We start from the raw sequence: 144,179 nt of genomic DNA on the forward strand, positions 1-144,179 counted from the left end.
TTTGTTACACCTCACCTACATGCATCAAAGTAAGAAAATTAGAGCAACTTAGAACTAGGTGAGATTTCTTGCCCATATTCCTGGTTCATCGTACATACTGTCTGAACCCTTTCATTGTTCACATTAAAACTGCATATTATATAAATATACATGCAATTATTTTTCTGTCTCATTTCAAATGATTTATTAGCATTTTTAATAGCACTAGATCCGTAACTGAACATCCACAAGTAGTTTCACACTCTTTGGTTTTAGGCACTTAATTTAGATCTGAAGTTTAGAGACCACATGCTTCTGTCACACTAATTAACAGTGAGATTGTTCCTCCAGAAAATGACCCATGGCAGGTGCCATGCACCAACACATGCAGAATAGTATTATGAAGAAATGTTCTCTCCACAAACTACATAAACATTCTCTCAATTTCTGTACTTCTGCCCCACGCTGTGTAAATTGCAACAGTACTGTCCTGACCCCAAGTCCCAACCAACCCACTCCAGATTATATTATCAAACAAAGGCCATAATCAAGCTACAAATGGGGCTGCACATTTCACCTGCCAGTTTCAGTCCTGCACACTGTGAGAACCTGTAACCTGATGTAAATAAGCTTTCCAAGGCAACTTCAAACGTAACATTAATTAGGGTGAAGGACCTTCAAGTTTTTCCCCTTGCATTAGACGATGACTGAGGGACCGTACTAGAAGTTGCAGCTGAGTACAGAGAATTTGGTAAGCTAGTCTCCATCTACACTGATTCTACTTTCATTCATTGCTTCTGTGGACATAAGGGAGGCTGAATCAAGATTTATTATAATCAGTTTATTTCACCCATCACCAAATATCAATACTTGGATATCTGTGTGTACCAGCAATCAGGCTACCAAGTGTGATATGTTATTTAGGTCGTTACTTACAATTTTTTCCAGTTGCTCCATTTGTTATAATTAGGATATATCTTTAAATAATAATCTCCATGTCAACATATTTTACCTTTCATGTACTGCTATGACCCCAAAGCTGTGTTTTAGAAGTAAACTACAATGAAAAAATCGAGGACCAAGAGAATATGGAAAACTTTGCCTTCATCCGAGTCCTGAATTATGCTTGCATGTCAGGAAATGGGAGGAATTGAATACCCAGCATTACAAAATGCAGCGTAGTATTAAATAACAGCAATAAACCACACATATATGCATATCATATCATGCAGTTTTACACATTAATAGAGATGAAATAAACAGAAATTAAATTTTCTTTTCGCTTCTTACACAAAGAAAGTAAAATCAGACAGTGGCATGTAAAAGAAAATTGCATTTCCAAAATTCTTTGTTTTAAAAATGACTGGGTGTTTCTACAACAGAGATGAATCTGTTGGCTTGACTGCACTTATTGACCTCTGCTCAGAAACGTGTTCACTAGCTCTTCAGTCTGGGAGCCACTGCATATGACTAAATGTCTGCCTTCAGCTTCAAGGCAACATTACGATGTGGCAGTGAATTTAGTTCTGCTTTTAATGCCTTTTTATCTTCTGCATCTTCTAGAATAGTGCTATCTCTCTGTTTCTATTGATGTAATTCCATATGACGTTTCAAACTTCCTTCTCATAAACTAAAATGTTCTTCAACTGCAAACAAAATTTTTTTATTTCTTTCTACAGGAAGTCTTTGGCATACTGCGGGGTCTACTGGAAAAGGCTGTGAATCACAAGCTATCGCCCTGCTTAAATAGTAAAACATAATAAATGCAAGGCGATAGCCTGCCTATTCCTGCCCCCACAGGCACATTTGCCCTTCATGGTGCTCCTCACGAACAAATAGGACATTATTTTTAGACTTTCGCTTCTCCAGAAGGAAGGCATGGAGGAGCTGCTGAGCAACCACATGAAGGAATGCAGTAACTAGTTCTCCAAAACAACCACCAAAATGGCTCCATCTGAGCCTCTGCTCAGAAGCAGTACAGCTTTATTCCCCTAATATTAAATAACACTCAATTATGAAAATGGCAGGGGGTGGCTCAAAGGCACGTTTTCACTTCTCAAGGCCTAATTTGAAGGAAATAAAACTTGAAGAAGACAAACTTCACAGCTTTTAAGAGCCTCACTACTGACCTGCATTAACTACAGTTATAACAACCTTTGCCAGGTCTCGTGTAAGGAAACAAGACAAATTATTTTATATCTAATGCATGTTCCGGCTCAACTAAATTGTTATAGTATTAACACATGGATTGCTGAAGTTTCAACCATTTTGAAACAGGTCATAGCAGTCTTGAATCATGTGAATTTACAACAAAACATAGCAATTACCTCCTACCTCCATTGTTACTGCTTTTATTGTTTGACTTGTTTCATGCTGGTATGTCTGCTGGTGTGCATGGAGGGCAAAGCAGACACCATGGCAGTGTTGCTTAGAGACCTAAACTCAACTGTGAACACCAAGGCGTATTAATTTGATCCTTAGTTTTGCAACACAATGGTAATTCTGAGAGCCGCAAAACAGGAGGATGGCCAATCCAAGCAGTCTTTTATCGCAGCATACAGAACCATGTGCTACCTGGTTTCTGTTATTGACCACGGTTCCTTTCTTTGTTCAGTGCTGATGCCACAACCAGGTCTTGCCATGGCTGATGTGGGGGAAGAAGCAAGTGCTGCAGAGTTCATGAGTATTCATTCTGGTGCCACCATAACACAGCACAACAGAGCCTGAGCACGTTGCCTTTAGGGTGGGATGTTCTCAAGTTCACTGCAAATAAATGTGCTGCACAACTTCCAGCTGTATCACGGAGCCCTGATGAAACTAAACACTTGCTTTTACTGATGAGAAATTTGTCTACGCACCTGCATATTTCAAGGTCTGTGTGAGAATCACAGAATCATAGAATATCAAGAGGCTGGAATGGACTTTGAAGATCATCCTGTCCTAACCCACTTCCCATGCCGTAGGCAGAGAAATCTCCCACCAGACCGTGTTGCTCAAGGCCTTATTCAACTTCAGTGCTGCGAGGGCTGAGGCACCCACAGCTTCTCTGGGCAGTGTCTCATTCCAGCGTCTCATCCACTGCCATAGTGAAGGATTTCTTCCTAAAATCTCACTTAGATGAGACTTTCATCTCTTCATTCATACCCATTACTGCTTGTTCTATTTACTGCAGATCCTGATGAACTTCCCTTCAGATACTGGAAGGTTGCTATGAGGCGTCCACACAGCCTTCTCTTCTCCATCTCTTCACCAGGCTTCACCAGCCACAGCTCCCTCCACCTGTCTTTGTAGAGGAGGTGCTCCAGATCCCTTATCACCTTCATGGCCTCCTCGGAATTCATCAGTCTTTCTTCTGCTGGGGACCCCAGAGCTGGATGCAGTGTTCCAGGCGGGATCTCACCAGGACGGAGCGGAGGGACATTTAGATACCGCTCTGCTACCCACGCTGTTTTTGACGCGGCCCAGGACGGGGCTGTTTGTCTGTCAAGTTTCAGATCTCCCCTGACTGACGAGGCTCTTCCCCAGAGGGACGGGACCGAGCCGCCCTCCCCCCGCGGCCCCGGGCGGCGGCGGCGGCGCGGGAGGGGGAGGGGGGGAGCGGGGGAGCGGCGCCCCGTGCGTGCCGCAGCCGGTCACGTGGGCGGCGGGACCGGGGNCTCCGCCGCCCTCGGCCGCAGCGGCCACCGCGCGCCCCCGCTGCCGGGAGGCGTCGCCGCCGCCGCTCTCCCCTCGGCCGGGAGGAGCTACGGCTCCCAGGCGAAGGAAGAGGAGGAGCTGCGCGTCCGGTACCTGGATGATGAGCACAAAGGTAACGAGGGGAAGGCGGCTGTGCACCTGCTGTCCCGGTCTGGCCGGGGTGACCCTTGCGGGGCAGAGAGAGGGCGGCCCTGGGGGAGCTGCCCGGCGGCGAGAGGCGGGAAGAGAGCGGTGGCTCCTCCTTCTCCTTGCACCCGCGGCCGGGGTTGCGTCGCAGAGTGCTGGGAGCTGTCGGCATGGCATGGCGTGGCGTGGCAGTGGCAGAACTGGGTCGGCTTGGTTTTTCTTGGCTCTTCACTGCATCGTAGAACGGTTCGGGTTAGAAAGGACCTAGAATGGTTCTAACTCCTCCGCCATGGGCAGGGACACCTCGTACTACACCAGATTTGCTTAGAGCCCCATCCAGCCGGGCTTTGAACACGTCCAGGAATGGGGCATCCACAGCTTTGGTGGGCAACCTATTCCAGTGCCTCACCAGCCTCACAGTAAAGATTTTCCTCCTGTTAACTAATCTAGACCTGTTCTCTTTTAATTTGAGCCAATTCCACCTTCTCCTGTTGCTACATGCCCTTTCAGGTAGGTTCCCTTCAGGTACCGGAGGGCTGCGATTAGGTCACTTCAAAATCTTCTCATTTCTACACAGAACAGTTCTAATTCTGTCAGCCTTTCTTTGTAGGAGAGGTGTCCTGTTCTTATCATCTTGATGGCCTCTGGACTCACTCCCACAGTTCCATGTCCTTCCTGTGCTGGGCCCCCAGAGCTGGGTGCAGGGTTCCAGGTGGGCTCTCAGCAGAGCAGAGCAGAGGGGCAGAATCCCCTCCCTCCCCTGCTGCCCACGCTGCTTTGGATGCAGCCCAGGACACGTTTGGCTTTCTGGGCTGGGAGTGCCCATGGCTGGGTCATGTCCAGCCTCTCAGCCACCAGCACCCAAAATCCTACTCCCCAGGGCTGCTCTCCATCTGCTCATCCTCAGCCTGTGCTGGTACTGGGGATTGTCCTGACCCAGTTGAAGCACCTTGCACTTGGTCTTGTTAAAACTCATGAGATTCCCTTGGGCCCGCTTCATGAGCTTGTCTAGGTTGTTGAGGATGTCATCTCGTCCTTGAGGTGTGTCAACAGCATCACTCTTCTTTTCTAGAGTACTGCAGCATATGTACTGTGTTTGTGAGGTACATACACCTCTGTGAACTGGCATCTGTTTGCCACTCTAATTCTGAGAAAATGAAGTTTAGCAGCAAATGTCTAGAGTCATGCTGCTTCAGACATCAGTTTTGTGCTTGTGTGCAGGGGCCAGAGAGGGCAAAAAACTGATAGCCATATTTTCTGTGGTGGAAGGTATGGCTTCAGTATTCTCTCATCCCATGCCGCTCTCCTAATAATCATCTCATCCTCCTCCATGCTTTTAGTGTTGTCAGCTACTACTCACTTTTTTCTACTCGACTGTACCAAGAGTCTTATTTTAACTCACCTGTTTAAAAAAAGAAAGAAAATTTGTGCTCCTTAGTGACATGCAGCCAGTGCATCACAGCACAGACACTTTGTACTTCCTCTTCTGATGTGGTGCTCTCTGGATTTTGGAAGTGTTCCACTTCTTTTGGTGTTTGTCACTTCCTTCCCCTGTGGATGCAGCAGGGCTAGGAATGGTGGAGAAGAAGTAAGTGCAAACTCTGTTCCTGGTTTTATTTATTTAGCCATGATGTTATACCTGCTTTTATGGAGAGGGCCATAGTACAGGGTTTTGGTTATCTGCAGCACATGAGTCTCTTTACATGGAAAATATATCTTGGAACCACCATGTGTTGAGAGGTACAGTTTAGTTTGCATCTTTGAGCACATTAACTCAGCTATTTCACACCTACTGCCAATTTAGGCAAATGCCTGTCAGTTGAGTATGTATGCCTGTACATGGATTTGTATACATATACAGAGAGGTAACTTTAAAACTTTGAATTTTAGTATGAGCTTAGAAGATTATTTTTTCTTTTTCAAGAGAAAACTGATGTTGTGCTTTCATCTGAGGGGAGGTTTTTGTCATTATTTAGTAAAGATGATATAATCTGATCCTGAAATTATTTTCTGTCTTGTAGTTCTGTTCCCAAATCCTTCCAGTTCCTTTAAAATGTACTACTTTAGTCCCGTTTTTCCAGCTGACTGTGGAACTTGGAATTAGTTTAAAACAGCTCTTCAGATTGTTTCGGGATTATTTTAAGTTAAGGAAGAGAACAAGACAGGAGCAAAGAGGAGTTTGTAAAATCTTAGAAGAGTGTTTTTCCTTGCTTATTTTGTGCTTTACCAAGAAGTGGTAGAAAATATCACGATCTTACATACATTTACATATTTACATACTTAAAACTTTTATTTCTGTTACACAAGAAGCATAAAATTAGGCAGTGTGTTCCAGCTGTTGAATCAGCTAAGAATCATTGTTTTTGTAATGTTATGGAGGTATTTCATACTGAATATGTAGCCTAATGCCCCAAAACTTGGAGATATTTGTAATGTTAAAGCAGCTGTTGTTAGCATAAGGAAGGATTCAATCAGTGTACTTGTAATCAATGAATTCTCTTAAATGGAAGGGATTTTCTTTGATATTGTCTTTCAGAAGGACATAGAAACAAGCACTGTTTGTGAGAAAAAGATAAGAACAAGGATGTAGAAATAGGCCAGAAGGAGACATTAACTTTATATGCCTTCTTCAGCAGCACAAAGAGCAGGCAACATTTCGGCAGAAGAAACATGGCTCTGCTTCCTCCCTGTAGTGCTAGCACATGTCCTCCTCATCACCTTGTACACCAAGTTCATCTGTATTTGTCTGCTTACAGCATGTAATATCTCTGCTTAATGAGGACACTAGCTCTGTAAACACCCCTGTGGTCTTTTTTGCTCTTTGCTACCCTGCCATTCCTTGAGCTACCATTTCATGTTCTTGACTTCCCCACATGGTACTCTGGTACCCCTGTGGCCTCATCACACCATCCCATTACATACTTCTTGACTTCACGCACATTCAGACCCTGCTGTCTGACTACCTTTTGTGGCACACACATGCTTGTTGATGCTGTGCTTGTGCTCTTGCACATGCCTAGTGTTTCCATGTTGCTCAGGGAGGACTGTGAATACTGGGGAGGAAGGAAAACTGGCGGTACCTGCCTCATGTACAGGCACATGTTTTGTAGCACTAGACAAATCTTTGCCTTTCGGCAAAGTAACAAACTGTTCTGCTTCATATCACTTCCATGTGATTTGCATACCTCAGGTCTTGGGAGGTTGTTAAACATGAAGTAAAGTGAGGCTATGTTGGCAAAGGCTAGTTATTGAAATTTTAACTCAAGGCTTTCCAGCTTACAAGTTTGAAATTTGACCGGAACTAGAATACAAAAGGAGTGAGATTTTTGAAGAATGTGATTGAAAAATACCTGTATATTCTGCCCATGTTGCAACTTGTGAAGCTCTTAGTGTCAGTTTTCTGTGTATTGGTTTTTTTAAATTACGTATGTATATTTTACTTTATTTGAGATTCTATTTGATCATCAGTAGGGCTGAAATGTATTACAGCTATTGACATTTCAGAACTTAGTCAAATTGCATTAGTGATCTCATTACAAATTTAAATGACCCTAGTGCTTTGGATTTTTAAGTTATAGGTGTAATTGGGAGAAATATCTTTTTAGTCTTGACTCCAGTGTAGCAGTGCCACTTGCTGGAATGTGATATAAATATTTTTAAAATTTAGATTTTACACTAGAATGACTCCTTATGGTCAAATTTCCCAGCTGGGTTTGGTTCAGTTTAGAATAAGACAGCTTTTTGTCTTCATCAGTTAGAATTGTAATGTACATGGAATGGGCAAACCAAATACAGTCTTGGTTGAAGTTGTTTGCTCAGAGGTTGGAAAATGACATCTAGCTAATAAATTGGAAAAACATCCCGTTCATTTGCTATGTTTAAAGCAGGGCTGAGCAGGTGAGATCTACTAACTTAAGAAATGCAGAAAAGAGTTAAATCAGAATTTAGAGATGAAACAGGCTCAGATAGGGGATTTTGAAGAGTGTTGTGGTGCTTTTAAAAAGTGCTGGTTGGTACACATCTGTGTGATTTTTCACTTAAATACTTCTTGATAAGATGATTAATGAAAGCCACCAGAATTGTGCATGATGTATTCACCATATGTTCCTGTTTTGCTTGAGAACTACCTCAGAATAATAAACATCTAAGTCCACTTGTCTGCCTTGGTGTATCTGAGTAGTTAAGTAAAACAAGCTTAAAAATAACTTACTTTGATCCCCCTTCCACTTTTCAAAGCATAATTCAGACTTTTTAAAATATTTTTTTGATTATGGGAAATGACCTATGTGTGTGTATTTAATGGAAATAAATAATAAAATAAATACAAATAAAAATAATTCTGCAAGTACTTTATATGCAGATGTAGTGAATCTTTCAAACTCTGGCAAAATGTCTAATTTAAAGACAAGATCAATTTTTAACCATTTAAATGCGTTTCTACCAAACACTGAGGATGAATACTTTGATCTCTAAAATGTGCAAGATAAAAGAGATAAAAAACATTATTAAAATTAAGATCTCCTGTGTGCTAATACAAACAGTAGTTAAACCAGGATCTAATCTCTTCACTTTATTCAAGTATTAAATTTAGTGATTGCTATGAAACCAGGATGTTTCTGGGAATGTATGGATATTTTAAAGCTATCTTCCAGACACGTATGTGTCCTTATTTCGGTGAAAGACATCTCTTGCTTTTACTATGCTTTCATTTTATAATATAACTTTCATTTTTGTCATGTAACTTTTATAAGTTTCATTTCCTTTTTCTCTTAAACACTGAGAATTATACCACAAGCAGCTTTCTCTTTTGATAGGGGCGACTTGTAAGTAGAGAACATATTGTACATTTATGTATGCTTTGCCTCTAATGGTTGGCTAGGAAAGTAGTATACAGGAATATTGCTACTTATATTAGACAGCACTGGGAATCATCGTCTCTTGGAGAGCCTAGCCAGTTAAGATGAAGTTAGTTTTTGGTATGCAGATATATTTTTAATAGTTGCACATTGTGTGCTGAAGTGTGTCGCAGAAATAATGTGGGGATGACTCCCAGGAAAAACTATGACCTTAATATTTGGTTTAGCATTATGTGAGTGCTTATTCCTTCTTAGTAGATCTGTCACATGTTTGATACCATACAGATATATCAACAAAGCAGATACTACTACTAGTACTACTACTAGTACTACTAATTTCTACTTCTATTTATTAATGAATTAATTTATTATTATATATTTATTAATTTATTAACTTTATTATATATTTTCTTTCTCAAGTAGAGTTTTCAAACAGTTTATTTTAAAGTATTTTGGAAAGCACATATATTTGTGTATGCTTTAGGAAGAATGAACCATGATTAAATGCTTTAGATGACAATGTAACAGGTATTATTGAAAAGTCACCGCCCTCAGGTCAAGTCCCCCATAATTGGAAAACGGGAAACATTGTACCAATTTTTAAAAGGTACAGACAGCTAAAGCCTGGGAACTAGGGACCTGTGAGCCACGCATCGGTGCCTCCCCTCTGTGATGAACAGATCCTTCTAGAAGCTGTGCTGAGGGACTTGGAGGACAGGGAGGTGATTCAAGACAGACAGCATGGGTTCACCAAGGGCACGTCCTGCCTGACCAAGCCAGTGGCCTTGAATGATGGAGTTCACTCCATCAGTGGACAAGGGAATGGCTACAGATGTCATTTATCTGGACTTCTGGAAAGCCTTTTGCAGAGTTCCCCACAACACTCTTCTTTCTAAAGTGGAGAGAGATGGATTTGGTGGATGGACTGTTCAGTGGATGAGAAGTTGGTTGAATGGTGGCATCCAGAGTGTAGTGGTCAATGGCTCAGGATGCTGATGGACGTCAGTGACAAGCGGTGTGCCTCAGGGGTCTATACTGGGACCACTGTGATTTAGCATCTTCATTGATGATATAGATGAGGGGATTGAGTTTACCTTCAGCAGATTTTTATATGATACTAAGCTGAGTGGTGCAGTTGACACACTTGAAGGATATGATGCTATCCAAAGGGACCTGGACAAACTTGGGAAGTGGGTCCATGGGAATCTCATAAAATGTAACAAGACCAAGTGCAAGGTGCTGCACCTGGGTCAGAGTAACCTCAGGTATCGGCCCAGGCTGAGGATGAGCAGATGGAGAGCAGCCCTGGGGAGAAGGACTTGGGGGTGCTGGTGGCTGAGAGGCTGGACATGACCCAGCCATGGGCACTCCCAACCCAGAAAGCCAAACGTGTCCTGGGCTGCACCCAAAACAGCGTGGGCAGCAGGGGAGGGAGGGGATTCTGCCCCTCTGCTCTGCTCTGCTGAGAGCCCACCTGGAACCCTGCACCCAGCTCTGGGGGCCCAGCACAGGGAGGACATGGACCTGTTGGAGTGAGTCCAGAAGAGCCATGAATATGATTAGAGGGATGAAGTACCTTTCCTGTGTAAAAAGTCTGAGGGAATTGGAACTGTTCCTCCTTTGAGATAGCCTACTGTGACATTCCATATTCTAAAAGGAACCTGTAAGAAACATAGAGAAGGACTTTAAACTGGAAGAGAGCTGGTTTAGTTTAGATATTAGGAAGAGATTCTTTACTTTTAGGGACTGAAAGTAGTTGCCCAGAGAAGTTGGGGATACCCCATTCCTGGAGCTGTTCAAGGCCATGTTGGACAGGCCTCTGGATAACCTGGTTAGTGCAAGGTGTCCCTGCAGGAGGCTTGGAACTAAATGATCTTCAAGGTCCCTTCCATCCTCAGGATGCTCAGATCTTGTAGTAATGGCATACCAGAACTATAATGAATCAAATGTGACTGTAAGGCATGTCTTTTGTATATATATCGCTGCAATATGTAGGTATCCCTTGCAAACCTTTTATACTTTTCCTCTTGCAATTCTTGCTTCATATTTTTTTCATGCTTAAATGAAAACAACTGGGTGGGTGCTGTCTTTATCTTTTACTTTTGTAAAAGGAAGCAGAAATGGTAGTTTTATGACTTGATACGACACTGCTAAGCAAAAATTGACTTGTATGATTTGTCTTCAAGGATAATTCCTTTGTAGGAAAAAAATCTTTAAGGTACTTCAGTGTTAAGTGAAGCTTCCTTCTGAATACACTATTGGTGGTGGTGGAGTAGCAGTCTTTGGGCTCCAGTGCAGAGAAGAAAAATTCAAGTGTCATTAAGTGTTATTGCCATTAAGTATAACATGCTTCTGAAAAGGATGCTATATCCTGACTGAAGTATGGTTTGGTGCAATAACATCTCTAGTTTATTCAAGCATGGGATTTGTAGTGCCTGAAAATCAAAGTGAAATCAGGGTGAAGGGTTTTTTGTTGCTTTAACGTAGGATGATGCTTTTGCCTAATCTACTTGTGTTGAACATCTAGAATATTTGGAGTGATCCTCCTCCTGGAGAAGAAGTTGTAACAGTTGAAGAAAAGTGCTACAGCACCACTTGTTTTTGCTTAAGAGCATATAAACATATTCCTATGCAAATGCTGAGTAACGACCTTTGCAGGTGGTCCTGTATGAATATCTTCAGCCATAAGTATAAGCATGGGAATTCAGGCTTGTAGAACAGGGGAATGAAGGTCATTTGGGTTGACCTGGTTCCACTCCTCTTTAGGAGATATCTATACTTAACAATTGACTGTACCTTAAGAACAAGAAAGGCATGTGTGCTTTATTGCTGCATTTGACACTATTTTTATTTGAATCTTGACAGTGGTAGCTGGCAAATGGAAGACTTTGTCTTCAAATTGGTAACTGCAGAAGGAGCAGGAGCTCTTTTAAATCCTGTCTTGTCTGCATGTGTGTGCAACATACATGCAGGAGGAAGAAGAGGAAGGGAGCTCAGACACTAATGGGTCAGTCCTAAGTGAGGACAGGTTTTCCAGAAACAGAAGCAGTATGCACTGAGATGACAAGGAAGGCTACAAGAGCATAATTATGTATAGATTGTACATTCAAAGCTGACCGGTGAAGTAGTAATCACCTGGGCAAACACTAAGTTTCTGGAATTCTGTTTTTTCATATCACCTATGGGTTGGTGGCAATACTGTGGGCATTTTTGTTTGAGACAGAACTTCCTTTCTGCCTTTCATTCCTGGTCTTGCCCTAGTCCTTTTTTCCCCCTTATCCTTGCATTTTCTTCATAAAAGGTCCTGACTGAAAAAATGTTACCAGGACCAGATCGGGACTGTGTACTGGTGTTTTAAACTCAGGCAGCTTTGTGGGTTCAGGCAGTAATTGTCTAAAAGATTGCTATAGTTGTGGTAAACTTAGGCATTGCCAAAATAGACTTTTCAGAATTTTCCTCTTTGATATTAATGCCAGTTAAGGTGAGGGGAGCATAATAAAGACAATTTTTGTTTCTGCTGCAGCATTCAAACCAATGCACAGATAACCAGTCAGTTAGACAATTGACCGGTAACTGGACTAGGGGAGCTGTGAACGTGTCTTTGGAACCATGTACCAAGCATTGAACTTAATTTTTGTGTTTCAGGGAGAATTTTTGTTTGATTTTTTTCCTTTTTAAACAAAAATATCTTTTTCCTATTGGTGGCATTCTTTCTGTGTTTATTACTTCCTTTTACCTGTGTCAGAGTTGCTGGTCTTTGCTCTGATATGCTTTAAAAAGTCTCTGGAGATAGGCTCTCTAAATATGGAAATATGTGCTTTACAATTAAGCATCTTTCCTGACGGTGTGTCAGCACTTCATGTACAAACATGAAATTTTTGCGTGCAGTTGTGTAATTCTACATTCAACCTTTGTAAGCACTGTTTCCGCACGACAATGTTAGGGCCCTGTTTTGTTCTTAAAGTAAGTGTCATTTCTGTTGAGTATTGAAAAGAATAAAAATAATTTTATTTTCTTTCAGAAACTCAGTAGTGATTACACTAGCATTTTTTTTCAGTCCTTAATGCCTTTTGTATAATTTCAAAATAATAATAATTTATGTAGATGATACATATTTCACTACATTGTAACAATGATGTGATCTTTCTTCCTCTCCAGGAATTGTGGTGCTTGGATTAAACAGATCTCATGCCAAGAATGCACTTAGCAAAAACCTTGTAAAAATGGTAAGTGAAAAGAATAGTTTTTACTATAAAGGGGAAGTATTGGAATGAAGCACTTTAAAAAGTGTTTGGTGATTCCTCTTCCTCCTTTTCTCTGTAGATGTCAAAAGCTGTGGATGCTTTGAAATCTGATAAGAAAGTACGAACTGTTGTATTCCGGAGTGAAGTCCCGGGGATATTCTGTGCTGGTATGCAAACTTAATTTTCCTAAAAATCTGGAAATCCGTATTCTCTTATTGCACTAAAAAAGAAAAAAAAAAAAAAAGCCCAGATTCCAAGGAAACATGTCTTTTTCATATATTCATTTCAGTAACAAAGAAAACATAGTTAAATTATTGTCCTCAATTGCTAAAACAAATCAAATCTTGGGTTTATTTTTTCTGTGTCATAAAGTATTTCAAAATATATACTAGTTTAACCATGATAGTAAAAAAACATTTAATTGATCTAGAAACTCTTGCAAGTATGTCAGAATAAGGTGCAAATAATTTGAGGCCGTATGAAGAGGCTTTGTTGAAAGCTGTATCAAACCTTTCTTTTAAATGCATTAACTTGAACTTTTAATTAAAGAAACATATGTAAACTTAAAATTTCATTATGAATATGCATGTTACTGCAGGCTGAATGTATTCTCAAATTAAAAACAAATCAAAACAAAAAGGACACACCGCAGCCCACATATCCAACAGTACATGCATCTTGCCAAAATGCTCCGAAAAGCAAGAGCTCTCAGCTACCAGCTGGGAAACAGAATTTGCTGACATGTCAAGATCAATTCATACAGCAGTATCTTTTATGAATATCAAGTGAATTATCTTATTTAAAAATGTTTCAACCAGTTCTTACTGTATTCAAATTTAATTTACATCCATTTGAAATGGAAAACAGCAGTAAAACAGTTTGCTCTAATACTTTAATAGAACTGTCAAGAAAGAGATCAGTTCTGAAATTTTATTTTTCTGATCATTTGTGTAGTTGTCGTTCTTGATAACCCCAAATAACATAATTAATTTACTTTTAAATGCAAAATAGTTTTTCCAATTTTTAAATATGTAACATACCTAAACACTTTTAGTTAAGTTTAAAATTCTTCTTGTGGCTTTTAGTAAGGCTGTTTTCATGCTGATACAGTTTGCACTTAAAAGACTTGTGGAAATAATTGTCTTGGAAAAAAGGGAATAATCAATTCAGTGCTTAGTAATACATATAAATAGGTTAAATATGTATGTGTTAATCAGCATATGTAATTTAAAGGTTGTATCTTGTTTTAAATCAAGAAGTTTTAAATTTTAGTCATCTCAGGAAAAAAACATGTTGTTTTTAAACTGATGAAGAATGAAGCATCAGAGCAACATGTGAAAATGGTGTTTCAAGTTAAATGTTATGTACTTGAAATAAAAAGATGGCTGTTGGAGTTTTTAATGATTTTTTTTTTTACATTCTTGAATTTTGTAATAGTGATATATTGGAAATAGGAAAGCAGAAATACTGATTTTGAGGGAGAGTATCTCAGGTATGCTACTATTATTGTACTTATGAGCTCCAAGTATTCTCCAGTGTTCTTTGTTAGCTGTCTTTTCTGAGCTGTTTTGGTATAAAGATTTAACGTACTCATTGCTGCTTGTTTGTCTGGCTTAGAAAACGAAGCAATTCAGAATATGTATTAAGAAATAAAAACAGAGAAGACACCAGGACATTAGGAAGGAAAATTAGTCCTGAAAAGAAGACTGTGAAAGACAAGGGCTGGGTAGCTATATTGGGATCTTAACCCAGGGAGTAGAGACAGGGTGTCTCTAGGTGTCTCTAATTTTAAAAAAGCGATGGGTAAAACAAGTGTCCTAAGAAAGGAGATTCCTCTAGCTGAACAAGTGAATAAATGATGTTCCAACAGTGGTGACTGAAATTTAGAATGAAACAGAATACCTGAGGCAGAGTTTGTTACTGGAAATAGATGAAAATTGCACAGTGGGTGGATGGATTGCTTCAGTAGGTGACTTTAATGGGTGTCTCTAAAGAGAACGATAATAGAGGAAGCATAGTGAGATCTGGAAACAACAGGCTAATAGCTTAGGGAAGTAAGATGAGGAGAGGAACATATTGGATGTAAGAAGGCAGTTTCTGGAGGGGACTCAGGAAATTCAGTAGAACAGAAGAGTTTTCAAACTTAAATGTTAAAGGAGAATATGTTACTTCAAGAACATTTAATTTCCTTAAAAAATGGAAGGATCATCTTGTGAGATGTCACATTTTCTTTTGCCTTATAGTGCTATTCAGTTAGGCTAAACCTGGAATTTTATGTTTTTTTTTGTATTTCCTCAATAATGTTTTCTTGCTAACATGTGTGGGAATGTATGTTTTTCAAAATACACTTTTATGATTATTTTTTGGACCACCATCTGATGTTTTACAGACCTCTTATTGAGAAACTTTGTCCTAGAATGTAGTTCCCTTTTATGTGAGGAATGAAGTCCAAGATCATTAAATCCTGCCATTCCTTAGCTATCAACACATATCTGTGAAAGCCACAAGCCAAGTGTCTTGTTTCCTTCTAAGGCCTAGTCCACAAAACATGACATCCAACCATTTTTCTCAAAGTAGCAGTGTGGATGATTAAAATATTTAAACTCTTTTGATGTCTGATGCAGATTTGGGTATGATTTCAAATTATGGTATTTTCGCATGGTGAAATCAGAGTGGGACAAAAATGGAATTGTATAAAAAAATGTAGAGATGTGCCAGAAATCACATCCTTTCATTCCTGCATAAAAAAATCACTTTAAGTCTTTACCTATCTTTTTTTGTGTCTCCTTTTTAATACTTTGTGCATCCATGTATGCAGAAAGCTCCTCATTAATGCTCTAGGACTGATCAAAGGGATGCCCAGAAATCAAAGCCTTGCATGTCTGGGGTTAAGGGTATCTATGATTATGCATAGGCTATGTCTTTGAGTAATTATGTCTGTAAGGGCTTCTTGTGCTTCCATTAGAAATGCTCTGTCACTGAGTCACTTCTTGGCTCCTTTCTTTCTACATCTGAAATCAAATTAAGTATTGGTCTTTCTGGAGTGAACATGTATGACCAGTCCTGGCCTATGTAAGCTGAGGCTGTGTACTTGCACCGTTCTGCAGCCAAAGTAGGTGAGTCTGTAAAGGAGTCTTTTTATTTCCTGACAGTGTTCCATTCTTGAGGAAGGCATAGGCTTATGCATGGAATAAGGCAGGTGTCCCATGGGTAAAATGTCTGTGATCAAGTAATCGTGGGCTGTGCTGTGTTGACACAAAGGGCCAAATTACATTCACATGTAATTTGATTTTTCTTTATTAATAAAATACATCTTGATTTTTCTTCATTAATATAATTTTAACATTTGTATATTAGTGATATTGCTGAGGTGCTTTTTGTGAGCAGATTTTTAGGCTTTTTTAATCTTCAAAATATTTCTAGAAGTAAGTCTGCATAATAGTGTTGGATGGTACAGTACTGTGCGGAAGAGAGGAGGCAGTATCCACAAGTTGTTGCAAAATCTAATTTTGTGTTGATGTATTTGCAGAATGGATAAGATTGGAAGACACTTCAGTGAGGTCATCTAGTCCAACCTCACTGCTCAATCAGAGTCATTCTGGAGACAGTTTTAGAGCTTCTTCTGATTTTAACTACATGAGGTCAAAAAAAAAAAAGTACAAATAAAATACTTTGTTTAAAAGCAGTTTTTCCAGTTTTCAGAGAGTATTGGAGAATGGCTTTGGTCTGGAGAATTGAACCAGCTAATATTGCACCTTAAAGCTTTTGTTGTTTTGTTGTTTTCTAAGGCTGTGAATAGAAGCTGAGATAATATTTATAAAACTTGTAGTTATTGTAGAATTTTACCTTTGGATGTGTTTTGGCTGAAGCTGAAGACTGCTGCATGGTTCTAAGTCTCATGTTTTCTTCTGTTTTTTCCCATCTCACCCACTCTTAAGAGTATGTTTGATGATGTGAAATAGGGATTATGCTATGTTTTGAAATTTAAAACTATGGGATCAAGTAATAATCTTACCTTTTAAACAATTTTATGTGTTGATGGTTATAGTGATTAAAGAAACAGGTACTGGTTATATTCTTTTCCTTCTACCTGTTTGCTTGCTGTTCCTTTGTATTGTTGTTTTTCTTGGTTATGTCATGTTCCTCCATTCCTCTTTTCATGTCCAGTCAAGAAAGCATTAAAAAAACCACATTCTTCCTGTATTTGTCTCATTGGCCCATAGTTCATTAGTTCAATTTACAGCTCATGCTAATAAATAAAATCCCTTTACCATTCAAAGTAGTTTTACCATTCAGAGTAGTACCTCTGGTGCCTGAACAACCAGGACAGTTGCTTAACTCTTACTGTCCAAGTCCAGTCAGAGATTATTTATCTTAAAAATCCACATATGAGTTGTTGTCAGTTTCTCTGCATCCATCTGTTCTCTGTTGATATGCAGAAAAAAATCCTACTATCTCATAAAGGAGAAAAGGACTAGAGGAACATGCTGGTTCTGGATTTTGATTTCCCTGGGAGAGTTAGGAGAGCTTTCTGTTTAACGTGTAACTTCTTGAGACTTTTGTGGTGACTGTGTTTAGAGTATAAGTATTTAGAACTGTCTCTCTTCAGGATTGTTTTTTCAAAGTGAACTGGACTATATGAAATAGATGTTGTGAAGTTGATGGGTTATTTGCTTTGTATATGTGTGCATGCAAAGAGAGCAAGCTTTGGAACAATTTTTACTTGACTTATTTGAAAAATGTTCTTTGGAGACCTTATTTCAAAAATCTTTGAGACATACCAGAATATAGACAGTTAACTTTTTGCTGTTGTTGTAACAGGCTTTCAAGACAGTTTGAAAAATTCTGGTATTTGAGCTCTTTAAACCACTTTGACCTAAAAGTTACTGCAGCTTGGCCAATAAAGTCCCTTCTTGGAAAAGCAGAAGAAATCTCTGTGCCAGAAAAAAATTCTCCATTTGAATTTGTGGTATGAGTAAAGCCAACCCAAATGCTTTTCCTGTTGGCATAATTTGTCTGCATCAAAATTTTGTTTCTATCAGAGTTGAAATGGCTATATGGAGTTTAATTCCCGGCTGCTACTTCCAGCTGGTGCAGTTTTTCTGGCAGCAGTTTATGAAGCAGACAAGCCTGGTAGAGCAGATCCGTGAAGACTTCTTTGTTTATGAGGTTTTGATATGGAGGAGTAGAGGAGTTTCATAATAGGTCTCAAATACTTGACCTACTCTCATTTTTATAGAACTAGCAGGAGTAGTAGGGAAGTATTACTGTGGGTGTAATCTCCTTTTTTCTTGCAGTCTCTGTTATGCAAGCAAGGAGGAATGTATACTTTCCCAGACCATATTTGGTTCTCCAGATTTCAGCTCCTGCACCAGAAACTGAGAAAAGATTTTGTGTATTACTCCACTCTTCCCTCTTAAGCATTCAGATCACACATGAAAATGTTTTAGTATTGTCTGAATATTTCTGTTGCTGCATGTACCTTTCATTCCCCCAAATAAATGCCTTATGATGTAGACTGTAGCTAGGTTCTTTCCTCTTTCTCATTCCAAGCTTTCACCAGTGTTCAGACTCCAAGTGCTGTTAGCTGCTTGTAGACTATTAGAGTCAACGACAGTTGCATTTCTCCTAGAGCAGCATCAGTGACATGTAATATGTTAGGTTGGTCAGCCATGTGGCAGCTCTGTCTTGTGAGTGTGCACAAGAGTGAGTGAGTGTGAGTCTTCTGTTACATTTGGGTTCTGCAACTTGCTTTGTCGGATGCAGATGATTTTTGCTTCTTAATTTTGATGTTGTCTTTCTGGAATGATTAATTCCTGTCATTATTTTCTAGAGCACATGTTGAACAACTGAGCCAATAGAGAGTGCAGTTAGGATTGTGGTTTGATCCTCAAGTCTATATACAGAAAAAAATCCCAGTAAGAAAATCTGGTTTACATATCTTTCTTTTGGAAGTACCTTAGTCATCTAACTCCAAATGCTCCTCTATTACCTGAAAGCACTAAATTTCAGAAGTAACTAGAATGACAGGGGATTTTTCAGAGCTAAAAAATGCAAAAAGGAGTTTTCCTGGAGGTTTTTCAGCAAGAATATGAAAATCTAACAATATTCATTTTTTTTTGATTTGCAGAAGACTGATCCATTCCTGATGAGGAACCAGACACAAGGAATATAATAGGAAATTTGGTGGGACTGTACCCAACAGTGCAGTCTTCAAATCAGCATCTAATCAACTAGGCAATTTTAAGCTAAGAATCACTTGTCTGTATTCTCATTGGTTGGTGCAGTGCCTTACTTGAGAAAATGATAGAATTTGGTTTTCATTTGTTCAGCTTTCTGAAAATTATTCTCCAGTTGGGAATAGAGCTTTTAAACTAATGTATTTAGTTCACATGGGCCTCTCTGAGAAAAGACCAGGAGCTGCCTTTGTACTTGACAGAGCAAGCTGCAGCCAATTCCAAAACAGACCCATGACTGTCCAATGCGGAGTCTTTAAGAGATGCTGGTGGCACCTCTGTGATAACATATATATTAGAAATTGTAAAGAATCATGTGCAGCAGCCATGAGAGAGGAGTGAGAAAAAAATGGAAGAGGAGCAGCCCTGCAGACCCCCAGATCAGAAGCAAGGAAGGGGTGGAGGTGCTTCAAGTGCCAAAGGAGAGATTCCCTTGCAACCCAAAGACAAGACCATGTCAAAGCAGGTTGTTGTCCTGGAGCCCATGGAGGACCAATCTGGAGCAGATATCCACACTGCAGGCGATAAGGAACCCCATGCTGAAGCTGGTGGCCACACCCTCATGGAAACTGCAGCCCATGAAGAGCCTAGTCAGGAGCAGGGTCCTGGCAGAGTTGTGACCTGTGGGAGAGCAGCCTATATATGCCAGATGCGCTGGCAGTTGTGGCCCATGGGGGACCCATGCTGGAGAAGCCTGTTTTTAAGGACTGTGCCCTGTGGAAAGGACCGCGCTGAAGCAGTTCCTGAAGAACTGCGTCTCCCATGGGATGTCCTGGGAAAGACTGTAATGTGTGGGAGAGATTCTATGCTGGAGCAGGGAAAAAGAGTGAGGAGGAAAGAGTGGCAGGGATGAAGTGTTATGGTTGAATTGCAAACCCCATTCTCCCTCCCTTTTGCTCTGCACAGAGGTGGGAAGAAGTGGGGAAGTTTAGTAACAAAGTTAAGTCAGGAAAAAAGGAAGAAAGAATGGTGAGGGGAAGATGGGTTTATTTTGGTTTTTGTTTCTCACTGTCTGCCTTTTATTGGCATTAAATTAAATTCATCTTTCCTTTGTCCAGTCTGTTTTGTGCATGATGGTAGCAAGTGAGTGATCTTCCTGTCTTTATCTTGATCCATGAGCTTTTAATTGTATTTTCTTCCCTATGTTGCTGAGGAGGGGAACTGGCAGAGAGCTTAAGTTAACGCACACATCCAGTCATTACGGATTTTTCAAAGTAAGATTGAGGGAAGACCTTTTTTCTTGAAGAGCTATGAATTGAGGGTAGATTGGTTATATAAAGTCTCAGAGGAACTTCTGTAAAAAATGGTCTAAAATAAAAGTAGTCAGGAAGATTTTTCTCCAGTTGAGTGAGTAGTGATCAGAGCTGTGTAATAAATATGGTTACAGAAGTTAAAGTGGAATAACCTCAACAGAAAAGACTAAATCTGTAACTACTTGGTTCTTTTTTCTACCCCTTACTTGAGGGGCAGGATTTTTTTCTTAAGGCTTGTGTATGGCTTCTGTTTAGATGACTCACTCTTCCTTCTGTGCTCTACAGACTTGTGTATGAAATACTGTGTGTCCTTCTCCAGTTTTGAAGTTCTCAAATGACAACTTCAGTTTAGTTACTCCTTTAGTATCAGGAGGAATTTATAAAAATATTGTATTTCTGTCTGATGAGGGATTGTATTGTTTCACTGAATACACACAGTTTGAATTGAAAGTACTTTCAGCCAGTGTGTACTTGTCTCCTCTGTCAAAGATTTCTAAGGGTCTAGTGAAAGTAAAGACAACTTAATTCATAGCTAATATTACCATAGCATAAAGCTTTTTTAAAAAAAAAAGCTTCTGGTAATTGGATATATTCAACTGTAATGCTAGTTGTGGATATTGCTATGCCATTTTTCTTCCTTTTTTGGTCTTGAATGAGCTGTAGACCGTAGCTTACTGTTATTTGTGCACACAAAAAAAAACAAATTTAAGATCAGGCCATTAGTGAAAGATAAATTATGAGCTCCAGCTAGGGAGTCATCTTTTTAGCAGTATTTTTCCTTGATTGATGCAATTCTGAGATTTGCTTTTTCAAGCTGGTGAAACAACATGTGACCATTCATTCTCTTTTGTGGCTTCTGACATCTGATAAAAAATGGAATTGTAAAAATTTATTTATTCCAATGATACAAGCATTCTTCTTTTTCCTTCCTCAACAGGATTATAGCCATCTTGAACTTGAGATCCATGCTATTACTTAAAATTGACAAAAAAGATCCAAATCTGTCTGAGTTGGTTCTCTGTGTGGTGAGCTTTGCCAAATTGAATCAACGTTTTGTAGATAGTTAACTTATTTGATTGATCAAGCTAGTGCTTTACTGGTATAATATTTAGCAAAGGCTGGACTCTGTAATACAGTTATATAGTAATCCAGCACCTACTTCAGTCTCTGGAAATGTGGGATTATTTTATGTTATGGATATCTTTCTTTAGAACTCATTTTGAGCAACAGAAGGCTATACTATATTTGGTATCATTCAGCTGGCTTATGTGTTCTGGGAAGTATACAAGCAGGATTAAAGTGTATGTTTGGCTATTGGAGAACATAGTGAGGGTGTTTTACCTGCTGATTAAAAAATATATTTAAAAAAAAAATTCTGTTTTAGTAGTTTAACAAATTGCCTTGGGCTTTTAGTCCATTACAACAAATGCACACAGTTAATGCGGTGTTTTATGGAAATATTTTTTCCAGTGAAAACCACCTAAAATACTAAAAATATTAAGTTCTGGGTGAAAGATGTATTTCTGAGGTAGTGGTATTTGGTTAGTTCTTTATCCAGAGGATGGTAACAAGAAAGGTAGTGACTTACCTAAACTAAAAACTATGAAAAATTATAAAACCATGGAAAAAATTGATCAAATTGAATGCCTAAAATTGTTAAATTGAAATATTCGGTACAAAGTAAGTTGTTATGTCTGGAGAAGCAGTTACAAATAAATGTATCTGGTGATAAGAGAAATTTATTTGTTTACTCTGTGTATGGCAGTCAGAATCATGCTCAGCGTATCCTCTGAGTAGCTGTACAGAAAACTTAGGGAGACAAATGTCTTAAGGAGGCAGTTGGCCATTTTTGGGTTGCCTTCCTACACCTTGTTTATATTATGTTACGTAAAAAATTTTGGAGGTGTAGCTTGCTTTTTATAATGGTAAATTGAGGATTGGAGTCTAACTTTAGAGCTAAGATTTTTATAACCAAATGATTGAAAGTCATTTAATGAATGAAAATAAGTATAACCATATAGCTTACAAATAAGTAAATCAAGTATGATCCTGAACAGCTGGAGAACTAAAGTTTCTTGAGATGCTTGAAATTGATGCAATGCTTTAGATCTTTTGGATTGTTACAGAAATAATAAAGAAGTCTCCAGAATAGACATTTGTAGTGACGTGTTGTCCAAACTTGACACAGACAGGAATGGTGAATATCTGGGATATGCAACTTCAGCATATCCCAGAATTTAAATAAAATTGACATCTTGATGATTGTGAAGCAATGAAATGTACCTCATTGGAGTACCTCACCTGACTACCTAGACCAGAGAAACACACACACAGACCTTGCTTTTAATGCTATAATGAGTTTTCAAACAGTGAAATATTTTCTGGAGTGGATATACCAGAACAGACTAAATTAAAATTGGAAAGGTACTAGTGATCTTATCTTTAAAACTTCTACTGGGCATGTCTGGTTTAGAGTTCACTTCCTGTGTAGCAGCCCATATGTTGTAGATTGGTGACCAGAACAGTGTTGAAAAGACACCAGTGTTTTATAGTTGTCACTGACTAGTTCTTGCACAACATCAAGGTCCCCTATGCTTCTCACTGTGCCAGTCGGTCAGCTGAGGGTAAATAGGAGGCTGGGGGGGGGCACAGCTGGCACAGATGATGTGAATTGAGCAGGGGGATATTTCATAACATATGAGATCATACACAGTAGTAAAATTGGGTAGTTGTTTTTCCAGTGTAGACCTTGCTCAGGACTGGAAAGACATTGGTCTGCTGGTGGGGAATGACTGCTTTTGCATAATTTGTTTTCTTCTTTTTTCCCCTTGTACTTATTAAACTGCCTTTATCTCAACCAGCAGGGTGGGTCCCCCTCTCCCTCCCCACTGCTTTTTTTTTTTTTTTCATTTCTCCATCCTGCTGTGTAGTGGGAAAGCAACTGAGTGGGGGTTTACCTGCTACCCAGAGTCAAGCAGTACAAAACTGTGGCTTTGTATGACATGAAAAATGAAATCTGGAGTCATTAGCTGGATTAGTTCCAAAAATGTCCCATATGGTTGTGAATACCAACATTGCTATAACGCTACTGTTCTCAGTTTTGCTAAAGGGATGCTTGAAGTCACTGTTCTGACAGGTATTACAGCCCTAGAGGATTATTCTTTTTCCCCATTCTGTTTTCAGAATACAGTGGTGAATTCTTAATTAAGAAGTTAGTATTTAGGGAGGTGCTCCTTAGCTATTTTTAATCAAAAAATACCATTAGCACTCTTCTGGTAAAAATCTGAGTTTTGGAAAAAGATTCTTTCTGTACTTCTAGCCCTTTATGCTTAGCAGTTAGAGAAATCCTGAGAGATTATTTATGTGTATTGTTATTCTCACTGCTTCAGATATTGCATTTTTTTTTTTCTTGGAGTCTGAAATTGTAGTACCTTAGAATATTAGGTATTGCATTATGAATTTGAGATATATTCCTGAATCACAAAATATTGTTTGACTGTCTTTCTTTGTAGACCTTTATCAACCATGTGGTTTTGCTTTAAGCCTTTCATTTCAAATCTTGGAATAGAGAAAAAGTTGTCTATATTTAAGATAGAAAACATTTACTTTTTCACTTTTTTTTTGTTTTCTTTTTATCAGATCTCTTGACAGCTGGGTTAGTATTATAACTGGCATTAAGACAATCCAGGAACTTTATCTTTTCAAATTCCTTGCAGTTTCTGTAATAAATATGTTTTTAGATTTCCAAGACAACTTTGTATATTTTGAAATAGGGTTTTATATAATTGCCTGGAAAACACAGAGGACTCTATTAGGTAGAATTCTGTCTTTTTGTAATAGCATGTTGTTCATAGTTTGACGATGATTGTAACAGGTTAGTAGGGGTGTAGAATGATTGCTGAGTCCAGCAAGATCCCTGGAGGTATTTAAAAGATGTGTAGATATGGTACTTAGGGACATGGGCAAGGTAAATTATTGGACTTGATGATCTTGAAGATCTCTTTCAGCCTAAACAATTCTCTGATTTCATGATACAAGAGCCATTTTGACATGATTATGGTGGAGGCTAGCTACTTTAGTTAATGCAATTTTCACTGTTCAAATCTTAGTTAAAAAGAGAGCAATAGCATGCTCATGGATCGGGTTTTTTTTTCAGATCTTAAACTCACTCATCTATGATCCATATACAGTGGTTTAAACTTCGTGGTTTTAAAGTGACTAAAACCATGTGAAGATCATTTTAACCAGAAGTTACAGATTATTGATTAGCCCTGACCATACTAAATTTATAAGATCAATTTGGTGAGGCCCTGATAAATGCATTTGTTCTTACATGAGGAACTTAATTCCTCTTTGTTTCTGTTATGTACTTCTGAATATTTGACTTTCCACTGCAGTGCCTAAGGTCCAGATCTCTTCCATAAATATTACGTCAAATCGAGTTGTCACTTCCATTTGAAATGCTCATTTCACATCTGTGGGTATTTATGTTGATTTGTGAAGAAAGGATGCTAGTTTTCTTCACAGTTTTCTGAGGCAGATTGTCACAGTGCATTGTATGAGTTAAGCAACGCCTTTTTTGTGGAGTACTAAGTGCCTGTGGCACCTGATTTCTCTATTGGTGAGGGAACTGAGCCTGCTTAGCCATTTATATCCTTGGCAGAGAAAACCTGTTGGCAAAAATAATCTGATCTCATGTGCTTGGTGGTAGTGTGCTGGAAATAGAATACATGTGCGCAACACATGGCAAAAATAGTTATTACATGGTAAAGAACTCTTTCCCGTTTGCTTTTGAAAAGAGTGAATAAAAGTGGCATGTAGCAGAGGTACTTACCTATATCTGAATCTTTAACATTTTCATCTTAAGACAGTTTGAAACAGTTTCACATCTGCTTTTATAAATGGCATAGAATTGGACACATTGCATTAACATATGCGTGTTAATTGCCACAAATATGAAGAAAAACTTCAAGTAATTGAAATTTTTTACTATCTTGTCTTGGCCTGCAGCTGACACTTGTTTACTTTAAGAATACCTTTGTTGTATATTTACTGCAGAAAAAGGTTTTTTTTGGTAGCATCTAAATTGAATGCTGAAGGAAGGAATTGAATGCTCTTGAAAGCTGAAGGAGAAAAAAAACAACTGGATTTACATAAATGGAGTATGGGGTTGTTTATATATATGCATGTGTAACATCACCATTATAATATGTTCACGGAGTGGTGCAGGAAAATGTAGAGACCTGTCCATAGTGAAAATGGTTTGAATTTTATATGTAGATTTTTTTTATGTGCCATCTGTGGACATTTGTTTTGAACATTTAAAAATCTATTAAAACATTAAAAATTTATTTTTAAAAGTAGTATAGGTAGTATGAAAACGAAGAAATTCTGAAATTTCCATTTTGATTTTCACCTTGTAAAATTTTTGCTTTTTTTTCTAGTTAAGCACTGATTCCACCTGTGTAATTAATTAATAGGAATACATGGGTGCTTCTCTTTATACAGATCAGGTGACTCTTTTGTTGTCGTGCACCAAATTTATAAGACAAGTAAAAGAAATGCTGTGACTTCTAGTCAGATCCTGCCCGTTGTAACAAAATGCAGTTCCCCCAAATATATTTAATGATAAAATGCTGCATTAATACCTAAGTTGGCTAAGAATTAACTCCTAACACAATTTGAGATATTAGAAAGCAGGCATTCTTTATTGCAGGTCTGGACATATTTGGAGGATTTTTCCTCTAATTGAATGTGTGTCATGAAACTTTACAACTGGGTATTTATTCCATCATGATCATACATATTCATTACAACATACTTCCTAGCTAATACATAAACATCACTTTTCCTAGAACTAATTTGCATGCATCTGCCTCCTACTGGAAGTCCTTTTATGATTGTAGAGGCTTGTCCATAGGAGCCTCTGGTTGTCATATTCACTGGGTGCCCCCAATGTTGTAATGACTTTGCCTTGAACCACTCTTAGGTCATGCGCAGTTGTTTCTTGTTGCATAACTTTGCCACAAAAACCACTTCTGTTCCTCTTTATCTGTTTATCCACTGGGTTTCAGCTACTAGTTTAGCATCCTGTATGTCTGCTTTTACATTCTCTTATCTAATTTCCTAGTTAGAATTTTGAGCTTTATTTTGCAGCTTCCAGGAACTGAAAATTTCTAATCTCTGTTTTCTGTCAGCAGGTAGATAATTAGTTGTCTTGAACTTCCCTCAGCGTCTTCCAATCTAATGTATGTAGTTCATATTAATAGTGAAACATCAGGGTTTTGTAGCATATAAGAAAATTAGATCTGGAATAATATTTTTTTGATATTTTAACATTTCTTTGTTCCAGTTCAGCTGGAACTTACTGAATGCATATGGATAGACATAGTTTTTAAGTGATTGAGCTCTGGGTGCAAATATCACCCATCTGTATAATTTCTTAAATCCCTTCAGATAGCAGGTAGTACTCCCATGTTGGATCTCCTTTTCTTTTCCTTTCTTTCTCTAAAGTAGTTTGCTGACAAGTCTATTGGATGGTCTTTCATGAATAGAAGAGCTCAAATATCTCTGAAGTATTTTAAAATAACAAGTCCTTAGAAAATAGAATTCAGTTTGCAATATTGGTGCTGAAAATATATTCAGTGAATGGGAAATTTTGCTATTTGCAAGGTCTTTGAGTTATTTTTCTGAGTCAGTTTGAAGCCTTTGGGGACACTGGGAGTAAGGGGAAGTACTGATTGTGAACTGCTTTACTTGGTGTACTGACAAATAGAATTGCAGCTGCTGTTTTGATGTCTGAGTTTTGTGTGAACAAAGGATAATTATGAGATGTTCCTGTTCATGGCTCAAGTACTTACTTGTCCTTAGTTTCATGCAGAAGAACACATTTTACTGTGTAGAATGGGAAGACTTTGTCCTTAAGTGCTGCCCCCAGTATTAATTTGAGCCAGAGATGTTTCAGCAGAAATGCCAGCTATTTTAATGTTTTTTGGGTCTTTTTTTAAAGTCCAAGATTTAAGTTTTCTGAATAGACCTAGAGTGGCCAAAGCTGAGCCCTATATCTTTAACCCAGAAGGTGCTTCTTTTCCCATTTGGGTTTACCCACAAAAATCTGTGTTCTTCTTACCTAGTGTAGCTTGAAAAGGTTCCTAGCCAAACTCAGTTTTCACCTCATGCAGTCTTTCTAAGGCCATTACTTCAAGTCTTTCTTAAAGTTTGTTTGCAGTCTGATGTATGCAGAGAACGGTTATTTTGTAATTTGGGAACAACAGTTTGGGGACAACAGAATGTGATTATTGTTGCAGATATTCTTCAGAAGGTGTCTGTATTTTCATATACTGTATGTGTTATTTACCAGCTTTTTTAAGTGTTCCACTGAAAGTATCACTTGCTGCATAGCAGCACAGAATTCAGTGTCATTGAATCATGACCTGTGGGAAGTTTACAGCTAATACACCATCATGACTAATACAGATCATTGTGGGGGGGGGGGGGGGGGGGGCGGAAAGAGAAACAGGGTGATGCCTGCGAAATCAAGGGAAGGAATGAAAAGTAGTGAAAAAGAATAAAAATCATTTCATTCATGTCTTTGTCTACATTCAAGTGATCTAGCAGTTCAAACCATGGCTTTTATCAGGAAAAAATTCTTCTTTCTTAAATAACATTTATGCTAGAATACTTCAGGACTTCTTTAGAAGAAATTCTTTCTCTTCTTTTCCACACAGCATACTTCCTCCTTTTCTGTTTACAGCTCATAAAACTGGGTGTGCTGTCAGTAAGCTATTTTTGTAAGTATTGCTAATCAAAAAAAGATAAACCCATCAGTATCAATTCCTTTTAATGTTAAAACCCCATATCTGCCATGCTCAGATGTACAGTATATGCAAAATATTTGAGTCAGTCATCTGTGGTAGTGTGATGAAATGTCTTTTTGTCGATTACAAAATTTACTGGAAATCAAAGAGGAGCAAACAGGTTGCTGAGAATTTTGGATATGTTCATAGAGTTCTTTTGAGTTGAAAGGCTTGGTAGTATTTACTAAGAATATTTGGTCTGAATATTCATTTAAGGTTTGAAAAGAAAGATGAAGAGTCTCACCATTAGCAAGTTTTTGGAATGTTTTCTTGTGAATCAGAAGATAGAAAACTATGTGTCAATTGTTATTATAGGGATTATATGTTAGCAGACTTCACTGCAAAGCTGTTGCAATTTATAAAAATGAGATGAGGTACTACATTAATGCTATTTTTTTCAGTGGTAGTGTTAGAATAGCCATATATGATTATTCTATTAAGTAAATTAGTTAAATAGTTAATTTTTTTTTGTTTAAAAAAACAACTTTGGTGCTGATCTCTTCAGAGGATTTTGTTTTGGAAGATGTAGTATTAATAGAAATCACAAGTAATAATTGCACCATTAGTTTGGAGGGAAAGAGTAGGGTAAAAATACAGCTGTTGTGGTTGTCTAGCTTGAACTTTGCTATTCTGTATAAGAATTCAGTTATGTTTAATGTAGAAGTTCACCTAGTGAAGGCTTAATTTGAAACTGAAAAGGTTTTTGATGAAGTTGAAGTTGAGTTTTCAGACTACCACAATGACTACAGAAGTACTCAGTACTTCTGTAATGCTTGTTATGGAAATAATGTAGAAATATAAGTGTTATGGGAAAAAGCTTTACTTTTTTTCTTTTTCTTTTTTTTTTCTTTTTTTTTAACAAAAAGCTCTATGTTGAATAATGATTGCCACATGCATTGTTTTTTATCAAGTGCTGGTATTTATCTTTACCATGATATGAGTTGTAAACTCACGATCTTGTCCTGTAGCTGGGATATTTTATATTACTCTAAGCTTGGAGCACACATGTTTGTCATGATTTGGTTCTTTTAAAGGTCCTTGGTTGGGGGTCCTAGCAACTTACCAGCTGATGTTCACTACTGCTACCAGCATTTTCTCTTTGTGGATCTTCTCCATTGATTCTGTATTGATCTGAGAGTCAAGAATGATGCAGCCTTTGTACTGGTCTTCTGGTAGTCCTGATTTGTTAGCCTGACAGAAATCAATAGAACTGAGACATAGTACAGTGTCAAAAATAATGTCTTAATTTACTATTTGGGAACATGTAACTGTCCTGTCGTCGTACTTTTCCACCATTACTGGTGTTGTGGTTTAACCCCAGCAGGGAGCTAAGCACACACAACTGCTTGCTCATGTCCTCACCAGTGGAATTAAAGAGTGAATTGGAAGAGTAAAAGGTAGAAAACCTATGGACTGAAATAAAGACAGTTTAAGTGGGAAATCAAAAGAAACACAAGAAAACTAAAACAAGGCATTCATTCACCACTTCCCGTGGACAGGCAGGCGTTCAGCCTTCAGTGGGAGAGCAGGGCCACGTCAAGTATGACAGTGACTGGGAAAGAAAAATAGCATCACTCCAAATGTTCTTCCTTTCCTCCTTCTTCCACCACACTATATATCCTGAGCATGATGTCATATGGTCTGGAATATGCCCTTGGTCAGTTGTAGTCACCTGTTCTGTCTGTGTCCCATCCCAATTTCCAATGCCCCTCAGTCTCCTCACCAGCATAGCAGTACAAAAAGCAGAAAAGGCCTTGGGTCTGTGTAAGCCCCACTCAGCAATAACAAGAACATCTCTATATTATCAACTCTGTGCTCAGCGCAAGTCCAAAACACAGCCCCATTCCAGCTGAAAAGAAAAATATTAACTCACAGCCAAAACCAGCACAACTGGTCTATTTTGTGTGTTGTGGAGGAAAGTGTAGGAAGTCCTGTTGTAATAGGACCTGTAAGAGAATAGGGACTGGGGAGTGACTGGATGATGAAAGTTTCACAAAAAAGCTGGTTGGTGTTTGGGAAAAAATTGACTTTATATTTAAAGAGATGAGGTTGGCATCTTTATAATCATTCTTTTTTTTCCCTGCTTCTGCAAGTGAAGATGAGTAGAGGAAACACGTGTGAGGGGTAAACTGTCTTTTTTTTGGTTTTTTTGCAGCTGAAGAGGTTAGCAGGAGGAATATTGCTGTATGTGTCTAAATTTAGAGCTGGACACTCAGGATGGAAAAAGAGCCATCTGACTTTAATCTGTGCTGGTCTGAATTTTCATATGCATTGGAAGAAGATTGTCAGCTCTTTAAAGATGAAGTTAGTTGTTTATATTCCAGGACTCCTGGATTTTAGGTGGAAACCTGTGTGAAATAGCACCTGGGAGTTTCAGAAAGTCTCAAAGTTCAAAAGCTTAAAGGAAAAAAAATTAGGCAAGCCCTCCCCCTCTATCCCTGAAGTTGTACCTTTGAAATATCCTGTTTAGGAGAACTGATATAGCAGATAGTGCTTTAAATATGCTGATCTGTGTGTAAATTATTGCAAGATATGTAAGATAACTTACATAAATGGAGCTATAATGCTGCCATTTTACCCCACAGGGAATGTTTAGGACTGGCATCTTGCCACAGGCTTAAATATATAGGAATTGCAGACATTTTGTTTGTTTTACACAGTTGAATGGTTCTCAGGAATGTTTCTGTGATACAGAGGGCATATGTGCAAAAACTGCAGATATCAAGTCATGCTAATAAATTATGATAGCCAGTCTTACATGGAAGTATGTCAATATCCATTTTGGCTTAAAAATCTTATATCTGCATTTAGATAACTTCAGGAATATACATGAAAAAAAATTGTTTTATTAATTTAAATTACTTTTTTATGTAGGAAATATACGTGGCAGCCTTCACATCAAACTGTTTTTCCATCTACTAAAATACTGCTGTGAGCATCTTTCCCATATTGTTTTGAAATTTAGAATACAGCTTGCTTTTTATTATTATTATATGTAAAGGCATTTTCCTTTGTACTCAGTTCAGGTGGTGTTTGCAAAGATTTGTGTCTGTACAGTGTGCAACAGGATTGATGGTTGCTCTTAAGTAAAGCAAATGGCTGCAACTTAAAGTAGATGGTTGCTCTTAAGTTATGAAAGGTGCTTTCTCTGAAGTTATGAAAGGTGCTTTAATCATATATTGTGAACTAATTTCTTAGATAAAGTGATATTTAACAGGCAGTTATGAAAAATATGTTATAATCTCCTTAGTATGTTTGTGTAACAGTACCAAAGGCTGAGAGATAACCCAATTAGATGGGCATAGGGCCAAGGTCTGTGTTGTCAGCCAGTGATTGTTTGTAGCTCTTTGGCACTTCAGAGTCTGATCTTAGTATATTAATTCACTGTTAAAGCTGAATCATGTGTTAGTGCTCTGGTTTTACTTTTTTTGGTTCCTTATGTGTTGCATACTCAAATATCTCCCTAATGCTCATGAACATATGTGCCCTTATTTATATGAGTTTCAAATAATTTTGGATTATGCAAGTTGCTGACTTTCTAAGAATTTTGTGCGTGTAGAAAATTGAGTTCTACATACTTTTAGGTAACTTTTGAAGGTCTCCATTCCATTTTATATGAGATTTGAAGCACTTGCTTAATATTTTTGTGGTATATTGCTGATTTCTTTACCATTGTGTTTTTTGTTTCCAACCTTTGTTGAAATCATTACGTGGTTTTTGTTTTGGATGGGACAGAGTTATTTTTCTTCCTAGTAGCTGTTGCAGTGCTGTTGTTTGGATTCAGCATGAGAATAGTGATGACAACGCACTGATGTTTTGGTTGTTGCTAAGTAGTGCTTACCCTAAGCCAAAGGCTTTGCAGGTGCACAAGAAGCTGAGAGGGATCATAGCCAGGACAGCTGACCCAAACTGGCCAAAGGGATATTTCCTACCATGGAATATCATGCCCAGTTTATAAACTGGGGGCAGCTGGCTGAGAGCTGCTGATAGCTGTTGGGAGACAGGCGGGGCGAATGGTGAGCCACTGTACATTATGTGGCTTTTCTCCTTGGCCTGCATTTTTCTCTCTCTTTTTAGTTATATCAATTGCTATTGTTGTTGTCATTATGAAGACGATTTTTCTTATTTTACTCTCATTATTTAATTGTCCTTACCTCAACTCTTTTCCAGATACTCATTCCCATCCCACTGGCAAGGGAGGTGGAGTGAGTGAGTAGCTGTGTGGTATACTTAGGTGTTAACTTGAGTTAAACCACAACAGAAATGCACTAAAATGTAGAGATCCAATTCATGTTTGCTACACAGAAGTGGTGTTCATGTCTGTTTAACTTCAAATTAAGAAATAAATATTAAGGAAAAATTAAGTATGAGAACATGTGAGAGTTTGAAGAAACTTAGACTAAATGTTGTGAGATTCTTTCCTCTTTGCAAAGTTTCAAGGTACTCTGCATCATGGGCAAACTTCATGTGAATCTTATTTTTCTACCAATCCTTAAGGAATTAGAAAACAAAAGAAAAACAAACAAGCAAAAAGTTATGCAAAGCCAGGTCTTAACAACAATACATTATTCTTTTACAGATTGTTCTTTGAGGAAATGATCTTTCTATATAAACTTTACCTGTTATATGCACATTTGATTTCAAATCTAAATATAAAATCTCAGAGCACAGAAAATGTAAAGTTGTACTGCTTTGTAAGATCTTCCTTTTCAGTAGTACTCCTAAAAGAAGCTGATCCTCAGAAGCAAGTTGCTAGTAGCTCTTTGTTTAGTAGATCTTTTGGTATGTTTTTTCACTTTTTGTCCTTAACTTTCAGATCTCTCTCTAACACGACGTTTAATTTCTTAAAGCTGACATGATGTTTCATTTCTTAATGTTCTGAATTTGTAACTGATTTAGGAGTATTGGTAGAGTCAGTCTGAATCTAAAATCTTGAAAATATTTAGGAGTACAGTATAGAATATTCAATATGTTCTAAGTTTATTTTGCGTATTCTTTACCTTTTAAACATTTAGATTGGAATATTCATTTTTATTGTAAAAAAAGTCCTGTCTTTTAATCTCTTGAACATACTTTTTATGTTTTTGGAGAAGTTGTTTTTCCCTCGGAAAATGGGACAGGCTTCCCAAGCGCTCAGTTATGCAGAAATATGTTTAGGATGGAAGAAGTTCAGCTGGAGTTTGAACTGGGAGGTGGCAAGAGTAACCAAAAAAAAACTCCTGTAGGTATGTTAGTGCCAAACATAAGGTCGAGGAAAATGTAGGTCTGCCGCTGCACGGGTCTGCTTAATTATGGACAGCACAGTAAAGGTAGAAGTAATTCCATTTTCTTTTTGTCTTGGTCTGCATGGGAAAGTTGAGGTCCCAAGTTTCTATGCCAAGAAGCAACAACAAAAGTTAACAGCAAAACACTGTAGGTCTGAGTTAAAATCCAGCTGTAGCAGTTGGACACATACACATGAACAGGATTTGGTGGGATGAATCTGAATTGGTCGATCATCTATATTATTTGAAAGGTCATTGAAGGTCTAATTGACTGGAAAGTCAAATATTATATCCATCTACAGAAATAAAACTTTGGGAAAATGCAGAGTTTTCAGTCCCACTACATTTTTGGGGGAAGTTGTGGAACAAGTGTTTATGGAGGTTTTTCCAAAAATGTGAAAGACAAGAAAGAAAATGGCTGGGAAAACCCAGCTCAGATTTACCAAGGGTGAATTGTACTTTACCAACATGATGCTTTCTGTGATGAAACCACTTATTCTGTGGATGAAAGAAGAGTTACAGATGCTCTGTACCTTGACTTTAAAAAGGCACTTGACCTGTTTACCCCTAGTATTCCTGTAGACAAGTTGGTAAGATACAGTTTAGACATACGGACTGTGAAAGGTGTCTCATCTCTAGAGATCAAAGGGCAGTGTGATGTTAGTGCCTCAAAGTCAAACTGTTAGTGTCCTTGGAGTGGAGTTCCTTGAAAATTGATGCTGGGTCTCATAGTGCTATTCAGTATATTTGTAAATATTTTAATGATAGGACTGAACCATCCCTGAGTTTGTAGATGACTTCAGAGTGGAAGGAGAGGGAGATGTCTGGGAAGGAGGAACCATTTGTTCTGAGAAAGCTTGAGAGGCTAAGTATTGGGCCAACAAAAATTGCATGAGTTTTAACAAAAATAAATAGGAAATGCATCTAGAATGGAATAAGCTCAAGTAGCAGAACAGGCTGGAAACACATTGGCTGAGGTATAGCTCTCCTACAAAGCACTTGTGGGTTCTAGGGGACAGCAAACTTAATATGAGCTTAATATAATATAGCATAAAGAAGGGAAACAGTGTCATGGACTGCATCAGGAAGAGAATCATCAGCAGATCAGGGCATGTGCTTATTCTGCTCACCACTTCATAGGCCAGCATAACATGATTAGACGCATGGAGCTTGCTGAGAGGGGAGAGAGAACTGGTCTTCCTGTGCCGAGTAGATTCAGAGAAAAATACTGTATTTACAAGGGTTATACAATGACAGAAAAGGCAGTGGACACAGGTTGCTCTAGGCGAATACCATGCAAATTAAAAAAAAATAAAAAACAGTGTGAGAAGATTAACTAAGAATTAATCATATGAATAGCATTCCCAGAGAAATGGTGGAATCTCCCTTGCCAAGAGTATTAAAGACTTGGAAGGACCCCGGGCAACCTAATCTAGGGCTGTGCATTTGATAGAAGTTTGGGCTGGGTCATTTCTAGAGATTTTATATGAGAAGATAAAATAAAATCTCCAGGCTAGGCTTGTCTATTATTCTATCAAGTAGGTGATTTTTTTTTTTTTGTTACTTTGTGGAATGTGTTCCACAGTGTCAGTAGTTGTTATGCATTCTGCTTGTCCTTGATTGAGCAGCCTGAACTCATTTGTGTTCAGAGTTACAGTCAGTAATAGCTCTAATGGTTACAGATTAATGGTCTGAGTATCCTGGGTTTGGCTGAGCTGGAGGTGCAATAGCATTATTACTGGTATGCATGCATATATTGTCTGCAAAGCATAAAATGTTTTACTTTTACGTGGGCAAGAGATTTCGATAGTGACTGACATTTTTTTGTCTGTGATTTGTCAAGCATGTAGCTTTACACACAGAAAATGTTAGTTGAAAGCAAAGTAAAAATCATTAATCTATATGGCAACATTATTATGATCAATTTTAAATTATGCATTTGTGTGTTTTTAAAAGGATTTAAAGGATATAAATTGGAAGTATATATCAACAGAATAATACTCATGACTTACTACTGTGTTAACAAAGTTCAACTTGTGTTAGACTTGGCACTATCTTTAAATAAATATATGTGTTTCATTGTGGTGGCTAACAGCTGGCCTGGAGGCCTCACAGTTATAGATAACCTGATTATATAACTCCATCAGTCCAGGCCATTAGGAGCCAGTTTAGGCTGTTGGGGACTCAAGACAGCTATTGGCCAGTAGGCCAAGTGGCAATTAAATTCAGCCAATCAGGGATAACTGTGTGGGCTTTTGAAAACTATATAAAGGGAACTGCGCTCAATAAAAGTTGTCACATGAACCTCTAGTGTCATATCGTATCTGTCTCGACTGCACCAAGTGGTGATCCCGACGTGATCGGTAAAGCCAGGCCGTGGGGGATAGAGGCGGAATGGAACCCCAGTGGAGGAGGGCAGCCGGGGTGACCTGCCAGCAGCAACGGTCCAGATCGTGTAAATAGAAAAAGCCACTGGGGACATGGGGACACAAGTTTCTACTGAAGAAAATGCTGTTGTACAGGTATGGACCCTCGTTTTGTGCTAACAGTGGATAAAATATGTATACAAACAGGCTCTACAAGCCTTGCTGTTGTGAGCCATGGAGTGGATGCAACTGATAAAGACTTTTTAGCGACCTGTTGGCTGGTGCTGGACACCTTAAAACAGATGAGAGCCGTAGCTGAGGTGATGCGGGCACTGCCTGCTGGAGCATCCAGCAGGGACGGAGAGTGGGGCGGAACGGTGGCAGGAGTGAATGCCATCTCGGGTCACATCACCTAGCAAGCACTGTCTACAGCTGGAGCCCAACACAGAGCCAGGTAGAGAGGAAGGACGAGAAGCCAAGGGGGAAGCGACTGTTATCCAAGCTCCATGTCCCTGTGGCTCTGCCTTGCTGTGCCGCTGAAGCTCTCCCGGCGCTGCTGTTACCAGCAACGTCTGCATCACGTGTGGGTTCGCCCATGCTGTGACTGCCCGAGTGCTGCCGTTGGCATCAAGTGTGCAGGCCCAGGCTCACCTGTGTTGCGGCCGCTGGAGCCTTACGAGCCTTGTTTTACACTCCACGTCACTGTCAATCCGCTTGGCACGCCCCTGCTTGCAGCTGATTGGCCACCCCAGCCACTGCTTGTCACGCCCACCTACAGCTTTGGCACTCAGGCAGATCCTGGAATTCAAGCCACACTGAGCACTGGAAGTGCTGACGTGGAGCTGAATGTGCCCAAACCCTGAAGTGCTGGCGGGAGGTTGCTGGCACCCAGAACCATGGAACGCCGCATTCTGTCATGTTCACAGTCGGAGCTTGGGAAACCTAGAGAACACCGAGGCAGCCAGCACTGCTATCAGTGCCCGAGGGGCTGCAGCCCCAGGGACCAGCAGAGTGGAGCCGCATGCCACCAAGAGTCACCCTGGAGTGGAGCCATGTGCCACCAAGAGCCACCCCTGAGCAGGCAATGGGTCACATCACCTAGCAACCACTGTCTACAGCTGGAGCCCAACACAGAGCTCTGAATGAACCATGGCCGCTCCCAGAGCCACCATCCTGGGAGGGCCCCAAGCAGCCACCCCCACGCTGGGACCAGGGAGTGGGGCATGGGCAAGCTGTGGGGAGCAGCGGCCGGTGCCTTCCCAGCCACTGTGGTCCACTTGCCTGTGGTGGTGCAGGTGCAGGTGCCCAACACACAGGGTGGACCTGGAATTATTTACGGAGTTGGGACTCATCAAGGAAGGCTCCTTTCGTGAGGTCTTCAAAGAATTGATAATTGGACATGGCAAGGCAAGTGATTACCATAAAAATTCATAGCCAGGAAGTTTCCAGCATTAGAAACACACAACAACAACCAACAGCTTGCTCAGCTAAATTTTGAAATGCCTGCCATTATGGAATTTAAGGACTATGTGAGTTTTTAAATGCTATTGATGTTTTCCAAGTCTTCTTTGATATTGGTGTAAACATTGAATTAACAAAACTACCTAGATTTGATTATGACCTACACAATTCTAATGAAAATCTGCTTTATTAAATATGAAATTATCTTGCAGTGTTTAACTCTGTATGGGAATGACTTCTGAAGATTCTGGTATTTAATTCTGCTAACTAGTTTTAATATTTACCCACTTAGAAACAAGCTAAAGGTTTTTAAGGGTGCCTTTTTGGAACTGGTGTAAGATCATGTCAGCTAGATTCCAGAGAGGGATGTTGTTAAGTATACTGATGACGCATTTGCAAAATTTAGTAACATCTGACAAAATTGAAATTAAAGTCTCTCACATTGTCTCTTAAGTGTGTATTTTTACTAAGCTTTAAACTCAATGCCTGGCACACATAGGGATCCAGCCATAACATATTATTTAATGTTACTTGTGTGCATTCCTTTGATTATTCAATAGTTATTTATGTTAAGAAACTTTATCAGTAGATATTAATAGAGGTTTGTTTTTAAGATATGTTAGGGAAAACCTCCCAACCAAAGTCTTAGCTCTGGCCACGCCATGACCCTGGCTGGCAGGGGAAGTTTGCCATCAAACCCAGGAGTTTCTGTCCTAAAAATGAAATTAAGTCATTTAGAATTGTAAATTTGGTCTTACAAAAACTGGACCCCCTTTTCTGAGGTAAGCTTGGCGACCTTTCCCAGGAGGGCCTTTCTAAGTCCTCGCTAGGAACAGGGGCTCCCCAGCTATGCCAGACCCTCGATGACGGTAAGTATTTAGGCAGTTGTAGGTATTTTTGTTCAGTGGTGCTTATTATTTTGTTGAATGTGTTGTTTTACTGTTCATAATGGGATAAGTCCCTATTGTCCTAAATATGCTTCTGAATTTAATAGGTTGAATTATATTGATACTAGAATTAATAAGGCTGAGAACAGAAATAGATACTGATAATCTGAAAACATTTAAGTGGCGCTGTATACAAATGTGTATTATGATTGACTAGTGCTCACCAGGTCAAGGCCTGCATGAGCATTGAAACCTTTTAAATTACTCTATTAAAAGTACTGTTGTACTCCAGCCTGACAGCCAGTATTTATCTTGGATGTAAGTCTAAGACTTCTTAAAGGATTATTGAAAGATAACATAATCCAGTGAATTTTTTATCAGTCAGCCTATCAGAGGCTGACTAACAAAATTTTACTTGAAAGTCACATGTATTAATCTCAGTAGCCCAGACTATTTATTGTAAGCTGCTATCACTAAGTCACCTGGACCACACTGTGCAGCTGAACATGCATGAAACAGCTGCCTCGACACTGTTATCTTTGAGGAGAATCTCCTTACATATAACACTAAAGCTGAACTGAATTTTAATTGCCGTAATTGTCAAAGAACTAAAACATCAGTGGAGTCCTGATATGTAAACTATTTTCTCCTTGATTGCAGTGGACAGCATTGACTATTTCTTCTCTTTGGTAGACTGTCCATCACAATCCATGCCATCAAGAATGAGTCTCTCAGCCTCAGCAAGTTCAGATCAGTAAGATGCAAATGTCAGATAAATTGATTGGCAAAGTTTACAGTGGGCAGCTCCTCAAACTCAGTTAGAGGAGGTTCACTGAAAACCATTAAATTATAATAATTCTGGTTAGATTTGAGCATGCTCTAATGGTCTGCATGTATCAGATGTGCAGTTGAAGAGCGTCTATTAATTGAGAAAGTAACAAAACTGTCAGTGACTTTAAATTCATTTTATTATCTGCCCTAATGTTTTTAACATATAACTTCCTTCTTTTTGTGAGAGGTACAAATTCTATTGGGGAAAATAAGGCATCAAAGAGTTAAGCAGTAAATTAATGTGCCTTACCAGTATGGATAGGGTCTTTTACCTGAACTTCATTCAGTCCCACCTCGGTTTATGTACCACAAATGAGTACTAGAGACAGCTGAACAATATCACAATGCATGTTTAAAAGAAACCAGGCTTTACTAAACAGCAGTTATGATTGTTTATATAAAAATGGAGTAGCATGAGAACATCTAGTGCTTTCTTGTATGAACTGCTGGAAAGAATACAAGAAAATGTAATTAGAATAGTAGCTAAAAGGAAGACATTGTTGAGCATGCCCATGCCCATGTTTAAAAAATAAAGAAAAGAGTGTATGGGGATGGAAAATACTCCCATGAAAGCCTTGGATGTTCTTAAAATTCTCGATCATGGCCTAACAAACCAACTGTTGTCAGATGCAGAATGTTGTCAGCAATTGTGGGAAAGTTTACCCACTGCTTCACTTGAACCTGAAAAGCCAAACTATTTAAGGACAAGACTAAGTAGAAGGATATATATACCCTTGATATGACAATTTGCCTTTAAATACAAGAATCAGACATTTAAAATATAGGACTGACAAGAAGGATACGTATTTTATAGTGGAAACAAGACAGCAGTGCATTATCCCTGACAGTTTTTTGAATGCTATCTCTTAGAGTTTTTTGAGTGTTATCTCTGACAGTTGTTTGAGTTGGCTTGTTTGTACCTTTCTTAAGTTTATGTAATTAGGCTATAGATGTAAATAGCCTGTGGCATACCACACTGCGGAGCTGTGCTTGATGGCTCCCGGACATGTTTGTAAACTCTCTTTAAGGTATGTGGGATAAACCAATGGCCGGTAAGGTTAGACTTGTCATGTTGGGTAAAGATCTACACTTGACGTAGGTTTATTATTTGTGTCATCATCATTATTCTGTACATTGTGCCACGTTTGTCATCCTGTCTGCAAGGGCCCTGCAGAGGAAGACAGATGCTGCCTTTGTATTTAAAAGCAAAAAGGGGGAACTGTGGTGGCTAACAGCTGGCCTGGAGGCTTCACAATTATAGATAACCCTAATTGTATAACTTGACCAGTCCAGGCCATTAGGAGCCAGTTTAGGCCGTTGGGGACTCAGACAGCTATGGGCCAGTAAGCCAAGTGGCAACTAAATCCAGCCAGTCAGGGGCAACTGTGCGGGTTTATGAAAACTGTATGAAGGGAGCTCAATAAAAGTTGGCTGTTGCTGCGTGAACCTCGAGTCATGTCATGTGTCTGTCTCAACTGCGACATTTCATGAGGTACTGTAGTTTTAAAATTGGGAGCTAAATAGATTTCAGGGTTTAAAACCTTTATTTCTGAAGTTCTTTGACATTTGGAGAAAAAGAAATGTGAATAATTGTTTCTGGTTTTACGTGTAAGTTGACTGTAAGGTTGTCCTCACATATGTATGTACAGCTTCCTCTTGAGGTGTTTTTAACCTCTTACAAGTTTATTGGCGTTCTGCATATGATTTCTTGGATTTCTTGGAATGGCTTCTCTGGAAGTTTCATGCATCTGCTTTTAAATAAAGACATTTCCATGTACCTTAATGGTACATGGTATTTTTCAGGGGTTTAGAGTTAATCTATAATGTCTGTCAAAGCTGACCCTTCGCCCTCAGTGTTTTATTTTGTTCATTATGTGAATACTCTCCTTCAGGAGAAGGACGATATATTAATTCACAGTCTGCTTAAATGCATTGTGTGGGAATAAGATGTAGGTTCATAGGAATTCATAGCATTTTAATCAATGAGGTCGTGTGTGTTTTGTACTTCTAGGTGAAAGCATTGTGAGTTTCCTTCATAAATTCCTTGACTTGTTTGAGTGGATTGGTGATGCCTTTGTGTTTTGCTGTTTGTAGTGTTCTTAGCGCTTGCTGACAAGATACAGAATAATAGGATATAGTATGCAAGACAGTATATTCTGATACTTCCGGTGACACCTTGGTGTATTGACAGAGCTGGTTGGTTTGTCTTTGGTATCATCAAAGGGCAAGCTCACAATAACACTGCTGTGCTAAGAATTTAATGCTTTATTCTACCTAAAATGCCTGTACATGTGTCACTTCCTTTCCTCTTCTCAGACAAAAGACAATTCAAGCATCTTTAGACACTTGATACAAACTCCACTGTTTAATTTTGGTGTGCCAGCTTTCTAAAATACCTACTTTTTAATACAAAGTATTTATTGAATAAAGGTAAATTCTTTAAGTATTACATATAAATCATTACCTTTTATGCCGTTTTAATTTAGAGATTTTGGGGTGTGTTTTGTAAGTTGCATAGTCTATACAAGAAGATTGCTAGGCACTTATGTTATTTGGAAAGTGGGGCTTATAGTTGGAATGTATTTTACAAACACAACGTATAGCTTCTCAACAGTATATAAATTCTGATTCGCAAGTTTGTAAAAATATCCAAATAAGGCAGGAGGCATGGGGTCAGAGTAATCACTATAAACGTTGGTTTCCTTTGGTGTGTTCTCTGAGTTAAAAGCCATCCTTGTGATACATATGTGTAGGTGAAAATTCTGGTGAATAACAACAATATCCCTATCTTGCTGGACTGCCCTTGGCTTTCTCAAATAAACATTTTCTCTGGCATCATTGTGAAGTGGAAGTCAGGCACATGCTGCAGTAATTCTCTCAACTGATAGAATTACTGTATTACAGCCAGCCATTAAATAGCCAAATATTTGAAACCATGTAAAAGAGAGTTACTATGACAAGGTTCTCATATTTAGGGAAAGTAAGGTTAAAAAAGGCAAACAAACTAACCTTCCTATTTTCTTCCAGTATAGGAGGAGGAAAATGAGGAAGTGATGGATCAAAATCCTACAGAGATTTTCTTTTGGATTGACCAACCTCAATAGAAGTGTAGGTGGTATTTAAAACAGTATGCATCTTCCTTACATCAGTTTCAAGAATTGATCTGGAAAGACCAAATCAACACCTGACCACTAAACAACTGCTGTTTGTATTGGTATTTTTCAAACATACCTTTTCATTGAAAGTCATCAGGAAAGTTCTCTTCTACCAGTTTGCTGTGTAAATTTTGAAGTGATACTTCTGTGAATTAAATTGATTAGAGTGGCGGGTACCTGACCGAATGCTAACACAGCTGTAGGAGGGAGTGATTGATGGTAGTCTTGATGTCGTCTTTCACTGTGGCACTTTTCTTTTGTCCTGCAGTAGCAGCTCATGGTTTGAAAATGGCATTTCACAAGCTTTAAAATGTGGTTCATAAAATGCTGGGAGCAGTGAGGTGAGAACTGGGGAGCATAACTCCTAAAATCACAGATTCTGTTACTGTTCTGAGTGGATTAAAATCAATTAGTGGGACAAAGCATCAAGATTAAGGAAGCTTAATATGGAGAAAACAATGATTCATGCTCCAGTACAAACTGGATGTGGGGACATAATTACAGTGTACCACCAAAACTGCAACAGTTCATATGCCTCTGCTCCCTAGTAGCTTGGGTTTGCCCTTTTCCTCTGGGGTAGGAGGTCTTAGAGGGTTCTGTGTTCAGTGTGGCGGGAAGGAATGGACCCACAGTAGAGTCACTGGAGTCTGTTGGGAGTGGATGTGGGAGAGCAGATAGGTGAAACTGTCCACAGATTTCAGCTGTGGCCCATAGAAAAATCGCAGTTTTGTTGTGTTAGACTTTTTGTGGTTTGAAAACCTTAGCTACTTTTTTGCTTTCAGCAGTTAAGCAAAGACTATTTTCAGCTACTTTGAAGTAGAAAACCTGGGGTGAGAGGGGTGGTCTTTGGTTTTAGTAGCTGAGAGAGCCGAATTCTCTGGTTCAACTTGCATTCTCTTTCATGGCTAGTTTCAGAAACAAAACCTTTTCTACTTCTGACTTAAGAATAGATTTTGAAGAAATATGTGAACAGTTCTTTGCTATGTGGGTCAGAATTCATCAATAGTTCTTTGAGCAGTCAAATCTTAAAACAGGAACAAAAGTGTTAAGTTCATGGCATTCCATCTCCTGTGACCTAGAGGATGCCAAGGCATATGTTCTTTTGGAGTGCAGTGAATGGCTTCTGACTAAACTTCTTCCCTCTAAAAAAGCTTCAGTTACTATTACTATTCTTTGGATAGCTAAAATAGAAAAAGGGCTACCAAAAGGACTCTTTGCATTTCCTTGACATTCGTGAGGGAGAAACACATAAAAAAAGGAAATGTTAGTTTACAAAAGTTGGTTAAGGCACTAAGATCAGCTATGTACTTGAAATTTCTTTACAGTAGACTATATTGTTAATTTTAAATTAGCAGCTATATTTTAATCTATGTCTAAACAAGGCTTTTGTTACATATTTAATCCATTTATGTAAATGTCTTCAAGGAAATGTGTATTCTAAGTGATGGAAGAAGTCTACAGTGTATTTTTTGTTTTAGAAGAGTTGGTTTCTTTTGGTTGAGTCCATTTTTCTATGCATGTATTCTAGTCTGAATAAATCAAACTCTAAAAATGGCTTTAATCTTATATTGACAGAAGATTTTCTTTGCAGTAATGCTAGATATTTTCTTTAAAATGTTTTTCAAGGGAATGCCCAGTGAGCAGGATTTCAGTGTGTAGAAGTTTTGAGTCAGATTGTACAGCCAAAGAGGTTTTTGTACATAAAGCATACAGTTTCTTACATAGGCAGTGATTTGAATGGAGTTGAAGAAGCTAGATTCAGACTTTAACTGATATAAGTAAATGATACTTTTTCATTCTCATCCTTGCTGATGTAACTTCTAAAGCAATTTACCATTTAGCTTCTTAAACATGACATTTCAAAAGCTCCTTTTAGCTCCAGAACTCTATATGTAAATGGATTTGTGAAAGTTGCTTGCAGTTTTATTTGATTTGGAGTTCTATCCAGATTTATGGGTGCAAATTTTGTTTGCTTTTTGGGTTCCTGGCAAGATTTCTTTATGCATTGATTGTGAATTACTAAGGAAACAGTTGCAATTTTTCTGCAGTGCAGGCTTGACTGTAATAATTCCTGTTTTGTACTGTCTGGGCAACTGGCCTGTCCTACTGTCTCAGTTGGGGCACATTCTAGAAGGTTGTTTGGAAGTTTTTGGCAAAGGGCCTGGTGGTGTAAATTAGGCTTAACATTACTTAGCAAGAAATATGCAAATGCAGCCAGGACTGATGCTTCATTGCTTTTATATTGGCGTATATAGAAGGAGAACAGAAGTCACAGTTAAATGATGAGGTTTGCTATGACAGAAGAAGAAGGAAAGATGTAGAGCTGCATTATTAGACATAGTACTTTAAAGCAACAGCTGGATTGTCCACCAGAAAACGTCAGATTGAGATACTGATTTTCACAGAGCTAGCCTAGAGTTGTTTAGCATTACAACTAATGCTGTCAACAAAAGTATGTCTAAAACTATGTTTGATGAAGTGGGTCAGGATGGCCTCTCTTGAGTTAAGTCCAGAAAGTTAGAAGGTGAAATGAAACCTATGACTGCATAATTTAAAATTCTGAGCTACAGTCTTCACTTAATCTGGCTTCAGTGCATCTTCCTGAATGGATAGCATTCTCAGGGTAGACCTTTTTTTTTTTTTCATTTTTCTTTTATTGTCTTTTTTAGCCTTTTCAGGCATGCAAAGAGACTAGATCAATAGGTTAATTTTTACCAAATGGAACAAATGCACATCAAGTTGCCTTGTGACTGTTTCATTTCTTTAGAGAATAAATGTATCCATGCAGGTTTTGCCTTTTTAATGTATTGTCCATCTACAAGAAAGATAAACTTCTATATTTAGCTATTATTATTATTATTATTACTGTTACTGTTAGTTTTCTTTTTTTTACACACTCATGAGAGAAAATGTCAGCTTTTCCTATAACTCAGATTTTAAAAACACATTTTTGTCCATATCTATGTTTATTAAACAGACTTAATTTTTATAAACTCATGAAGAAATAGATAAAATTTTTCAAGACATGGCTTTTTTTTTTTGACAAACAAAAAGTTATGGTATGTTACCTATTCCAAAATAAATATAAATAAATGAGTGGAAAGTAAACTGAAAAATTGGTCCACCATAGCATTTTTATTTAGATATAGAGTCTGTTAGTGTAAAATCATGCAATTTATGTACTGTATCATGTACCAATAAGAGAATAACAAGAGTACAATGTGAAAAACATGTATTTATCAGACTTTGTGACACAGTTGGGAAAATAAAATAGTATGACAGATGAACTATAAGCATAAATGCTACTCTTCATAAACTATTTTAATAAGAGAAAAAGAAATGTCACTGGGAAGAATATACTTACTGAAAATATTTTTATGGATAATTTCATTTTTGTTTGTTTGTTTTGGACTTTTTGGTTTTGTTTTTGTCTTTCCTTGATATATAGTTCATATTTTCCTTGAAATCTGTGGAAAATTTATACAACCAATTTAAACTCCTTGTTTAGAAGTACACTTAAAATTTTTATAAATGAAGAAATATTTTACTTTTTAAAATGTGTCTACAATACTGTTTACAGTTTGCTAACATATGTATGAAATGTCACTTACAGGTGCTGACCTTAAGGAAAGGGCAAAAATGCACTCAAGTGAAGTTAGTTCTTTTGTCTCCAGAGCAAGAGCAACTATTAATGAATTGGGTAAGTAATCTCTCCTTTGAAAAATGTTATTGTAACTTTAACCTGAGAATGTTAGATCAAAGGAATGACATAAACATGCGTAGTTAATTCTTGACAGGTAGTAGAGTATCCCTAACTGTGTAGTATCACGTCACAGATATTGAATTGGAAAGAACCCATAAGGATTATGGAGTATATTGATACATATGAATCATGGTACATTTATTCCTTTAAAATGTTCCAAGTTGAGTTAGACTTTTTGAAAGAAAGCTAGAGAAGCTAAATCTCAACTGAAATAGAGATGATTTGTCCTGCTATTTTCATAAAGGATGGATTGTTCAGTGGCGTCAATGTGCTTTAGAATTCAGGTTTTACAATTGCATTCTTGGGGTTTCTATAATTAGTACAGTCTAATATATTTTCGAAGCATGCTAAACATCAGCTGCTAATATAAATTTAGCTACTAAGGTCTTTTAAAATTTTATGTAATATGTTTTGGTGTAGTAAAACCTGTTAATAGTTTTGGATTTTAATCAACTTGTACCAGTTCTTAGGGATAGTAATTTCTCTGCACGTTTTAGTTTAGGAATTCACCAACAAGTAATTATATTTCTACATCTCTGCTGATCAGTTTAAATATAATTACTTTTCAACAGGTTATTGTCAATATGATCTGTTGAAAAGAGAAGTGTAGTGTTCCATGTTTTAAGGAATTAATTTTCTACATTTAGCTTCTGAAATTTATTTCAATGCATTTCTTTAAGAATGCTGTGTAACATTTTGATTTGGCAGAATGTTATGAATGGATAATGGAGTTTTTTTTAGGTAAATGACAACCTGCTTAAGAATGAAACTTTGATTAGGTAATTCATGAAGATACTTATGTCCTGAAATGACTGTCATGTCTTTGAAGTGAAGTAGACACTCAAGGCTGTTTAAATAAACGAAATCTGTAAAATACCTAGATGATGTAAATAGATCATTAATTTCCTGCAGCTGATACTATACGTCATGCTAGTACTTGTCCTTTTATTGGATTGCCAAGCAAGTGGCAACAAGTTGTTACAATCATTTTCTTCATAAGAATTTTGGGAGGCTTTCTTATCATTAAGTAATAATTTTTCAGCCTTCCATGGCTTGAAGTTACTGGAAATACTTTAAGCTGCTGTTAGTGTTCAAATATGAGCAACTGGTTTCAAGATTTTCTTATGATTAATAAATAGGTTTTTAAAAATGAATTATTTTCAGATTTTTAAGTGAGAATATTTCTACAGTCTGAAGAAATATTTGGACTTGGCATTCTTCACTGAGTGACTGGAAAATGTTCAGTTATTTGATGCTTTGTTTTGCCTCAGGGTTGAAAAACCCTGAGAAAAATGTTTGATTTTTTTTTCATCTTCATTAAAGTTCCTGTGAGAATATTTAACTACTGAATATATAAGCAAATTTTCAGTGTCATGTTAAAGGCTTGCAGTGAATTACTTACCTCAGTCAGTTTCACTAGACCATTCTCAGAGTCCCATCCAGCCTGGCATTGAATGCTTTCAGGGATTGGGTCATCCACAGCTTCTCTGGGCAACCTTTTCCAGTAGCTTACCACCCTCACAGTGAAGAATTTCTTCCTAAAAACTACTCTCTTCCAGTTTGAATCCATTTGTCTCGTCCTGTTGCTACAAACTCTTGTAAAAAGTCCCTCTCCATCTTTTTTCTAGACTCCCTTCAGGTACTGGAAGGCTGCATTTGTGTCACTCCAAAGCCTTCTCTTTTCCAGATTGAACAATCCCAATTCTCTCAGCCTTCATAGGAGAGGTTCTCCATCCCTCTGATTAACTTGGTGTCCCTCCTCTCTGGCTCACTCCAGAGTGCACTCACACCAGCAGGTCAATGTCTGTCCTGTGATGAGGACCCCAGAGTAGAATGCATTACCCCAGGTGGGGTCTCATTATGCCATTCTCTACATCAGGAAATGGTAGACAGTATCAGAAAAATATATACAGGAGGTTAGATTGGTTGGGTGCATATGATGTCCCATTGTGTCATGCCTGATGAATAGAAGTGAATATTAATTTTACAGCAGGTCATTACATAATATAGGGACATTGTATTTGTGTTTGGTCACAACAATTAATCTGTAAATTGAAAATAATAATGGTATTTTTCTTGCCCAGCAACAACTAGGATGCTGTGAGATACTTAAAGAGGGGAAACAATTTTCAAATTAATATTTACCACTGCAGAATTTTATGTAGCTAGGGAACAATATTTCCAGTCTCCTATTTTGTTCTTTTTTTCTATCCGAGTTTAATACTATAATCTCATTTAAAATGTATTCTACTTATTGCTTTTCAGAACTAGGTCATGTTTTGATAATTGCATTTGTATTCAGATGTGTGACCTAGTAAGGAGTTATGTCTTTTTAGCTATATTTTCAGAAAGAAGACCATTAAGTTACCTTTATAGACAAATTACAGTAAAGGCTAATTATGTCTTGAACAACTAGATAAACTTAACTTTTTTAGAATTGACATCCTTTGGCTTTCTTTAGTTTCTGTTGATGTCATTACATATAAAATCCTTACACTGGTTCTTCTGTAAAAAGCTAGAGTATCATTTTGGAATATGGCTGCAGAACGGAATTTTCTGGAAATAAAAAGCATACTGCACTTATTTATATGGGAATAATTTATAACTTCTTACTAAATTTGGGTGAAGAAGTAAGACTGCAGTAAATGTGATTTTGTTTATAAATAAATGCTTAAAAAATAGCTGAAAAAATTGAACAGAGCCCCATTAATTGCGGCACTTGGAAGTTTAAGTTGGGGAGGGGGAAATGAAAACAGCCTCTATTTTTAGCAGTGGTTGCTTTTGCTAAAATGACACCAGAATTGTGGAGTTGTTTGGGGGTTGGGTTTGTGTGTGTGTGTGTCTGGGATTTTTTCTACTTTTTTCTTTGTTATTGTTTCTTTTAATAGTAAGAATTATAAGATTACTTGTCCATTACTATATTCTGCCTTGAAGCACTTCGTTACTGATGTAAGGCTGTCTTTACCCTAAAGAAACTGGGAGAGAAAAGCCTTAATAGATCTCTTTTAACTAAGCAGGACAAGACAGGCCTGGCTAAATTAAGTCAAATGACAATGATTTCCAGAAGCCTTCGTTTTGAGGCTTTGGGAAGGAAAAAAACCCTATCATTGTGGGTCAGATCTTCAATATGTATTGAGGCATATTATGGTATGCCTCTTATTAAATCCATGTTGTTCTTTATACTGGCTATGGGGTCAGAGCTGTGATAGTGTGTATATGTTATCTTTCAGAATTTCAGTTGCAAAACAGACTGAGGCTATGTATGGAGCTGAATGCAATAACCACACTCCTCAATAAAAACACCATATTTCATAAAAATAAAAACTGAAGCTGTAGAAAGAATTTTAATTCAGCAAATACATGCAATTACTCAAATTGACATTTAGCTCCAAGCTCTATTAAGTGAGAAATGTCATTGATTTGCAAAGCTTTTCCAAAGAATGGAGATGTAAGTTCCCAAATCCATAAACATGGAATAAAAATTGGAAACTGACTTTCTTGGTTACTTCTTAAAATTAACATGTGGTCAGGCTTGTTTGGTTTTTTTTTCACATTTGGAGACAAAACACTATACTCATGGCCTGATGGAACCTAGATTCTGAAGTAAAAATGAATTTTTTGTTAAAATACTAAGGTTACTTGTTTTCTGTTAGTTTTGTTGTGTTATAACAAATTTTACAGGTCTTTGTTGAAAATATTTGATTAGTTTTCTGCATAAGCTGTGAAACAACTTTAATAAGTGGTAATATTTAGTAACTTTGTTTATACATAGTTCTGTCAGATATGGTTAGTTTTAACATACTCCACTTTGAATGAGATCATCTGGAATGAAAGCACCTTGTGGTCAGTTGCTTGCATTTGAGTTTTTTACTATGTTCTTTTTATTTTATTGAGACCAGATACAGTTGTATATTTATAGATTTTTTCCCCTTCTTTAACATTTCTTCTGTCCTTCTGCTTTTCAGTTATCCCCAGACTTTTAATTTACTTAAAGCATTTGTTCATCCTTCAGACAAATATCCTGTTTTCAGAAAGTTCCTAGTTTGACTATTGAAGATTGTGCATACGTGCATTTTTTTGATGTCACGTTATATGCTACAGTTTGGTTTTGGATGCAGGCTGTCAAAAATTTGTTTCAGAGGTCCCAAGAATGGTATCAAGATTATAAAATATTTCACTTGATTGCTGGTCTGCTAACAGTTGCCCCACCTTCCCATTGTGAAGGCTTAAAAATAATCAAGAATTATCATTGATGAGGTCAGCGCTGTGTCTTATTTTACTGTTTGAATCTGTGAGGCTTCTGTGGAGGTTTGATTAGCATTTTAAATCCTGGTTTAGGAATGAACAGTCAAAATTTACCAAATTCACCAAATCCATCTGTGTTTGCTGGAAGTAGATCTGGCCATTAAAAATGTAGTACTCTAGTTTGGAAATCCTGTGATAAAAACTGTGGATTTCTCTCTTAGGGAAGGGAGATACAGGCTATGAGTTGTGTTTATTGGGAAGCTGAATGAAATTTCAGATAGCTATCAAATTTGAAAAAGGTAAAATTACAGCTAGCAGAGCCATGCTTAACAGCTGGCCTCTGGCATCATGCTCTTTCTGTGCTGCTGACACTGAAATATAGATTTTAGCCTAGTATTTCTGTTGCTGGGCTATGATGTTGCCTGTTTGATTAAGTGTACAGCATAACTGATACAGTCCTTGAGTGCCAGAGTTCTGAGTGTGTCACTAGGCTCTTGATTGTTTTCCAATGGTAGATTTATTTCTTCTCTTGATATTGAATTAATTTAAGATAGCCTTTGAGTAAGTGTTGTCTGATCCTGTTGCTGCTATACAGCCGTGACAAAAATCAACATAATCTCAGCAGTAGTTAAGTTTTTCTTCTGGTAGTAATTCCTAATGTTGTTCTGGAGGACAAGAGACTGTACTCTGAACATGGCTCTTTAAGTTTTCTTCCATAAAGGTAACTGTAACAAGAGTAGGATGCGGCTCACTTAAATATTGAGATCATCATAGCCAGTTTGCACTGTGTTAAAACAGGCCTCCAGTATCACTTGCTGTCCAGGGCTTCCATTCCCTGTCCAAGGAGCTGCACTGTACATGTTGGATGTGTTGGTAACACTCTCCTATCCTTTTCTCACCTTGTTCAGGTTTGAAATGGTATGTTTCAATCATTGAATGGGAAAGAAAAGTTTGTTAGCTCTTTACTTTGCCTGTCTTGTTCTCTGGCTCTGTTCCTTGAACAAATTGATATTCAAAGGGTAGCAACTCCTGACATGATACTGAAAGCATAATGTTGCTCTTCTGTTGAAGAAATCCTGAGCTCACTGATTGGGCCAGGCACGAGGTTTTGACTTCAGAATTGTCAAGTGTTGTAGTGAATACACCTTTCGCCTAGGTAGGCTCTGACTTGATGATATTACTAAGCTAGCTTGTGGAAAAAAAAAAAAAAGCTTACTGTGAAATATTAGGGAATGTTTCTTCTGCAGTGTTCTGTAGATGAATTGGCTTGAAACTATTACTTGCTAAATTATGCTAATTTAGAAATAAAATATTTTAGCACTAGACTGGGTAAAGTATTCTGTCAAACAAGAGTGGTAGTAATAATAGAGTATGTGTTATCTTCGTACTGTAAATCAGACAAATAGACAATTAAAAGAATGAAAACCATATCTAATTTGATTCTCCTAACAACCAGAGATTATATTAGAGACTATAGTTGTGTGTGTATATTACGTAGACAATAGTTTGAGTTTTATTTTTTGTGCTGTTTAAGAAAGAAAAAAAGACTTTTATAGAAGTAGAATGTAAAAATGTAACTGAATTCATTTAACTTCTCTGTGTTTCATAAATCCACTACTTGATTACATGCTGTGCGGTTTTTGTGTGAGTAATAAGTTCTTAAATGTATTTAGTAAGAGGAAAAAAATAAAAGAAATAATTTTCATTTTTCTTTTTTCCAAAGCTTTCACTCATTTGTACAGAAAGCGAATTCTGTTATCTAGGTTTTACTTCATTATTATCTTACTGAGGGCAGAATGAGACTACAAGATGAAACATTAGTAAATATGAAGAAACTGAAGAATCTGTTTATCAGACTGAGAGATGATTGAAATGATTTTCTATAGTACAAAAAAATCATGGAAGCATTGGATACAGAAAACAGTAGCTGAAGGGTTTAATTAGACACCCTCTTTCATTCCCATTAGTTTCCCAGTTTCTGTTTCTATTATCAAGAATGTAGAACACACTGTCTCTCTTACTTGCCCATGATAAAGTAACAAATAGAAAATTTTAAAATAAGGAATATGATATTCCTCTATTAAAGTTGAAACTTTTTTTTTAAATTCAAACAACCAGTGTTTCTATGTCATATATGAGAGTGAATGATTAATGGACGAAACTGGGAAATTAATAGGATTGAGTGAGGTCCTTTAGCCTCTGTCAAAATAAAAGGAAGAAAAACTTTATTAATATCTTTTGCTTAATAATCAGCTGTAATGTGCAGTAACCATTTTCTTTAAAAAGGAAAATTTCTTTACAAATACTAAAAAATAAGGGGTTTTCTTGTACAGCTCCTCTTTACTGTTATTGATTGTCTGCCTGAACTTTGAAGGTATTAAAGCAAAGATAGTAATGTTCAAGTCTGTCAACAATTGTAGTTTATTAAGCTTCTTATCTAAAGCATAGGAATTAGAGGGTACCTTAAAGCCTTTCATGGTCGTGGCAAGCAAATGTATGGCACAGAATTCTGTATTCAGGCTTTAAAGTGTCATTGTTTTTGCAGATGAATATATTTTTGAAACATACAGAGATACAGAAATAAATTGAATAATCACTTTATCATTATTTTTGCACTTATGAGAGGTAAAGCTTTGTAACATTTGATTACTTGCCATGTGCAAGAATAGTTTGACCGATCTTCTTTACCCTGATAGTCTCTCTCAGCCACTTTCAAATGTTGCTGCATACGCTGGTTGGATTTCTTAGCGTTACAGAATGGATGAAAGTACTTGTTTAAGTATTTTGTTTCTGTTAGCTTTTTTCCCCCATAGAAGAATCTTTTTTTGACAGTAGTGCTTGCAACTGAAAATGAAAGGAAACTCTTGTAGTCACTGACTTAATTACAGATTTTGCAAGGCAAGGTAACTGCCTGAAACAAAACTCATTGCAAAGGTTATATGCCATCACAATGTTGTTCTTCAGGAAAAGGTCCCCAAAAATGAAATCAAGATACTGTGCTGTGTTGTAATTTTTTTTTTCTGATTTCCTGTGACATAAATTATTTAGTATTTTAAATGTAATTTTGTGATCATAATGTTCTTAGTATAAAGAATATTCCAGTTATCAGAACTGCACATGGACCGCCACTAATTTCCGGTCACAGGGCATAGCTTATGCCCTTTATGCCTCCCCTCCCCTTTTTTTTTTTTTTTTAAGTTAAAAGATCTTAGTTTTTGTAATCAAGAGCCACATCACCAAGAGACATCAAGAATCTGGGGTAGTGAAGAGATGGAAGAAAAATTTATTTGAGTTACAAAATAAGAATATTTAGGTATAAACTTAATTATTTTAAAAACAAAGTAAAAATTCATTCCTAGTTATTATGCAAGCTAGGACATAGTTTCAATAATGTTATTGCTGATTCAAAATTCCTATTTATGTCTGTGACCTTTTGAAAATTCTTCTATGACTTGTAACCAGACAACTTGGAGATTTTGGGTTCATAAAGAAACTCTGTAAAGTAACAGATCTCAAGCCTTTCAATGCTAGTGTAGGAATCAGCCCATAGACTTGCAGTTTTATATGGGTTTAAGCTATTTTTAGTTTGAAATATACGCTAAAGATAAAAGGCATGTAAATAAGTGCATTGCTTCGTAATAACAAGACTAAAATTTGTAATTCTTTATTTGACATTCTTACTCTTAAGATATGACTCTTTTTCCCCCTTTCTTGCTTTCCTAATGGGTGAACATCAGTCATGGAATCTATCTACACACAGGCACTTAGTGGTATTTAAATATTTTGGGAGCATGTGACCATTCTTTTTATTAATTTGAAGTCTCCATTACTACATTTAAATAAGTGTAGTAAGAAATGAGGAGGGAGCTTTCTTATCTATAGATTAAAATTTGTCCATGGAGAGGTTCTGGAACAACTAAATGTGGAAGCTAAACTACTACTGGGCACACAAGGGACAAGAAAGTCATAAGGTGAAGTCATAAGGTGGAGTCAGAGGAGGGAAATGTTGCTTAACCAGTCTGCCAACCTATGATGAAAAGAGAAGTTTGTTAGATGAGAAACATTGTTTCTCATTGTTTGTTAGATTGAGAAACATGGATATTGTCTACCTTGACTTTAGTAAGGCTTTTGACAGTACCTCTTGTAAAATTTTTGTAGAGAAACAGGTGAGTATGGACTGGATGAAAAGGCAGTGAAATTGATTGAAAATTGGCTAAATGAATGGGTCCAGACTGTGCATCTGCAGCATGAAGTCTGCTTGAAGGCCCCTAGCCAGTCTGTATCTCAGGGTCAGCGCTGGATTCAGCCCTGTTCAACATCTTTTATGGTCTGGATGATGGGATAGAATGTAGACTCAGCAAGTTTGCTGATGATGTAAAATCGTAAGGAATGGGTTCTGCTACCATTCAGAGGGAGCTCAGCAAGCTGGAGAAATAGACTAACAGGAACCTCAATAATTTCTACAAAGGAAAATGCAAACAATCTCATGTACCAGGTACATTATGGAGGTAATGATAGGAAAAGCAGCAGCACAAAAAAGCCCTGCAGTTCTGGGTGGAACACCAAGTTGAATGTGACATAGCCCCGTGCCCTTGTGGCAAGGAAGGATGGTGGTGTCCTGGGCTATATTAGGATCAGTGTTACCAGGAGTTGAGGGAGGTAATCCTTTCGCTCTCATCAGCACAGGTAAGGCCACTACTGGAGTACTATGGCCAGTTCTAGGCTCCTAAGTAAAAGGCAGAGCTACTGGGAAGTCCAGTGAAAGGCCCTGAAGGTGATGAATGCTCCAGAGCATCTCTTCAGTGAGAAAAGGTTGAGCAAAGTAGGATTAGAGAAGAGCTCACAAGGTGATCTCAGCAATATATGAGGGTGTTTGAAGATGGAGCGAGGCTATCTGTGGTGGTTTCTATTGACGACCAGAGGCAATGGGCACAAACTGAAACAGAAGAGATTCTCCCTGAGATCAGGAAGTCCTTATTCACTGTGAAGAGACTGAGCATTGATACAGGTTACCCAAGAGGTTCTGAAGTCTCCCTCTTTAGAGTTCTTCCAAAATCACCTGGACATGACTTTAAGCAACCTGTTCAAGGTGATGCTTGTTGAGCAGACAGTCTGGACAAGGTGAACTCCAGAAGACTCTTTCAGCCTCAGCTATTCTGTGATTTAAGTGTTTCCCATGTACTGTAGACATATGTGAGCAGATATTTGCCACACTTTCTTATTCGCTAGAGTTAAATAACAAATTGTGGAACTGTTAATCTCTTTCTCAATTTATAGCATACTTTCCTCTAGTAATCCATGTAATACTGACAGTATGCAAAATACTTTTATACAATTCATCCTCCTGGCTTTATGATTTATGAAATCCATTATTCAAAAGGAAAAATTACTTGCTGGAAATGCCCCCTGAAGTTGCTTGTCGTAGTAAGCTGTTCACTAATCAGCCTTATTTGTCAAATAATCAGAAATGCACATGTGGAATAATTAGCTTGGACAATCTGTTTCTTTGTTCTGTAGCAATTCAGTTGTGTTGTTATTTAAAATTGAATTTTGTACCTACTTCTGTCTTAGATGGATACTCACAGTTTTTGAGGCAAGTAGAGTATGCTCACTACTTTCAGTTTAGTTCTGGGTAACAAGAATTCTTCTGCTCATAATTAAAGACAAGTCAGGTTTTTCAATCTGGGTCTGTGGGTACTAGAGGTAGTGACAAGCTTCTGGTTTATATCTGATTCGCTGTTCTTTCTGAAGGTTGGTTGCCAGAGGCCACTGAATTAAGATGAGAAAGGAACAATAAGGACCTTTTTTTTGAACATTGTCCAGGTACAGGACAATGCAGGAATAGCGAGGGAAGTTAAGGTGACTGTCTTTCGTTTCATTAATGTTTTGTATCAAATGCATAAAAAGGCAGGCTTTAAACTGGGACTTGATTTGAATATTTGTAGATACCAAATTCTGACGACTATAATTAGCTGAATTGAAAATATTTGCCCTAATCTGTAAAAAGTACTTTAAAAATAGAAATTAATTATAACTAAGTTAACTAAGATATAAGAAGTTAATTATATCTATATCTCGTTATATCTAATTGTATCTAAATATATCTGTAGAGAATTTTTGTATTGTTAGGGCTTGAGTGGACTTTCATGGAATTTTCTGATTCATGGGAATCATGAAGTGGTACTGCAGTAACAGTGCAAACCCTTTTCTTTTAGAGAAACAGAACTGTATGTCTAGTAGATTTTATTTCTTTAATGATGACTCCTACATCTTAGGTAAAGGAAGGGAGTGCTGCAGGTATTCTTCAGGTTGATTGCAACAGCTGCCAGGCTACAAATGGGTGATTCTCATACACTTCACTGGCACCTGAATAGTCTAAAACTCAAAATCTTGTTTCTAGCACAGGAGTGGGTTTTTTTTTCTCTTTATATGAGTATGTAGTACAGTTGCTTACAGAAAATCTTACATGTATAAATTTGTTAAACAAGCAAGGGAGACACTCCTAGGAGGTTGGTCTTTTTAAATTTGATATATTCTGAATTTGCAGTTATTTTTCCTGGTTGGGAGAAGTTCATGCAGGCTGACCAGGAGCACAAATCACAAAGTCTGGAATTCTGGATAACCATGTTATTCTTCCTCTGCCTGTTTCAGGAACTCACAGTAAGGGGTCAGCATTACTAATAGGTCTTCCTTTGAGTAATGGGACCCCAGCTAAAGATAGTGGAGTTTTTGCCTGTTACGTGAAAACTACTGTATGTAATGTTTCATAAAAACAAGGCTACTTTCATATGTGAATTGTTACCATTTTGGTTTTACTATATGTATTCATTCTTCATACTTCCTTCATCTTCTCTAACTTGGAAGGTAGGTTTTCCTTGTTGATCAGGCCATTTATTTTTTTGTCAGTAATGAGAAACTGAGGTTGTGTAGGAATAAAAAAAGGCTACGTGAGAGCTGCTAAGAAAGTGTCACATGTAATACTGTTTCCTCCCAGCTATTATCTTACATATCTGTAATTTTATAAGAACTTCCTTAATAAATTAATGAGAAGACTGAACAGTAATTTATGATTCAGGTCAGTAGAATCCAGGCATTTTCTGCTTTCTATTTGGGGAATGTCAGTATCTGCAGTAGTATGAATCAGCTGTGTGGGTGTTATGGCACACATCTGAGAAACTATTTAATGGTCAAATCCTCCAGACCAGGTGCCTGTATTCATATGCTGGCCTGTTGTTTGTCATATCATGGTCTCTAAGCAGAAAGGAAATCCCTTGTTAGTCAGCAGCAGTAGACATCATGTGGAAAGTCATTTGAAGGTGAAATAACAATTAGGTGCCTCTGAACAACTGTGATTCTTTGAAATGACTTCCAACAGATTACGTATGTTTTTATATGCTTAATTGCAAAGCACTCCCCCTGTGGCATTCTGTACTCATGGCAAAACAGTGGGAGAATTTACTTACTCTATTCTACACCTTTCAGTAATGAAGAATCACAGGAAAACAGGAGGTATCCCAAGACTACAAGAGGCTGCTGGTCCACCTAATCTAAAACTACATGTGACATGTATGTTTACCCGGGATGTATTTTTGAAGTTGAGATGAAAGTTCATAGTTACTGCAGAATAGGAAACAGGTTCATTTCTTTATATTGCTGTATGTCATATTTTCTCTTTTGTTTGAGCTATTAATGGGTTTAGTTGAGGTATCTAATGTTACTAAGTTTATTTTCTCTTATTGAAGTTTTTCAGTTTTCCTGTTGGTCATTCTACCTGTATCATGTCTTGAATGGCCACTAAACATCCTTTTTTACCAGCTTTGTCAGCTTCTGTGCCAAGAGATTATTCTTTAAACAACTTAATACATAAAATTTATTTTTATTTGCTTGTTCGCAGTTGTCTTCTCTTCAGCTAGAAGTCTCTGCTTTTGTGATCTTGAATACAGGGATGTGTTTTTGTCTTATGTCTGGCTCTGTTGCTGACATAACATAAGCTGAATTAGACCCTTCTATTTCTTTACTGTACTTACAACCTTACTTTTCTGTATATAATATAATTAAGCATTGATGTTACATTAGGATGTGACTATTGGCATTTGCTTGGGACATTATTATGTGCAGAATAGAACTGTATTTACTGAATAAGAAGCATGTTTTACATTAGAATAGATGTATGAAGTAATCCTTTCTGAATTAATTGTGTGAACTACCTTATTATTTAGTAGTTCATAGTCCACCCTTTGATGTACTATGGTAACTTGATGTAGTTCGTTTTTTGGGGGGGGCACCCCAAAGTGTCCCTGGAGGACGCCCTTGGCTGTGAGTTGGCTGGCAGCAGCAGGCAGACATGGAGACTCCACACGGCTTTTGAAGGTGCTGATTAAATGGGGGTTTATTGGGGGTCCCATCCGCGGGAACAGCATGGTTACTGAGGGAGAAGGGAGGGAGGGGGAAGGAGGGGGAGAGGGAGAGCCTAGGGGATGGAAAGGCCAAGAGGGGAGAAAAAGGGCTAAAAGGGCAGCTGGTCTCACTGGCACGGTTTAAGAGGTAGATTAAAGTGGGCGCGGAATCTGACTTGGGCCAATGAGATTACAGATAGAGGATGGTTCAGGGCAGGACCACAGGCTTAGAATATACCATACATTTTGGAGGGCTGAGACAGAGCATACCATTTAAATAAAATGCAATACTACACCTCACCCTTTTTTCGTTAGAAAGAAAAGATAAAGAGAAATATGACAATTAACAATTTAAAAAATGAAGCAGTAATTATGCAGTTTTGTAGCATTAAAATAAATACACTTGCAGTGAGGATTATGTTTTAAACAGTCCATTTGATTTGATGTTTGCTTTTGGTGGTAGCCAGCAAAGATAAAATGAGTATTTAATTGTAGTAAACAGGTTATGTGGGTCCATATTGCACATTTTAAGTGAATTTAATGCATGGGCGAGAGCTTAAAGGCTTCAGCCTTTGGCACTAAGCTCATATGAGAATTTTGGGATTGACCTTTTCAGCGTGACTGGCCCAACGGTGTCTAACCTTTTCCAGCTGGCTTTTTGGACCACCACAGCCCCCAGTTTAGGCTGAGCAGCTCTTTTCGGCTAGAACAAGTGGATAGGGATTGGGAACTGGGGAGGTTATGGGGAGCAGGGACTCTGTGAAAGAAAAACCTTTTCGGGGTACCCTGCGCCTTCAAGCGGTTTTCTCCCAGTGATCTACCCAAAATAAGGAAAAAAGGGGTATGGATTGCAGAGGCGGATATCATCCTGCTCTTGGAATAACAGGGGAAGGAGATCATAAAGTAGAATTTTCAGTTCAGTGAAATGTTGCGGCTTAGCCATGTGGCTGCAGTGTGGGGTTTAGAAGAACGGAGTGGATTCCCTAGGGTTTGTTAAGGGGAGGGATTTGTTAGGGATGGAATTAGGCAGAAGGAGCAGCGAGGGGAGAGAAAGACCGAGGAAGGAGGTCAAAGAACTGAGGACAACAGTTTTGGGAAGGTGCGTGGCTCGGGCAAAGCTGAAGACTTCATCTCGGTGGTCTGGTGGCTCCCCCGCAGAAACTGCTGGGCTCGGGTTCCTTCTTTCGCCACTGCTGTGGTCCAGGGCAATGGCTGCTGGGGCTCGGCGATCCGCACGGCCCGCCCGCTCTGCGGCCCCCACTCCCCCAGCCACAGCCCTTGTCCGGGCAGGGGGCGGTGGGATCGGCCCTGCCGTGGTGGCGGCTCCTGGTGAGCAGCGGCTTCGAGCGGCCACGCGGCGACCACATGGCGATGGAGCTGCAAGTGGTGGGCCGGATGCGCTCTGTGCGGCGGCGGCGGGCTGGCGGTGCGGTGTCTTGCAGGGCCTCTGTGCAGTGGTGGAGGGACCACCCGGGGCCGTGGCTGCGGCTCCGCGCAGCCGCCCCACGGTGCCGAAGGTCCATTTTCGTCTCAGGGCTGTCGGTGCTCTTGCCGAACGTTGGGCGCCATTTATTGTGGCTCGTTTTGTGGGGTGGGAACCCCGGGGTGTCCCCGGAGGGCCCCCTCGGCTGTGAGTTGGCTGGCAGCAGCAGGCAGGCAAGGAGACTCCACACGGCTTCTGAGGGTGCTGATTAGATGAAGATGAAGGTTTATTGTGGTCCCATCTCCAGGAACAGCATGTTACTGAGGGAGAAGGGGAAAGCCGGGGGGGTGGGGAGAGGGAGAGCCTAGGGGATGGAAAGGCCAAGAGAGTGGGAGAAGAGCTAAGAGGGCAACTGATCTCGCTGGCACAGTTTAAGAGGGAGATTGAAAGTGGGCGCGGAATCAGACTTGGGCCAATGGGATTACAGATAGATGATGGTTCAGTGCAGTACCACATTCTTAGAATATACCATACATTTTGGAGGGCTGAGACAGAGCATACCATTTAACTAAAATGCAATACTACAGTAACTCAGTGAAATTCTCTAACTAAAGTTTAGTGCTGCTCATTACTTAGTCTTTTTAACTACTAGTAACAACTTTAACTCTTATATATGCATGGTCTACTCTTGTCTCTGTGTTGTACTCTCTCATTTAGTTTAGCCAATCTGTTTATTTTGTATATATCTTAAACTCCTTTTTATTTCACTATGCAGCTCATGATTACACCTGTATCACATCTAGAATTTAGAACTAATGAGTAGTAGTACAACAATTGCCTGAAATTTATATTTGAACTAACAAAAATGTGGAATGTTAAAGTATAAAACCACTAGGCCTCTTGGCAAAGCTTTAAATATTTTTTATCACTCATAGCAAATGAGCCTTATCATGTAGAATCATTGTGGAGATTGACCTGTCTGTATGTGTAATTTATTGTTCCTAAAGTTTGAGTGCATACAACTCAATTGAGCCTACAGGGCATTATTTGTCAAACATCATCTCTGCTTTTGTTATGGGCTCAACAGTGTTGGCAGCTGTACATTAAAATCATGCAGATAAATGTGATGACGTTTCTTATACTACAAAATACTAATACTCCAGGAAACTTTACCCTTGTTAAAAAGTTCTAGTCGCCTGGAAACTCATTTTGCAAACTCCAATGATTACTAACTTTTTTCTATGCTAGTTTTTCTGATGCTTCACAAGAACATGTTAAAAGGATTAATTTCTTAAATTCGTTTAATAGATGCACACAAGTCTATTACAAGGAATTTGTCTTTTGCCTTTCATTCATTGTCAGCTCTTATGTCAGGTGATCCTTTCAAATTAGTATCCTTGGGAAGTGATGATTCTAACATTGTCAAACTGCTTTTTATCTCCTTGAATTACGATTTTTTATTATTTCATTATAGGAGCTGGCTGTAATTCTTGAAACCAAGCTGTTTTATAATACTCATTTTGTAACTTCCATTTCCATGTGTAATAGTCTACTTGAATTGCACCATAGCTAATTCCAGAAGTTGCTTATCTTAGGAAAGTATTCTGCCTTGGAGTACTGCAAAAGCCATGCAAACAGTGCTCAAGATAGTGTTTGCTGTTCTCTGATAAATGGAGCATTCATACAGGCAGTAACTGCTGGAAACTGCAGTTAACAATGACCCTGCCTTCATGTTCAGGCAAACTATTTTTTATTTACCCAAGGCAAAGGCATATTTCTTTAAGAGAAAGGCTAGCTGTGTCAGCTAGCAAGATTGCAAGACTGTTTGGCAAATTGGTTGTGCTGACAGGGTTATAAGTTTCTGTCAGCAACCGTGCCCTGTTGGAAATGAGAGTTGCCTTTCCATATAACTAAGAAGAAGTAAATAGAGAAAGAACAGATTTTTCTGCTATTCCTCTGTCTCCTATGCCTTCTGTAGCAGATGGCAGGTGTAATGGATACCTTGACCTCTTTTAAGCCGCTGAAAGAGCTCTTGCAAACAGTAATCAGTAATCTCTTTTCGCACTGAAATTGATTCAGATAATCACTGTTAATCATGATCTAAACCAGTAACCCAGGGACTTTGTTTTAAAGCATCTGTTGGAATCTTGAAAAGCATTGCTCAGTTTTTGTTCTTTTTTTAAAGACAATTGGATTTTCATTAGCTGGTAATCATAAAAGCAGGTCAATTTGCAGCTAAAATAACCTCTGCTTAATTACGTATTTTGTTTGTTACCCAGTGAGAGACTACAGGCTTATATAATAATTGTCATGCTGGTGTATACGAATATTTAATTGATTCTTTTGTTGAATGAAGTTATCTGAAGTTTATTTGTCAGACAGGAAAAAAGTAAGCTAGGTAGCACAATTTCTAAATTTAGAACCTAGCTAGTTCCCTAGAAAAGTTCTAATTGATACATTGAAGTATATATTTTGTCATATTATCCTTCTAGATTTTAAAAGGAAATAAGTATTTTAAAGTCTTTCATGCGTCATTTTCATTTTTATGTTGACAGAAGAGTTTTTTCTCTTCTGTTTTTGGCTAATGAAACTGAATGACCTGGTCATTGAATTAAATTAGCTGAAACATTGAAACAAAGAAAATATTTTTTAACATCTGCAAAAAAAGCTGTTGTCAAGAACTGATGTAATACTTCAGCAAGCTGTACACCCAGGTGTCCAGCTAATGAATTGCTTTTGGCTATCTTTGAAACTCTAGTAACAACAATGTACTACTGGACTACTGTTTGAGTATATTTTAAAATTGATAGCTTGTGTTAACTCTTACATTAAATAGAATTAAAGCTGTAATATATAAGTGTGTTTCTAAAATGAAAATGCATTTTTCATCAAACTTTGAGTTTGTGGTGAATGGGGATGACAAGAACTTGAATTTGCAGAAGGTCTTTAGGCTGATTGTTGAAATGACTTTCTTATGTCAGAACACAGATGATAAATTACATACAAACCATGCCATCGTCGCACAGGCCTCTGGAGCCCTGCTACCTGTCATGTGTGCTGGCAGTATGTGCATTTGTTTGTCAAACTGAAGTTTCCCACCTCTATTAAGCTGCTTTACAAGAGAAAAGGGGCAATGGTGCTGGCCATTATTGCCAGTGGTGGTCTGAGAATGTCAAGACACAGCTTCTAGCTTTGAAATGTATGACTGTAGAATGAGCAAAACTAATGAAATCACATTCCAGAGGTGTTCTTTATGAGGTTGGTGTTAATTGGTACTTTCTTTTTCAGCTAATCTGCCTGTACCTACTATTGCTGCAATAGATGGAACTGCCTTAGGTGGTGGCCTAGAACTTGCGTTAGCCTGTGATATACGGGTGGCAGGTAGGTCTGAATACTGCTGTGGAATATAGGATAATTAGTATTATAGCTGGCTTGACTAATCTGTCTGTTGGCAACAGTCTTATAAAACTTACTTTATATTTGACATTGTTTATAACCCCTTATTTTAACGGGCGTTAGCAGAAACGTGTCTAAGTACTTGCTAATGTTTAATTTATAAAACTTAAGTCTGTTAGCTGGATTTGTTTTGTTAAACATTTATGTGATTCTTCTGACCCTAATTATATCAGTCTTGCTAATAGGGTCATGCCATTGTTTTCCTTTTTTAATTTTTTTTTTTTTTTTTATTCTTGTGCATTTGAAGTACTCTAGACAGAGATTTGATTTTATCTAAACAGGGTGCAGGAAAAAAACAAAAGTTGCTAGTAAGTGTATTATTACATAAGAAATTAAATTATAAAAGTGACAACCACTCTTGAAAAGAGGAACCTTGAGCTAATAAGCTGTCAGTATTGTAAAGCCTATTGATGGAAAGTAAATGGATACTTGGTTCTGAGCCAGTAAGCTAGGATTTATACAATTATTTGACTTCTATCACCTAAAGAATTCAAATAATCAGATACAGAATTCTACGCCATTATAAGATGTTAAGCAATAACATCCGTTTTCTTTTAGTACTTTCCATTTGAAAGCAAGTCTCTGTTACTCACTGTTATTGCTTACTTGCTATATGAAAATTAATAAAGTACTGAATTTGCCTTGATGGAAGTGGTTGGATCTTTCGCTAAAAGCAGATAAATTGAATCTATGTGATTTTTTTTTTTCAATAAGCAAATTATTTAAAAAGCAATTTATTTTTATTTTTGAAGAAAACATATTAGCAAACTTCTAGGTCATCATTATGTATTTTCCATAGACTTTTTTCCTTCTACATTAGAGTAAGAATTCCTTTACATTCTATTTTTTAGCATCTTCTGCTAAAATGGGCCTAGTTGAAACAAAGTTGGCCATCATTCCAGGTGCAGGTATGAATGTTTTGCTTTTGCTACCACAGATAACTTAATAACATATGTACTTAGTGTTAGATTTTGAAGTGTTTGTGGTGCTTATTCTTATATTTCTATTAAGTATTATAGCATGTGTTACAGCTTATTGCTTGTATTATTTACCAAAGTTAATTTAAAAGTGTATTTCTTATTTTCAAGGATGGTCACTTGTATATTATGTTTTTAAGCAAAGTCTTCATTAACTAAGTCAGCATTGAGTGATTCTGTAAATGACACTTAATGTCTTGATCTGGAGGCTGAATAATTTTGCAAAGGATCAAGTCAGGAAGAAGGATGTACAAAACCAATTATTTGAATTAAGATCCACTTTTATGTAACATTTAGTACCTTAGGATTCAAATTCTATTTTCAAGCTGCTTGTATATTGGTTGTAAAGAATTTAAGAACTGAAAGTGTAGCTCTGGATAAATCTGTTGCCTTGCCAAGATTTTTTGAGTCAAAATCTTCTTTTTTATTTGGAAGGCCAATTGACTTGCTTTTCACATATTCAAGGTGAATGAAAGTTATGTAATAAATAATTTTCAAGGAGTTGTTATGAAACCTTATGTTATAATTTTATGTATAAATTATTGCTACTTGAATTAAGATATTTGCTGCTCTGGGAAAGGGGCAGTAGCTGGGAAAAAAGTGCATCCCTGTCATTTTTGGCCTTCATTTATGAGAGTTATTGGGAACTTTATACTCTTTCTTTGCTCCCTTTTTCTTTCTAATGGGTGGAACCTATTTTGCAAGCACTATATCCAATTGTAGTGGATACCATTGCAGGTCACATAAAAAACCCAGTAAAATCAACCATAATGGCAGTAGTGGTATGAACTTTGTGTATAAAATTGTCCCAATCCTATGACTAATCTGGACAATTATTGTACAATTTCGATTGCTATATTATTTTGGTTATTGTTGAGATGTGATTTCAATGAACACTTTCTGTGATCAGTGATACATTTTACATAAGGAAAACAGTTATGATTGATGTCTGGTTTTTTTTTTGTGGATGATAAAGTTAATAATGCAGCTGATTTTAAAGAGGTATTTACTGGTAGTGGTGTTGTCATGAAATAATATGCCTTGGAAATAAGTCCCAGTAAAGAAAAAGACAGAAGTTTATGTTGTTCATTTTTGTTGTCAGTTTTTGCTCTTTGTCCTCCCACTCCCTCCTTTCCTAAGTAATTCTGTAGGACAGTATTGGAAACATACTCTCTAGATCAAGAAATTCAGCTCAAATTCTCCATATATTCTCTGTATTCAACTTTTTGAGGTTGTCTCATTTCCTTGTCTTCAGTTAATTACAGATGTTTCAAACTTCTGTGCTCTTACCTTAAAATGCTAGTTAACTGATTCATTTTAAGTTTCATTCAGAATATTTTACTGCTATTCAAAGACTGAGGTTTTAAAAATCTTTTTTTTTTTCCTCATCCTAAAATAATGATTCAGGTGTATGTCCTTGGAAATATGACAGATTTGATCTTGTTACATTGACTTTTCTACTTACAACATTTTGGGGTATGTTCAGTGATGAATTTTTTTGCCTATTCCTATCAGCCTTTCTGACAACTATTTTTGTTGAACATATTTGAGCTAACCACAACTTTTTCCTGATCAGGCTGTGCTTACACCAGTCCTGTTGAGCAATGACAGTATTTTTGCTTCTTGTCATCCAAATAGTAACTGATTCTGCCTTTTGTGAAAGGCACAAGAAAGAAAGTGAAGAGTGAGTGAAGGAATTTTGGATATATCATTTAGTTAGAGAAGCCAGATATACACACTTGAACCATAGTCTTCATGGGTTAATGGAATATTTTCTGAGAGTGTTTATTCCAAGAGCCAAAGCAGAACTGCAGAGTGGAGCTGAAAAGTGAGCTATAGCTCTTAAGAGGCCTACCTAGATTTCTGCTGCCATCTAGTACACCTGAAGTCTGCTGGCAAACTGAGTTTCTTCTTTGAATTAGGTCCCTGTATTCTGGCAAGCTAGTTTTCATTCTGCTCTGTCAGCTGCCAGGTGTATCTGATGGATGTAACTTTAAGTTGGGTGATAATTAATGTGGGTGTTTGAAGCTATATGGAAAACATATTTATACTCTGAGAGTTTGCTTTTTTGATATCCCAGAAATTTATAATCAAAGAACTGTATTAGAAGATTGTTACTAGAATTCAGTAGAATTAAAACATTGATCCAGGACATATCAGCTGTTATGTTTTGGACCTTGTTGTATATTATGGTTTATTCCATTCTTAATAAAATGTGGTTGTCAAGACACAGTGAGGTGCTGTCTATTGACCAACACAGATTTCCCAGGTGCAAGAAATGTTTCTTTTGATTATGCACAGATGTACTGCAACTTTCTAAAGGCTGAGTTTGAGCAGCAGTTAGTTCAGTTAACCAAAATGAATTGTTCCTTCTAAGTCTGCTGAGGGTCTTGACCAAGTAGGCATTTATAGAGTATGCTGTATTGTAGCAGGTTGAATCTCCTCAGAAAATTCATCTATGACAGACAACATAGCAAGACCAAGTGGGATGGCCACATTGCCTTTTTTTATACAATAGCTTTGTTTATAGACCTGCTGTTCACATTGTGAGGGAGCAGGATTATCCTTTTGTATTTGGAAATCTAAACCCAGTTTTCTGCACTATGGGAAAAGCTTAAACTGCCAGAACATGAACTAGGAAAAGTAGAAAAACTTTCTGTTCTTCTTCTTGAGTAGATCCCACTTTCTAGTAAGGAAGGCAACATTCAAAGAACTAGGTGAAATATGTAACAGAGAGAAAAGCTTGGTAACTTGGCGATGGGAAAGTTACCTGAGAAGGAATATTGAAGGTTTTTTGTTTTCTAAGGAGAGTCTGCCAATCACCATTGCAAAAGTGGTCTTATGCCAACACAAAAAACATGTGTCATAGAATCATTTAGGTTGGAAAAGACCTTTAAGCTCATGAAGTCCAGCTGTCAAATAAGCACTGCCAAATTCACCACTACACCATGTTGCTAAGTGCTGCATCTGCACCACTTAAGTGACTCAACCACTTCCCTGGACAGCCTGTCCAGTGCTTGACAACCCTTCAGTGAAGAAATTTTTCCTGATATCCAGTGTAAACCTCCCTTGGTACAACTTGAAGCATTTGTTACTTGGTGGAAGAGATTGACCCCAACCTCCTTTCAGGTCGTTGTAGAGAGCGATAAGGTCTCCCTTGAGCCTCATTTTCTCCAGGCTTAACAATCCTCAGCACTTCCTCACAAGACTCATGCTCCCTTTACTGGCTCTATTGCCCTTCTCTTGGCATGCTCCAGCACCTTAATATTTTTTCTGTAGGGATCCGGAAGTGGACACATGATTCAAGGTGTGGCCTCACCGGTGCCAAGTTCAGGGTGACAATCACTGCCTTGGTACTACTGGCCACACTATTGCTGCCACAGGCCAGGATGCCATTGGCATTCTTGGCCACCTGGGCACAAATGGCTCATGTTCAGCTGCTGTCAACCAGCAGCCCAGGTCCTTTTCTGTCAGGCAGCTTTCCAACCACTCTGCCTCAAGCCTGAAGCATTGCAAGGGGTTTCCCAAGGTGTCTTCTTTTTTTATGGGGTCCCAGCAAAACTGTCTGTTCAGTCAGGCTGGTCTTCCTTGTCACTGACTCTACTTTTGCCACATAGGGATGGTCTGCTCCTCTGCCTTTAGGATTTTCTTCTTGAAGAATGTCCAGCCTTTCTGAAAGCCTTAGCCCTTCTGGGCTGCCTCCCAAGGGACTCTATCAACTAGCCTCCTAAACAAGCAAAAATCTCTCTTCTGTAAGTCTGAGGTGGCAGTTCTGCTGACTACATTCCTTACAGCTCTGAGAACTGAAAACTGTCATTTCATAGTTGCCTGTGCCCTAGATGGCCTCCAAGCAGCAAATCATCCTTCTCTATTCATAAATAGTAGTAAGGCACCTGGCCTCTTGGCTCACTCACCAACTCTGTCAGGAAATTATCTTCCATGTAGTCCAGGAATCTCTTAGACTGTTTCTTTGTGCTGTATTGTATTTTAGAGTGTGTATGGATTTGTTCATCCCCTCTCTTCCTCAAATTGAACTCAGTGTCTGTTAGCCTGTTGTGCTATAATTTGTGGTTTACAGGGTAGAGGTTGCAAAAACAAAGAGTCCCCAGAATTTTATTAAAAATAGGTGGCCAGATGAAAGGAGAATTGTATTGATTTCAGATGAAAAAGTTTCAGCATGAACTAACCTGTTCTTTGGCATGCAAGAAAAGATACAGGAAGAAGTTGTGTGTGTCTTAGCTGTGAAGAGTATTTCAGTCAGAATACTCATCTCAGTGGACAGCAAGTAGTTTGTATCAGACAGGATTTCATGAGAAAGCAGACTCCATTAGCTTTGCAGTTTAAGGAGATGCTTGTTATCAGTCAGGAACTATTCATTGCTATTTCTCAAAGCTATTCATTGCTAAATGGAGTTACTATTTTTTGATCTCTTATTTAAAAGCTTTTTAAACAACTTATTTTCTGTGTAATCCTGTGTCTGTACAGAACTCAAAGTAGTGTGGGCAGAGTCTTTTTACACAAGAAAATTGTGTTAATTCTCTTTATTTTGTTTCCCAAACTGACATTTAAAAAAGTACAAATATTTGTCATTAACTGAATGTAGTTTTTGATGTCTCTCAGCTTGCAAAGGAAGTGTCTTTCAGTGGCAACTTTCTTCTCAGCCAAAAGTTGTCTTTTAGAGCATTTTTTTTTGTTGAAGTCCTCTGTTTTTCTGCTTTGTAACTTTTTAAAACTGTCAATTCGTGATGTAATTCAGTTGTTTAGATTTTCACAGTGGATGTCATACTAAGCCTGTAATTGATAGATGATGCCTTTGAGGCAGGTCTGCTTTTGTTTATTAGTATTGTATTTATATACCACTCAGTATTAGATCTGTTATTGTGAAGATAAAAGTGCTTGTAAAGAACATACATAAACTTCCTACTTTATTAATAGAACAAGATGCATTAGTTTCACAAGGGGAAGTATTCTGTGATAGCAAGAAGTAGAAAAGAGAGGCATATATATAAACTATAATTTGTGTTTTATTTATGCAAATTATTTCCACTAAAGATTTAGGTCCAAGCTAAATGATGTATTGGTATACATCAACAATTATGTTTCCACCAAAAAAAAAAGTACTTGCAGTGAAATAAATACGCTTGTGTAAGCAGGTAATTTGACATTGCTAGATAAAAACTGTTTATTGGCCTGCATACTTACAGCTGTCACTTTTTTTGGTGGTTGTGTTTATAACAGCATTTTAATTAGCAAGGCTTTCTTCATTTCATAATCATTTTGCCTTTATTCTTCCATGCTCCTCCCAGAAATTCCACTACTTCATTACCAAGCTGTCTTCCACTCTTTAATATTAAAATAAAAACCAAGCACATAGCTTTCCTTGAGAGCATTCAGATGAAATGTTTTTTCTTCATGTTTTATGAAGAAGGCTTTTTTTAAAAAAAGGAAGGAAACAAAAAGAAACTCTACTAACTCTCTAAGAAAGTATTTGTAAATAAGCTATATATTCTTTCTACATCTAAAAGTTGCTTTGAACCCTGTTTTCCAAAGGTGAAACTGAAGCTTCAAGCTGTAGGAGATGCGACTGGTTTTATCTTTAAAATATAGAACAAGGGAGAGATTAAATGACAGCATTTTTCTGTTCTCCCCTTACTTTGGTAGCAATATTGTTTTGGCTGTTTTTCTAGACTTCAAATTGTATTTGGAGACTTATAAAGCTTTCAGATTATAAGACTATAAAATAAGATATAGGAACACTGAAATATTGGGGTTTTTTGCATAGGAAGAAAACCAGTCTAAGAATGAAAAATAAATTTAGGTAATCATAGTATATTTTCCTTAATTCTTTGCTTTTAAAAACATCCTTATTTTCTCTGTTGCAATACCTACTTTAAAGCTAAAGTAGGTATTTTGGATGAGAAAGATGTCAAAGGAATTTCTGCATGGGAAAAGCTCACACAGAACATGTTCTTGCTAACAGAAGTAGTTGTCCAATTCAGCCAAGTGTAAAGGTTAAATTGAATGTCAATTTCAAGTTGAAATCCAATGCACATTACAATGTACTGCTAAAATATTTATATTTCTGTATTTCAGTTTCATCAATAATAGGAGTAGCATTTGATAAATGCTGAAAAATTAAAGTGTTATTATTTGTGGTATATCAAGATTGAGTTTTGGAGTACTGTCTTAACTAAAATTTGTTGTTACAACCTGAGCAGTGTTATCAATTACTTTCCTAATTACCATAGGTATGTAAGAAAGCTTTCATGAGTTGGAAGATTGTTTTATGAGATTCATAGATTGCACATTTTTAAGTGACAGCCAGAAAAATGAAAAAGTGCAACAAGTTATTTGTTTTCTTCTGTCCTCCTTAAATAATGTAGACTTAAACCCTGTTCAGGTACACTTTCTCTGAGCATGGGTTGTACTGTCACATTTGTATCTTTTCCAGACCATCTCTGTACTGCAGAGAACTATGCAGTAAAGCTTTGAAAACAAAGCAAATCCAAACTTTGGTTTTGCAGCTTGGTTTTTCTCACCACATATATTAAAATAGTATGACACTGAAGAGAAATTATGGTCTGGGCCAACTGTAACAATATGAATGAAATTCACACTAGGTTTCATAACATAGGTGCAGAGTAGGGTATATTCACTTGGAGTGCTCATGTGAAGAGGACATAGAAAGAATAAAGTAAATAGAGAAAAGAATGATCTAAAATGCTGCTAGGTAAGGAACTTTATTTTTTTTTTCAAAGCCAGTTAAAATATAAAAATTACCTGTGTACGGAGTTGCACAGTTAATCAGTTAAATGAGTTTTTTATTGACTCATCTATTGACAGAACTATCAGAGTTAATGAATGCCTTTGATGAAATAATTTTCCCCTTGTATTAAGTTTGGATTAATTTTAAGAGTTGTACAAAGCCTTTGTGGAGGACCACCCCTTTTTACTTTGTAAAAGACCACCCTTGTGTTCCCCAAACATGTCCTAAAACCAGAAACTAGTGCCTGTCTCAAGCTCTCTTGTCCACTTCCAGAAAGAAGATAGATACTTCCAATGGCACACTTTCATGTGAAGATTTTTTTATTATTTTCTTTCAATATGTTATTTCTAAGCTTATGCAAAAACAAAAGGAGACCAAGAAATAGTAACTAGTGTTTCTGGGGAAAAATGGGGCATGAGAGAAATAAAAAATTGCTGGATATGGAAAACAGAATTGCATGAAATTTTCTGTTAAAAAGTGATGGTTCTGTTGTTTTAGTCGCTTTTTAAATTAAAAAAATATTGCATTTTAGAAGTAAATATTGGACAAATTAAGGACTTGACTTCTTCTGGTGGCCTAGAGGCTAAACCAGAAATCTTTAGCTTAAATTTCTAGGCTCAGCCTCTTCTATAGTCAGCATTTCTGAATTTTAAGGTTCTCTATCTTTTCTGACTACCTTTCCAATTCCTCTATAAAGAGCCTCATTGCTACTTCAGCTTGTTGTCAGAGATTAAATATTGTCTCAATAGTGTCCTTTCTTCCTGCAGCTTCACTTACTCACTTTATTTTATAAACTAAACTTTTCTCTATTCTTCCTATCTCTGCAGTAGCAAAAGTGGTAAGGAGAAAGAACTCCATAGGAGAGGTAGAGAAAACGGGCAAGTGAAGTTCAGAAAATTATTAACCTTAAAGAATCAATGAAGAATGTAGAGGAAAATGCATAAGCAACTCAGTCTGCGTTTGGAATTTGCTTTCTAAAACTTTGAGGTGGTGAGGGAAAAATCTAATTTTATCTTTTAGTATAAAATCAAGCAGAATCTTTTTAATATAGAATCAAGCAGATATATATTATTACCAAATTACCAGTATATATGCATGAAAAACATACCAGGGCAGTAGAATACAGCAAAATAAAAGAGTAAAAAAGATTATTCATCTAGGTAATTTTGGGAGGCTTAGTGCCTATCCTGTCTCTCTGCATTGACAGCCCTATAAACAGACTTTTTATTTTAGTTCTTGGTGTGTCACTAAATGAGATGTGTAAAAGCGATGATGAAAATACTCCTTGTAGTGTTAAGAAGCTTGTTAATCTGTACCATGATAGACATAATTTAGTACAAGATCCTGAAGATGGGACATTGGATGCAAACCCGTGTAGCTGATCATATTACATGTCACTTGGTAATTTTCAGTATTCTATGACCAAATGTGCATTTTGGTTGTGAGATAAAAAGTACATGTAGAAGACTTGCATGATTTTTATGGCTGAGATAAGCAAGTTTCATAAATTGGCATAAAACAGCTTATTAGCCACTTTTAAGTGGTTCAAAGTGACTCAACTTCTCTGGTGCATCCCCCTGTCCCCATGCCTTCACTTTATTATTTTTAAGTCTACAGCTGACAGCACTTAGTTACAATTCTGCCACAGCCTGTATGCATAGCTGGGATCATAGCCTACAAAGACATTGTTCATAGACACAGAGACTGAAGGTGTAGGAGAGAAAAAGGAGTAAAAAAATATGCACACTGATCAGGAAGATATTGACAGATAAACAAAATGGGTTGGAGATACAAACATGAAGATTTTGAAAGTCTTTGATAACTGAGGAGAAAGAAGTAAGATGCTGAAACTTACCTATTGGTACTCTTACATAAATGGTTTATTAAGAAGAAAGCTATTTGTATGGGTTTTCATTCTGTTTATTTCTTCCCCAGATACTCCCACAGCATTTTTAAAATTTAAGTGATGGGTGTGTCCTTCCAAAACATAGTCACCAGTCTTCATGACATTATTTGCTCAAAATTTCCATTGACATGAGTGTTTGCCACAATAAAGCTTGCAAAAACTATGATCATCCTTTAGGACTTTTTCAGTAGTCATGAATCCAGAGGGAATCTGGAGGATAAAAGAAAACCCAACATTTTGAGGAGATTAAATGATCAGGGATTTTTTCAGCCTTTTAAATTCTAGACCTCTTGTGTAAGTCATTGCGCAAGTGACCCTCACTGCGCATGGCACGCAGAGGACAGTTGCGGTTTTGTCATTGGCATGTGTTAGTAAGAGCTTGTAAGCAGGGAAATTGTTGCTGGGTAAAATTAATTGCATTGCATTGCTTATATCATGTTCAAATCTGACTTATGAAGGAATGTTCTGGGATTTTTACCAGTGCTGTAGTAGTTTTCTTACAGTATTACAGTTTATCTTCTGCACTTTGCTGTATTAGTGAACGGAAAGCAATTCAAAGAAAGCAACAGGCTTTGGAAAGATGAAAAGAAGATGAAGTATCTTTTTACTTTGTGTTGTTATTAAGATTCCCCTCTTCAAAATGTCTTCATCTCAATATAGATGTTACTGGAGGCGAAGGATTGGGAGTGGGGCTCTGGTGGACCAGCTGGAGTGTATAAATGGGGGCTAGTATAGACGCAACAATACTTGGTAAGTTCCTAAAAATTATGTTGACAGCTGTTGAGCTCATCTATGCTCAGTGTGTTTTTTGAAGAGAAGCCAAGGAATTTTTAATCAAGGAAGATTACTGAGCAGATTACTGTGTGCTTAAAAATAGACTTACTTTTATTAGTAAAACTTTTTGTTAAGCCTGAAGTGTTATATTTTTCACTGAAAATGCAAAAGCTGTTTTGATTTAAAGCAGTATTAAATTATTATGAATGAGATGGAAAGAGATAATGAGATGGAAAGAAGATAATATTTATTCTGTTTAATCGAAGTGTTGTATAGGAATGTCAGCATGAGTAATATAAATGCATTTTAACTTTAGAATTTAATGGATCTCAGACTGACATTTCAAGGGAGACAGGACTTTCAGTGACTTGTTAGGTTGGAAAATGTCTGATTTAAAGAAAATTCTTTATGGAATGTTTTTGTGTGAAGTTATTTTGGTAATCTGCTCTCTTAGGACCAATTGCTAGTCTTTTCCCACACTAATGAAACTAGGTCACTAGTTTTTGGCGCTCATCCAAGTTGTGAGATTTATTTGGTGTTCAAGCGCACTGTCTAGAAATAGTGATGCAATGTCAGCAAGGCCACTTTTCATTTCATGAACATCATTTTCAGTGCCCTGGAATTAATTTATTCACTGACCTGTTAATAACTGCAATCTGTCACTGGCTTAACAGAGGCTGAGGAAGTGTCTGGAAATAGTCATGCTCACCCTACCAGGTGATCAGTTACAGGACTGCTGTTCAATGTAACATTTTTTGGTTTTGATCATGCAGAAGAATCTGACTGTTAATGAAAACAAACCAGCAACTTAATCAAAATGAAAATACATGTAATTAGTAAATATGAGAGAGAGATTGAAGCAGTGATTTTACCCCACATTAAACTACAGTGTATCTGAGACTATTCTGGTTACTTTTGAAAAAGTACAGAAATGCAGCATCTGTAGATGATCTTTAATTATTTGGAAAAGGGCATTGTAGTAGTGTTGTCAAACAAAATTTGAATTTGCTGGGGTTTCAGGTTTGTTGTCATCCCAATCTCTACAATGTTTTTGTTGAAATCAGAATTGTCTTTAGCCACAGGCATGGCAGGCGGTCGCTTGTGGCAGTGGATTACTCTGCAGAGCAAAATAGCTGTTAGCTCTTTTCTACCTCACATGAGCCAGAGCCCTGGAGAGACAAGCTTGATGCTGCCAGTGAGGGAGAAGGGTTCAGTGGTCAGAAAACAGTTCTTACTGTGCGGTGACACAGCTGGCTAGCAATTCCTAGCAATGCTGCTGCTATCTTCAATTTTTCTGTTTCTGCTGTAGAGAAGCATCAAATCTAGCTCTACAGGGATTCCCCCTCCACCCCTCACCATGTGCATCCTAGCTCTGAGCCTTTTACCTTACTTTAGGTCTGAATATTTCTCCTGTTACTCATTTACCATTCCCCATGGTATGAGCTGCACAGCATCCTGGCCCTTAATCCACCGTCTTGAAAAATTAAATTTTGCCTATAGCAGTAAGATGGCTCTGATTTAAGTATCAGGCATCATCACTGCAAGTAGTAAACCCTACTCTTGGGGACAAGCTTTTCTAGACTTGTACAAAACTGATCTTTGCGCACAGATTAAAGCTTAATAATGAAAAAGGTTTTTATAGGATTTTTTTGATTTTTTTGTTTCTTTGGTTAGTTTTTGTTATGTGAGGGTTGTGGCTTTGAGGGATTTTGAGGTGTAATTTAATACAGCTGAGGAGCTTCTCAGTTAGGGCACTTCTTGTGATATTTGAGATATTAAATTTCTGATGGAACATACAGCAGAGCATAGTGCTGATCTGCTATCACTGCCATTGCAAGCATGGAAAGAGTGGCCATTTTTTTGGTCTTGGGTTACATAACCAGTAGTGGTTTTCTTCTGAAGTTTTACTTTCAGATTAAACTTGTGACCTGAACTTCCATGGCTGAGCAATGATACTTGAAAACATGTCCCTTCTTCATAGTGCCTTGGAAATGTGGTGTAAGTGAATAGCTATTTTTATTTCTAATCTGATTTTCTCCAAGTCTTGCTTAAATGTCTTAATGGTATTTGGGGATGGAAAAACACTAGAGGTCTTTTTTAACAGTGACTTTTATGTTAAAATGGAATATCTTTTAAAATTCCAGCTTTATACAGTGTACCTGAACTCTGTTGAGGGGCCAAACATCTTGTTGTTATATCCATTGAAGTATTATCCTACACCTCTGTAGTGCTGGAAGAGACTTTATGAAATCCAATTTGAAGACTAGTTGTTTTTCTGTAATTTAATAGGAAATGCATTTTTTAAATTGAAAAAACAGCGAAATGGGGCAAAAAATAGCAGCTTTCTCGTTGACTCCTGCTAAAGCCAGTATTTTCACTGGAGTCTTGTGTAAAGGGTAGTAGCTACTGCATACTCCTCTGTTTTGTGATATTTATCTTATCATACTGCTAACTATATGATTTCCTTGCATGGAACAAAGAAAGGTCTGGCTGCTTTGCATAATATCCAGTCTTTTAGTGTATGGAATGCTAGTAAATTTTGATGATTTGGTCCAATGCATCTTTTGATGTCCCCTTTGTTTTCAGATTCTTTCAAGTGACAGTAAATTAAGCTGTGCTCTATTCCCTGCATCTGCTGACTGATTCCCAAAGCCTTTGTAATAAAAAAGAGCAAAAACAAAGTAAATTATTAGTGATTCATTTTCTAATGTGATAAAACATAAAACAAAAACTGGAGATGAACAATGTGAAAGAACATTCTGATCTAGTAAATCACATAGATGCAGGACGTACTTGTTTTTTTATGCTAGGTAGATCAAATGGAAATGATTTGCATACATCTTCCTGTGTTTGAGACCTGTGTTTTTCTTAAAAGCATACTATTGAAATCTTTTTGGATGTATTAATTTTTAAATTACTTTTAGGAAAATTATTTTCGTAGTTTATAATGTTCATATACTATTACATTATTAATACATAGTGTGGTCATGATTCACATGATTGTGTTTTGGGCTAGGGGTTGTTTGTTTTTATGGTTCAGCAAGAAATTGAGAAATATGTTAATGTTTGGTGACTTTCTAAACTCACAGTTGTTTTGGCACATTGAATCTGGCATGTTTGGAAAATCCCTCAGCCTGAATTACTAGTTCACCTGTATTGTAAGATACATAAAATAGAACAGTTTAAACACCTAAATATATGTATGAATGTTGTTTTTGAAAATTATGGGTTTGGTGGTTTTTTTGTCATTACTGTGACAGATTTTTTTTCATTTTTTTGAGCTTGGCACATGCTTTCGTGACTGTTTCAAATGTGTTTCTATGACACTTTTGCCAGATGTCTGCATTCACTAAGAACAGAAGGGAAATGCAGTTTTGCAGTTTTCTGTCATGAGGTCACTTTTTTCACCTTTTTTACTGGGGAAAGTTCTTCTCTCTCTCAGAGAGAAAGAAAATCTCTCTCTTAACTCTGTTTTCTTGTAAAGGGTCAGCAGGTGATACTTCTCCCAGCAGAGCTGAAGTAAAAGTAGGTCTTGCAGAAAGCAGATGAATTAGAAGCAATTAAAAATACTGGAAGTTTTCATAGGTTTGAACATTTCATGTGTTGAATTTTCACTGTACGCTATAAGACTTTATTGTTGTAACTCTGCCTTCAAAGTCATCAAGCCATTCTCAGGAGCCTTGCATCTAAAATTTCACTGAATTCACATGTCTTCTAAACAGAAGGAAAAATTAAAACATCTCTCAAGTCACTTCTTCTAGCCTATATGAATTAGTGAGCTGCTAGGTGGATATTAGCAGAATTAGAAGAAAAAAATTTCTGGTAAATTCATCGTAGATCACAGACTTCCCCACCATTTCTCTGTAGTGGAAATCTGTCTCAGTGTAGCAATAAACATGGGAGAAGTTGTCCTCTTAGAAGAGATCAGTGAAGGGTAGCTACTTTGATTGGAAAGCTGATACTTTCTGTATATTTTCCTCTTTCTGGATGAATATTAGAGTGTTACCACACCTGGAGTCAAACATAGGCAAGCCAAAGTTAAAGCTTCTTTCTGTGTAGCCTACTACCTGGTTGGGCAATTCTCAATTCAGAGATCTAGTAACTAGGTTAATCTTAATTGTCAGGACAATTGAGATTGAATGGTACACAATTGCAAAAGGACCTAAGTGTTTCTGAATTTTCATGACTTAAAGTAGAAGTCAACCTTTCCCTTCAGGCAGTTCCTAAAAGGCTGTTCTCACCAGCAGAAAATAGTATGTGGAACTCAGTTCCCTAAACATGGTGTCCCTATGCCTTGGAGCGTCTGGTTGGCCTCTGATTACTTCTGTGGTCTTGCTTACAGACCACAGTGCAGGAGCTTACAGATACTATGACATCCAAAAGCACTTTTCAAACTCAGGTGTATTAGGTTGAATCCGATGCATGATCTTGGCTTCAAGCACAGAAGGCTTTAAGGGGAGTTTCTTGTAAAATATAGAACATAAGAGCAAATTGGTTTTATGTTCTTTCAAATGGATGTGTCTGGGTTTGGATTTTTTTTTAATTTCTTTCTATACTTAAAAGGGATGGGCAGTATACAGTTTGGTGTGCATGATTTGTTCTGATAACAAACTCATGCAGTTACAGAAGTATACCATAGGTCTGCACATAGCCATTGTAAATATGCCAAATAAAATCTGAGAGGAAAAACCATGCTTCAGAATAAATATTTAGTAAGTGTATGTTGCATGGCCATAGGTAGTTGTTTCCTTTGAATTTTGGTGTATAAAAGCTCACATAAAAGATTTTAACAACTCTTTTATAAGTAATAAGCCATAAAAATAGAGTAAATGTTCATATTTTTATTATTTTGTTTTCCATTTAAGTCTTCATTTTACATAAAATTTAAAAAGGGTGAGAAAGAAAAGAGTTGTTACAGAATTGACTGCTTCCAATATGGAAGAGACATGTGATCATTTGAAGACCAAATGCTCTCTGCTAAGATAATTCTGCCTGAAAATTAGCTGGTAGCTATTGATCTTTTTATTGAAATTCCTAAGTGTGATGCTAGGTTTGTGTACTAATTGCTGTGAGTTTGAGCAAGGCAATATACAGCATGTACTTTAAAGTTCTTTCACCTTAGGAAATTAATAGACAGTTTTATATAACCCAGTTATATTGGGCTATCACTTCTTACAGGACTGAACCCATAGCAATGAAAGACTTCTTACTGCTTCTCTGAGATTAGAGACAGAAATGAGTGTCTGAATTTTGATAGTTAAGTTGCTCAAAAGGATGTTATGCCTAACCAGCTTTATCATTACTACAGATGATCAAAAGTCTTCATGCTGAACACTTTAGAAGTGCCAGATTTCTGGATATCCATCTCTTCAACAGAATAGGAGGTCACCCAGGGCATAACACTGTTGCCATTAAAAAGCTTTCTTTTCTTCAGTCTTGAAGTGAAAAATACAGATGAAGAAAGAAACACCGGGAGTACAAAAATAATAGTACATGCAGCATAGGAAGCAGCTATTGTTGTCTTTGCTCATTGTTCATATGAAAAAAAATAAGCCTCTGTGAATGAAGAAGGATTTGAGGTAGTCTTGGAATTGCCAAAGTTCCAAATAGTGAAAAGGCTATGTTGTCAGTTCTGTTGCTTCTGCATTTTAAAAGGGGTTAAACCTCAAGTAAACTGTTTCCATGTTACATAAAGGTAGTGTTCTAAATAAAAGTATGGAATGTAACTACAGATTGTATTGTAGCTACAGATTTTCTGATACTCTGGAATTCCCTGCAATACATATGTAATGTCTCTAGACAACACCTTTTTCCAAGTCAGAGAGGTCTACTCTACTTTGGCCTTTACTAAATGTTTATCTTTGCAATACCTTTTTTTAATTTTTAAAACCTGAATTTAGTTTGGTATGGTTGAATATCTAAAGGCACATGCTTTTCTCTTCCTAGAGAAGAAGTGATTATACATAATGGAACCAATGATAGTGACAAAATTTCTCAATTGTTTCCTTTTGGAAAAACCCATCCCAACTCCCCTGAAAAAAAAGCTCCCCAAGCTCCCAGTGTTTATTCCTCCAGGAAAATAAGTGTTTTTTTAAAAAACAAGGACCAAAAAATCAGTGAAAGCTGTGTTTTGCATTTCTTGTTCTGGTGAGCCCAATAAAATAATTGTTAGACTGGTATACCCTAGTATGTGTTTCAGGTTTTTCATGGGCCGTATATTTTAGCAGATTTATGTAGATGTCTGTTAGCTTATCCTGCCATCCAGGAGCCTAGCTGCTGCATTAAAAAAAAATAGATCTTCAGAATTCCTTTATCTGGACGTGGTCCTGAACCTTTTCTAGGTAACCTTTCATGAATATTGGACAAGGTAATCACCAGAGATTCCTGAGATTCCTTCCAATTTAGCATTCAGTGATTCTCTGATTTTAGCATTTCAATGAAGTATGAAAAGACAGTGAAAAACAAGTTCTTTTCTATTTCTCAGAATCAACATCTTTCCTTCTCAGCACAACATAAAGTAACATGTTAAATATGTATTTAACCAGTCTAAATCTGGTTGGTTTTTTTTTCCCTTTCCCCTCTCCTCGCATAGAAAAGGGAAGTAGTGCTTCACATGGTGAAGTATGATGTGTCAATGGAAAAATCATTGAATTTCCTGAAAACATCATTCAATGAACAAAATATTAATGCAGTCTCATGGTATTTTTCTGATTTTTTTTTTTTCTATTCTCTTGCTTCCTGATGTAATAGAACTTTAACTTCGGACAAAACCCCTACTCCAAAGGTTTCATTGCATGTATGGTTCATACTTTAGTCTTTAAAAGAAAGGAGTTTTATTCTTTGAAACAATGGTGTTTTTTGATTTCTACCTTCCTTCTTACTCTGTGTGGTGTGGACAGTAAACTCACTTTCATGTTCTTCTATTGATTGTAATAGGTTTGCTACAGATCTTTAGTAAATTCTTACGTAACCAAGGAAAAGGTATGTAAGATGAGTGCAGTTACTGAGTTGCTGCCAAAGGGAGTGTGGCTTAAGCTGTCGCATCAGGAAGCTAGCTTGAGTAAGAGGAAGGAAAATGAAGTTATCCTTACAAATAAATGCAGAGTAGTGAAGTAATAGTACTGTTACAGCTAAGGTTGGGATGAATTTGGCTGTTTACCTGAAGATCTTTTCCTGCTCTAAAAGTAAAATATGTTCTGAGATCTTAAAAATGTCTGTATCTTACTGAAAATGTGGTTGTTGTGAACAGTCACATTTAAGGAACAAGAGATCCGCAAAGTCCAGTGATTCTTGACCCAGAGGGTAGCAGGACACAATATATAAACAGGAATGGGGAGACACCCTGGAACAGCACCTTATCCAATTTTGATTTAAGTGTCTATGAGGATACAGATGTGATGATCAGATTGCAGTAGTTGATTTCAAAGTGTATCATTAAACTGCAGAGAGCCTGCTAAGAGGGACTCTGAGATTGGTGGTGAATTTCTAGCGTAATAGGTCTTTTATGTGGCTGAAGAAGCATTTATCTGAACTTAACATTACTATACTCCAGCGTGTCTGATATTTCTGACTGAGTTGCCTTGGGGTGTTTGTTCCAGGTTTTGCTGGGTCACATTGTGTTGATTGTTCAAGGATTCGTTTCTAAGTAGGACCAAACACCAAGTAGGAATCTTTTTTTAGCATATGTCTAGTGCCTCTGCAGATGCAAAGAGTATATGGAATGATCTTAACTAAAAGGTTGTCTTTTGAAAAGAATACTGAGATAATTGCATTGTTTTGATATTCAGGAGAAAAATGAGAGGGTTTTTTTGGGTTTTATTTGTTTATTCTTATCAGGGATGTAGTTTAGCTGGTGCAGTTTTCATGATTCTCTGAAGTAGCCATTGATAGAGGTAAGGTTCTGCATTGCCTAAAGAATTGAGACTGAATTCCATCAAGAATGCCAAAGTTAACAGATATGAAAAAACCCACAACTAATGCAAGTGTCAAATTTTCCTTGCTTAAAGGAATGATCTCTTATTTATATGTACATATTCTAATTCTGTCAAGGATAGTGTTACTGTAAGGCATTTATATGCACAGATCAATAAGCACTTAGCTTAGGGGAAGTGCATTTTCAAAATCATAGATCCATCATTTCTCTCTGTGATGATGTAGATTTTTTTTGTCACTGAGAGAAATGAATGCTTAATAATATAATGAATATTTCTGTTTTTCTTGTAACACTATTATTAGACCACAGGTTTCTGAAAGGATGAGTGTAGATAATGTTTTACAGTTAATCTTTAGTGTGCAGCTGAATAGATAGTAAGGTTACACTGATGATACATTTTTAGTAGACTAAAAACAGTATTGTAAGCACAGACCAAGTGTGGAGTTTGGTTGGCTGACTCTACACAACCAAACATGACTTTTGACATTTACTGAGACAGGTCTGGCAGTTTCTGCAGCTGTATGAATGGTCTTTACTGTCCCTTTCCTCTGCAAAATTGTGGTGCTCACTAAAATGGAAGTAATTTCTGGGGAAAAGTTGAGGTGATGTTGGTTTTTCTTCCTGGTACTTCCCTTCTGTATAGAGATTTAAGTAGGTGAACATAATACCTTTGAAGAATTTAAGCCGTGACAGGTCAGCTTTAACAAAGTGTAATGACATAGTTATTTTGTTTTAAATAATTGTAGTTATGAAAAATGTTGTGTGTATCTTTAAATAACTTGATTGTTTTTTTTTTTGCATTAAAAAATGTTACTGATTCATTTTTGATCTTTAGATATGTGTGAAGTAAAGTATGAGTAGGAATTTTTTTGCCTATTCTTGAAAATGTAAAATAAGTCCAGACGAACCTGCGCTGCCTCAGAATTGAGATATTGGAACATGAACTGTTCACAGTGTAGCTTATTGATTTTTGAATGTCTGATTAAAGTAAATTGCATCAATCACTGAGATGGCAATGTAGAAATATGGAAGTGGTGTAATAGTCGTAATCATTTACACAATGAAAAAGTCAGCTTTAAGAATGTGTGTAGGAATTAGCTGCATTTGAATATCATTTCATCTAAATAGAACACACCACCATATGACTGATATTTTTCATTTCTAGTTATCATTGCCATTCTTTGTGAGAAGTTGCTTTTGATTCCAACTCTTGAGTATTGGCCTCCTAAGTTTTTGTTTCTCTGCACTAAAAAAATAATAAATAAATAAAAAAAGCCTTATTCTGATTTTCATTGCATCATATGATGAGTCAAATATTTTTAGCACTTGTTTGTTAGTTATTTCCATGGTCAGTCTGACAGTTTTCTCAGTCATCCTTCTCTATGATTTACCAAGTTCTTTTAATGGTTGGTAAAAAGGGCTTATTTGCACATTTCTTAGCCTCATAATCAAGTATGTGTCTGATTAACTCAAAATCTTAAAATCTACCACTTCTAAACACAATCAGAATTAAGCAAGAATTAAGCTTCTACAAAATTATTTTCTTAAGATGTTAGGAAGATTTTTTAAAAATTACTTATTTGTTGTATTGTAGACTCCCAAATACTTAGAAAAAGTTACAAACCTCTCTGCCTAACTAAGTCAGTCTTTTAAAATGTGTGATTAAGGAAAATCCACATTGACTGAATAATGCACCACACTCCTTTTTGTGTCTTTCTGAGGAAGAAATACGATATTGAATATGAAACTAGGTGGAGTCTGGCTTCATACAGTAGGTAATGTTTTGTTGTTGCAAAGGCTATTTCATGCCTTGCCATCATACCTGTAGTTTAATACTGCAGAAGCAGAAAATAACCAATGAAATAGTTCATCAGTTTGAAAATCCTACAGTTTGCAGAAAATGGAGAAGCTTGCTAGAAGTCATCTACTTATTTAATTATTCTAGCTCCAGTTTATGTTTACGACATATAAAATATATATACTTTTAGTCTTCAGTGTACTTTTGGTCTTTTACTTCCATTCTGCTTAGAAATCGAACATCTGAAGCGTCATTAAAACTTGTCAATAGAATTTTGCAGGAAAGATAAACAAGAATATATATATATCTACTATAAAGTCCATACTGTTTATTTGTGCTTGGTGTCACGGACCTTGCCTTGTGATTCTAGGCAAATACAAATGATTCCGAGTAATTAGAATGGAATTTCACACAATTAAGGACTCTGCCTGGAACTGAGGTTCTAATGGACTATTTAACCTAGGCTGAAATTGTAGAAGCTGATACCATAGTTGTTGTATTTTCATGAGTCTAACTAAATGTAGATTTACAAGATAACTTAGTTAAGAAGATATATATACATAATATTACACTGTATCTAAGTAATTTTAGTTGTTGAATACTGAAGTTTACTCTAATTTCAAGTGTTCCGTTTTAGGGTCATGCCGTACGATGCCTAGTTCATTTTACAGACTACTGCATATTGTATTTGCTCTTCAAATTACTTTAAGTAGAGGTGATGAAAAGTAGTTCAGTGAATGCTTGATGAATGCTGCAATACAGAATCCTTTAGGTTGGAAAAGATTTTTAAGATCAAGTCCACTGGTTTTTTACTATTGAATGATTTATTACAGTAAAGATATATAAAAATGATATGTGCAGAAAAGAAAGTGCAATATATTGCTATTTAATTAGAAATAGTATTCACTTTGAAGGACAGAGTATATAAAAAATCTTAATTTTTTTTTTTTTTCAGTATATGGAAGTATAAATTTGTAATGCCTCTGAATAAAGTCATGTCTCGCTATTCCCTTCCACTTAGTATTGTGCAACAGCTCATGTAGTACTGTAAATGTGAAGAAAGGATGCTGTTGAAGGGATGGATACTATATCCAAAACATTTTAATTAATTAACAGTAAAATAATTCCTGTTTTCACCTTGTTCGGAGTATACCCATGCATGCATCCATACACTCATGTTTTTTGGTGAATGTAGCTAGTTAATTCACTAGCTACAGTTTTCTTTTTCTTTTTCTTTCTGAACTTCTATTTTTGTATATGAATTTTAGCGTAATTCCAGCTTGAATTTTTTGTTTTAGAAACAGTTTGTGGAGCTATTTTGAAAAATCTAAATGACAATGACTCCAAAATTCTTATTAAATGCTTTGGGAAGGAGTAAGCTACCAAAGTATCTGTTTGCTAGGAAAGAAAATAGATTTAGGCAGCAGAGGCTTGTAGTCACCATTATCAACTTCTATTGACATTGAAGAAGTATAAATAATGGCTTTGTTCAATTCTTAACAATTGAACATTCAAAAATAATAGAAAAATGTCTGGTTTTGACTAGTGCTATATGATATTTGTACTTCTTTAAAAGTTTACCTGTGAAAATTTCAAACCTAAAATAGTGCAAAAGTGATACTAGTGTTCATTAAATATTGGGTTTTTTCTTTTTTTCCTATGTTTTTAGACTACTAATCATAGTAGAAGTATTTGCTTTCATTTCATGCAGGATGTTAATAGTGGTATTTCTGTTATTACGACGTGCAGCTTGTTTGTTTTCATTTGAGCTGTAATAAGTTAATCACTGATTGCATTTATTACTGACCACTCTAAGTCAGTGATGTTACATGTTTGCACTAGCTTCATGATTGAGACATTTTATTCAATATTTGGTTTTATAAGGTTTATAAAATTGTTGGTTTTATAAGCGAACAATTGCCTGGTCTCAGCATGTACCAGCAGTTACCTTACAACTGTTATCACACTTGAAAGATAAACCATGAATTTTTTTGAAGACTATCAAGGAAGAAGCTCAAAGGGATTTATAGTAATCTCATAAACAACAGAAATTTTTTTCTCATATTTGAGAAGACTTTTTAGATAGAATGTATACTGAAATGAAGGAGCTTCACAGAGAAAAACTTCTGTAAAACTTGTGAAAAGTGAAACATTGTCAGTGATGTGGCCATCATTGAAACATAGCCAATGTGACTGTGTAACCCAAATAGCTGTTTCTACAATCCCAGTTTTTTTTTATCTTCATTTTCAAAAAAATAAAACAAAAAAGTCTTTTTATGACTGGCAGAATGAGAAGTGTTAAAATGTTTAGATTTTGCTAAATACCTTTTGTTTAAAGCACTTCTTTGACCCCAGCAAACGTCTGTATATCAAGCCTTCTGCACAGTTACGGCTTTGTATCATACTTTAATCCTTCTTTTATGGAAGAGTTAATGTGGCATAGTTTTTCAGAAGTTTAGAAAATGTCTATTATATGAATCACTTTGTCTCGGTGGAATAAAAGCCAATTGAACTGTGATCTACAGCAGCCTCTTGTTTTGTAGTCATTTGAATCAATGTTTGGATATTATATTATTCATACCATGAAGCCAGTGCAATAGAATTAGGCTGTTGTGTTACATGTTGAAAAAATATTATGTATTTGTACCTGGACAATTGTTCTGCAATGATGTAATGGCAGCAATCTGTTAATTTGCCATTTACCTTTAAGTTCATTAAACCACTTCAATTTTTAATATTATTAAAAAAAAAAAATCAATCCTACCCAAACCCAAATCATTTGCATGTCCTACTTTATCTCTATGGTATTTAGGTGAAGGATTTAAATGAATTGTCCAATTGTTTTTATATTAAAAAAAGATAGATTTTATTCTGATAACTGTAAATCTAACTCACTAAGAATGGAACTAAGTAATTTTGAATATTTTCTAAAATCTGTGATATCAAAGAATGCTTTTAGAATTACTTGGTATTACTTTGATTTTTACTATTGTAGCACAATAATACCCTGGTTAAAGATGAGAAGCCTGTATTTTAAGGCAAGCTGCAAAGTGGAGGAAGGTGGTTGCTCCTGATGGAAAATATTTATGAGTGTAAGTACAAATGTAGAAAAGATGCAATATATTGTTTCAAAATATAAGGAAATCATGAGACTGTAATATGTGTGATAGGTAATGTTTTGAGAGTGTTTTTTTTACACTCTCTTCAGTCTTCAGTTTCCTTTAGACATCAGAGTAAAGAAAATTTAAGGCCCGAGTTGAAGAGGATAGTTACTGAGTCCACAAGACGACTCTCCAGCATGAGGTGTGTGAAGGAAGAAGGCACAATGATGCTTGTTTCACAAAACGAGAAGTGAATGGTGGAGGCTGGAATTATTCCTGTACTTCAAAAAGCAGATTAAATCTCACAGTACAGAGTGAGACTTCATGGGTAAATAAAACAAAACCCTAAAAGCATTACGCAGATATTTTTACTGAATAGAAGCAGGATAGAGTCAACAAGAAGTGCAAAGAGAGGAATGTCAAGACCAGAAACAGAGCAGAGACCCTGTCTTTGACATTTAGAGATTGAAGAATTTGCTGAAGTTTCATCTTCATACACTGATCAGCAGAAGTGTTAAAGAAAATCGTATATACTGTAATCTAAACCCATTCTATCCTTCAACAGGACTAGGAAAGAATGCCTCTGACACTCCCAAGATATTCTAGGTGGAGAGAAAATGACTGTTTTCAATACTCTCTCAATACATTACTTATGATCTTTATGACAGACCTTTTTGACCTGAAGAATAGTTTTTTGATGCTGCAAGTGAAGCTCAGTGGAAGTATGGAAAAAGGTTTTGAACTGTTAAAGGACTTATAGGAAACTACTAAAGGAAATCAGAGTACATTTGATTGAGTACGCATCTTGAGCTGTGAATCTCCACTGTTTGAGGTGATTGTGCAAACCATTTTATGTTATGGCCTCCTTTTTCTGTCTGATCCATTAATGAGTCCCTTAGGGCATAGATGATGATGTTATTAGAACTTTTGTTTCTGACACAGATTTACAATTTTGTACACTTGTCTTGTTTTCTTTATATTGCAACAAGAAAATTAAAAATCAAACAGAATTTAAAATGCATTGCTAAAGAAACTGCAATAGACTAAATGTTTTTGAGTTAATTATTTTGTCTCCTGGTGTACACACAGTCTAACATTCCTTGACAGTTGATTGGTCCACAGAGAAGTTTAAGAACTATTTGAAGTCTATAAGCTCAAATTTAAACTTTCAAGTACAAGCATGAATAGAGGCTATGGTTTTCCACATATGATTCTCCAGTTACAGATGGGGCTTATTTGAGCAAGTGAGACTTTAGAACCAAAGAGCTTGTATTGCATGCCCCAGAGGTCTGACTAGTCTTGTGTCTTGTCTCCCACAGGGCAAGCGTCTATAAATGAAACTTCACTTTATTACTTTCCCAGTCTCTGTTTTTTTGATTCAGGGTTTTCTGAGCTGGATGAGTTTTATATATTTTTAATAACTCTTGTGGGATTCTGCTTCTATGAATTTGTCTGATCTTTCCTCCCCTTAAGCCCCTGCTTTGTTACAAGCTTTGTTCAGAACTTGTGCCACTGAGGTGATTTTGCACAGAGGGATCTGTAGATTCTAATGTGACAACGACCTGGTAGTTAAGTGATTGAATGATCTAAGTACCACTTTTTTTTAAATGACCATTGCATCATTGCCAGTGCCTGCAGCTGTGGATTCTCTGAGCAGTAAGGGAAGTACTGACAAAACTCACGCATTTTTTTAATTTTCTGCTCTCTTGGTCCTTGCTCCTTACCTCACTCACATTAGCTTATTTGAGTCTCTGTGTTACCTGACAAAGAACAGTTGCTTTGTTGAATGCTAACTCTGGCAACCTAGTCATGATGCACTTTTTCCTGAGGTGGTTGGTTAAACAATTTGAATAGTTACATGGAAGGGTGTCAGCATGTTGCAAGCAGCTGTGTCAAGAGATTACTGTCATACCCTCAGCTGCGTCTTGCCCTCCTGCCAGAAGTCATCACCCATTTAGATCTATTTGTAGAACAGCCTGTTCAAATTCTTCTTTATGATAGTAAAATAAAAGGTCTACAAAAAACCTACAATGTAAGATGCTCAGGCTAATTTTGACTACATCAGACTGGGAGAATCTGATTCTGAGTCCAGGGATCAGTCGTAGAAGCAACCTCAAGGGCATTTAGAGAAGCAGTAGCCTCTTATTGGAACAGCTGGACCTGTCAGCTTGACTAAGGTTGATGCCATGTCAGATGAATTTCTCTTGTGTATTCTAGAATGATGGAGTAACTTTGGTTGGGCAGGTACTTTTGAGGACATATGCTTCAGTTCCCTGTTAGATCAGTTCCCTGAAATTTGAACAGGTTAATCAGGGCCTTGTGTTGTCATTTGGTGTATCATAAAGATAGGCAATTTCTTAGCCTCTCTGACCAACCAGTGGTCTAATGGTTTAATCCCCCTCCTTATGAAGACCTTTTTCTGTCTATTTTATTAGAATTTAATTTGCTGCAATTTGTGCTTTTTCCATCTGAGTCTTTTGCTGTGTATCTCTGAGATGAGTAGTTCTCTGTTTTTTCTATAACTATCTTTTAGGTGGTTGAGGATAACAACAAGGACACTGTGGTAGATCGCCAAAAACTCCCTCAATTTGTGGTAAATTACAGTCTTTGCTCTCCCCTCATCTTTTGAGTCAACCATCTCACTGTCAGGTTGGTTAGGCACTTCTTCTCCTGCAAAATACAAGTGACTTCCAGGATACTTTACTTGACTGCTGTGACCTTTGGAAGAAGAGATTCATATCACAGTGACATCAGTCAACTTCCTCAGCACCCTTAGATGCATTCTGTCTTGTCCCTGGAGACTTGGAAATGCGCAATTCTGCATCTGCTCACGATCCAGTCGTCTGCTACTGTGTGCAGTACTTCAGTCCTACAGACACCACTGTGATAGTCAGGAAGAACTCTGATGGGCCGGGGAGCAGATGAATGAGAAACAAGGCAAAGAAAGCACTGGATAGTATTGAAGTCTTTCTGTGACCTTTGCTGTACTTTTTCTCTGTCATTTTTTTGCTTGGTCTCATACCTTACTCACCAGAGACCCACGTATTTCTTTTGTTAAATTTTTTAAGGTGCTAACATGCTTAGAGAAGATCTTGTTTCCCTCTGACTCTGGCTCTTACTTGCACTTGTGCTGATGTGGTTGGTGTTTCTGTTTTGTTCTTAAGTGAACTGTTCCCACTTCCACTTTACATACACTTTTGGACATTCTGGAGTTTTTTCTCATTTACCTTTGAGGTGTTGTATTTACTGCATTTATATTTGCAGAGAGAATTTATAATGAGGCTTTTTGCATGCCCAGTTTTTCTACTTGATGGCTGCTGCTGAAATTTCATTGCATTCAATTGGACAAATACTTATCTTTGAATAAATAGTTCAGTAACCTGAAGTCTCTTCTCATGAGTAATTGACTGTGTTCCGTAATTGAATTGCAGCTCCTGCTAACTCATGTGGGAATGTGATACTAGAAGTATGTTCTGAAATATGAGAGCTAAGGTGCAGTCCAAAACAATATAATAATTATCAATTTACATAGAAGAGTAAAATCAGATTAACCTTTTTCTGATTTTTAGAGTGGTTGTTTCTGTTTAGTCTGCTCATAAAGTCGACAAAGGCAATTAGAAGATAAGTCTTCTTGTTCAAACCTTAGGAGTGGCATTCAGGTGTTTCAAGTGTGTATTTAAGCAGTTTTTCATCTCTTTTTTTTTCAGTATTTGAGACATTCCTTTAAAAAATAGGCAGCTCTGAATACCTGTTTTGTAGCTTTTTTTTTAAACAATCAGTCAATCATTCTTTGATGAGTAAATTTATTTTTAACAGCAATTCAGAAAATTATAAAGATAGCTTTTAATATCCTTATTATAATAGCTTTATTAGCAAATGTTTATTTAATTTTATTTCACTGAAAGAAATTTGTAAAATGTACTGTTCATGAAGAGTTATCTTATGGCAATAAAATGCAGAAAGCTTAATTACTGCAATCTGTAGATGTAATGGATATGCATTTAACGTAGTTCAGGGCTCACTAACCAGTTTAATGGGCTCATCACAATTTTCTTGTAATGTCATTGTGTTTGCAGCACTTATCATGTACGATAATTGTGTATTTACATTTTGTATGATGTATGAAGAAGTACAGAGCTTTTTTTGTCAATGTCTTAAATTGGGCTGGGCTCCAGTAGTTTTTAAACTAGGAGTTTAACTGCATCCAAAGCCATTTAATCATGCCCTTCCTAAAAGAACACGTTCCCTAATATTGTCTTATGAGATGATGACTTGTCTGAAAAGGCAAATTGCGCTGTTGGTGTAAAGCAGTTTAGAAGGCACAGATCATATTTTTCAAATGGTTTGATTTAATAGTTTACAGACATGTAGGATGTTCAGTGACAGCTTCAAGCTTTATGTGGTGAATTAAAATGAGTTTTAAACTCTGGTGACTTCATGTTGAACAAAGTAAAATTTCAGCTTTGATCCTCTGGGATGGATTGTGTATGATGACTCATTTGTGGTTCAGAATATGATGGTTTCAGTAACTTGTTGAATGGTGCTACATGTTGGGAAGTCTGTAGGAATAAGTGAAACAGCTTTTGTACTGTATTCGCAGTTCAAGTAATTAATGTTTTAATAGTTAACTGTACCTTCATAATCAGCCAAAATTTAAAAATATTTTTTTTAATAAGAAGCAGATATATTTCAAAGCTTTTAAATTACTTTTTCTTTCTGTAATCTATTAAAAGCACGGGTGTGTAAGACTAATTATCAAAATCCCTTCCTGATGATCTTTCAGTGATAAAGGAACAAAATACAGTCACAGTGTAACTATTGTAGAAAATTGCATTTGGCATGTAACAAGAGCAAAGGAAGAATTTCAGTATGTTGCTTCATTCTTCAGCTTCTAGTTGAACCTAAGATGTAATTACTTGTATGTAGCTCAAAAGCCTCTTCTACTAGATTTTTTTCAAGTACCACAAAATTCTCTATTTGGAAAGTTAATTTTAGAGGTGAAATAAGAAAGAAACTCATGACAAAAATATTACTGTTCAGTCACCTGGTCAGGGACTTCTGAATTAGGAGGTAAATGAATGATAAAATACTGACATCTGCCACTATGGAATTCCAGTTGGTGTTTGTATACTTTTAGTACTGTCACTTTTGAAAAGGGTATCCTTTTTCATTTCAGTTTCATCTGTGAGCTATAGGAATAGTTTTAGAAGTTATAGTCAGACATAAAAAATACACTACAGCTAGGATAGTAATGACCGGAAGAAAATCTTGGACAGATAGAAAATGCAAATAATATACAGCTATCTGAAATATCCTTTCAGTTGTTGATTTTCTATAGGAACTACCTTTATGTAGGCAGTAGATGAATATGTGCAGGGTATCTATTAAAAATGTTAAATGATTGTGAGGAAAGTAATGATGTATCGGAATTAAAATAAGAATTTCAGAAATTATCTGTGGCATTGGAAAAAACTGCAGCAAATTTATTAGAGAATTGAAAACTAGTACTGGACCAGATGCATCAAAATTTTAGACATCTTAGCACAACTCTGAGTTCTGGATTTTGACAATTTCAGCTTTCAGTTGTGTAGTGTGAGCATCCTGACCTACACTGTGCTGCTAGGGGAGCACTCCTGTACAACTTCACTGAGCTCTGAGATGAGCAGTGACATGCTAGGCTGATATGAGTAAAAATAATGAAATCCTAATCAGAATTGGATTGAAACATAGCAGACCATCAAAGATGCTGGTTATTCTCAAATTCTTTTCTTTTTTTCTGGTCAGAGCATATATGCACCATTATATGTTAAGTATCCTACCTGCTTGACTAAGACCTTTTCCTTCTGAAGTTGACATGCTTTTTAAATTCATAGTAGAGTCTCTAAGATTTCTTAGCTCTGCAGCAGTGAGTTTGAATGAATTTGATATCTCAGCCAAGAAATCATATGCCAAGGCTTTGCAGAGGAATGAATTTTGGAGGCCTTAAGGTCCTTAGTTCAGCCCTGTCATCAATATATGAATTGCTAGGAGACTAGTAGGGCTCTAGAGTGCTCATTGAATTGACATTTGAGGGCTTTTGTGTTACTCGAGTGTACAAAACTAGAATTAAAAGATGCAAGATAAACTTCATATTCAAAACCAAGAGAGAATTGCTAAAAGCCTTCCAGAGAGTCTATGTTTCAAAATGCATATATTTAAAATCAAGGGGATTTTCAAAATGTTCCCTAATGAAGTGTCAACAGGAGCTAAAAGTTTGAAGAGAAGGTGTTTGACATGCAGGAGGGTATTGGAGCATTTAGAGAAGCATGCAGATGGATGACATTTTATCATCAAACTGTGTTGCTGCAGATTGTAATGAATAGGAAAATGCACTTTGTATAGCTTGTTCTGGAAGATATTTAGTATCTCCTGTTAACATATGCATCACTATGCCCACAGTTACATCGAGCTTGCCCTTTTAAGTTTCCGTTTCCTTTCACTTTAATAAGAAAATAACTGGAAAGCCCCCAGTGCTGACAAATTCTGTGACACATACAAAATGCAAGCATGAAAGGTTATCATACCAGTAGGTATGGGTTTTTTACATAAATATATGTCAAGATTGTACTAGGGACATGATATATTTAAGTATGACGTTAGCATGTGTTATTTTTGTCTTGACTGAGAGAGCAAAACTTTGGAGAATATTGCTATATCTCAGCTTCAGAAATGAAAGTGAAACACTTCGATGGATACAAATCTATGTGGTGAAGAGTGAACCTTTCTTAATTAAGGTTTTTGAGGGAACTGTCTTGAGGGACTGCTCAGGAGGGAAAAGGAATTGCTCATTATGTTCAGGATTTCTTGCCGTATTTTTAGTTTTCCAGTTGGAATTTCCTCATTTTGCATTTGAGAACTTTTGTGGTCTAAAAAGTTCATATTTTGAAGCAGTTCCTCAGTTTCACTGTGGTGCTCTTGAGAATGAAAAGTTGTAAAGCTTCAATTCAACAATTTGCTAAGGCAAATGGTTGTTTTGAATGTAAGGTACCAACTGATTTCCTGGAGATGTGGATCTATGCATCTCCAATATCTCATGTCAAACATTGATGTACTTTGCAAATGCAAAGAGTAATGGCTCCTAACAAGTGCAAACATGATGTTACATTTCTCTGTGTAGTGTTCACTAATTTGCTTTAAACATAAGCCATTGTTTGTTTATGAATGTCAATAAAAATTATAATTTCCTCTTGGCACAAAGAGTTTCAGAAAGCCAGAAGGAGCTCTGTACAAACCTAATTGGTAATGCTATCTCAAAGTGACTCAAATATATACGTAATGTGTATATATTATATATTTGTTGCAGCTGTGATTTTCTAGATTTGGAAAGACAGACGCATGCAGTTAGAAAACAAAGTAGATTTTCTAATGTTTCAATGGCACTGGTGTTTCAAAGTTTATTTTGAAAAGTACACTACAAGTTGACTAATCTGTTTAAATTTAATAAATTAAAGATAGTTATTATTCACTCTTTTAACCTTTTCTATCTGAAACTATTAAAATGGTATGATGAAATAAATATATATATGAGTTGAGTTGTTTTACAGAATGTCTGTGACACTGATTCTGGTTGCAGTGCTGTGTGTGATGAAGAGAGATTGCTGTGTGGTTCAGTTTTGTCTCTAAAGTCAGATTATTGCAAGAAACAACACTGGATATGTGATACAGAACTACTCTATACGGAAGAAAAAACATAAAGAATAGCTTGAGTGGACGTTACCTCTCTCTGAAAGCTTTAAGATATTCAGAGGAGGAAATGAGATTCCTCGGAAAGCTTGCAAGGACACCTTCCACTAAAACAGGGAGGTCAAATCTTCATCCAGCCTGGCTTTGGACTTTCAGTGGTAGGGACCTGTTCCAGTACCTCACCACCCTCACTGTAAAAAAAGTCTTCCTTACATCTACTATAAATCTACTCTCTTTTTGTTTAAAGCCATTAACTCTTGTTCTACTGCAACAGACCCTACTAAATCTCTTTTTTTTGTAAGCCCCCTTGAAGTATTTAAAGGCCACAATAAAATCACCTTGGAGCCTTCCAACCCAACTCTCTCAGCCTTTTCTCATAAGAGGGATACTCCAACCCTTGGATCATTCCTGTGTCTCTCCTCTGGACTCTTTCCAACAGGTCCATGTCCTTCTTGTGCGGGGACCCCAGAGCTGGGTGCAGGGTTCCAGGTGGGCTCTCAGCAGAGCAGAGCAGAGGGGCAGAATCCCCTCCCTCCCCTGCTGCCCACGCTGCTTTGGATGCAGCCCAGGACACGTTTGGCTTTCTGGGCTGGGAGTGCCCATGGCTGGGTCATGTCCAACCTCTCAGCCACCAGCACCCCCAAGTCCTTCTCCCCAGGGCTGCTCTCCATCTGTTCATCCCCAGCCTGTGTTCATACTGGGGGTCTCCATAGACCTGGTGCAGCGCCTTGCACTTAGTCTTGTTAAACCTCATGAGATTCACGAGTCCTGTTCTTGAGCTTGTCCAGGTCCCTCTGGGTGGCATCCTGTCCTTCAGGTTTGTCAACAGCACCACTCAGCTTGGTGTCATCTGCCTATTTGCTAAGGGTGCACTCAATCCTGATGTCAGTGTCATTGCTGAAGATAATAAACAGGGCTGGTCCCAATACAGACCCCCTGAGGGATGTCGCTTGTCACTGATGACCATCTGGACATTGAACTGTTTACCAGTGCCCTTAGGATGTGACTGTCCAACAAATTCCTCATCCACCAAACAGTCCACGCATCAAATCCATCTCTTCAGTTTAGGGAGAAGGATGTTAAAGGGGAGAGTGTCAAATTCTTTACAGAAGTCCAGATAAATGATAGCTTTCTTTGTCCACTGATAGAGTAATTCCATCATTCAACGCCACTGGGTTGGTCAGGCAGGACTTGCCTTTGGTGAAGCTGTACTGGCTCCCTGGAATCACCTCCCTGTCCCACATGTACTTCAGAACTTTTAGGAGGATCTATTCCATGACCTTCCCAGGAGTAGAAGTGAGGCTGTTGGGTCGCTAGTTCCCAGATAGGTACACTGTTTCCCCTTTTCTCACCCACCTGAAGGGACTTCACCTGAATGACATGACTTTTTGAATATCATGGTGAGTGGTTTGGCAACTACATATTTAGAGAATTATAGAATATTCTGTTCTAGAAGGGATGCACTAGGATCATCAAGACCAACTTCTAAGTGAATGGCCCATATGAGGTTTGAACCCACAGTCATGTTACTAGCACCAGGCTCTGACCAACTGATCTCATCTCAGGGTCTCATCAGCCAATTGCCTCAGGACTCTGTAAAGCAATTCATAAGGTCCCACAAACTTATATGTCTGTTCAGCTTCCTCAGGTGGTCATGAACCCAGTCTCTTATGGTGGAAGAACTTTGGTGCCCCAGTCCTTGTCTTGTGGTATGTCCGCTTCAGACGTGTGGGAAGACTGAAGCAAAACAATTGAGTCTTCACGTACTATTTATTTGTTTGCTGCTTCCCAATGACATTTAATTGTTTCTGTCCAGGCCTGAGCTTTATTTTGCTTTGTATTGAGAGGCTGAAGTCAGGTGCCAAGGCAGAAATCTTAGGCTTTTGCCTGTGCTCTTGGTTACCCTTCTGCAATGCCCACCATATTACGATGTATGGATGGATGCAGAGCACCCCAGTGGATATTCACAGCTCATGGGGACTGTATGGAAGGAAGACGCAGCTCAGGATCTTGTTAGCAGGAAACTGTACTTCAACAGGAAGCAAAATTGTAGAAGAAATGGGCTTTTGGGAGGAGTTACATTAGCTTTTTTAAGAGGAGGAAATTGATAGGTGATCCTGGAACTTAAAGGGCAAGGTTTTAAGGAACTAGTATCTGAGGGAGAGAAAAGCTGAGGGAGTTAAACAGACACAGCACTGAGGAGGGGACTGGGGCTGATAACTCAGCAAGGAAATGGGAAAAGGGGCAGGGCACAGGGTGTCCAGATGGTACATCAAAAACATTTGGATGGGAACATACTAGAGATGACTGTCGTTGCTAAAACACAGTCCCTTACAGAGCTGGGAATGGAGCTAGTGTTTTTTGAAGACTTATGTATGCTGGAAGAGGGGAGTCACTTCAAAATTTATTTAAGTATTACTTAAGCTGTGTGGAGGGGACACAAATGATTCTCAGTTAGAATGGACTTAACTTGCTTTATCTAATTAACTTCAAGTTTCCTTAGTTCAGTATAAATCAGTTTGATATTTTTGAATGCTCCCATACAGTCATCCTGCAGGTTATATTACTCTTCTGTCATCAGCATTCCCAACTGCAGTATGTACTGTGCTCTACATGGCATTCAGTGCTGCTGTAGGAAAATTTTACTGTTCTCTTTTAGCAGCAGAGAAATCCAGGACTTTGCAGCTGAAGATAATATTCCTTATATGGTTCCTCAAAAGGTCTGCTTTATATGATTCCTCATACAGATTCTGAAAAGACATAAACAGGGACAACGCCTTGAAGATTATACAGACATATGTAAAATGCATTTTGGCAAAGATTGAAAATTGAAGCACCCAAAAATTAGCTACTTAGATGCAATTTTGCACAAAACTGTACAATATAGCTTGTAAAGCTTTAGGCCGACTCTTCATTCTTTATTCTATATATTCTTGCATTTCATGGGCATATATACTGGTGCAGTTCATAATGAGAAATTTTTGAAGACTGAAAGTAAGTTCCCCAAATATATTGTGCCTCTTGCAAATGACACTACTACCAAAGTCAAGCCAAATTTAACTCTGTATTCCAATGTCAAAATGTTAGAGTAACTCAAAACACGGCTTTCTTTTTCTTCTTCTCCCCTCCCTTCCCCTCCCTTTTCTTTTTCTTCCCTTTCCTTTTCTTTACTCTCTTTTTTGAGCAAGTCATATTTTCCTATGAGTTTCATTCTTAAGTACAGCTGAACTTTTTTGGCTGAACTAGGAAAACCTGTGACCAGTCTAGCAATATGAACTGATTGCTGGACTCTTTATAATACTTATAAAGGGAAGAGCTTTCAAAAAACTTGAGAGATTATGTCCAAATAAAAATAACATTTTGTACAAAATTTTATATTACAATAATAAAGATGATGCCAACAGCACTGCCTGAAATAGAAATATAAATGCATGATATTGCTAAGATTCTTTGTATTAAGTGTTAACTTTTAAATGGATTTTAACATTTTTAGCACTTAAGAAAAATGAAATCTGTAATAATCTGCTTACACTATTGTTTCATACAAAGGAAATTAATATGGGTGTGAAATGAAAACTGATTGCACAATAGTAGAAAGCACAAGATTGTTAGACAATGCAAAAAGAAATGAAAAATATAGCACCTTAATTCAGAGAGCTCACAAAATTCCATATTTATTTTTGAATCCTGAATTTATCTCAGGAAGATTAGTTTGCACTTGAAGTAGCTAAATTAAATGAACTGTCAATGTTATCTCTTTGACCAGAGGAGTGTGAGTAGTCTGCATAACTTGATATGTATGCAAGGAAACTGAAGACAAGGAAGACTATTAAGTATAATCCCAACAATAATAGTAGGTACTATGGTATTGTGCAAAAGATACTATCATTTCTTGAAATTGGGGAGATGGGTGAAATACAGTCAGAACTCCCTTTGGTATTCTCTTCACACAGAAGCCTAGAAATATTTTATTAAATATTAATAACAACATAAAAGACCTTTGGTCTTATTTTCATTTTAATTAGGCAGGATATATATGCCATTCACTTTGAAGCCAAATGCTACTCCTTTGTATTAACCTGCAGGGGGTACTAGAAAATTGAACCAAGTAGCATTTAGCTATTTCTCCTCCTGCCAGAGATAATTAACATCTACTCTTTTGCAGACTCTCTTACTGTTACCTGATCCCCATATACAGGTTTCATATTCACTTCCAGAGTTTGAGCAGTAGGGTGTGAAATGCTGCCTCAGTCCATTTCTTACGAATTGGCAGAACCCAGGAAAGTTATTAACCTTCAACTTTAACCTGCTAAACTTACAAAGTAACTTAATCTCATAATTAAATCAAATTGGTGAGACAAAATTGACAGTAATTCCAGGAGGGAAACAAAGCTGTATATAATGCACTGAACCTTTTTTTTTTTTTTTTTGTGGTGAATGATAAAGACAACTGAGGAGCCTAAGAATGATAGCTCGTATGGCAGAAGGAAGTAGGAAAATTTTTGACACATTAAGCTAAGGCAGGAGTTAGTAAGATGCAAATGAAATATAAAGAAATCAATTGTATGAAGTCTGTGGGTTTCTAGACTTTTGGCTAGCTGTTTTTGAAACCTTTCTTTCTACCTCATACATAGATTCTCCACGCCACATCTAAAGCCTGAGAATTATCTTAAATGGGGCCTTGGAGCTGCTGATGTAGCAGCCATTGATCCTGGACCCTTCACTGGGAGAACCTTGAAGAGCTGTCAGGCTTCTGGGCCAACTTTCTCCTTTGGCTAATGGCCTTGGGCATTCACTTTGGCCAGAGCTTGGTCAGTCAACTGTCCAGGTAGCCTAGTACTTCTTCTTAAACCTAACATATTTATCTTGGTCAGTCCACTGCAGAGCTATATCTTGCCAATGCTTCAGTGGGGGACTGGACTGTCATCTTGCTAAGCTTCCTCACAGTGAAGAGTCTGGTGAACTTAAATGAGTTACACACAGTAACGGATAGGAAGCGGAGCTGCTTTTACAGAAAACCCACCTGTGCTCTGCTCAAAGAAAATTATGTCTGAATACTCCACTTACTGGTAAATGCATGTTTTGTAATGATAGTTGGAGAAACTGTAACAAGTTCAACTGTCACTATTATGCCTTTTGACTGAAATTATCTCCTTTGTGCATAAGCATTATGAAACATGATACATTTTTTCACTGACCCCCTCCTTTATAAAGTAGATGTTTCTCCTTTGATCATATAATACTCAATATTTTGTATATTTTGTTTCCTGCTTATGTAAAATTAACATCATTCCCTCTTTCTTTACATTTTTTAGCCTAGGTCTGGGAAAACAATTATTCATTTCTCCATATAAAAAGTACATGAAGGTGATAATGCTTCATCCTACAGGAATGTTATTAGAAATGCATTTCAGTAGTATCTATGAGGAAACTGTGTTGTGGTGATGATAAGTAGTTTGCTTTTTCCAAAACTTCTGTGTAGTGAAGAAGTATAAACAGCTTTGTTTTGTTAACAAGGTGAAAATGCAGCAAACAGCTTCCTTCATCCCCTAATTGTCCTGACTTTTTAGACACAATTTTAAGTGGGCAACAAAAATACTAATCTCTACTTTTTCTAAATAAACTCACATTTGTCAATTTGTGATACACTGAGGTATTCTCCTGGGTAGTTTGTAAATTTTAACAGGTGTAATCAGATTTGTAAGCATAAAACTTCCACATCTGCTGTAACATATCATATTGGATTCCACCGCTCTGCTTTTAGGAAAGCCAATTTAGCCTTTACAGTGATTACCGGACTTGGATTAGTCATGATCACAGAGGCTGCAAAACAGATTCTGATGTGTCTCACTTCCCTTGTTCACAGATATGTATATAATGTGTTAGAGCAAACTGAAAATATTAAACCTATTTTATACTTCGAGAGCAGTTGGTTTGAATTCAAAAATTTAGCCTTCAAGCAAAAGAAATCCATGTCTTTGTATATCAGGAGCTGTAAGAGTATGAGCTGTTACTGAGGGGGAGGAAATGGGGAGGAAAAAAGCTTTTGTTAGTGCATACAAGTTTTAGCACTTTTTTGTGTCAATAAATACCTAAAAATAGCAACCCTCCCAACTACTCATTTATGAATATTACAAGTGGACATTTTCTGTATTTAAGAAGCATTACTACTAAGGAGTTTTGAGACATAGAAGACAGAAAATATTAGGCTAAACTTTTGGTTTTACTACACTATAAAGTACTTAAGGGTTTTGAGGAACAGAAGATCAAAAGTGATAATCTTTTGTTTCTACTAAAAAGAATAAACAAAACCACCTGATTAAGCTTAAAAGATAATCAAACTTACTTGTTTCTGAGGTACAGTAGGATACTCATACAAAATACAGCTATCCTGTAACAGATAAAATGCAATTGCTCAAAAATATTTGAATTATGTTGTATAGTTGCCATCATGGCATTATCACTGAAGGGTACTTGGAAAACACAACTAAGCCATCTCCTGATCTCTCAACTAGGAAATGTAAAGATATAATGAAACATCTGACATCTTTGATACTGGAGCACAGCTTTCTAGTTTGTTTTGTACCCATTTTCAGCTGCCATGGGATTGATGACTGTGAAGTAAGTTGCATCAGCCTGTCAGGCCAACGTAAGACAAAGCACTAAATTTGGTCTCCTTATAGTCAATGTTAAATTTGAAGGAAATTAAAAATATATCTTTTATACCAGTATGAATTGTGTAGCTCTGTTTTAATTGAGTAGTTTACTTATTTGGAGAACTTTCATTACTGAATAAGAACACACAATCTAATTATTTCCATTTCATATTCATTTATGACTGTATTATATGAGAAAGAAAAATAGTTTCCAAACTCCTAATGAATTCATTCTTATGTCTGGCATTTTTCTTCAGCATACAGCAAATTCAACAAATGAAATGGCAGTTGTGTAGTCTGCCTCAGAAGAACAGCTGCACAAGTTAGTTCACCATAAAACAAGCTGAACAAAATGATTTATGGAGTACTGTTTCCTTAATTATTTCACAGAATCTTTCTGGCTCTGGAGATTTGTTTGAGCCAACTATTGCAAATCTCTGAATTCCAGAAATAGTAGATTCCTGTCCTTCCTTCTTTACCTCCATTTTTCATCATGAAAACAAAAGCTGTTAATCCTTTGTAATTTTTTGCTGACAACTCTATATTAATATTATTTATATTATAATAAGAAATTGAGATCTGGAAAGACATTGTTAATCAGATGACTGAGTTTAATAATTCTAAGATAATTCTTGCTCTGGCAGTTTTGTGAAACTGTAAAGAAAACTGGAACAGAGTGCAATGTAGTTGACAGAGACATGAGTGTTTTAAGAATTCAGTCTCTCAGAAGCCTACCCCAGTGCATATTTTGACATTATTTTGCATCTGAGCATCAAGAAATATGAGTAACTACATTGAAACTTGATTTATCAAAACTAAAAAGGATGAAGAATGTTTAATTTTGACCTTTTAGTTCAATATGCTAATATGAAGAATACCTGACAGAAGGAGTTGCTTAGTTCATTATGGATAGAGTGAAATTCTCCTCTTGTCTTGGGCCTTATGTGGTCCTCATAGCTTCTTGGCTTCCTTGACTATGCAGAATGATGAAACATATTTATTGGCCAGAGGGAATTTGGATGGTCCTAAGAATTTTTTTCTAGACTTTTCTAGAAAACTTCCAAGCTAAAGGAAGCCCTTATTTGCCCAGTTTCTAGGAAACAGAGTGATGATCTTGCACAAAAAGGAGACATTTAGAAGCTCTGTACAGGGTCACTGAAAATTTTTCTTCCAATTACAGTCATCTGTTCTAACTCCCTGCAATTTCAGGCTTACTCCCTATCCTCAATTTCCCAGTGTTTTTTCTTTAAAAATATCTTTCTCCCAATACCCTGCCTTCCTTTCTGTGTGTATTGAGCATCAGCTGTATGTAGTTTATATTTGCAGAAAACATTTCTTAATTTTTGAACGGGAAGTAGTTGTTTCTTTCCCATTCAGCGTGTTTGCAAGAAAACACCATTGCTCTCATATTTAGGGACCTAAGCCAGGGTATTGTAGGGGATCATGACTGTGTTTAGTCAAAGGAGGGAGATTGTGGGATTCAAATGTAGCAGCCTGAGCTCACAGGCTGCACCTAGCCTTCTGTTCTGTTATGAACCAATAAGGAGAGGTTGTACTTATTACCAGGGCTGGGAAATTATCCATGCAAAACAATTCAAATTGCTTCTGTTCAAGGATACTCCACACATTCAATGTGGGTACAATGTGAGATCACTGTCACGTTAGTGGTCTCATTTTTATTAATTAGATTTTATTTTTGTCTGTTCAAATAACCACGGTTTTCTTTCACACAAGTCTCACGGGTATGAATTACTATGTGGCTTGAATACAAGCAACAGGTTAGAAAGGAGGGATAAATTCACTTTAATAAGTTTTTTTCAGATGTAGGTAGGACTACTAATATTCAGAGGGTTCAGTTCAATGCCTGCACTTAATTATCAACAGGAAACAAGTTGTAAAACTATGATGTTTTTGTTTCTGTTTGTTTTTGGTTTTTTTTTTGGTTTTTTTTTTTTTTTTTTTTATTTTTTTTTTTTTTTATTTTTTTTTTTTTTTTTTTTTTTTTAATTTTGCTTCACCAGAAATGTTGTTTTAGAATCTTAAAAGCATCTAAAGAAATAGAGATGTATGACAAGGAAACAGATGAGAGAGATTGAGAGAGCATATGTAACACAAAAAGGCATAATGGCCATGCTAACACATTGCAAGCTATCTTACTTCTGGTGTTTCACCAGATAGCTCCACAGAACACCTACAGCTCTCTGTGTGACCTTCAATTACACATGGATGGTAAGATACAACCCTGTTTGACTAGGATTAAAAATGGAGGTGTGATAAATTTTTTCAATTTCTGAGTTGTTTCAGTGGTCTACTTCCAAGAATAATAAATGTTACAAGTGAGTCTGGATAGGGAGGAAGGCTGGCAGTAACTAGGGTGAAACGCATTGCAGGCACAAAATGAAACAAAAGTAGTAAGTCTTTTAAAAAATGCCATTTTATCTGGGAAAGAAAGAGAAAAGAGACTGAGGCCAAGAAGGTGATGTAGGTTCATGCTTGCTCATCAAATTTCTGGCCGTGCAGGCTAATGGACTCTTGCAATCCTTGTCATTTAATCTTTTTTTCCTTAAAGATTCCACGATTCTCTTCAGATTTCAAGAGAAAAGTGTCCTTTATTTAAAGATTTTTTTTTTTTAATTTTAGTTTCTTGCTCAAATACCATGTGTTCTCTGAAGGACTTAGGCAGTAATAGAGCTTTTGATGTCTCTAGGCTCCAGTAAAATGTTCCTAACCTGCTGAGGATTTGGGAGAGCTCTAGCACTGAATCTTTAGTCAAGCAGATGGATTGCTGCCAGAGAAGGGTCAAAGGATCTGCATGTAGGAGTGCCCTGAGAGATCCAGAAACTAGGAGCCAGCAGCTGGGCTGTAGCCACAAGTAGAAGCACAAAGTGTTCAGTGGTGGTCTCTGTTCACTTCAAAACAGTCCTGCCTGAAGAGCAGGATGAAGCCAGATAACCAGAAATAAGTGGTGTTCCCAATCTTGTTGAACCTTAGTGTTTTTTATACAAACTATTCCTAATGACTTATGTTAATTAAAATATATTTTTAAGTTTTTTAGTAAGTGCAGTGCAGGACCCCACAGATGCAGGGCATCTCTTCTAGATCTTGCTGTTGATATGGGTTCATGTCTTTGTTACCTCATGCCTATATAGCCCCTAATGTCTTTCTTCCTGGAATTTGGATGTAGGATGTAAGGAAAACAAAATTATTGTCCAATTTCTTGATCCTTAAAACCATAAAGGTCCACTAAATCCAACTCATGTGCACTTGATGAGGTGACAGAATAATATAATTAGCTCTAGTTTCTTCATCTGTGGGGGAAAGACTTGCTATTGCATACAATACATGTTGCATTGCATGCTAAAAACAGAGACTTTTGTCCTGTATTGCTATGTCAAAGCAGCAGGCAAGAGGAAGATAAAAGGTATTTTCTTAATGTATTTCATTCCTGTAGTGTTGTAACCATCTGACAGATGATGACTGGGAATAATTGCTTATTTAGTCTCTTTGTTGATTTCCTCTTTACATATTGATTTATGGGGGTTTTTTCGAAGAATTAAAACATATGAAGAAGGTGATGGAAGAGCTGAAGTTAAGGAAAAGTGTTTTGAGTAGTTCCAGACAACAAAGTGTTAAAATACCAGTTTGTGCTTATTGGACTAGGTCCACTGTTGCACAGGAACTGGCTTTAAACTGAAATGTTGATACTAATGTATCTCATGTTCCAATTTACAGAAGAGTTTCCTTTTTGGATTGCATATTGCTATATTAATGCATGCCGGTATTGAAGGATTTGGCCAATTTTTTTTTGTAGAATCTGTGTTTTCAAAGCCACCCCCAAATTGTTGTAGATACTATGTTAAAGCCTAAGTACTAGGTTAGCTGCAGTGTATGCTTCCTCTGCTGAGAGTACATTTTACTTAAGATTAAAAATGTGCTTTGTATGTACAACTTAATTTGACATGTATTTATCAGTAGAGAGAGTGCTCTGCCTTCATGGGATTTGGTAGCTGAACCAGGTGAGATTCTGTCCTCCTGCTGTCTCATTGACTTTGCCGTTTTCCCTAAGCTTCCATTGTATTAGCTACCAATTCTCCTTTCTTTAGTGCTACTCAAGTCACAGAATTTCAGGGATGAATAATTTCAGACATCAATTCTTAAAAACCCATTACTCCAGAAGAGTTGAAAGCAGATTAATTTGATAGTAGTCAGGATGGAAGAAAGAATAGAGTTAAGGAATAGGAATTGGTTGGGGGGGGGTTAGCAGATTTCTTTGCTGTGTGGAAGAATAAAATGGTAAATTTCTGTAAGAGCACTCAAGTGAGGAAAACATTCAAATCACTTGTTTGTAAGCAGTGAAGACTTCAGATTTATTAGTCTGTTTTTTGCTTTGCTTATTGTTTATTCATTTCAGTTCCATCAACTGAAAACTATAGTAACTGACCCAATTTCAGCCTGTGATCTCATTAAAAATATAAGTAAAATAGGATACTAGCATGGTAATTAATTTTTCTCTTTCACTTATTGTAGGTAGCAATAAAAATTTTTCTCATGTCTGTTTCTTTCTTGTCTTGATTTTCATATTAAATGAAGTCTAGCTGTCATAGTCAATTGAAAAATATAAGAATATGGACTAGTAAAATTATTTATTTAAAATACAAGTTAAATAAAAGTTTATTACACATAAACCCCACATGATTTATGAAGTAGGATCATACAGTGCAGCACTGGTCTAAACCTCCTACCTGTTGTTACAGCTGAGTAATGACTTCATAAATCTGTGGGTGTAATTTTGAAACTGGAAAATGCCTTCTTGTGGGCCATTAATATCTATCTGCAGCAAGAAGACTTATGTTTTAATGCGTATCTACTTCTGAATTTTGTTTAAGGTGACTGATTGCATTATCCAACAAAATACCAAGCTCCTATATGGGGTAACAGGAAGGCACATGGTCTTACTGAGTATCTCTGTGTGCTCGTGCTTGTTGCACTCGTGTACACTTAAGTAGAGGTTAATAAGTAGATGAACAGTCTGGCATTTCCGAGGTTGTTTTTTTTCTCAAATAATTTCAGTTTAAAAACAAACAATATTGTCAGTGTGTGCATTAGCTTTGCCTGGAGTCACAGGTCCTGGGTGTTCATGGGGAATAACACTGATCTGTGCTTCTCAAACAGTGTTTTGTCTGACAGTGGAGTTGTTTGTACCATATTTGTGAGTGAAATGTGGAGTGAGTCCTTATGCCAGGTGCAGAATCCCTTTTGAAGTGGAGTTCATTTTATAAACTTTGGGTTCCAGATGCATTTCGTTGGTTGCATCCATTTCACATACGCAGCCATTTGCTAGGAAACAATCTTCTATTTTCTCAATCTACAAGACAATTATTTATTTTGAAAATAAATTACTTTTTCTAATTTACATGACCATTTCATCTTTCAGTACAAAAGCTGTAATTATTTAACTGCTAGTGAATTCTTAAAGTTTATTTACACTTCCTCTCATGCATCTTAGGCATTCATACATCTTCAGGCCAAGTACTGCATTCTTCTGATTTAAGCTGTCATCTTCAAGCCACCCACGCATGGCAGTTTGGTATAGGTATTTTTCAGATAGGTTTTTAAATAAACCAGTCCGTAGATGCAGATGAATAGAATGTGTTGTGAAAGTTAAGGACTGATTTGCAAATTAAGTGGGCTGTTTTGGAGATGGGGTTTGCCACAGCCAGGCTGGCATAGACAGCAAGTTGTCCTGCCTCTTGGACCTCAGCTAGGGAGATTGTGTCTGGAATGTCTGTGGAGCTTTCTTTGGCTTGGTTGACAAGCCAGATTTGTGTGAACCCTTTGGGCAACCTCCTATGAAATTTTGCTAAAAAAACTTCTTTCCTCAGTCATTACAAACCCTGGAGCAACTTCTGAGTCAGCCTCAGGCCACTGCCTCAGTGTTTCCTCAGATCTCCAGTCTTTTTCCAAACAAAGACTTGTGTGGTCATATATAAGAGTGGCCTTAACTACCGCCTGCTCTTTGTCATCTCAGAGCTTTTTTTCCTCTTACAGAAATAGTGTTTTGTTTCTTTTCTTCTCCATCACTTTTCTTCTCCAGCATGTTTTCATCCTGTCATCTTTTTGCATCTTTATGGGTGTCTTTCCCAGTCTAAGCTTGTTTTGGTTATTAGTTGGTTCTCTGGTTTGTGCTGGAGAAGGGCTCTTCATGTTCTTCATGTCTTCTTCTGTGAGAAAATTGGGGATGCCTGAGCCCATAAAGATTTATACCTGGATTTAAATTAACTAAAATGTATACAACTTCTCAAGACTGAGACCTAATCTTGGAAATAGTCTGTTGGAAAATTGTCATTAAATGTTATCTAGGTACAGTGTTTAGACCTTTAGCATGTTTTGTATTTTGAAAACTTCTTAACTTAGCAACAGATGGTAGGAATTTTAACAGTGGAAGCTATGTCTGTTACGGAGACTTGTAAATAGGACATAACATGACTGAAAAGTGTTATACCAAAATAATAATTTTATCCATATTAGGTTTTTTTGTGAGCTTACATTGTTGAGGATTCACTATTATAAACAGTAGCTATCTGCTTTCCATATTTTTATGAGTTTCAATGGAAGAGTGAAAAATCTACTTAGAGTTTTCTGCAAAAAAACCACAAGGATACATTTTACTTCTAATTAGAAGGTTTGTGGATGACTGGTTTTGGTTTCACCACTGATTATTAGTAAAATATAAGATGTGCACAGTACTCTTCAAAAGAAGAAAACTAGAAACCTGTCAGTTAAATTCATCTGCTGTGAATCAAACAAAGGATAGGATAGGACAGGGTAGGACAGGGTAGGGTAGGGTATGGTAGGATAGGATGGATAGGATAGGATAGGATAGGATAGGATAGGATAGGATAGGATAGGAAGACTGACTTTACTTGATTTAGTAAACAGGATTATTACTGAATAACATTTTGGATTTTTTTTTTTTTTGTCAGAACATGATTTTTTCCAATATGTTTTGACAGTGCCGTCAGCTATGAGAAACTACTGACTGTAGATATTCTCTGCCAGAATGATGAATCTATTTCCAGTAAGCTGGTTGCTTCATCTTGTTGGATATACTCTTGGGCATTTATCACGTAATTCCCTTAATTCAAACCAGTTGTGTACATATTTTGTAAATGATGAATTACTCACAGTAAATAAATATTCATACAAAATAAACTATTTGTTAAATTTTTAAAAATACTGTTTAATAGTTTTTGTACCAGAAATTAGCCTTCTTTTGTTTACTGTGTCTTTTCACAGTGAACAAACTTTAAATATGAAATAATATATCTAAAAGTGCTATTTGCAATGATTACAACATTGACTCTATGCCATTTCAGGTAAGAGCACATTTACATTGCAACTGTAAATGTTAAATGCTTTTATCAGCACAGTGAGTAATACCAGATCACTAGTCCTTGAAATAACATGTCATTAAATTTGTGAAGATGAAACAACTATTCTCCCATCAAATTCTGCACTACATTTAGATGAAATGCCTTGGTTAAGTAACGTCTTTGAAGACTGGGTGTTACTTCCTTTAGCTCTGATTATAGTTGGCAGACACTATGTGTTCTTTGTGTATTACCAAAACAGAACATCTATCTGTGGCATACTCCATCTTTTCTTCATAAATGGATGCAATTTCAATGTGTTGGATGTATTTTAGTGTGCTGTTTGCATTTGATTAATTTGGTCTTATAGCTTTTGTGTGTGCAAGTTTGTTACCCCTACTACTGAATATATATGATAGATGCAGTGAACTGTTGGCTTCTGTTCTGTAAATATTAATCAAAGAGTATGCTCCTCTGCTTAATGGCTTTTCAGTGTAGGAGGCAGCCAAACAACTATAGTCTGCTTTTTTTTTTTTTTTTTTTCCTCTTTAATCATTATTGTGTAAGACACTGGCAAGAACAGTTTTTTTAATCTATAAACACTCTTTCATGCTTCAACATATCCATTGTTTGGTCAAAGTTATGAAATATTGTTGCTCAATGAAACTTTGTTTTCAGCATTTCCTGGTAAAGCAGTAATAGAAGAGATAAAACAGTAACGGAAGGGGCAGATAATTAAGTAAAGAAAAATACTAGGAATACGTGCAAGAAAGAAGCAGAAGATACAGAGTCAGTAAATACAGCCTCAAATGTTTTCAGGTCTTATGATTTGGACAAATAGTTTTCTTTAATCAAAAGCCAGACTGAATGCTTTTCTAGATTCCATGGCTGCCATGAAAGGCATAATTTGTGACTAAAATATTCTTAAGGATAATAAGGCAGACATTTGCTATGTTTCAATGTGTGCTTAAAATGTGTGTAAGAATAGATGTTGATTAGTGTGATGGCTTATTTGGGTGAAAAATTAGAGAACATTCAATGTTTAAATAAAAAACCCAATAAATGTTTGGTGGGGATGATGGTGGTGGAACAGCTCAGTGTGACAAGCAGTGAGTTTCTTGAAAACACAACTCACATTTTTCTGGCATGTAGGTCTGGTATAAATTTGATAGATACAGCTTAGTCATTCTCCATGAATGTCGCCAGTGAGGTAAGCCAAGATGAAAGGAAGGCTTATGCTTCAGGGTTTGTAGTGTTTTTTTGGGATCCAGTGTGGGGTTACTTTTCCATATATGCATCCCTTGTCCCTTTCTTAAAAATGTCTCTAAATTGTGCTGGTAGCAAAATTTTACCCTAGCACTCTCACTGGCTTAGCTTTAGAAATCAGCAGAATTAGCAGAATTTATTGAATATCTGTTGCCCTTGACCATTAGGACTGACTTGGTAAAATCCTCTCAAGCACTGCAAGGTCATAGAGAATATCATATTATTTACTAATGCTTTTGTTCTACAAATTTTATTGTAATTGTTATAATAATTTTTTTAATTCCTCCAGTTTTTGCCTGGAAAATGTAACTCAGTTTTTGTTATAGGCCGTCATCTTCTACTATTCTAGAAAGGCATAAGGCAGAAATCCTCCAAACTATCAACAGTTTTGTGTTTTGTAAAATGTTCAAAGGCAGATCTGATTTTATAGAAAAGAATACAGTTGTACTGAAGCTTGTGGTTCAGAAAAATAATAGTTGAAAACTGAATCATTAAATCACAAAAACTTTTAGTTTGTTTTCAGTCAGTTTGTTTATCTCATAATGTATTGAAAGTATTTTCAGGAAACATCAGTAAGAGAACTGAATGGCTTGAATAAAATTCTGGTGGCTTAGTCCACATTATGTAGTAGAAATTAAAATATTTTGTTAGTTGAACACACATATTTGGACACTGTTAAACCACATGGCTGTGAACAACTCCTATAAATATTCCTCTTGCATATATACATATATTTACATTTAAATATATTAGCATGCTCTTGCAGAAATAACTATTTGGAAAAAAATTTTTGCTTACAGATTGTTTGTATAAATTGAGTATTTGTTTCAGATCCATGTCAAAATGGAAGACCTTGTGATTTTCAAAATCCTTTTTCCTGGATAAAGGCCATTTCTGCTGTCCTAATTCATAAACTGCTTCAGTGATTTGAATCTACATCTTCCATTTTGATAATGATTATTCCCAGATTCTCATTGTTTGTTAGTTCTCAAAAGTTAATTGTTAGTCCAGCTAAGTAATCTTCATTTCTGGTTAATGTAGTTACTGCTTATTGACCTTCTGAAAATGCTGATAACTCAAGGAAGTTTTTAATGTGCTAAGAAATGCTAACTGTTATAAAGTTAAATGCTTTTCTCCACTGGTCTGCACCTGTCATTGTTCTTCCCTAGCTTTTTGTAATTACACTTTAAGGTTGCAACAATTATATGGGAGTAAGATGAGGTAAAACCAGGGCTTCTTAGAGACTTTGTCTAGTAGCGCTTTTGGTTTAGTTTACGTGTAAATATATTGTCCTAAGGTGCAAATTTTAGAAGGGACTTATAAAGTATATTTTCTTTTTTAGTATAGTTCTTTGGAAGTGGTGATTTATGTCATTAAAATATGTAGCATTAAAATGAAATAGAGGGTTTGGATATGTTAATCGCTGTCAAGTAGTTTTTGTTCAGCTTTTGGCTGATATGAGTAAGGTAACTTGTCTGTAATAGGACAGAATCTCTGTTAATAGTACCTATTTTTAGTTACTTACATGTCTTTCTAAGAAATGGGGCAATTGATTTCAATTTAGATGCAGTCTGAAAAACTGAAGAAGGTACTTAATAATGCCTTTGTAGTAGTAGAATTTCTGTATGTCTGTGTAATTGTTTATGGAATTTAAAATGAAAACACTTAAAATGACCAAGGCATCTACATTTGTGGTATAGATACATGGGAAAGTAATAGTTGCATTTTGTCTTTTTACAAACTCTAGGGGGGACACAAAGATTACCTCGCACAATTGGAGTGTCATTGGCAAAAGAACTAATCTTCTCTGCACGCGTTGTAGATGGTGAGGAAGCAAAATCAATAGGATTGATCAGCCATGTGGTAGAACAGAATGAAGCAGGGGATGCTGCATACAGAAGAGCATTAGCTCTGGCGAGAGAATTCTTACCTCAGGTATAACAAATTCTTTTGATTTTGTTTTTTAGTTCTTACCATATAATAACACTGAAAAAGAAACAAGTTTATTAAAGAGAATTGTCAACATTATGTATAAAAAAGCTGTGCTAATTATGTAGCAAGTAATCAGAAGTTTTCTTTATTGTATTGAATGGTGGTATTTGGTAATTTTTTCATAGTGAAGGAAAAAACCTCCATCAGTACTCATCTTGCCATGATCTGGTCTTTGTTTTCATTATGTGTTCTGGCTTTCAACTTTTGAACAAAAAAAAAAAAAATTATACAGGTTTTATTTTTTAGTATAGCAATTATTTCAATAGATTACTTTTTTGCTGTGGAACTCCTCAGAAGGGAGGCCTAAAAGGAAAGAAAAGGTCTTAGGTAGAAAATTCATAGGAGGCAGAAAAAGAAAATAATTTTAAACAACTTTATTGGATCACAAGTGTAACAGCTAAAATTTTTCATTGGAAATGTAAAATGTTATAGCTTAGGTATGGTGGTTATTTTTGTCTTGAGCACCTTGATTGAAAGACAATTAAAAGTACAGTAAAAAATTTAACATACAGTGGTTCTGGAAAGTTGATTGATGGTTACAACTTCTTATTAGTACTGCCTCATAAGCATTTGGCTTTTCCCAAATCAGCAGGCCTGAATATCCAGCAGCTGATGCTGATGGATAGGCACAGGACTGAGATGATTCGCAAAGATGTCTTGCAGTTCTGCAGCACATTGGAGGCGAGTGTGGGAATCCCTCTGCTTACTGGGGATCTCAGCCACTCACGGAAGAGTGTCATCACTTGACCAGAGCAGGCTTTGCTATAGCATACTGCAGGTTTGAAGCTTGCATCAGTTAATTTTATTTCATGATGACATATTTTCACATGTCTCTATTGTGCAGTAGTGGGAATGTAGGACTGACCTTGCAAAGACCTATGATGATGTATCTTAAAGTGGCCATTCTGAGCCTTGTTTTGATGGAAATTGATAAAGCTTGACAAATGTGGACATACTCAGCACCTTTGAAACATAAACCAAACACAATAATTAGGTTCTTTTGAAAATAGTATACTTTTACTTTTTCTTAATATTCAAACTATCAGTTTAGAAGCAAGTGTCTACTGTAATGATAAAGTCTAGGATATAAGACTTATATACAGTAAATTTAACAGAGTCCAAAGTCTAGATGGTCCTAATATAAGATTATTGATGTGCAGACGCTCCAGTTACAAATCTTGCAGGTTTTGATAACATGTAAATAAACTTTCTCTCTCATTTTAGGGACCAGTAGCAATGAGAGTTGCAAAACTGGCTATCAATCAGGGAATGGAGGTAAGGATCTGTATTTTCCGTGAGAGTAGACTGTAAGTCAGGTTGGCCACAGTTGTACTGCTGTGGAATTCTTTTTGTAGAACTGTTTTTATTTTATCATTGTGTAGTCTTTCAAAGTCTGTTTGGTCAAAACTTTCTAAAGAATGAAGTATAATTTTTAGATCTCAGACTCCTGAGGTGCTGATTTCTGTAACAAGACTTAGTAACCTCAAGAGTAGTGTACTCTGCTAATTATTAATAGTAGAAAGTAAACATAAACTACTACGAACAAATTGTGTTTCAAATCTCAGGTGGGAAAAATGATCAAAGTCATACTCTGTTAAGTCTGTCAAGCTCTCAGTGTTTAGTAACTGATAAAGTTAAAGGCTGAAGGGCATATTATTTTTTTAATAGCTTAATAGCAGTGTTAAAATTGTACCTGGAACCTGATTTCATGTTTGATTCTGATTGCCACTCCATTGCCACACTATTGACCTATCTCTAAAGCTCATTTAAAATCCCATCTGGACATGTGTTTTACTTTAGGTGTACATATCCTAATGCTGAGTTCAGCAGGTCTGTTCATTTTTAAAGTTAGGCTCTGCACCAAGACACCTGGTATCTCAATCTGGTACAAGGGAAAGAGGATCATACCACATGCAGCGACTGAATCCAAGAAGATGAATTTGTCCTTTTTTCTTAAAAGTCACAAAAGCAGCCAGTGAGCTCAGCAAAGCGTAACACCCATAAGTGGTGGCCTGAGAATCAAACTTGGATGCCATTGCACAGAGTATGTTAGGTTTCCACAGCAAGTAATGGTGGAATTTGAGATTTATTTCAATACACAATGTTCAAAATGCTACAAGCTAAGTTGTCTGACTACAGATATAGTGGATTGAAAGGTCAAAATAATGGTGTTTAAAGAATTAGGGATGATGGGGTTAGATGGACTCTGAATGATCATCTCTAGTTCAGTCTTGAGGCCCAAGACAAGATCTAGTATATCAAAACCAATCAAGCCAAATGGTTGTCCAAGCTGTTGTTACAAAACTACTATGGCACAGATTCCATGGCTTCCTTTGATAACTTGTGCTATAACTTACCTCCCCTTGAAAACTGCTTGTGGTGCATAGCCATAGTCCTTCCAGTGGTCAAGAAGAGAGCTAGTGAATTCTGTAGGATATGGTGCTTAAGACAGTTGGAGAAATAGTGAGGCCAAAATTCAGCCTTTTCAGCTGTTCAGGACAGCTCACAAAGAAGCTAAATGTATTAAAAATAGGTGATGATGATGATGATGATGATGATGCAGGACAGACATGGTCCTCTTTATTTTTCTGTTTTAAATCCTTTTGAACTTAGATTTGTGTTTATTTTGTGGCATGCTATCCTATTCTTATATGACATTTTGGAGATACATTGTTTCAGAAAAGATTTTACATAATCATACAGTGCATCTTTTCCTCTGTAGTAAATGAAATTATTATAAATGTGCAGGTAGCCAATGGTTTTTACCTCACCAGATGACTCGTAGTAAAGAGCAGACATTTTCTGAGTGTAGTGCATGCTAGTTGTATGGCTAAATCAGGAGTCTGTTACAGAAATACTAACCACTCTTACCACATGTCAGTGTAGCATTTCTGTGTTAAAGTAGGGTAGAAGAACTTTGCAGAAGTATTTTAGTATGTGGCATATAAAACCACTATATTTATGTTAGCTGTGAGCTGTAATTTACATATTATAAGTAATATATAATAAATAAAAAAATTCTTGTAAAAACCATTGTATTCTTTTCCTCAGGTCGACTTAGTAACAGGTTTAGCAATTGAAGAAGCTTGTTATGCTCAGGTATGTAAATATGATTATATGAAGAAAACACAGAAAACAGGCTTTGTTGATGCCTGTTATGAAACATGCAGAAATTTAACTAGAAATTGCTTTGTGATTTCTTCTGCAAATTTTTAGGCATTTTATTTAAACTTCCATCTACTTGGTCTGATTTTGTAAGGAATTTAAGGGAGGAGGCAAAGTTCAGGACACATCGGTACCAGTACTGTTAGGGTGAAGGTAGTGAAGCAGTACCAGCCATACACGTAGCCAGTCATACACTACCATGCCAGTCCAAGGACTGCCTTACTTTTGCTTTGTTTTGGTTTAACATGAAAGAATACAAAGGACACTTCGGTAACACCTGCGCTAATGGCATGTGCGCTGACCAATAAAAATTTGAGACAAACCTCTTTGCCAGTAAAACATGGGAATGATGTGTTTGAGATTAGGTGTTCTTAGACTTTGAGACAAGATTTTTATGATGGAAACAGAACTGTCAGCATTACATGCTTATTTAAGATGTGGTAATCAGATTTTTAACCTTCTTCCCCCTCTCAAAAACCCAAAATTAACCCAAAAAAACAAATACCACAACAAACCTCAAACCCTACAGAATTTTTTTAGCTCGTGTGTTTGGAGAAAAGGTACTCCTTCTCCCCCCAAATTGTTCATCAACCTTTAGTCGTGCCCTTGAAGTGTCTAATACACTCCTATATCTTACTATATCGTTTTAATTTTTCTGTTGTATTATAGTTTTTCTGATGCATCTTGGATGCATTGAAGAACTAGGATTTGTATGAAAATATATTTCTTGGTATTGTTTTGGTGTCAATAATGAATCGTTACTCTGCTCATTGCAGACTATCCCAACAAAAGATAGAATTGAAGGCCTTCTTGCATTTAAGGAGAAGAGACCTCCTCGCTACAAGGGAGAATAAAAGAATCTGATGCCTTTAAAATACAGGGGGATAAAAGTACTTCTATGAGGACCATTAAGGTGCACTTTGCATCCGCACCTGGAATATCACAATCACCAAAGTAACAGCAAATCATACAGATTACAACATTTTGAATGTGTCCATACTTGTACGAAGCCAAGATAGAAATGTGTGTCAGCTCATGCTCATTACAATTTCTGATGGTTGATCTGTGTAATGGCAAAGTCACAGGTTCATGCAGCATTTTTAAAATTTCAAATGTATGAAACATACCATTACACAATTGAAAAAGCTCTGTAATTCTTTACATAGACAAAATGTATCTGTGATGTTAAGCATAAATCTGCTATATCATTTTATCAAAACAAAAGCAACTACTGAACACCAAAAATAAGAAATTGTACCAAATATGCATTTAAATGATTCTGTATATCAGTAAAAATTATATTGAGTATTCTATCAGAATATCTATATTATTAATAAAGCTAGGGGAAATGAAAAGGATTATAATTTAGAAAATGTTCAGCTTTGTTTATCTTACTTACGCTATCCTAAGCAAAATGAAATTGACTTTAGCACTTAATGGTGTCCTTTTGATAAAGTTGTTGCCATTATATTAATTTAATTGTATTAAATGAAGACATTTTTGAGGCCAGCCTTTAATTATACATTCTTGTATGTTAACCTGTCTTTGTCTTGCATTTTTCCAACATATCTTCTGATCAGCACTGTAATGGAATTTTATTTCATTTGCCCCAGTTATTTTAAATTTTTGATGATTGTACTAAAGATGGTTGTGTGGGGATATGACCAATTTGCTGTAATAGAACCTAGAATTATCTTAATTTCCAGAATATTTCTTTTGCAAATTTTATGAATGTATATTTATGTACAACAGGGATGATGGTGAAAGGTTGTTTATTTTGTGTTGGCCTCTGAGTTCTTTTCATGCATTGCAAGAGAAATGCAGTAGGTTTCAAGGTAAGAAAACTGATGATTCATACTGTGTATTTGCAGTGGATGCAGCATATACAGCAAATGTCTGGAAATAACCTCCTAAAAAGTATTTTTGTTAATTTGACTGGAAAATAAACATGGCTTAGCAGTCCAAGGCTGTCTTTTTATATGAAAAGAAATTTATTTGTGCTGGGTTACCATTGGCTCATGAAACTTGTGCATGTTTTGCTGTTTCTGCAACATTAGCTATGGTCACTGTCCATATCTGTGATGATAAAGCAGCTCATCAACATGAAATGACAAGAACTCATTTAAATTCATATTTAGACATATCATTACATGTAAATTGATTATAACTGGTAGAGCTCACACTTTGTTGACTGGTAAACTTGCTGAGTTGATAATTTCTTGCACAATAATTTGCAAATAAAGTATTGGTACTTGTTTTGATAGTTATATAAAGCCTAGAGGGTCATTTTCTCATGTTTTTGAAATGCTAACATGTCATTTTCATTTTTACTGACTACAAAATAATTATGTTAATAGGAAAAAAATATTAAGCATTTGCTGATGGGTTCTGTTGCATAACTTTGATATACATTCTGCTTACTGAGCTGCCTCTGTTTTTACCAAGCACTGATTAAGTAGCTTCTGTGAATGTCTATTTAAAAACATCTAATATCTTTAAATACTGTAGCATATGACTGTGTAGATTCATGCCTTTAACTATTAGTTTTGATCTCAGAAAATAATTTTACTGTCAGTGGTCTCTGCATTCCTTTTCTCAGGAGAAGACAGTGTCATATCATAGCAATTTGAGTTCCTTCTTTGAAGTGAACAGTTTGAATATATTACAAAGTGAGTATAAGTAGGGCAGTTTTTAAAGATACTTTGGAGTGATGTTGAAGTAGTTCTGGAGGAACAATATTTTAGCAAAAGATGTGTTACTCACTATCTCATTTATTAAGTGACATGTTATGATGGGTGCAGTGCTCATAATTAATAGTAGTATTAGAACTCTGCTTCCATGAGAGGGTTATTTGTAACAAAAATGCTCATATAAAGGCTGACTTTTCCTAATGAAAGGCGTAATCTGGTGAATCCTCCTCCAAGCACTTAGGCTCATCTCTTTCAGTTCCTGGTAAAGCTGTGCTTTTCTCCATAATACCTCATGGATGAGTGAGCCCTGGTCTCCGCTGGTTTTCTGAAAGGTTATTTCATGGTCCCTAGACATAAGCAGCTTTTTCTTCTGCTTCTGCTGAGCTCAATTGGATAGTGAGTTCTTCTGACTTCACTGAGTTGGATACTGAAAAGTTATAACACTGGTAGGTCCATTACCCATTATTAGTTATCAGCTAATAACTTCTCAACATTTTTAAGTTCAATTTGCTGAATTGCCTAGAAATTCTCAGCTTCATGCAGAAATTAATGTGTGACTTTATATAACACATATAATTTTAGCCTTTAACATAGCGAACTGTTTATATTTTCAATATTGCTGAAGTAACTCACATTCTTAGTAGTTTTACTAAATTTCTGGATAAAGTTTTCATGATTTTTGCATGGCTTTAGTCAGTTCAATGCTTTTGAGTAGATCAACTGTAATGAAAAAAAGGTGTGTTCTATTTATTCTAATATTATGTAATGATACAGTTAAGTACTTTTGGAGATGTTTTCTATGAAACCGTTTTATGACATTTGCAGTCATTGGTACCCACTTATTGTTGAAATTCTGTCAGTCTATATTAAATTAGTCATAATCATACATCGGCATTCATGTCAGTGCTTTTCTAGAACTGCTTTTAACCGGCTGCATTTAAAATAGTAAACATCAGGATCATTCTCAACTGCTTCATATTTTACTCAGTCATTGCTCTTTGATGCATTTAATCATAGTCATATTTGTTGAAGAGATCACTACAGGAGACAGCAGAATATCATGCTACTTGGAATCTAGTTTGGGAAAATTAGGGAGTAAAGTAAGGGGTTTTGGCACAGGTGTCACTTCACATACCAAACCCATAGCAAAGTGAAAAGAGTAGTTGAAATCTTAATTTATCACTGCATAGTCTTTACTTACACCTTTTTCATGCAAGCAAATCCGTGAAAAGATGTCTGCTGAGATTAGAGAGGGGGTTTATTTACAATTTTAAAAAATGTACTTTAAAAAAATCAGTGTTCATTTGAGTGGTGTGCATTGAGCTTTCAATGTGCTTTCATGTCTCATTTGTGGAATTTTAGCCTTGTTCTTGAACCTAATGGTGCTGCTGAAAAGCATTGTCTACTGAGGCTGATACAGTCTGTGTACTCAAGGTGTGATAAAGTTCATGATGATGTGGTTAAAATGTTATTTTTCTGCACACTTCTAGAAAGAGAATTATCTCCAAAATTGAGAAAAAGAAAAATGGCAAGCAGATAAACCAAAAGAAGAGTTGTTTTCAGCTAAAGGTAATAAAATCTTTCTTGTCTATTTTGTGGGATTACAGTGACTTTTTTTTCTATTTGTGCCCATTTTTCCTGTTGGCTTTTCTTTCGTCTAAGTCTCGGACATGAATGTGCAGGGAACAGTTTTAAAAATTTGTATGGGTTGTTTTCACTTTAAGAGCATTGGTATTTTATAAGCAAAGTTAGTAGAGGTTAAAAAATTTTCCTGAAAGTTGTTTGAGAGATGTAATCAGAAATTACTGTGTTATCACTAAAGGTTTGGTAATATGCCTTTTTTATTATAGATTTAAATCATGCTCTGTTGCAACCTTGGAACATAGTTGAATAGAAGTTTCTCTGGTTATGCATAATGTGCTGTGTTTACACAGTGTGTTCATTATATTTATAATATATGTGTGTGTATACTGGCATGTCTTATGCATGCATGTGTATGTGCATATGTATGCCTGTACATGTAAATAAAATTATCCAGACTGTCAGGCAAGACCAAATCAATCCCTCAGGATGTGATACTACTATTCTGCTTCAGGAAGTTTTGAATTTGTTTATGCAAGAGCACAACCAGCAAAACATACCATGTGGACCCCACACAGCACATACCATGACTGCTAGAAGTGGGCATGCTTACCATGTGTGCTGTAGCGCAGCAATTCTGCTGCAGAAGCAGCAGGCAAGGAGTGAGGGTATGCACGTGTGTTAGTGTGTATCTGGTCGTGTACATATGGTAGTTTAAGGCTAGAATAAATGTAGTAGGAGTCAACGTGAGTTCTTAAGTTTCAGCAAAGGTGTGGCATCCAGATAGCACATTCTTCCCAGTCCTATAATATCATTTGCTCCTGCAGCAATCATGAGCAGCTCATTAATCAGCCACTGTCACAGATTATAAGATCAGTGTCTACCCCCTTTAAATAAGTCTAGACTTAGATTTCATCTTCAGCTTTTATCTAGTAGATAATTCTTCCAAGGACACTCATTCACATGGGAAGAAATATGAAGTATGTTAAAAGAATTTATTACAGAGGGTGTGAACATTCTGTGTCAAAGCTAACTTCTATTTGCAATACTTGAGTTCAAAATAGTACATTAACCCTCTGAAGCATAGTCTGTACATTTATGTTTATAAACTCTTCAAAGTTCTGGTTAGTGAGTACAATCCTTTGATTATAATTTCTGAAGCGTATGCTAATAAAACTTTTGTAACATTAAAGAGCTGAGAATATGGAGAAGTTTTCTTGTTGCATAATATAACCACTTTCTGAAGAACATGGAAAGTTTGTTATTTTTGTAGAGAACTTATACATCAAATTGTTGCTTCTTTATTCTGGCAACTGCTAATTGATTTAACATTTTCCCTTAAGCATAAGGGACTTTGTGATATCATCTTTGGCTCAATTTTTTTTAGTATGTTAAAAATTCTGATGCCAGTTGTACAAATTTTTTTTTTAAATGTGTCTCTTCCATGCAGCATAGAAAGACAAAGTTTAAAAAATACAATTGTGAGGATAGGGTTGTGAAGGTTGTGTTTTCATGACTTACAAACGTTAATAATACATCTGTAGGCTTGTGTGAAAAGTGTCTGGCTGTCCATCTTTTGTGTAATAAGTCTTCACTGCTGGGACTGTTGTCTTCAAAGCCAAAGTATTTTTATAAACATGTGTGAGTGTCCCCAGCTAGTGACCCCTCAAGTTCATTTTGTCCTGTAATTATCATCTTTTGGCCACTCCGTCCAAGTAGAGGTGTAAGGAGAAGAGAGTCAGGGAGCATGCTTCTAAGAAGCAGTGGGTCTTGGAAGAGTATATATCAAAGAGGTTTTGTAGGGTGGGTTGAGGCTGCATTCTTAGGTCACAGTTAATTTCAACACACAGTTGATTTCAGCATTTCTAGTATCTTCATGAGCAGCACCACAAAGCAGATCTTTCTGTATTGGCTGGTTACAGCTCATGAGTTCTGTACCCAAAAGACTAGTGGAGATTGTAACCTCCAAACATGATTCCTAGAATGTCAGTATAACATATGAAAGGAGACAGGAGCCACAAAAACAGCATAACAAGAAGGATTCTGTTTAAGTTACTAGTTCATAAATAACACCTGGACATGGGTTTTTTCCACTTTGGGTGGAATGAAATTCCTGTCTACCATTTTGGATTTACAAATCTTAGCTGATACCAGTCCTTTTTTGAAAAAGTAAAGAGGATATGCTATCATGCTTTTCCACCTGTATAACTGCTAAGTAGTTAAAGGACTCATGAAACACCAAATGAATTCAGTTTCTGCTCTCTCCTTTCACTTAACTGAGCCAAAATTTCCTACAGTAGTGACGTGTTCACTGGATTCTTTACACATGAAGAAATTTCTCTGCTTTAATTATTTATTCTACAAGTTAATTTATTGGGATGTAACGATAATGGCATCCACCTAATAGTTTATGGAGGTAAGGCCTGTCTTGCAGTTCCCTCATGCAGCAAGTACCACACTGGTTTATAACAGATGCTGTAGCAAGGATGGGAGACCTGCTCACTTTGCTCTTGTCCCCAGCATCTTCTTTGTACAGACTCCTGTCTGCTAAACGTGAAGATCTTTAATGAGTCAGACTCCTTAGATGTGAAGGGTTTAATTAATTAATCGCAAAAGGCCTTGGATACAGCATTTTCTAAGTGCAGTTGCCTAATATCATCACTTCCTGATGCAAAATCTCGGCAGAAATTTTAAGAATCTGAATTTTGGATAGGACACATGTCTCTGTAGACACACGTCTTAGTTTTGTGATTGTGCTTTACTCTTTAGAATTCTTAGTTAAGCTTGAAAATACTTCCTCAGTGTAAGCAAGGGATATCAGAAATCACTTTTCAGGCCATTGGTACCATATCATAGATCATATGGTGGAACTGAGTTGCTTTTAACAGGTAGTAATACTCACAGATACTGGTTACCCCTGTCTACCAGCTCTCCAAAGTAGAAAAGACAGTCATCAGTGCGAGAGAAGGAAACACTGGCGAGTGAAAGGAGAAGTAATGTTGGAGCAACAGTGGTGTAGCTACAGTTGGCTGTGCTAAAATAGTTGTATGAAGCTGGTTATTCCAGCTCAGTAGCCTGATCCTGCCAACAGACACAAAGTAGCTGTATACAGGACAGAGCTTTTGATCACATTCTGTGTGTGTGTGTGTGCATGTGTATGCATGAGATATATATGTCCATGTGTCCACTCTCCTTCCAGCACATAGTTTTAAGGTTATTCATAGAAACTTTTAAGCATGGATTCAATTTTTAAAATAGTTCACTCAAACCACATCCCCACAGGTATGTGTGCTGAGAGTTACAAAAACATTTTGCCCTATACATGTTTTTATATTTCGTATAATTACAGCATATTTATCTGAACTATTTCGCAAGTATAGTTTTGTGTAATACTGGTAGGAGATTAAGTAATAGCTGCTTACTAGCACTATTGCACAAGAACATCAAATGTAATAATGATGTTCTGAGATTTGAGGTACCAAGCATGCTTTTGGCTGCTTTGCTCCTGTGACCTTTATGCTCTTCTGGTTAGTACAGCAGTCCTGTAACCATGCACATGTTTTCCTTTACACAAATGCCAGTAACCACTTGAGCAGGGCACTTGATTCCAGTTTTGATGGGCGGTGCCTATAATGGACAACGGTAGTGTATCCAAGCCAAGTTGGCTATCTTTGTGCTTTACCGTGCCAAAAACTTCAAAGCTTCTTCCTTTTAGAACTCTAAAGCAATACAACTTTGTGTTTCTTCATATCATCAAACTTAATTATTGGCAATAAGCAAATGCTGGCAGGAGCAGCACATCACATGGCTCCATTTCTACTTTAGAAAAGGTCAGCATATGGCATAAACACTTTGCTGTATTATGCAGCCTTGTACTCTGATCACATAACACATGCTTCAGAAAGCATTATGCAATGTTAGACTCACTGATTAATGACTGCTTGCACAAGAAGTTTTTCATTACCCCGAATGCTAGCATCCTGGGAATGATTAACTTTGTGACATAACTCTCATCACATAAATATGGAAGATTCAAACATAGCCTCAAAATAACGTGTTTCAGAAATAACTGAACACTTTGCTGCTTAGTACTGTGTACAGTATTTGATTAACAACTGCTTTAAACCTTCAGAGTTGAATAGAAAAGGCTATTTGTGAGAACTGAAAACAAGATTTATTTCTAGGGTTTAAAGTTTTACCCAAGATGAATTTTTGCACACAGCAGCATCTCATTTGCAATGTTTTTCCTCTGCTTGTGTAAGTTTGAATTTCCTGAGAAAAATCTGTGCCAACTATTTTCAGTTCAGCCAGTGAGTTAAACAGAACAAGTCAAATCTAGCCCTTATTTAGACCAGCAGCTGCATGTATGTAAAATGACTCAGTCCAGTGTGTTCAGTAGTACAGTACATACAGTTGTGTGCTTAAATCAGCATAGTGATAGCTCATTAAATTTACAATAATTGCTGATGTTCTTGCAGGCAGAATAAGAAAACAAAATGTGGTCCCAAATGAAGTGTCTTGGAAACTTACAGCCTGAACATTGCTACACATTCATATTTAACATTTTCATATTCTAATGATTAATCATTCCATGTTCAAATTACGCAGCTTCCTATGTTAAAAAGCATCATGACACTATATCACTCATATTATCATCTTCAGGATGTACAGAAGAGGAAAAGCCTATAAAAAGAAATGTTCCTTAACATATTCCCTCACATATGAAGATTCATCCCTGGTTTTGAAGTAATTGCTACAAGTTATCTATGTTTCAAGAGCTTTATTAAGGAGAAAGTCAGTTTGCCTGCTTGGAAATTCAAGATCAGTGTTCACAAGGAAATATCTATATTAAACTCCCACTTACTAATTTGCCTTTAAATGTCAGCCTAAAAAAAAAAGACATATGCTTTTTTATGATTCTCTCTCCTTTAAGTAATTCTGCTCATGAACTGCCACATTAAATAAAGCTACTTAAAGTCCTTGTAATGGGCGGGATGTCACCACATTAGTGCATATGTGCCATGTCTTCAGAATTAATCTTCATTGAGAAAAAGTGCAGAAGGTAAACACTGACCTTCAGTATGTTCACTTTAGTTTTTGCCTTTTCCGGCATTCCAACTCCTGCAAGCAGTAGCAAAGGCTGAAGGAAATGGCCTCTGACTAAGCATTAGCTACCAGCGTGCCCTCATTATAGCTGAGGGCTCTTATTCTCGCTTAGCCTACGTGCAGAGCCAGCTACTCTTTCAGCTGTGATGACGAAATGCCATGCATTTCTTCCTGGAATAGTACGCAGATAAGAGGCCACTTGTTATGCTGAGGTTTCAGATGAACTCCACTAAGGGTTTCAAAACACTCTGTCACAATTATATCAGGTTTCTTTAGCAACCAATTCATTTCAGACACTTTTAAGATAAAAAGGGAAGAGATGTTAGTTTATTTTCCCCTGTGGTTTCACTGTTTAAACTTTTACAGGATATGACTGGATAGTTTATACATGGCCTGAATTTATTAATTTTAAAGAAAAAGAGATCAAAATGGCTCTGTTTCTTTATTGAAATTCACATTATTTGTAGTCCCCTATGTGTACCTATAACTTCAGAGAAGAAACAAAGTCTCATGCCTCTGACATGCTGCTAGAACAGTCCTGCTGTACAGACTCAGTTGATGAGTGCCTTGAACTTATTCTGGGTCCAGCAAAAGCTGAGAGTTTTGAGAACCTTGCAGCACAATAGGTTAATCCTTTATCCTGGAGCTAGTTTAGATTCTAGGACGTGTGTGCAGAGTACCAGCCCAGTTGGCCTAAATGTTACTTAGCAGTGGTGGGAAAACCTGTTTGTGAGATCTTGCAACCTTGGCACTCATTTAGGTGATTCCATGCACTAACAAAAGCAGCTTTAGTGGAATCAAACAAATCACAAAAGTGTCCCAACTGTAAAAGAAGGAGGAATCTATGAAGTGTTTGTTTCAAACTAGGTAATACCATTAGAACCAGCAATAACTCTATGCTATGGAAGAAAGGAATAAATTGTCTGGAATAAGGAATGGATCCTATGCAGGTTAAATAGCTTTCTTTGCTCGCCCATAGACTCTAAGGAAACATTTACAATCTGTGGTATGCCCCATTTCCACTGTATCTGAATAGCACTTTAGATAGATATAGTCAGCAGTAGGAAGTCTTATGATGATAAATCTTGAGTAAATTGCAACCTAAATAAGTATTTAATATAAAAAAAAAAACTAACCCAACCCAAAATGGCATCTCTCCTTTATCATCTCCCTGCAATTCTCAACATTTACTAGTATCTCATTAACTGGGAACTAAAGGCTCAATTCAATTACCTTTTAAGACAACAAAATTTTCTTTTTCCATTTACATAATGAAATTTGGATCAGGTTTTGCTTCTGTAATCTTATGCCTTTAATGCTTTCCAAATAAATGTGTAATTCCCAGTGAGATCACTAGGAATCTTGGCTATTCGTGATCTTTTCTTTCTTTTTTTTCTGCAACTCTTCTTCAGTAAAGAGGGTCCCCTTTGAAAACTAAAGTTTTCGAACACACTGCTTGCCTTAATTACTTTTTTCTTCCCTTTCTTGGAAAAGTTCGTTTCTTTAGTTAGTGACTACTGACTCAGAAAAAAATAAGAATTAATTTCCCTCACAAATAAAACATTTCTTAATTGTTTACTAGAAATAGATGATTCTTGCACATTACTTTGAAGACTTCCTGTCCTTGCCAAAGCAGGATATACACAAAGCATATGTTACTTCATGATCTTTCTGCTCTCTTTTTGTCAAAATGTTAGTCTAAATACTGTTGCTACAGTGGTCACTAGCAGGCCTTTTAAATATTAGACAACTCATTTCACAAAAATTCTAATCCACCAAGTGTAAATATGAATAATGGACATCTCCTTTTTAGAGCTGTTTCTGTTGTAAACTTTTATTTTAACTAAGTATAATAAGGCAAAACTGTTAAAAATGATGTTAAATACTACTACTTCCAAAATGTCTTCATTTTGTAAACTTGTTTATTACTCATCCTATGTGTCACTAAAAGTATCTTGCAGTGTCTTATCTCATTTTCTATTTTAGAAGATTTAGTATTATTCTCTGAAAAAGACATTGTTTTTTAACGGAATATCATGGGGAAAAAAACCAAACCAAATTACATTTCTTGAAAATGATACTAAAAAGATAAATGCTTGTCTGTGGTTCAAAACATGGAAATGTTTTAAACTGAAATTACTGCAATTGAAAATTTGTCATCTTTACTGAAATCACAGAACTAGGGAACACTATCCCACCAACACACATACTAGTGAAACTGGTTTTCTTCTTCTCTTTAGCCTTTGCCACCTTCTGACAGTTCTTTCATACAATCCCTGCTTCCACTTCCCCAGTATTCCCTGCTGAGGAGAAGGGATATGTGCCATCTGATTTTGGGTATGTGCTGTTTGTGTCTGAAGCCCTCACAGAAGGTGTGATGACCAAGTTGTGGGAGTTTTAATTCAGAAAGGAAGTGGAACAGGAAATTTAGTGTGAGCCTTTTTTCTTTCATCAAGCCACTTTTCATGGAAACCTAATGAATCCTCCTTTTCCACCTTTTTCAAGCTCAGTTTACATAGTGTAATGTTCAAAAGATACGAGGGTCAGGACTGACAGATAGCAATGGTACCATGTTATTTTCTAAGGCTATTGATGCATGGGTAGAGCATAGGAGATAGGGGCCAGGTTTTCTCTTGTTGAGCAGTAAGTCATCCAAGCTGTCAGAGGCACAAATGCTGAGGATGGGAAAACTGCTGACAGGCTTCAGCCAGTGAGCAAGTGTCCGGGTCCTGAGCCATCTTAAACTGACTTAGTGATTCATTGTTAGCAGGATCCAAACTAGCTGGATGCAAACAAGCTCGGATTTCTTTTCATGCATTTGCAAATAATGCTAACATGCTAATTGCAGAATAGCTTTGTAATGGGCATTACAAAAATAAAAAGTCCATACAAATTAGAATCTTGCCCACCTTAACTAAATCAAAGTTAAAGAAAGAAATGGGAAGTCTTTATTGTGCTGTAAGTATCAGCAACTTTATTCTAAGTCATAAAAGCCATAGCAATAGCACTTGCTAGTAAGTCATTCATGACTAGAATGTAAACAGTTTATGGTGGTGATAACTGATAAATAGGTATACTGAACACTTACAGGGATGTTGTGACCGTGCAGTATTGTTTGATAAAATAAATGATGTTTGCAAGTAACATGTGACTTTCAATCCTGCTGTGAAAGATCTGAAAGTTGAGAGTAGGCTTTTTATGCCTATTATCTATTCTTCAGAGAATTATTTAATTCCTAGAAGCAGATGGTGATTTTTAAGCCCACTGCTATTTTGGTGTACTTTAAAAAAAGAAAAGAAGCCCTAAAAATAGACCTAGGTTACCATATCCAGAAAAAAAAAAAAAAAAAAAAAAAAAAAAACAAAAAAAAAAAAAAAAAAACCAAAACGTTGTCAGCTCTTTACTCTGCTGTGCTGAAAACAAATCTGTCAGCAATTTCTTTGGGTTAAAGTATGTGAGCACTGTGAGGGGAGCAATTTTTCTAGTTTCCTGGTGGATTTTGGTTTGGTTGGTGGTGGTTTTTTAAAAAGATATCATTTAAAGTGGTTTTGTAACAGAATACATTTAATGCTTTACATATCAAAAAATTACCATCTGTTGTTATAAAAGACACTCTACCAAATTGATGAAACCTGTACTCCTGTTAATTTTGTGGATCAACTGCATGAATTAGACTTTAAAGTCTGAATCAGTCTGAAATCAACATCTTCAGCTCTGCTGGAACAGACATTAAAAATGAGCCCATTTTCTGTAATTACCAAAATGAAAATGAGAGTGACAGTTATTCATGCACTAAAAAAAAAAACAAAAAAAACCAAAAAAACCACTGGTAATGCATCTGAGTCAAATAGGGCTCTTATGTTTACCTTATAATTTAATACATTTCTTGTATTAAAAGTGTGGTTTGACAAACTTACTGAATGGGAAATGAATAAGTCTTCTGGATTCCCTGTGCAGGTGACTGACATAATAAGGGACTGACAGTACAGTATGTTCAGAAGTATTTTCAGTATTAGATGATTTTGGCATAAGGATTAAATATAAGGGTACAGGAAAAAGAATAAGGTATCTGTTTTCTGTATATCACGTGAATATATTCTGAAGGGATAGATGCAGAAAACCAAAACCAGCTCTCTAAGGTAGGTATTTCATTTTAGTAATCTCAGTGTAAAATATTTTGGCTGGCAGCATTTGTTTCTGAGGTACAGCTCCTTAGAGCCAAATCCTGTGAAGTATTAAACATTCTTGTTATCTTTTGGAGATTGGCAATATCAATAATTCCCCAGATCAATACTTTATCTTACTAATTTAGTGCTGTGAATGCTCACTTCTATCTGGAGGTGCTCAGATAGATGTAATCATACGTCATCCCTGCTGACAGTATCAACTCCTTTCCACTGACTCCTGAGGAGGCCCCACAGTTTGGTCCTCATTCACACATAAGTTACAGCGAGCAGTGTGGCACTTCTTGTCGGGGTTTGGCATGTGCTCCATCGCAGACCTGGCTTCAAGGCTGCTGAACTTCAGTTGCAATGTTTCAATTGGAAAAGCTCACTCTCTATGTATCTTATCAGTGTTGTTGGCAACCGTGGCATTGCAATGTTGAATCCATTGGGCTGGAAACGACATTGACTGAAGTACTCCTGGAGAGAAGCTCTAGAGCATGCAGGCTGTCATGTAAGGGAAAGGTGGGAGAAGAGCCTCTGATACACTTGGAGCATTCTGTTGTTGTGCACTGAAGAGTACATTCCTAGGTAGGTGCTGTGCTGAAGACCCTGAACTCTGCCCCGACCTGTGGCTTCAGCTTTCAGATCCATCTCACACTGCCCAGCACTGAGTGTACAGTGCAGTATGAGATCCTACCCAGAGGAGCCTGATGCTGCTTGCTACAAGGACAGGTAGATTGTCTGTGTGTGACATCAACAAAGTGTGCTCAGGTCATGGAAGTGCTGTAGATTACTGACCATTTCAAGGAATGGTCATATCTGGTGAGGTATATATATATATAAATACTCTGGTGTCAGTTGGTTGCCCTTTGTTTCAGATTTATAACTGTGCAGTAATTGGTGCCACACACTTCTGTGTGTTTGCTTATGTTGTGGAATCACACTGTAGCCTGACTTGGACCTGGCCCTGTGCAGAACCCTAGCACTGAGTGGGACAGATTGTGAGTGAGGAGGGAAACCAGAAACCACTTGGAAACAGTCTAATTTATTTTTAGAGTGGTGAACTAGTAAAATTTTGTTCTGAGAAAACCCTTCTGTACCTTTTAATCTTGCACAGGCTTGACACTTTTTGACCACAATTATCATTGTCTCAGTGTTATCTGCTAAGACTGATCCTGAACCTTCTTATCATCTTCCTTATCCTCCAAACACTGATACTTCTGTTGCCTTTCCCTGCAGTAAGAAATTAATTCCTTTCTCACACCAACTCTTTGGTGAGTATTAAAAGCCTACCTTACCTACACAGATTTGCTATCCCACAATCCTGAGATGAGAGAATCCGTGGGATGATAGAAAGTGTGAAAAAATGCCTGATGCTGCCATGACAGGCATGTGATTAACTGTGATGCTTGTGCTGAGGCAAGAAGCAGACCGGTGCTTAAGGGTTAACTTCCCCAGGCACGACCACATGGTCTGTGATGATTTTGAGATAAACTTTTGGTTAGGCAGTGAGCCACTGTCTTTGCTGGAATTAAAGAAAAGAGGAAGATGAGGTGTGAAACTTCTTTTCCTGCGAATATTGTCATTCAGATCACCTTAACCCATGGTGATCTTAGAAGGAAAGGAGTCACTAAACAAACAAACAATTATGTTCTTGGCCAGTATGATTTGCTTTGCAAATATGAACATTTGGCAAGTTTCTGCATTTTCTCTTCAAGCTGATTTGAAAGCTGAATCAAAATCAAACTTGAGGATATTGAGTTGCCCTGGCCTAGCTGAAGTCAACAAGATTTACATGTCTTAGCAGAAGAGAAAGCAAGAGGTCTACCTCCCTAAAAAAGAGGCACAAATACTGGGTTTTAAGATTTACAAAGGGGTCTTAATTTGAAGAGAACAGGAAATGAGCAGAAATTAAACTACACAGACCTTATTGAAAGAAGTAAAAGGATGCAGACTGATGATGGGTATTTTATTTTGTGTATTTATCTGTGTATCTATATAAGCACAAGGATATGTAAGTGCTTTTCAACAGCTCCAAATCTCCACTATCTGTCAGTATCTCCAGGTGCATGTAAGTCATCTGAATCCTACAACCTTAATTGCATAACACAGACATATTACAAAATATTACCACACCAAGATCGTTTACATTATTTCATAACAAAAAGAAATATTATTACAGGACATTTTTACCCTTAAGGGAAAACTACTAATTATTTAAAACATTGTCTGTATGTGTGCTTTTATTTGTTGTGTGGGGCTATGTGAGCCTTATTATTGAAAAACGTAGGGGTGGATTAAAGCTGGATTCATGGGATACAGCCCCAAGGTCAGAGGAGTTTCAACAGACAAGAATGTCAGAAGCCATGCAGGAAGTACCAGCATGGTTGATTATAATGAGATTATTGGGCTGATGTTGACCACTTAAGTCGAGGGGAAAGCAGCTCTTTTGGAGGGAAAGCATCTGTGTGAAAGATTATCACAGGCATAGTCAGAGGACTTTAGTGAAGAGCAGGTATTTGGGTCTCCAAGTAGAATCCAGACACTGGTGTTAAACATGCGTTTTCTAAACTGCAAGTGGATTGCTGACCACTGATACAAATTAATTCAGTTACCTCTCTCCTCTGTTCAAATCCATATTTGTTTCTTGCTATATGGCAATAGCACCTATGCCTTTCCTTGTTAGCGATTTTTTCAGTGTATAGAATTTTGATGGAGTTTTTTTTTCATGACTGGTGAGAAGATGACCTGTGTTCTTGTTCCTGCTCATATGATTGCTTCCATACTTAATTTAGTGACCAAAATGGAGAAGTCATGACCCTCAGGTGGATGTGCTACCCATCTAGGCTCATTTTTTTCCACATGTGTTCATGCATGTCCCATAACCACACCAATGATTTGCTAGTCGCTAGTGCAACTTCAGTGGTTTTGAAAATTTGACCCTCTAGGCTGAGGCACCACTCAGATTGTTTTCCTGTGAAAAGAAGACCTATAGCACTTCAGGAAAAGAGCTGGTGACTTATGATTATCCCATATCTAGGGTAAAACCCATTAAAAAAAAAACAAACTTAAAAGCTGCAATCACTTGCAGCTGTGCTGAAAAAGAAAGTGAAGAAAGTGGTGACTATAATTTTTTTACATCAGCCTGACCCAATGAGTGGAGTAGATGTACACTGACATGTGTCGGACTGAACCTCTTCAGGGGTTGATAGGAGGATCACCTGGCTTCTATGTATTAAGACAAGGGCTTGGACATCCATGAGGTGTCTAATCAGCTTGATCGAGAGAGTTTTAAGTTATTCTGGAGTGCAGAATCCAACACAATCCTGTAAGGCTTCAGGTGTTTTCATGGACAAGACTAGGGCTGAGCATCTTGGGGTTTTCAGTTCTGAGGATTGTAATGTGGATACATAGTTCTTTTGTTGTCTCTGAGAGTCAGACTTTGCTTGAACAAATGGAATTTGCAAAATACTGTGTTTTATACATACTTTGGCCTAACTCTTTTATAGAATAGGGCTTATTTCTCAATTTCATGGTTTCCCAGAGAAGTGGTCACAGCATCAAGCCTATCTGAGTTCAGAAAGGTTTTGGACAATGCTTTCAGGCACATGGTGTGATTTATTCTTAGGTTGTCCTACACAGGGCTAGGAGTTGGACTCAGTGGTCCTGATGGGTCCCTTCCAACTCAGCATATTTTGTGATTCTGTGATCCTCATGGGATAAAATATGAGTCACAAAAGACTATGCAAAGTGCAAGGAACTCTGGTAGAAGGTGACAATGATGGCTGGTGTAGTGGTGGGAGATATAGCACACTGTGGCAATGGACCCTCAAGATTTTTAAGTTGAAACATGCATCTGGTCTGAAAAATATTTTTTAAGTGCCTTTTTTAGGGCTTTTTATTTTACTTTCCAGAATTCTACATTAATACAAGTGAAACTAAAAAATAAACCCCAAAAAACCAAACCAAGAAACCCCTAGAAGTGATACTTGGGATCTTCTATCCCTCTATCCTTGAGACCCTTCATCCTCTGCCGTTCTTGGGACCTTCTATCCTTTTCATGGAATACCAGCACAAGGGAGTGTTCTCAGAGGGCAAACCGGGCTCTGGACAACAGCCAAGAGAACACTGTCCGCAATGTCCTTTTCATGGTTCCACTGCCTTAAATTCTCACCTGCTGAGCTGGAACGGGGGAGTTAGCTTGATGGAATGGAAACTTTAATGTTAGTCAGAGGAATTCCCCTCACAGGTCAGGAAGTCCCTTCTTGGTCAAGTGTCATAAGGCAACTTGGGAGCAAATGTGTGCTCTGCTGCCATCTTTCTCCTCCAGCTGAATTGTCTGTTGAGAGAGGGGTCTTTGTGGTATGTAGATTCAGCCTAGAGCTTGATGACTGACACTAGCAGTCAGGATACACAAGATGTTTCTGAGCTTGCTGTGGCATTGCATATGCAAATGCAGAAAAAGAGTAATACTTCACCCTAGGATGTCAGGACTTAATTCCTGTATGCTATCTTAAGGCTTTCTAAGTAAAAGGAAAGTAGCAAGTACTGCTTTAGCAGGGCTGTGCTGGGAAATAGTTTGTGCTTGTGCTCATTTACCTGTTTCCACATAACAGGCTGATGTGTTTCACAGGCTTCTTGTGAAACACATCAGATGTTATTATAGAAGGGCACAACTAAAAGTTCTGCATGATTTTGTGGTAGCTAGCACCCTCCGAATATTTCCCACACCTCTGATCTATATCTTAAAATGATTGCTACCTTGTGGGTCCCCATATACCCTTCTTCCCAAAGCTCCTTCCAGGTGCCCCCATATCTCAGCTAGCTGCAAGACAATATTTTACTGACTGTCCACTCAGAATACAGGGGGCTTCCATCTGCCTGACCATGCAGGAAATATTTTCACTTGGTAGAGGTGGATCAAAGTTGTAACTTGGTGTACCATGTCGTACCTGTTTGTTCTTCACGTACCCTACACATAAGCATACTTCTGCAGATAGGAGAGAAGATGAAATTCCAAGACTGGTCAAGTTACCCAGAGCTACTAACAGAGAAGTCCTTATAAAGAATTTGCAATTGCAACTGCAGCTGGTAGTCAGCTGGACTTAATTTGTGAGTGATTGAAGGGAGCTAGATATGCAGCAGCTGAGAGGGGGTCTTGCTTACATAGCACATATGATGTGCCAGCACATACCCACTTCATTACCATTCCTCTGAGTAGGCTTCCCTTACAGTATTCTTTGAACGGACTTGTAGGGCTGCACTTGTCAATTGTTTCAATAATCATATAGATGACACCTTTTGATGCAATTGTTTATATTATCAGAGTTTTCATCCCTGAAAATGAAAATATAATAGGTGTATATATTAAAAAATGTCACATAATATACCAGCTGTCTGTGGGACAATGCATATATGCCTCTGTCTGTTTAATAGCTGTAAACTCAGAATTCACACAAACCGTTGCTTGTCTTTAGTTATCCAAGTCGTTTTATATTGGAATTACAATGAACTCACAGCTAAAGTTTACTCTTTAGATTATAAAAAGGGTGAAAATAATTCTTGTGGCAGTTCGTAGCTGTATGTTACTAGGCTCCTATTACTGGCTTAGGGTAGCACAGCAAAAATAGATCTGTGCTTATATGCTAAGCAAACACTGTTTCACAAAAAATTTTTATTAAACTATAGATGGGTTCTCTGTTGTCATTGTTCTTCAGTTGCAGCCTCTCTGCACCACTTGCCAAAGCCAGAAGCAATGCTCTATGTGGCATTGCTTAAGCTGCTAGCAATACTCTAAAGAAGAGTATCCTGTGCAGTGCACTTGGGTACTTGGGTACATGGGTCTCATTTATACCTCTTCCTCTTAGATAAAGGGTCTGATTAAAAAGTATAAATGCTCTGTGGGACATAGTGTTTGATAGTATCAGCAGATATCAGTGGCTTTAATATCTGGAATGGCTTAATTAACATTAAAAATTAAGTATACCTTAAATTTAGCACTAAAATTTTCAAAAGAACAGGCACAACCGTTCTTTGGGTGAGCATTAACTGAATGTGTACTGAGGTGATGATTACAAAAAGGAGTGATGTGTAATTCTGTGACATACATGTGCAAAACCTACTACACTTATATATGTTTAGAATGTCTCTATTACTTAGAGACATTGATATAAAATTAATGTGTCACATATATACCTGTGTTCTCATTATATCTTCATGTGCAGAGCACACCATAAATGTTTTTTATGAAAAAAACCAGCCTTTGTATCAGACTTTTCAACTATCTCATTAGGACCAGGAAGTGAATTTGGACATCATGTGTGATATGTCTATTGTAATTGCTGAGCCAAATATCTTCCATCAACACCAAGACTGGCAATACCAGAGTCAATCTAGCTTTGAAGAGCAGCTCTGCCAGTATGGCACAGCCCTGCCTCTGGGACTGGAAGAACAGTTTAATTCCCATCATTATCCTTTTGGGCTTGTCTGCTTGAGAAGGGTGCCCAGCAGTGATGCTTTTTGGTTAGGAACTGATTTACCCTAATTTGGCTGGAATGGAACAGCAGAGACCTTGTGTGTGTGAGTTACTAAGTTCCAGCTATCAGGCTTCACTTAGACTGACATTTCTCAGGGCTAGGGTGTCTGCCTTCTGACTTGCGCCAATCATTTAGCATTTGTAATTGTGATGTCAGCTCATTTTTACTCAAATTACAGCCTCAGCAAAACCCTAGTGTATAATCTGGAAGCTGGACTATCATTTTTAGAAAAAGCATCCTTTTGTCCATGGTAAATATGGAATACAAAATTTCTGAGTTGTTGTCAGTTTCCTATTTCAGACATCATTGCTTCTTTGCACTCATTTAGTCTCACAATAATCCTGTTCTTTATCCTCCTGCTCAGAAGGAAGGAAGATCAGGAAGTTGGGAAGAACTGGTAAAGAACACAGGGAAAAATCCCTACCTTTGGCTTGAATCAGTGGCATAACTGTCTGGTTTGAATTTGTAGATTCTTGCCTGTCCCTAAAAATAGAACCTGGGGGTAGTGGTGGTGGTACTTTCTGAAAGTAGAGTCTGTACTTCCTAAAAATAAAGTTAATTTATCAGTGTAAGCACTATGAAGTACCAGTATGTAATCTTTTCCATCTCCACTGGAATTCAGAACTCTTTGTCATTGGTCAGGATGAAGTTGCGAAACCCAAGTAGATATTTTTAGCAGATTTCAGTAAAATAGATTCTTATAAAACTGAATTTTGCCCTGTCTGACTGGGTATTTTCTCTTTGTCCTCTGTCATGTTGTTTGAAAGACAGAATGAAGGAAATAAATGGGTTTGGTTATTTGTGACACTACTGAAAGACAAAAGTTGAATGGAAATCCAAATATACTGAAATAGTATTAACTATACATGCACAATATTCTGGCTTGTGTTAGTTATTCAAAATATTTCCTTCTCTGAAAGGGCTAACACTTAAAAATTTGTGTTGTGCAAAAACTTATGCATGATTTGACTTTATGTGACTTGACAAACTGTGGAAATAAAATTAACCACCGACTTGGTAGGTCTAGAACTAGTTCTCCAGAATTAAAAGCATCTTAAAAAGATGCATCTAAAAGCATCTTAAAAAGATGCATCTAAAAGCATCTGAAAGTTAATTTATATGACTTCTGAATTTACAGGACCACCCTTTAATGCAAATGGACATTCACCTTCTGGCAAGACTTTTAAAATTCCTGGTACTGTATGTATATTGAGATGGCTGGCTTAGATTATTGACTTCTATGGACAATGGACAGGACAGAATGGGTAGAATTAAGATTAGATAGGTCTTAGATTTGTGTCACCTTATTTCTTTCAGCTCCTCCTCGTGTCTTTCTCAACTATAGTATTGTTCGTATCAGTCAAGCTGGATTTATCTGTTAGTATGCACTTAAGTTCCATTTATAGAAGGATTTTTTTATTTGTTTGTTGTAGCTGACAAGATTATATAATTTCTGGACCTGGTCTGTGTGGCACAGTGTATCATAAACGACCCGTGCAAAACTCTGTGTTGCAGTGCTAGAAGTACCTGTAACAACCTGCTTAAAACATGTTAAAGCAGTCAGCAGTACAAACTGGCCTTCATCTGGTTCCCCAGAATGGAATATTTTGCAGTGGTTTTAGTATTGAAATATGGTTCATCAGGGTTTTACTGATAGATCTTTAGCAAGACACTTGTCTTGGTGTTGCTGCTGCCTAGCATGGTGTACCGCCCCTGGCTCAACCTGACCCTACAGTGACCCAAAGTGTCTTGAAGTGGAAGGCAGAGTCATGTAGCAGCTGTCACTGTATGATACCTGGGACTCTTTTCTGAAACTAAACCTAAGCTAGTTTGCAGTTTGGACGGACATTTTGCTCTAGCGCTAGAAGCATCTTGGAAACAGTGCAGTCCATGAATATAGTTGTTCTTTGCCTTCCTAGTGCTAAATGAGATTAATTTGAAGGCAGGGGAACTTCTGATTCTGCCTTAGGCTGTCTTCCAGAGCAGACAGAACTGGTTTCTGAATGCTGTCTGTCTCTGTGGCTGAGGCAGTAGTGCAGGCAGATTTTTGGGTTACCAGTGTGCTAGAAACCTGTACTTCAAAGCTGGCAACAGTTTAAAACTGAAGTCTGGTCATCCATGAGCTCTCTGAAAATCAGGGTTGCTTTGATTGCTCTTGTGAAAGAGAGCAAGATTTTTTTTTTTTTATTGCCAACTCTGTAGTTCAAAAAATCAATATTTTCTTCAAATAGAAACTCTTAATTTACCACAACACAGAAAATGGTATTTTTCTAAAGATATCTTACAAAACCAATGAGCTGTGGCTTGTGGCCTTAAAGTCTAGGCTTTTATTTCCTCTAAATATACTCTGTTCTGTTTTCTATGTGTCTGTCATGTTGAATAAGTAACAGGCAGTGGGCACAGAACCAGGACTTGTGTCCTGTGTATCATATGAAACAAAAGAGGCAGCTCTTTCAGTTGTGAGACTAGGATGCTATCAGGGGATTTTTCTGCAGTAACAGAGCTGGAATGGAGATGCTGGAATTCTGAGATAGAGCTGCAACTTCTAACACAAGATGTGCTAAGAGTTTTCTTCCTACATATAATATCTACTATTCTAGTGCCTGCTAGTATTTTCTTTAAAGCAGTCTCACCTTTAAAAATTCTTGTGGCACTGCCTCAGGTTCCTCCTGAGCCATCCTGCAGTCTCCCTTCTCTGTTCCCTTCTTTGCTGTCCTTGACCAGTGCCGCATTCTCTCCCATCACGTCCAGGGTCCTCATCTGCCTGTCCTGGCACTACAGCTCTTCTCAGCATTAGCCGGACCCTGGTGTGCTCAGGTCTGCCACCTGCCCCTTCTCTGAGCAGTGCTTCAGCCTCTGAGCACTCACACAGACTTGAGGTGTTGAGTACTCCCTCAGCTAGTTTGCCAGTTTGACACCAAGCTGTGTGATGCACATGGGAGGGAAGGAATGTCATCCACAGGGACCTGGACATGCTTCAGAGCTGGACCAGCCTGAACCTGATGTAGTTTAACAAAGCAAAGTGCAAGATCTTGTGCCTGGGTTGTGGCAGTCCCAGACACAGCTACAGGTTGAACAAAGTGATTGAGAGCAGGCTGGAGGAGAAGGACTTGGGAATGTTGACTGATGAAGCCAGCTACGTCCTGGACTGTGTCAAAAGAGGTGTGGCCAGCAGATCAAGGGAGGTGATTCTTCCCCTCTGCTCTGCTCTGGTGAGACCCCACTTGTGCCACCAAGATAAGAAGGACATGAAATTGCTGGAGCAAGTCTAGTGGAGGCCACAAAGTTGATAATGGCACTTTCCCTGTGAAGAAAGTCTGAGGAAGCTGGGGCTGTTCTGCTTGGATGAAAGAAGGTTGCATGGAGACCTCATAGCAACATTCTAGTATCTGAAGGGGGCCTATTGAAGAAAGCCAAAGAGGGATCCTTCTTCAGGAACTGTAGTGACAGGACAAGGGGGAGTGGTTTCCAACTGAAAGAGAGTGAATGCATTTAGATTAGATATTAGGAAGAAATTCTTTACTGTGAGAGTGGTTGTCCAGGGAAGCTGTGGATGCCCCATCCCTGGAAGTGTTCACAGCCAGTTGAGCAACCTGGTCTAGTAAGAGGCAACCCTGCTCATATCAGAGATGTTGGAACAAGATGTTCTTTAAGTTCCCTTCCAACCCAAGCCATTCTGTGATTCTATGACATTCAGGTGCTCAGAGAAGTCAGTGTCTAATGAGTGGCATGTTCCACCTGTGTGCTATGTATTTGTATACTGGGTCCGGGAGACAGAGAGAACAGGATCCTGTGAGTGAGTTAGCTGACTCATACAATTTTCTAGCCTGACATCTTATCATCAGCAATAGAGTTGAATAATTCACCAAATTAATGCTACTACTGCAATTTAAAAGGATTATTTGTAAAAGCTCTCAGATTATTTTGGATCACAGTTCTGAGAATACATTAGAAGGTTCATTTCAAGCTACTCCTTCCTTAATTCAGGGCTTATTTTATCTAAATGTTGTGGCCTATCTGTTCAAAAGCATGATTTGGCAGCTCTAAAAGTTGGTGTGCCAAACTTTTCCAAATCTGAAATTGAACAGCTATTGCTTTATGGACTGATCAAGGGTACCTTGCTCATGGGACAGATAATGGTTACTGAACCCCTGAAAAGTGACTCATGTGCTCATGTCCCACCTCTGCCATTCATGCTGTCATCTGCTGGTTCTGGCAGATGAGAAAATAACTTGCTCTTTTGCAAGAAAAATGCATTTTGTGCATGTCTAAAGAAATCAAGTCTTGTGATGTCATCTGCCAACAACAGATTGAATGTAATGGTTTAGAGGACATTCTGCAAGATTTTTTTTAAAGATTAAATTATTTTCAGGTTATATTAAAATTACCTACCTGTTGAAATGAAGAAGTACAGTTGATTATTTTCTTTCTAGTTTGTCCTTGCTAAGTACCTAGAGGGTAGTATTTCAGTGAGAGTTAACTGAGTCCCTTTCAAAACGCAGCTGTTGATCTTTCCCTCTTTATGTTTCTTTTGCCTGAGAAGTGAATGCCACTTCTCAGATGTTTTCTGTTTTGATTCTTAAATAATGTGATAAATGTTAGGGTCTGTTGAGTTTCAACTTTCTATTTTTATCCATTAGTAAACATTATACCAGATGTGGGTGTGAAGGACCCAGAGAGGCTGAGGGAGTTCTGCTTTTATTCAACAATTTTAGCTTTCATAACTGAGCATTTCAGCTCATTTTGTAGGGTTGTGTATGTGCTGTTTTGGGGTTTTTTAAGAGTTGAGAAAAACAGGCTTACGCAACTTAGTTTGCATAAGTGCAGTGAGTCATTCATATTTTATTTTTGCGTGCTTCTGTGTGTGTGTGTTGTATCACTTTATATAACCTGTCTTTGAGAAAGTACTACTGTGAATACTAAGAATATATTTCTCCTATAAAATAAAAAAAGAAATATGCCTGGTAGGAAGGTAGCTGCTTCTTGGTGATGTCTCCTCATAGATACTTTTCTTCAGGAGGGCACTTTGGTGATTCTTCCTAAAGTTGTGGTTCTCCAGTGGCAAAGTTTACGATGTGTAAAGAGAAGACCAGGTAGCTCTATGCTTCTCTTATAGTAAGCAGAGCTGAGAGTAACTACACATGATAATGGTGGTTTTACATGTATGTATGTATATGTGTGTACATATATATATATACACATATACATATACATACTCACACACACACACACACACACATATATATATATATATTTATATATATATACGTGTATGTGTGTGTGTGTGTGTGAGTTTCAAGTGTATGTAGTCCTTTCAGCAACAGCAACTGTAGCTTCTGCTTCCTACCACCTAGGGAAGAGTGAAGCTTCCAGAGCAGTGCACCTCTGTGCATTGCTGAAATAAACTTGAGGCTTAAATCCTTCATATAGCTATCAGACAGGTATCTTTCATCAGGCTTGCTTACAAAGAAGCTGGAAGGCTTCATCTTTTTTGACATTGCTTCTCTGCTCTTTATGATCAAATGTACCATGAACATCTGGCTGCGCAGAGTCTATTGTTTGGAAGGCAGTTACAGTATTAAGTGTCAGTACTCTTTAAGTGCTAGAATTGCTATTTTATTTTATTTTGTTGTTATATGTTTCAGTTGTGTTTTTCTTTGATGTCTGATGCTGTGACTGTGGCATGGAGCTCACTGTTAGTTTTCCCAGAAAGGAGGAATGTTGTCCATGGTGTAGAGGTAGGTGCATAGGTCTTCGTTCCCCATGACTCTTCTGAGTCTTGCCACATTTCTCCCCAGCTCTCTCCTGTGCCATCATTTTTCCTGATCTGATGTGCATCCTCCTCGTCCATGCTAGAAATCCCTGCTGGCATTGAAAGTTCTCCACAACAGCTTCATGCTGATAACTTCCATGCACACTCAGAAATCCCTCCATTCTGCTCTATTGCCCTGTGTTTTACCAAATCAGATTGAGGACTTCTTTCTTTCTGTAACCCAATTCTTATTTCCATTAACACACATCACAGTTTTTATTTGATTTCAGTGCTATACTACATTTGATGCAAGTAGCAGTCTTAAAGGCAATATTTTAATGACTCCAATAATCACTAAAACAGAGAAACTGTGTGTGCTGTCCAATGCAGAGATGTTTGCAGCTGCAAAATAACTGTTCTACTACCTAGCTGGCAGATAAGAAGTATCTGGGGTCCGCAGAAGTACCACGAAACATGTGGCTACTCTTTTGAATTTTCTTTGGTAGTGTACTTAAATGAGCATTATTACATGAGAATAAAAATTTAATTAGAATCATAGAATAGTTAGAGTTGGAAGGGATGATAAGATCATCTGGTTCCAATTCCCCCTTCCATGGACAGGGACCCCATCCACTAGACTAGGTTGCTCAGAGCCCAGTCCAGCCTGATCTTGAACATTTCTGGGGATGGATAACCCACAACTTCTCTGGGTAACCTGTTCCACTGCCTCACACTTTCAGAGTAAAGCATTTCTTCCTAATATCTAATCTCAGCCTACCCTCCTTCACCTTAAGGCCGTCATTCCCTGTTGTTGTCTTCCTAAATGTCTTTGTGAAAAGTCCCTCTCCAGCCTTCCTGTAGACCCCCTTTAGGTACTTGAAGGCTGCTCTAAGGTCTTCCCAGAGTGTTCACTTCTCTATGGTTGGAGAGGTGCTCCAGACCTCTGAACAAATTTGTGGCTCTTGTCTAGATCTATTCATGTCTTTTTTCTGTTGGGGACCCCAGAGCTGGGTGCAGAGTTCCAGGTGGAGCCTCACCAGAGTAAAGCAGAGGGGCAGAATCCCCTCCCTCGTCTTTCTGGCCACGCTGCTTTGGATGCAGCTGACAATGCAGATAGTTTTCTGGGTTATGAGTGCACATTATTGAATCACATTGAGCTTTTCATCCAGAAACACCCCCAAGTTTTTCTTCCAAGGTCTAGTCTCAGTCCACCATCATTAAGAAATTGGTTTCATGTAAGGAATTTTAGTACCTGTCTAGCTTCAAAAATATGAGCAGATTTCATCAATATACTTACATATGTAAAACCAGCCATGCACTTAGATTCCTTGTTTGATTGATCTTCAGAAGAACAGCAAAACTGATTTGGTCTTTAATCCAATTAACATTCCCGAAGACAAAAATACTGGGTAGGAGTCATATACAGTCAGATACAACTGTTTCCTTCAACAGCTCCTGAAAATAAGGCATCTGCTTCAATCAGCAGATAATAATTGGCATGACATCTGGAAATAAGAAGAATCTCTGAATTTGTGGAACCCTCTACAAATTAGAAAAAAATTCCTACTTACACACACAACAGCTGTAATTGAAAGTAACTGCATAAATACCCTTTTGCACACGGTTGGGGACAATCTCTACACGGGCGTAGTAGTTATTCTCAGCACTGCTCGATTGCTTCAAACAACACCTTGTACGAGCAGGCAAATAACTAAATCACCTGTGCCTTTGTATTAAACTGACCTCAAATGTTAGAAGTGAGAAATGGGAGGCTCTTTAAAATAAATTACATCTATTTTTTTAACATCTATTCCTTTGTTTCTCATCAGCCCTTTGTCCCTAATGGGTGTTATCCCTGTGCACTCTTTTATACCCATGCTGCATTAAGTCAGTTACAGAGTCACAGAACGGGTCAGGCTGGAAGAGACCACTGTGGGTCATCTGGTCCAACCTGGAGCACATGGCATGGGGTTGTGTCCAGATAGTTCTTGAATATCTTCAGTAAGGAAGACTCCACACCCTCTTTGGGCAAACTATACCAGTGATTGGTCACCTGCACAGTCAAGTTCTTCCCCAAGTTCAGGTGGAGCTTCCCTTGTTCAGGTGGAGTTTTTGCCCCTTGTCCTGTTGCTAGGCACCATTGAGAAGAACCTGAATCCATCCTCTGACAGCTTTCCTTCAGATACTCACAGACATTGACCAGGTCCCCCCTCAGTCACCTTTTCTCAAGGCTGAACAGGCCCAGCTCTCTCAGTCTTTCCTCATAAGAGAGATGCTCCCTCATCCAATAATTTGTCCTCGTAGCCCTGCCCTGGACCCCCTCCAGTAGCTCCATGTCTCTCTTGTACTGAGGAGCCCAGGACTGGACACAGCACTCCAGATGTGCCTCACCAGGGCACAGTAGAGGGTCAGAATCACCTCTCTTAAGCTGCTGGCAAAGATCATCCTAATCCCATTGGCCTTCTTGGCCCCCAGGACACACTGCTGGCTCGTGGACAGCTTGTCGTCCACCAGGACCCCCAGATCCTTCTCAGAGCTGCTTTCCAGCAGCTCAGCCCCAGCCTCTGCTGGAGTTGTTCCTCCCCAGGTGCAGGACCCTGCATCTACCTTTGTTGAATTTCAGATGTTTCTTCTCTTCCCATCCCTTCCACCTGTCAAGGTCCTTCTGAAGAGCTGCACATCCCTCTGGGGTATCAGCCATTGCACCCAGCTCTGTGTCATCAGTGAACTTGCTGAGGAGGCATCTGTTTATTCATCCAAGTTATTGATGACTAAACAATATTGGGCCCAGTGTGGAACCTTGGAGGACACCGCTAATGGCAGGCCTTCAGCTAGACCTTGTGCCACTGATTACAACACTCTGAGATCTGCCATTCAGCCATTTCTCAATATACATTGTCCATAGAAGTCAATAATCTAAGTCAGCCATCTCAATGTACCACATACAGTACCAGGAATTTTAAAAGTCTTGCCAGAAGGTGAATGTCCATTTGCATTAAAGGGTGGTCCTGTAAATTCTTTGTAGAGTGCACTTGTGTGCACTCTGGACATAAAGATAAGAGACTAGAGAATTGGGGTGGGCTGAGCACACGAGATCATATGATCTATTCAGGGAAATATACCCTCTTTCTTAAAAGTCATTGAAGCTTGAGTTGAAATTAAACATTTGCTTCCTGCTAATGCTGTTTTGCAGATTTTTTCACATACTTTAGTGAAGAATCAAATATTTTATTACTTACAGAAAGAAATAATTAACAGCCAGAGCATTAAAGAAAAGAATTAAAGCTTTACAAGGCTCAAATTAATCTTTCTGAGTTTTTCTCTTGCACGCTCATCTGACTGCTTGAAAACCAGTCTCTAGAACTAAATTTTTAGCAACAGAGTTTTAGAAATTTCACAGAAGTTCATACAAAACAAGCTAACTTTATA

At 37.3% G+C, this 144,179-nt stretch overlaps 1 protein-coding gene and 1 long non-coding RNA gene across 2 annotated transcripts in view; both read left to right on the forward strand.

Moving 5' to 3' along the window:
- The first annotated feature begins 3,300 nt into the window (after nucleotides 1-3,300).
- AUH (AU RNA binding methylglutaconyl-CoA hydratase) lies at nucleotides 3,301-117,411 on the forward strand. The gene is made up of 11 exons (XM_041486755.1): nucleotides 3,301-3,457; nucleotides 3,608-3,787; nucleotides 12,816-12,883; nucleotides 12,981-13,068; nucleotides 45,824-45,910; nucleotides 63,326-63,418; nucleotides 64,345-64,401; nucleotides 111,510-111,697; nucleotides 112,979-113,029; nucleotides 114,806-114,853; nucleotides 115,696-117,411. The coding sequence occupies exons 1-11, from the start codon at nucleotides 3,301-3,303 to the stop codon at nucleotides 115,771-115,773; spliced, it is 1,095 nt and encodes a 364-aa protein (XP_041342689.1). The 3' UTR covers nucleotides 115,774-117,411.
- A 23,215-nt stretch (nucleotides 117,412-140,626) lies between these two features.
- Nucleotides 140,627-144,179, forward strand: part of LOC121363952 — a 5,591-nt gene continuing 2,038 nt past the window's right edge. Inside the window, exon 1 of the long non-coding RNA XR_005956804.1 lies at nucleotides 140,627-140,736. This is a non-coding gene — a long non-coding RNA (uncharacterized LOC121363952). The remainder of the gene's footprint in view (nucleotides 140,737-144,179) is intronic.

The sequence above is a fragment of the Pyrgilauda ruficollis genome, unplaced genomic scaffold, assembly GCF_017590135.1.
Source record: "Pyrgilauda ruficollis isolate IOZ18807 unplaced genomic scaffold, ASM1759013v1 scaffold78, whole genome shotgun sequence".
Taxonomy (NCBI): domain Eukaryota; kingdom Metazoa; phylum Chordata; class Aves; order Passeriformes; family Passeridae; genus Pyrgilauda; species Pyrgilauda ruficollis.